A 121,896-nucleotide genomic window follows, 5' to 3' on the forward strand; every position below is an offset into this window, starting at 1 on the left:
TGGCAGATGTATAGTAGAGGACGTATAGTATTATACGCCTTTCTCTGAGACCAGGTTACTTGTTGCGTTGTGACAAATTGTCACGACTTCCGCCGAAGTTGGTGTCTCTCTTTTCTCTCCTTTTTCCATTTGTTATGTCTTGAGTGTACACACCTGGTTCCCATTAAATTATTATTATTTCCCTATTTAACCCTCTGGTTCCCATTATGTTTTGTGCGTGATTATTCCTGGTTTGTGTTAGTCGGTTTGTGTTAGGGTTTGTTATCCCTGCGTGGATTATTTTGGCAGATTTATTTTTCAGAATAAAGTATGTTATTTTACTCAGTTCAGCCACTGAGGCCCCTCATGATCAGTTTTTTTGGGGGGGGGCCCCACCCCCATCAAAGTTGCCCATCCATGGTCTAAAGTAACTAGACCATGAGTACATCATACATCTTCGAGGTGCATAAAAATAGGTATAGTATCAGCGCTCTGATTTACAGTCATATGCCATTTTCCTGGCCTACTCTTGTCTCATTATCTGAAACGGCCAAACTGCAGGATTTGTGCCCATATCTAGAAAGATCAGCATAAGATTGGATATGTGATGCTGCAGCTGCCCTCAGTAATGCGTTGGTCCATATTTTCAGCTTCTGTTTTTGCCGAGTAGACAGGTCATAGACTTGGGTTACCATAGGTCATGTGAAAGAGATATGTGCCTTTGGAGGTTTTTGTTGTTGTAACTTCCTTCCCAGTAGAAGCGAATGGGGCATCTGAGTCCAAAGCAGAGTTATTTCAGTCACTGAAACAGAGTTTTGCGATAGATTTGAGAGGGACTTGGTGCTCTTCAGAGGGATGACTAAATGCATCTTTAATTCCCATTTGAATCCCATGTTTAATGACACCCTTGCAGCAACTTTGCTTGAATCAGAGAGGGAAATACTCCAAAGGGGGAAAATGATTGTTTGGTGTGTGAGAACCTTTTGATGTTTGAAGCCCTCAAAGCCCTACGGATTCTATCTCAATACAAAGTGATGGGAGTGTTTGAGACATGCTTTCATTTCCCCGGGGAGGTAAAGTATAGTAAAGCAAGGGGTGTTCAATTGGCATTTATATCATAACTAGGTCAATGAGAGGAAATGGGTCACATTATTCTCTAGTACACACTACACACAACAGCACGCAGAGTAAAGGAGTGCCATGCTCAATTGAGTGATATCTTTATTGTGCCAATATGCAATTATGCATTCTCAAGAAATATGAAAAGCATTTTGAAGAAGTGGTTGCCGGTTGTTGTGTAAAGATCCTTGCGGCATGGGGGTGTGCATTATCATGCTGAAACATGAGGTGATGGCGGCGGATGAATGGCACGACAATGGGCCTCAGGATCTCGTATCTAATTGCCATCAACAAAATGCAATTGTGTTCGTTGTCTATAGCTTATGCCTGCCAATACCATAATCCCACCGCCACCATGGGGCACTCTGTTCACAACAATGACATCAGCAAACCGCTCTCCCACACGACGCCATACACGCTGTCTGCCATCTGCCCGTTACAATTGAAACCAGGATTCATCTGTGAAGAGCACACTTCTCAAGTGTGCCAGTGGCCATCAAGCATTTGCCCACTGAAGTAGGTTACGATGCCGAACTGCAGTCAGGTCAAGACCCTCGTTAGGACAACGAGCACGCAGATAAGCTTCCCTGAGACTGTTTCTGACAGACATTTCTGACAGAAATTCTTTGCTTGTGCAAACCCACAGTTCATTAGCTGTCTGGGTAGCTGGTCTCAGACGATCCCGCAGGTGAAGAAGCCGGTTGTGGAGGTCCTAGACTGGCGTCGTTATACGTGGTCTGTGGTTTTGAGGCCAGTTGGACATACTGCCAAATTCCCTAAATGACGTTGGAGGCGGCTTATGGTAGAGAAATGAACATTAAGTTCTCTGGCAACAGCTCTGGTGGACATTCCTGCAGTTAGCATACCAATTGCACGCTCCCTCAAAACTTACGACATTTGTGGCATTGTGTTGTGTGACAAAACTGCACATTTTAGAGTGGCCTTTTATTGTCCCCAGCACAAGGTGCACCTGTGTAATGATCATGCTGTTTAATAAGCTTCTTGGCAAATGAGAAATGCCCACTAACAGGGATGTAAACAAATTTGTGCACAAATTTGAGAGAAATAAGCTTTTTGTATTGAACATTTCTTGGATCTTTTATTTCCATGAATCATGGGACCAACACTTTACATGTTGCGTTTTATATTTTTTGTTCGGTGTATTTTGAGTCATACTTTAATAAAATATCAGGCTCACAGGGATGTCTTTTAAAGCCATGGATAAAAGCAAAATGTGCTGTCTCTTTACTCTGCTCTACCATGGTATGACAGTGGTGTGCTGAGACCTTTTTTCCTCAGCGGAAATGGCCTTTCAGATGCCAGACTGAGTGGTTGCATGAAATGGCTCTGAGGGGGAGGCAGTAGGATGTATTGCACACACACCTCTGTATTCTCCCAGAGAATGCTTGACAGGTTAAGCCTGTGATGACTCACCTTCAGATGAGCGGAAAGCAATTTTGAAAGGTACTGTATTCTTTGAAAAGCAACTTTCAGGTCTCTGCACACCTCCAATGTTGACTAAATGGTAATACGAACTAAGGCATGTTTTACTGGTACTTCCAAAGTAAGTGAGATGATATTTTTCAAATAGAGATGTATTATTAATTTGAATGTTTTCTTTTTTTTTCTCTCCACTCTCCTTTCCCTCTACTCCCACCAAGTGGATAGTCTTAGTAACTAGTTACATTCCGTTTTACTGGCTCATGCAAATCGTTATCAGCCGGGTACAAGACTGAGGATTTTGCTTATTTTCAGTATGGAACCCAGGCTAAATCAAATAAAGAACTAGGGCTATCTTCTGTATACCACCCTTATCTTGTCACAACACAACTGATTGGCTCAAAAGCATTAAGAAGGAAAGAAATTCCACAAATTAACATTATTGCCATATACGTATATATTCAACTGGTGAAAGTTAATTGTTATATGACTAAGGGGAAAAATACCCTATTAGGGTGTGGTGCCTCACCTTAAGTTCTCATTGTTACTTTACAACTGTATCAGTCTATGACCTTAGTTGCTCTGCCTCATGTTGAGTTAGACAGACAGATGGCCAGGACTAATTTGCACATGCCTAATTCACACCATGCCCTGGCTTGGCCCACCTGTCATGTTTATATTGACTCAGCTGAGGTGTGCGTTAAGAGGTGCACTAAGGGGCAGTAGTGAACCATGTCCATGCTGACAGCTACCATTGAAATGTTCTGTCTACCTGGTCTAGCTTAGGTTTGCGTCCTAAATAGCACCATATTCCCTACATAGTACCATGGGGTTCTGGTCAGAAGTAGTGCACTATTTACAGAATAGGGTGCCACTTGGGATACAGTGTCCTTCAGCAGTCTCATGCCTGCTTGCAGATATAAAGCCCAATATTTCTGCGTCTCAGAGAGGATGAGAGAGATTGTATGAGATACAGTGGGGCAAAAAAGTATTTAGTCAGCCACCAATTGTGCAAGTTCTCCCACTTAAAAAGATGAGAGAGGCCTGTACACTTCAACTATGACAGACAAAATGAGAAAAAAAAATCCAGAAAATCACATTGTGGGATTTTTTATGAATTTATTTGCAAATTATGGTGGAAAACTTGTGTTATTGACCAAATACTTATTTTCCACCATAATTTGCCAATAAATTCATAAAAAATCCTACAATGTGATTTTCTGGATTTTTTTTCTCATTTTGTCTGTCATAGTTGAAGTGTACCTATGATGAAAATTACGCCTCTCTCATCTTTTTAAGTGGGATAACTTGCACAATTGTTGGCTGACTAAATACTTTTTTGCCCCACTGTAGATAAGCCTTAGAGCGATATGCCTCATTTACACTTGCCCCATTGCTACATTCACTCACTGTGACATAGATGATTCTCTATATTCTCTGTCTCAACAGTTTGCGCCTTATTAACTTTTTGTAAGAAGTAATTACTTTGTCAGATTGTAGGGTATTTTATGTTGGATAGAATTGGAAATCTGATACAGTAAAATATCTTTATATGTCAGTGAAGTAATGGAGGGTCAAATGAATGTTTTATGGAACAGCGTTTAATTACAGACAAAATGTAAAAAATGCTGTGATAATTAGCGGTGTGGCTCTACTTTAGGAATTCTCCCCTCTGTTTTATAACTACTCTCTGTGTTAAGTGGTTTTTCATCTCCCAAATGACATTGCTTAAAAAAGTTTCCAGAGTATAAGTCCGAACCCTTCAACCTTCAGAAGCTCAATTACTGCTGTGGGCTGCACTAGTTCACCTTGATTGTCAGTCATTATCCTATTTTATAACAAACCCCAATAACCAAGGGCGCCTTCGATTCGAAAGGCAGGTGAAAAATACTAATTTTATGTTTGCCAGAGCAAAGAAACTTTGTGCCTTCTATTGTGTAGCAGCTATTGCATAATATATACAATATATAATGATGTCTAGTGTGCTTGTTAAAATTCTTATAAAGTATCCTAGTGAAAAACACATTTTCACCAAGATCTCTGTGATGGTGTAAAATATTTGTTCCGAAAAAATAATATTTATGCACTTTTTTTGTGTGTTACAGAGTGGCCTTTGACCCATAGTGTGGATCATCCTATCCTTGGGAGAGATTGTATCCAGAAGAAGGGGGAGATCTGGCCCTGTCCGGAGATGGAGATGGAAAGGTACCATGGGGACAGCTCCACAGGGCCCAACATCACCAACAGCACAGGAGCCCCAGCCAGCGCTCTCCCAGCGGTGCTAGTTACAGACAGGATGGTGGTGCTGGTAGTTCTACTGGGGCTCCTCACCCTCCTCACTGCGCTGGTCAACGGTGCCGTCATCACAGCCATCTGCACCACCAAGAAGCTCCACCTACCTGCCAACTACCTCATCTGCTCGCTGGCGTTCACGGACTTTCTGGTGTCTATCCTGGTGATGCCAGTCAGCATCCTCTACATCGCCACAGAGACCTGGTCGTTGGGCCAGGTGGTGTGTGAGGCCTGGCTGAGCGTGGACATGACTTGCTGCACCTGCTCCATCCTGCACCTGTGTGTCATAGCGCTGGACCGCTACTGGGCTATCACCAAGGCCATCGAGTACGCCCGCAAGAGGTCGGCCCGCCGGGCAGCTGTCATGGTGGGCATCATCTGGGTCATCTCAGTCTTCATATCTATACCGCCCCTCTTCTGGAGACACAGGCCCGGTAGCCATGGCCCAAAACAGTGCATCATACAGCACAACCATGTGGGCTACACCATTTACTCCACTTTTGGGGCATTTTACATCCCCATGACCCTTATTCTCATATTGTACTATAGGATTTACAATGCGGCAAAGACACTTTACCAGAAACGGGTCTCGTCGCGGCACCTGAGCAGCCAGAACTCTCTAAACCACTGCCGTGTGGCACACACCTTCTGCATATCGGACCTGTCCACCTCAGACCCCACTCTGGAGTTTGACAGGCTCAATGTCACCATCCGTATCCCCTCATTTGAGACAGAGATGGAGGCGGCAGATGAGAGGCACCAGATCTGTACCTCCCGGGAGAGGAAGGCAGCACGTATCCTGGGCCTCATCCTCGGGGCTTTTATCCTCTGCTGGATGCCTTTCTTTCTGAAGGAGCTTCTTGTAGGCTTACAGGTCATAACTGCCACCCCACATGTATCTGATCTCTTAACCTGGCTGGGCTACTTCAACTCACTCATTAACCCTCTCCTTTACACCAGCTTCAATGAGGATTTTAAGTTGGCCTTTAAGAAACTGCTCCGACGAAAGGAGCATGCATAGGTTTGCAGGCCCAGGTTAAACGTACAGTATTGTCCCATCAGAGAATGTATTAGGGAAAGTTACATGCAGTGTGTCCATTGGCCATATGACTTGTGTGATGTTGTGAGTTTCTAAATAAAAGTCTTAAATGATCTGCTTCTTATTCTTTGCTGAAACACAAACTTTGACCAAGAATAATCATGGCCCATAAATGCACATCCATACACAAAGACAAACAATCAGGTCCAAAATGATTTGCCCCCTTGATAAAGATGAGCACTAAATATATAATACCAATACTGAGCTTTTTGCTCCCCCAAAAAAAAAATGTATCTGTCACGTTCGTTGGAATGAATATCGGACCAAGGCGCAGCGGATGTTGAGTTCCACATAATTTTAATGATAAAGTGAAACTTAACAAAGACAAAAACAAATAAACAATAAACTAACAACGAACCGTGACTACAGAGATGCTACGTGCACTAACTTAAAACAATATCCCATAAACACAGGTGGGAAAAACAGCTACCCAATTAGAGACAATTGATTACCAGCTGCCTCTAATTGGGAATCATACACAATCACCAACATAGAAAAACAAACCTAGAACCCCACATAGAAATAATAAACTAGACTAACCCCCCAGTCACGCCCTGACCTACTCTACCATAGAAAATATGGACTCTCTATGGTCAGGATACAATTGCTCAGAAAAAAATGATTTTGTTTAACAGGTAATGAGCCTTTTTCTAAAATGTTATATGAGATTGGAGAACACTCTGGTAGGGATCTTAGACCATTCCTCCATACAGAATCTTTACAGATCCTTGAAATCCTTCATCTGCACTTATGGACTGCAATCTTCAATTAAAACCACAGGTGGGAGACAGTCTGGAGACATTGCAAAATGTAGATTTTTGTGGTCAATTAACAATTTCTTTGTGGATTTTGATGTGTGCTTAGGGTTATTGTCTTGCTGGAAGATCAACTTGCAGTCACGCTCTGACTTTTAATATCTCTGTTTTCTTTATATTTTGGTTAGGTCAGTGTGTGAAGAGGGTGGGTATGCTAGTTTTGTATTGTCTAGGGTTTTTGCATGTCTAGGGGTTTGGTAGGTCTAGGTAATATGTATGTCTATGGTGGCCTGATATGGTTCCCAATCAGAGGCAGCTGTTTATCGTTGTCTCTGATTGGGGATCATATTTAGGTTGCCATTTTCCCTTTTGTGTTTGTGGGTTCTTATTCTATGTTTAGTTGCCTGTCTGCACTATTCGTATTAGCTTCACGATTTGTTTTGGTATTTTGTTTGTTTGTTCAGTGTTCATTCATTAATAAAAGATGAATGTACGTATACCACGCTGCACCTTGGTCTCCTTCGTACGACGGCAGTAACAGAAGAACCCACCATAAAAGGACCAAGCAGCGTGGCCAGGAGGAATGGACATGGGAAGAGATTCTGGATGGAGCTGAACCCTGGACGCAGCTGGGGGAGTATCGCCTTCCGAGGGAAGAAATAGAGGCAGCGAAAGCAGAATGGCGATATTACGAGGAGAAACACAAATATGGCAAGCACGAGAGGCAGCCCCAAGAATGTTTTTTGGGGGGGCACACGAGGAGATTGGCTGAGTCAGGTTGGAGACCTAAGCCAACTCCTCGTGCTTACCGTGGAGAGTGTGTGACTGGTAAGGCACAGTGTTATGCAGAGATGCGCACGGTGTCTCCAGTTCGCATTCATAGCCCGGTGCGCTCTATTCCAGCTCCTCGCATTTGCCGGGCTAGAATGGGCATCCAGCCAGGATGCACTGGGCCAGCTCTACGTTCCAGATCTCCAGTGCGTCTCCACTGCCCAGTGTATCCTGTGCCTCCTCCCCGCACTCGCCCTGAGGTGCGTGTCCGCAGCCCGGTACCACCAGTGCCGGCACCACGCACCAGGTATCCAGTGCGCCTCTACAGTCCAGAGCTTCTGGCGATAGTACCCAGTCCAGAGCTTCCGGCGACAGCTCCCAGTCCGGAACCTCCAACGACGGGCCACAGTCCGGAACCTCCAACGACGGGCCACAGTCCGTAGCCTCCAGCGACGGGTCACAGTCCGTAGCCTCCAGCGACGGGCCACAGTCCGTAGCCTCCAGCGACGGGCCACAGTCCGTAGCCTCCAGCGACGGGCCACAGTCCGTAGCCTCCAGCGACGGGCCAGAGTCCGTAGCCTCCAGCGCCGGGCCACAGTCCGTAGCCTCCAGCGACGGGCCACAGTCCGTAGCCTCCAGCGACGGGCCACAGTCCGTAGCCTCCAGCGACGGGCCACAGTCCGTAGCCTCCAGCGACGGGCCACACGCCATAGGCTCCAGCGACGGGCCACACGCCGTAGGCTCCAGCGACGGGCCACACGCCGTAGCCTCCAGCGACGGGCCACACGCCGTAGCCTCCAGCGACGGGCCACACGCCGTAGCCTCCAGCGACGGGCCACAGTCCGTAGCCTCCAGCGACGGGCCACAGTCCGTAGCCTCCAGCGACGGGCCACAGTCCGTAGCCTCCAGCGACGGGCCACAGTCCGTAGCCTCCAGCGACGGCCCACAGTCCGTAGCATCCAGCGACGGGCCACAGTCCGGAGCCTCCAGCGACGGGCCACAGTCCGTAGCCTCCAGCGACGGGCCACACGCCATAGGCTCCAGCGACGGGCCACACGCCGTAGGCTCCAGCGACGGGCCACACGCCGTAGCCTCCAGCGACGGGCCACACGCCGTAGCCTCCAGCGACGGGCCACACGCCGTAGCCTCCAGCGACGGGCCACAGTCCGTAGCCTCCAGCGACGGGCCACAGTCCGTAGCCTCCAGCGACGGGCCACAGTCCGTAGCCTCCAGCGACGGGCCACAGTCCGTAGCCTCCAGCGACGGGCCACAGTCCGTAGCATCCAGCGACGGGCCACAGTCCGGAGCCTCCAGCGACGGGCCACAGTCCGGAGCCTCCAGCGACGGGCCACACGCCATAGGCTCCAGCGACGGGCCACACGCCGTAGGCTCCAGCGACGGGCCACACGCCGTAGGCTCCAGCGACGGGCCACACGCCGTAGCCTCCAGCGACGGGCCACACGCCGTAGCCTCCAGCGACGGGCCACACGCCGTAGCCTCCAGCGACGGGCCACAGTCCGTAGCCTCCAGCGACGGGCCACAGTCCGTAGCCTCCAGCGACGGGCCACAGTCCGTAGCCTCCAGCGACGGGCCACAGTCCGTAGCCTCCAGCGACGGGCCACAGTCCGTAGCCTCCAGCGACGGGCCACAGTCCGTAGCATCCAGCGACGGGCCACAGTCCGGAGCCTCCAGCGACGGGCCACAGTCCGGGGTCTCCGGCGATGATCCGCAGTTCAGAGCCTCCGGCGATGATCCACGGTCCGGTGTTGCAAAGGCGGAGGGGTCAGAGTAAGGAGGGGTGGCTGCATCCAGAACCGGAGCCGCCGCCGAGGGTAGATGCCCACCCCAGCCCTCCCCTATAGGTTTAGGTTTGCGGCCGGGATTCCGCACCTTTGGGGGGGGGGGGGGGGGGGGGGGGCTAGGTCAGGGTGTGACGAGGGTGGGTATGCTAGTTGTGTATTGTCTAGGGTTTTTGTGTCTAGGGGTTTGGTAGGTCTAGGTAATATGTATGTCTATGGTGGCCTGGTATGGTTCCCAATCAGAGGCAGCTGTTTATCGTTGTCTCTGATTGGGGATCATATTTAGGTTGCAATTTTTCCTTTTGTGTTTGTGGGTTCTTATTCTATGTTTAGTTGCCTGTCTGCACTATTCGTATTAGCTTCACTGTTCGTTTTGGTATTTTGTTCATTTGTTCAGTGTTCAATCATTAATAAAAGAAGAATGTACTCATACCACGCTGCACCTTGGTCTCCTTCGTACGACGGCCGTGACACTTGCTGCCAAGTTTCAGCCTCCTGGCAGAGGCAACCAGGATTTGGGCTAAAATGTCCTGGTAGTGGGTAAAGTTCACGATCCTGTTTACTTTAACATTAACCAATGGAAGCAAAATAGCCCCATAACATCAAAGATCCACCACTATATTTTACTGTAGGTATGAGATACTTTTCTGCCTATGCATCCTTATTTCAATGCCAAACGCACCACTGGTGTGTGTGACTAAAGAGCTATATTTTCATGTCATCTGACCATAGCACCGGTTCCAATCCAAGTGCCAATGCCGTTTAGTGACCTCCGGGTGTTTGCATTTGTTGGAGGACATGAAAATAGAGCTCTTTGGCCACACACACCAGTGGTGAGTTTCGTGTAGAAAGAAGACTGCGTAGGCAGAGGACCTCATCTCCAGGCCATCAGACTGTTAAACAATCATCACTAGCTGGCCTCCACCCAGTGCCCTGCCCTGAACATTAGAAACCACCCGGTACTCTACCCTGCACCTTAGAGACTGCTGTCCTATGTACATTGAGTCCTTGAACACTGGTCACTTTAATAATGTTAACATACTGTTTTACCCACGTTATATGTATATACTGTATTCTAGTCATGGCTCATCCTATATAACTACTGCAGTACACACCTTTTCTATTCACATACTGTCTATACACACTATTCACATACAGTGCCTTGCAAAAGTATTCAGACCCCTTGGATTTCTTCACATTTTATTGTGTTACAAAGTGGGATTAAAAGACTATTACACAAAATACTCTCATGACAAAGTAGAACATTTTGTATTTTTTGGGATTAACGGAATTTACATAACTAAAATATAGTCATTACATAAGAATTCCGTTACCTGAGTTAATACATGTTAGAAACACCTTTGACTTCGAATACAGCTGTGAGTCTTCTTGGGTAAATCTATAAGAGCTTTGCACACCTGGATTGTGCAATATTTGCCCATTATTCTTTTCTGCAGGCTTTGTCAAGATGTTAGGGATAATGGCTAGACAGAATTGTTCAAATCTTGCCATAGATTTTCAAGCAGATTTAAGTCAAATCTGTAACTTGCTAAGCAACTCAGTGTCTGGTGTAAAGCAGACTGAAAGGATTTTAGGATTTTGCCTGTGCTTAGCTCCATCCCATTTCTGAAAAACTCCACAGTATTTGCCGATGTCAAGCATGCCCATACCATGATGCAGCCACCACCATTCTTGAAAATAAGGAGGCAGTTACTCAATGATGTGTTGTGTTGGATTTGCCCCAAACATACAGGTTTGCATTTAGGCCAAAGAGTTTATTCCTTTGCTGTGTTTTGTTGTTGTTGCAGTATTACTTTAGTGCCTTGTTGCGTACAAGATGCAAGTGTTTTTATATTTTTATTCTGTATATTTGTATTCTTCCTTTTACTATGTAATTTAGGTCATTATTGTGGAGTCACTACAATGTTGTTCATCCATCCTCAGTTTTCTAGAATCACAGACATTTAACTCTGTAGCTGTTTTAAAATCACCAATGGCCTCATGGTAACATCTCTAAGCAGTTTAATTCCTGTCCTGCAGCTCAGTTTAGAAGGGCAACTGTATATTTGATGTGTTTAGGTGGTTTAATATATAATCCACAGCATAATTATTAACTTGATCATGCTTAAAGATATGTTCAATGTCTGATTTGTTATTGTTACCCATCTACCAATCACTGCCCTTCTTTCTGAAGCTTTTGAAAAGCCTTCTGGTCTTTGTAGTTGAATCTGTGCTTGAAATGCAATACTTGACTGAGAGACCTAACAGATGTTGTATGTATGGGGGACAGAGGAAGGTTTAGTCACTCAAAAATCATGTGATTTGTTAAGCTAAAATGTATTCCGGAACTAATTTAGACCTGCCTAAACAGAGGGGATGAAAACTTATGTAACAACTATATTTTAGTTATGAATGTTTTATTTATCAAAACAGTAATTTACCACTTTGACATGACAGAGTATTTTGTGTAGATTGTTGACGATAAAATTACAATTAAATCAATTTTAATCCCACTTTGTAACACAATCAAATTTGAAGAAATCCAAGGGGTCTGAATACTTTCGCAAGGCACTGTACATATCGGACTCTGTTCCAGAAACTAATTTTCTACCATATCAAATCAAACCAAATGTGATTTGTCACATGCTTCGTAAACAACAATTGTAGGCTAACAGTGAAATGCTTAATTATGGGTCATTTTTCAACAATGCAGAGTAAAGATTGTAGAATTCTCTGAATTCTCTGTCATCAGCAAACTTGATGATGGTGTTGGAGTTGTGTGTGGGCACACAGTTGTGGGTGAACAGGTAGTACCTACGGCTGGGGATGCCGGCCCAGACGGCATTCCCAGCCGCGTCCTCAGAGCATGCGCAGACCAGCTGGCTGGTGTGTTTACGGACATATTCAATCCTTATCCCAGTCTGCTGTTCCCACATGCTTCAAGAGGGCCACCATTGTTCCTGTTCCCAAGAAAGCGAAGGTAACTGAGCTAAATGACTATCGCCGTGTAGCACTCACTTCCGTCATCATGAAGTGCTTTGAGAGACTAGTCAAGGACCATATCACCTCCACCCTACCTGACACCCTAGACCAATTCCAATTTGCTTACCGCCCCAATAGGTCCACAGACGACGCAATCGCAATCACACTGCCCTAACCCATCTGGACAAGAGGAATACCTATGTAAGAATGCTGTTCACCGACTACAGCTCAGCATTTAATACCATAGTACCCTTTAAACTCGTCATTAAACTCGAGACCCTGGGTCTCAACCCCGCCCTGTGCAACTGGGTCCTAGACTTCCTGACGGGCCGACCCCAGGTGGTGATGGCAGGAAGCAACATCTCCACCCCGCTGATCCTCAACACTGGGGCCCCACAAGGCTGCATTCTCAGCCCTCTCCTGTACTCCCTGTTCACCCATGACTGCGTGACCATGCACGCCTCTAACTCAATCATCAAGTTTGCAGACAACACTACAGTGGTAGGCTTGATTACCAACAACGACGAGACGGCCTACAGGGAGGAGGTGAAACAGCAGAGGGAAACAGCAGAGGGAGCAGCCCCCTATCCACATCAACGGGACAGTAGTGGAGAAGGTGGAAAGTTTTAAGTTCCTCGGCGTACACATCACGGACAAACTGAAATGGTCCACCCACACAGACAGCGTGGTGAGGCTGAACCTCAGGAGGCTTAAGAAATTTGGCTTGTCACCAAAAACACTCACTAACTTTTACAGATTCACAGTCGAGAGCATCCTGTCCTGGTACGGCAACTGCTCCGCCCACAACTGTAAGGCTCTCCAGAGGGTAGTGAGGTCTTCACAATGCATCCTCGGGAGCAAACTACCTGCCCTCCAGGACACCTACACCACCCGATGTCACAGGAAGGCCAAAAAGATAATCAAGGACAAGAACCACCCGAGCCACTGCCTGTTCACCCCGCTATCATCCAGAAGGCGAGGTCAGTACAGGTGCATCAAAGAGGGGACCGAGAGACTGAAAAACAGCTTCTATCTCAAGGCCATCAGACTGTTAAACAGCCATCACTTACTTTGAGTGGCTGCTGCAAACATACTGACTCATCTCTAGCCACTTTAATGATGAAAAATGTATGTAATAAATGTATCACTAGCCACTTTAAACAATGCCACTTTATATAATGTTTACATACCCTACATTACTCATCTCATATGAACAGTGGGGAGAACAAGTATTTGATACACTGCCGATTTTGAAGGTTTTCCTACTTACAAAGCATGTAGAGGTCTGTCATTTTTATCATAGGTACACTTCAACTGTGAGAGACAGAATCTAAAACAAAAATGCAGAAAATCACATTGTATGATTTTTAAGTAATTAATTTGCTGGAGTTGCTTACCAAGATGACATTGAAAGTTCCTGAGTGGCCTAGTTACAGTTTTGACTTAAATCGTCTTGAAAATCTATGGCAAGACTTGAAAATGGCTAACTAGCGATGATCAACCACCAACTTGCCAGAGCTTGACAACTTTTTAAAAGAATAATGTGCAAATATTGTACAATCCAAGTGTGCAAAGCTCTTAGAGACTTACCCAGAAAGACTCACAGCTGTAATTGCTGCCGGAAGGTGATTCTAACATGTATTGACTCAATCAAGATCTTGACTTAATCAAGATATATTTGTGTTTTATTTTTCATATTTTGTTTTTTACAAATGTTAGAATTTTCCTTCCACTTTTGACATTATAATATTTTGTGTAGGTTGTTGACAAAAAAATGACAATTAAATACATTTTAATCCCACCTTGTAAAAAAACGAAATGTGGAAAAAGGGGTGTGAATATTTTACTACTGTAGATTGCATTTTAGTTATACTTGTTTATACACACTGCATATTTATTGAGATACTGTATTCTTGACATAGCACACTCTAACATACCTACAGTAAGTACTGTTGTACATATCATTCTTAGTATATCTTGAGTACATTTTTCGGGTATAAATACATATAGATTTTATTTGGATTACTGTTACAGTGCTACTTGGGTTGTTAATTGGATTCGTATTTTTTATTTTTATATTCATACAAAATTGCCAATAACGTTTTTTTTATACATTTTGTATCAATATGACGTTACGCAATTACATAACACTAATATCAACAAAAACATAAAATACAATTATTGTTTTATTATCTGTGTACTTGTTTGACATTTTATTGTGTTGTTAGGCGCTAGTAACATTAGAATTTCGCAGCGCCTACGCGACCAATAAACTTTGATTTGAACTACACGGAAAACACGTGGTTTAAATTGAAGAGGGCAGTCCATAAACGCAGACGCAGGATGTCAAGGATCTGGAAAGATTCTGTATGGCGGAACGGTCTTAGATTCCTCCCAATATTTTCTCCAATCTCATAAAGCATTCAAGAAAAAGACTCAGAAGTATTGAAGACATGGGTGCCAATTAGTTTGACCTCTATCTTTTTAAGAGAAAAATATATTACTTGTTAAACAAAATCTCTCTCTCTTTGTGTTAGGATAAAATAATATAATTTTCCAAATTTTTGGAGTATACAATATAGCTCAGGAGTATGTATTTTATACAGTCTATTTTGCTCATCTTTATCAATGGTGCCAATAATTTTGGACCTGACTGTACATTGACATCCATTTTAAAATAGCCATGTGGGTTAGTTTTGTTTTTGTCTCAATTAGTTTTACCCTACACCCTCAACATAAAATGTTTCTCCACTTAATTCACTGTAGGTATACCTCCATATTGGCTTCAATAGACGGTGTCTTGTTTTGCACACTTTGTACAAAATAATAAAATGCAGTACTACAGGATATTTCTTAACGTAGCTCTTTATTAGCTAGCTATAACTGGCATGTTCACGTATCGCCAACCAGGATCAATCGGACCATGACCTAACCATTTGGGTGGTCTTAACCAATCATAGCACAGTATGATATGGCTGTAAAATGCATCCAATTACAATTCAGTATGTTTACACATATGAATATTACAGACGGTAGGTAGCCTATGTGAGTGACCAAAGACCTGTACAGGAAACTGACATTTGCATCCATCGATTGTATTTTTTCCCCCTAAAGGGCCCGATAAGACTGATAGATGAGTCGCTTACCTGCAGGGTGGTATGCCAGCAGCATGCCACCCTGCATCCCACTGCTGGCTTGCTTCTGAAGCTAAGCAGTGTTGGTTCTGGTTGGTCCCTAGATGGGAGACCATAGTATTGGAGGGCCAGTAGGAGGCACTCTTTCCTCAGGTCTAAATTTTTTTTTAAATCACACTGCACTGTGTAGGGTGCCATCTTTTGGATGGGAAGTTAAACGGGTGTCCTGACTCGCTGTGGTTACTAAAGATCCCATGGCACTTATTGTAACAGTAAGGGTGTTAACCCTGGTGTCCTGGCTAAATTCCCAAACTGTCCCTCATATGGTCACCTAATCATCCCTCTCCCCTGTAACTATTCCCCAGGTCGTTGCTGTAAATGAGAATGTGTTTTCAGTCGATTTACCTGGTTAAATACAAATTGTGGGACCCGTGTGGAGCTTAGAAATCAAAGGGGTGATGAATACAATCACTAGTGATGTTTTGAACTGATAACCTAATCTACAAAACTTATGGTAAAGAAACAGTTCATCATTTTTTGGCCACTAGAAGAAGTTTTGTTGATTTATGATAGTTGAGGCACATACAAAAAACATAATGCATGTAGCCTGCTACTACCACTTCGTTTTCAACGTAGCAGTGGTAGGGTGCCCCGCCATGGACCACACTTGATTCTGCGTCAGTGCGTAAACGATTCTGGTCACATGTTGTTTGCGTACGCGGCAGTGGTACGCGACTGAGTTGGGTGTGAAGATGGCGGACGACGAGGCCGAACAAGGCAGCGCACATACACATAGCAGTGCAACGATTACGGCACTTCGAGAGAAATTACAAGAATTAGCAATCGCGCTGAAGAACAGTGCGGAATCTCCGACTCAGTCGTCTTCTCAGTATTGCCAAGACTTTTGCCAGGTTAGTTATTTATTTCGCTGTGCGTGCTGGTCATTCCAAAATAACCCCTCGAGCCTGTCAGACATTAGCATAGCTAACGATAGTTGCCAATAAGACTAACGTTAGCGAGTTGGTTTTCATATTTTGTGTCGACATAATTTCATTATCATATGCGCAATTAGGTGTATTATCCTTGCTTTGTCATGTCTAATTTACGCAGGGATTTATACAGCTGTTGGTAAAACAAAACTATAACAATGACTGTCCGTTTTTGTAGTTACCTAGCTAGCTAGTAATGTAACGTTAACTAGCTAGCGACATTAGCTAGCTTTTATTGTAATGGAATATGCCTTGCACACCGCAGTTTTTGTTGATATGTCTCAAATAAATGTGGCGACGGTGTCCCTGCATTGCCTCGGATTATCAAAAATGTAACTGTAGCTACCCAGCTTGGTAACGTTATAATTGTTCCTAAATGTGCGGTATGAAATCAATTTCTTCTTCGCGTTAGTTAGGCTATTCTGTTTCTCAAACTCCCCCAACCCCTCTCCTCATGACCAGTTTGCCTTACTGTGAGAATGTCAACATGTCAAAGGGATCCTTTCGATTTCGTGGAATACATTCTCACGTCAAGTCTGACGCTCTACTGAAGGTGCTTCAATGGTTTCCTGGCCCTTTCATGTAGTAATAATTTGGTGGGTGCTTAGATTTGTCATATTTCACAAATGTACAAGTGTGTATTTATACGCACTGCGTGAATTGGAACTGTGATTTGGGCATATCCCACTCTCCCTGAGACACACTAGGAGAGTGGGGTCACGGCCAGGGTTAGGCCAATATTGGACGAAAGGAAGCCTACTCCTTATTTCAAGGACCTTACATGTTCAGTTTAAAGGGCGAATTGGCTCTGGAAGCCAAAACAGCCAAATACCCCATCTAAACTTGAATATATTCTCCATTATGGTACGGTTCTATAAACATAAATCCCTCTACGTTCATATCGAATCAAAATAATTACTGGCCCAACGCTCTAACTGCTATGCTTACCTGCCGCCCTTTTTCTGTTGTGTAAGCATGAAGCTTGCTACGGTAATCATTTGCATAGTAACAGAAACCTGAACATAGGTCTTTACCACAGTATTTACAATGGTAAATCAGCTAAACCGTTGTTGAATCCGCTAAACCAATACTTACCTAAGATTTCTGTAATAGTATATCATTTGCTTAGTAACAGAAACATGAACAGTGGTCTATAAAGTATAAACTGTTTAATTTTGTAAAGAATATTGTTCAATCTAAAATAGCCTGGGTATTTATAAGACTGTAGGCTACATAAATTTCTTTCAAGTGCAGTGTGTTTGATAGGTAATCACTGGCAATATAATAATAATAATATGCCATTTAGTAGACACTTTCATCCGAAGCAACTTAGTCATAAGCGACCCCAGCGGGAGTCGAAACCACAACCCTTGGCATTGCAAGCGTTACCATTTTGGAATAAGATTAAAGGATAAAATGGAACCGATTTCAACCCAAGACCTTGGTCTTTCTAATAATGTTGAAAAGAGTCATAAGATGTGACACAGCTCCGGTCTCCCCAAATATGATGCTTTGCGCTCTAACTCACAACATTTTACGGAGAGGAGAAACCAAATTTAATTTAATTAAATAATTTAATTAACACTGCGTGAGCTTTCAGTCCACCTGGGTAGGCATCAAAAAGTATGCTTTTGGAATGTCCCGAATTCTGTGGTGATTGGCTCATGATTTGCTAGTGTCAAAGTCAAACCATTAGATTCTCCGGGAGAATTTCAACAAACGGCCTCCAACACACTCCCGACATGCTCCGAAGTTTCATTTACCTACGGTCGTGTCCAAAATTATTGGCACCCTTGATAAAGATCAGCGAAAAAGACTATAAAATAAATTGAAATTGTGAGCTATATTGTATTTCACATATATATATATATATATATATATATATATATATATATATATATATATATATATATATATATATATATATATATATATATACTGCTCAAAAAGATAAAGGGAACACTAAAATAACACAACGCCTGGGCATGCTCCTGATGAGGTGGCGGATGGTCTCCTGAGGGATCTCCTCCCAGACCTGGACTAAATCATCCGCCAAGGTTGCAAGTTCAAATCCCCGAGCTGACAAGGTACAAATCTGTCGTTTGTGGATGGAGCGAGACATGATGTCCCAGATGTGCTCAATGGGATTCAGGTCTGGGGAACGGGCGGGCCAGTCCATAGCATCCTCTTGCAGGAACTGCTGACACACTCCAGCCACATGAGGTCTAGCATTGTCTTGCATTAGGAGGAACCCAGTGCCAACCGCACCAGCATATGGTCTCACAAGGGGTCTGAGGATCTCATCTCGGTACCTAATGGCAGTCAGGCTACCTCTGGCCATGACTGACCCACCGCCAAACCGATCATGCTGGAGGATGTTGCAGGCATCAGAATGTTTTCCATGGCGTCTTCAGACTGTCACGTCTGTCACGTGCTCAGTGTGAACCTGCTTTCATCTGTGAAGAGCACAGGGCGCCAGTGGCGAATTTGCCAAACTTGGTGTTCTCTGGCAAATGCCAAACGTCCTGCACGGTGTTGGGCTGTAAGCACAACCCCCACCTGTGGACGTCGGGCCCTCACCCTCATGGAGTCTGTTTCTGACCGTTTGAGCAGACACATGCACATTTGTGGCCTGCTGGAGGTCATTTTGCAGGGCTCTGGAAGTGCTCCTCCTGCTCAATTTAATTTTAATTATTATTATTTTTTTTAATTTTACCTTTATTTTACTAGGCAAGTCAGTTAAGAACAAATTCTTATTTTCAATGTGGGTTAACTGCCTGTTCAGGGGCAGAACGACAGATTTGTACCTTGTCAGCTCGGGGATTTGAACTTGCAACCTTTCGGTTACTAGTCCAACGCTCTAACCACTAGGCTACCCTGCCGCCCCAAAGGTGGAGGTAGCGGTCCTACTGCTGGGTTGATGCCCTCCTACGGCCTCCTACACGTCTCCTGATGTACTGGCCTGTCTCCTGGTAGCGCCTCCATGCTCTGGACACTGCGCTGACAGACACAGCAAACCTTGCCACAGCTCGCATTGATGTTCCATCCTGGATGAGCTGCACTACCTGAGCCACTTGTGTGGGTTGTAGACTCCGTCTCATGCTACCACTAGAGTGAAAGCACCGCCAGCATTCAAAAGTGACCAAAACATCAGCCAGGAAGCATAGGAACTGAGAAGTGGTCTGTGGTCACCCCCTGCAGAACCACTCCTTTATTGGGGGTGTCTTGCTAATTGCCTATTTCCACCTGTTGTCTATTCCATTTGCACAACAGCATGTAAAATGTATTGTCAATCAGTGTTGCTTCCTAAGTGGACAGTTTGATTTCACAGAAGTGGGATTGACTTGGAGTTACATTGTGTTGTTTAAGTGTTCCCTTTATTTTTTTGAGCAGTGTATATTATTTTATACTAATACAATTGCGTAGAGAAAGATCTATTTATTTTTTCTTAAAGATGGGGGTCAAAATTATTGGCAGCCCTGTTTTCAATATCTCACCTTGTGAGGATAACGGCACTGAGCCTTTTTCTAAAAAAAATATATTAAATTGGAGAACACATTGGGATCTTAGACCATTCCTCCGTACATAGTTGGATCCTTGATATCCTTCGCCTGCGCTTATGGACTGCCCTCTTAAATTCAAACCATAGGTCCGGGGACTGAGATGGCAATTGCAAAATGTTAATTTTGTGGTTAATTAACCGTTTCTTTGTCGATTTTGATGTGTGCTTGGGAATATTGCCTTGCTGGAAGTTCCACTTGCGGCCTAGTTTCAGCCTCCTGGCAGAGGTAAATCAGTTTTTGGGGTAAAATATCCTGTTACCGGGTCAAGTTCATAATGCTGTTGACCTTAACAAGGACCCTAGGACCAGTGGGAGCAAAATAGCCCCATAACCTAAAAGATCCACCACCCTATTTTACAATAGATATGGGATTATTTTCTGCACAATACAATCCTTCTTTCGATGCATTGGCCCCAGGAAAAGTACCTATAACTTCCATCAGGGCCAACATCCCGAAGTATCCCTTTAACTCTTCTGCATTGGCTAATCTAAATTCACCTTAAAAGCACTGTAGCAGACCTTATTAGCATCCGGTTTCTTACTCTGTTGAAATGTGTTACTGAGTGTAGTTTTCTAGTCTTTGATGTTGCAGCCATTGTTGCAGTAGAATATCAAGCATGGATGATTATCTGTGGCTAGAGGCAATGACTGTCCTTGTGCTGTGTGGGAGGATGTAAGGACACAGAGAGAGAACAGATGAGCAACATGGTTCTTCAGCTCAACACTTAAATCATGTACATTTGAATTCAACGCCGTGTGTTTTACAAAATAACATCTCTTATTTTAAGTCTCTGTTGGAGATTCAAGATAATACAGCATTTTTCAAGCAGCCTACATTGTTTTTTGCATTTCCCTTTGCTGTCTGTGTTGGAGAAATGTTTGTTTTCCACCCTAGCACGCTCGGCTGCACTATGCACCACCACCTTGGTGAATGATCCTTGAAAGAGCATTCTCCCCAGGTGCCCAGCTGGGTTCTTAGATACAATGTGCCAGTGTTGTCTGGAGAGTGGAGACATTTGAGACGCGCCGCTGCCCCTGGTCTCAGCATGGAGAGTGATGAATATGGATGATCCCACTTTGCTGTTAAGGCGTCTGCGTGCTAGGTTCAGTTTACTCCTAGCAGAACTCGGCTAAGCCAAAGTGAATGTCTGTGCCTCGCATACTCCCTTAAAAGACCTTTGCTTGAAAAACAAGTCAAAGGCAGCAATAGTAACGTTTGTCCCTCTTGAGACACCATAGCCAGCATACACTTCCTCAAAATAGTCAGAATTAATCTAAAATTACTCAAGAAATCTGTAATTAATTTAGACGTTTTTGCAGAAGAGGTCTTAGTCATGCAATTTTTAAATCGAAATAAGATGGTTGTTGCAGTATTTCTCAAGTGAGAAAATGTGCATGAAAATGAGTAGTCTCTCGTTGAATTACAACAAACACTTAATTGAAGAATCCCTACTGATTCCCTATTACAGACGAAGGGGTGTAGACTTTGGCTACCGCACTTTGGCTCGCCCCAGGAAAAATTTGTGCACTAACAGCCAAAAAACTAAACCAACAGAAATGTCACAATGTCATAATATATGCACAAACTGTTTCGGATTTGAAGCATGCCTTTAAGCTGGCGGAACTGTCTGGCAGTGTGTGTGCTTTCTACCAGATGTCTGCTAGTGCCAGCCCAGGTCCCCCCCCTGCCTCTTTTCTCTAGGTCAAAATGGAGGGGTAAATAGGATTCTATCTATCTAGTTTACATTAGGCTTATTCCATCCATGAGCCTTTGCAACAAGGATGTAGGTCTATTACATTAAATAAAGATTATAGCCTAAGTAAGAACAATTGATCATTTGATTTATTTTCATTTGTTATTTTTCTTCAGAATTTGGTCTCACAGATGTGTGATGAGGCAAACAACCAGTTATAATGAATTTTGGCCAGTGCATTTGATTTTCTCTGTTTATAGGGACTGTGTATGGAGAGAGTTACACATTTTAATGTCACATGCACAACTATAGTGAAATGCCTTTCTTGATAGCTCAAAACCCAACAATGCAATAATCACAAAGGCAATGTAAAACTAGAAAGATAGAAACACGAGGAATAAGAAATATGAAATACACAATTTAAGTAAGCATACTATATACAGGAAATATTTAAAAAGTCAGTTCCAATACCTTATTTACATACTGGAGTGATGGAGGTAGAAGTGTATAGGTAGGTGTAAGGTGACTAGGCAACAGGATGTAAGATAAACAGAGTAGCAGCAGCTTTCATGTGAGTGGGTGTGCAGATGTGTAAAGTCATAAATGTATGTGCATATTTTGTACGTGTGTGTGTGTGTGTGTGAGAGAGTGTAGGGCCCTGTGATTGCACAGAGTGCAAATACTGACATAAAAGGTCAATAAAGATACAAGGTGAACTCAGTCCTTGTAGCTATTTTGTTAGCTACTTATCAGTTGTATTGCTTGGGGGTAGAAGCTGTCGAGCTGTCAAATAGTCTATGGATTGGGTGGTTGGGGTATTTGATGATTTTCCAGGCCTTCGTGTCACAACGCCTGATAGAGGTCTTGGGTGGCAGGGAGCTCGGCCTAAGTAATATACGGGGCTGTCCGCACAAACCTCTGTAGCGCCATGCGAACGAGGGCGGTGCTATTGCCATACCAAGCAGTGATGCAGCCAGTCAAAATGCTCTCAATGGTACAGCTGTAGCTTTTTCAACCTCCTGGGGGGGAAGAGGCACTGTCATGCCTTCATGACTGTGCGTGTGTGTTTGGACCATTTTAAGTCTTTAGTGATTTGGACACCGAGGAACTTGAATCTCGCTGTACCTGCTCCACTGCCGCACTGTCGGTGTGGATGGGGGCGTGCTCACCCCCCGTTTCCTGTAGTCCACAAATCGCTCCTTGGTCTTGCTGACATTGAGGGAGAGGTTGTTGTTCCGGCACCACACTGTAGGTCACTGATGACCTCCCTGTAGGCTGGCTGATCAGGAGAACAGCATGGTAAATCCTAGTCCAGTCACAGCTTAGTACACTGGGTAGCTCACAATTAAACTAAATACAGATGACCTCTGACCTCAGTTGTGTCTGGCAGCTGTGATACAGTTGAAGTCTGAAGTTTACATGCACCTTGGTCAAATACATTTAAACACAGTTTTTCACACATTTAATCCTAGTAAAAAATTCCCTGTCTTAGGTCAGTTAGGAACACCACTTTATTTTAAGATTGTGAAATGTCAGAATAATAGTAGAGGGAATTATTTATTTCAGCTTTAATTTCTCCCATCACATTCACAGTGAGTCAGAAGTTTACATACACTCAATTAGTATTTGGTAGCATTGCCTTTAAATTGTTTAACTTGGATCAAACCTTTCGGGTAGCCTTCCACAAGCTTCCCACAGTAAGTTGGGTGAATTTTGGCCCATTCTTCCTGACAGAGCTGGTGTAACCGAGTCAGGTTTGTAGACCTCCTTGCTCACACACACTTTGTTCTATAGGGTTGAGGTCAGGGCTTTGTGATGGCCACTCCAATACCTTGACTTTGTTGTCCTTAAAGCCATTTTGCCACAACTTTGGAAGTGTGCTTGGGGTCATTGTCCATTTGGAAGACCCATTTGCGACCAAGCTTTAACTTCCTGGCTGATGTCTTGAGATGTTCCTTCAATATATCCACATAATTTTACTCCCTCATGATGTCATCTATTTTGTGAAGTGCACCAGTCCCTCGTGCAGCAAAGCACACCCACAACATGATGCTGCCACCCCCGTACTTCACGGTTGGGATGGTGTTCTTTGGCTTGCAAGCCTCCCCCTTTTCCTCCAAACATAACAATGGTAATTATGGCCAAACAGTTCTATTTTTGTTTCACCAGACCAGAGGACATTTCTCTAAAATGTACGATCTTTGTCCCAATGTGCAGTTGCAAACCGTATCCTGGCTTTTTTTATGGCAGTTTTGGAGCAGTGGCTTCTTCCTTGCTGAGCGGCCTTTCAGGTTATGTCGATATAGGACTCGTTTTACTGTGGATATAGATACTTTTGTACCCGTTTCCTCCAGCATCTTCACAAGGTCCTTTGCTGCTGTTCTGGGATTGATTTGCACTTTTCGCACCAAATTACGTTCATCTCTAGGAGACAGAACGCGTCTCCTTTCTGAGCAGTATGATGGCTGTGTGGTCCCATGGTGTTTATACTTGCGTACTATTGTTTGTACAGATGAACGTGGTACCTTCGGGCATTTGGAAATTGCTCCCAAGGATGAACCAGGCGTGTGGAGGTCTACAAAAAAATGTCTGAGGTCTTGACTGATTTCTTTTGATTTTCCCATGATGTCAAGCAAAGAGGCACTGAGTTTGAAGGTAGGCCTTGAAATACATCCACAGGTACACCTTCAATTGACTCAAATGATGTCAACTAGCCTATCAGAAGCGTCTAAAGCCATGAGATCATTTTCTGGAATTTCCCAAGCTGTTTAAAGGCACAGTCAACTTAGTGTATGTAAACTTCTGACCCACTGGAATTGTGATACAGTGAATTATAAGTGAAATCTGTCTGTAAACAATGGTTGGAAAAATTACTTGTGTCATGCACAAAGTAGATGTCTTAACCGACTTGCCAAAACTATAGTTTGTTAACAAAAATGTGTGGAGTGGTTGAAAAACAAGTTTTAATAACCTAAGTGTATGTAAAGTTCTGACTTCAACTTTATGTCTCTCTCAGAACATTTGACGTTGATGGATTATATCCCTGTGCTGACACACTTCATATAGAACATTTTACCAGTGGTGGTGGGTTGATATGTGTATCAGTGACAGTCAGTGTGGTTTTTACAGATTATCTGTTCATGTGATGTGGAGCGTTGTTTTTATCAGCTAAATATTCTAGCAGTAAAGATTAGCACAGGCTGAAGGGTTGTTTTTGAAGGTCTTTTTATAGTTGTTTGTGATCCAGTAACTGCTGTGTTCCACTCGCGCCAACCAGAGCCCAGGTGAATTAAAAAGCAGCTGTCATTAACACCTGTGTAGAGAGAGCAGGAGACTGGATAGATTTTTAAGCAGCTACTGTGGGCTATAGTGTGTCTAAGTACACTGCATATTTGTAACCTTTTAGTTTTACAGGTGGCAGGATGTTGTTTTTTGAGTTGGAGGTCAGTTGAGTTGAGATCAGTCATTCTTCAGCAGTGGAGCCAACTTGCCATTGGGTGAGAACGTGTTAATGGAGCTGCTTGTGGCTCAGTTCACCTCCCTGGCTGCACTTCTCCTCTGCAGGTGACTGGCAGGCCTCAAATCATGTCTGCCTTGCACAAGCCTTCCTAATGAACCCCTCAATACCTTGATTGTATAACTAGTAAAGGTGCTTTTTGTAATTTGAGATATGAATCTCAATGCACATGGAGACTATACATTTTCTCCATGAAATTGTTGATCAGTACAGGCAGGAAGGGGTTCAATAAACTGTTTGTTGTGGTGGTAGAGTTACAGACCTGCTGATGTCTAGCAGCTATCCTCTCACCTTGTGTTACCTTTTACGTGTCATATAGGGGGGTCATGTTCTAGCATCTAGGTAGCCTTAGCTCTGGCCCTTTATTTCCTGAAAAACAAACGAGGGAGCTCTTACTGGAGTGAACTAGAGGTTGACCGATTAATCGGAATGGCCGATTAATTAGGGCCGATTTCAAGTTTTCATAACAATCGGAAATCGGTATTTTTGGACACCCAATTTGGCCGATTAAAAAAAAATATATTTGACACCTTTATTTAATCGTTATTTAACTAGGCAAGTCAGTTAAGAACACATTCTTATTATCAATGACAGCCTAGGACAGCCTAGGTGGGTTAACTGCCTTGTTCAGGGGCAGAATGACAGATTTTTACCTTGTCAGCTCGGGGATTCAATCTTGCAACCTTACAGTTAACTAGTCCAATGCTCTAACCACCTGCCTCATTGCACTCCACGAGGAGGCTGCCTGTTACGCGAATGCAGTAAGAAGCCAAGGTAAGTTGCTAGCTAGCATTAAACTTATCTTATACAAAACAATCAATCATAATCACTAGTTAACTACACATGGTTGATGATATTACTATCTAGCGTGTCCTGCGTTGCATTTAATCGATGCGGTGCGCATTCGCGAAAAGGGACTGTCGGTGCTCCAACTTGTACCTAAACATAAACATCAATGCCTTTCTTAAAATCAATACACAAGTATATATTTTTTAACCTGCATATTTAGTTAATATTGCCTGCTAACATGAATTTATTTTAACTAGGTAAATTGTGTTACTTCTCTTGCAACAGAGTCAGGGTATATGCAGCAGTTTGGGCCGCCTGGCTCGTTGCGAACTGTGTGAAGACTATTTCTTCCTAACAAAGACAGCCTACTTCGCCAAACGGGGGATGATTTAACAAAAGCGCATTTGCGAAAAAAGCACAATCGTTGCACAACTGTACCTAACCATAAACACCAATGCCTTTATTAAAATCAACACACAGAAGTATATATTTTTAAACATGCATATTTAGCTATTAGAAATCCAGGTTAGCGGGCAATATTAACCAGGTGAAATTGTGTCACTTCTCTTGCGTTCATTGCATGCAGAGTCAGGGTATATGCAACAGTTTGGGCTGCCTGGCTCATTGAGAACTAATTTGCCAGAATTTTACGTAATTATGACTTAACATTGAAGGTTGTACAATGTAACAGCAATATTTAGAATTGGGGATGCCACCCGTTAGATAAATGACCAAAGGCTCGTATTTCTGTGTGTTATTATGTTATAATTAAGTCTATGATTTGATATTTGATAGAGCAGTCTGACGGAGCGGTGGTTGGCAGCAGCAGGCTCGTAAGCATTCATTCAAACAGCACTTTCGTGTGTTTTGCCAGCAGCTCTTCGCTGTGCTTCAAGCGTTGAGCTGTTTATGACTTCAAGCCTATCAACTCCCGAGATAAGGCTGGTGTAACCGATGTGAAAGGGCTAGCTAGTTAGCGGGGTGCGCGCAAATAGCGTTTCAACCGCTCTGAGACTTGGAGTAGCTTTTGTGGAGCGATGGGTGAGAATGCTACGATGGTGGCTGTTGTCGATGTGTTCCTGGTTCGAGCCCAGGTAGGGGCGAGGAGAGGGACGGAAGCTATACTGTTACACTGGCAGTGCCTATAAGAACATCCAATAGTCAAAGGTTAAAGAAATACAAATGGTATAGAGAGAACTAGTCCTATAAATACTATATTAACTAAAACCTAAAACCTCTTACCTTGGAATATTGAAGTCTCATGTTAAAAGGAACCACCAGCTTTTATGTGTTCTGAGCAAGGAACCTATACGTTGGCTTTTTTACATGGCACATATTGCACTTTTACTTTCTTCTCCAACACTTTGTTTTTGCGTTATTTACACCAAATTGAACATGTTTCATTATTTACTTGAGGCTAAATGGATTTTTATTGATCTATTATATTAAGTTAAAATAAGTGTTCATTCAGTATAGTTGTAATTGTCATTATTACAAATACTTTTTTTTTTATATCGTCCGATTTAATCCGTATCAACTTTTTTTCACTTTTAGTACGAAACCATTCCGTATTTTGTCAAACGGGTGGGAACCCTAAGTCTAAATATGCCTGTGACATTGCACAACCTTCAATGTTATGTCATAATTACGTAAAATTCTGGCAAATTAATTACGGTCTTTGTTAGGAAGAAACACAGTTCGCAACGAGCCAGGTGGCCCAAACGGTTGCAAATAGCCTGACTCTGCTTGCACTGAACGCAAGAGAAGTGACACAATTTCCCTTGCCTGTTAAATGCATGTTTAACTAAATATACAGGTTTAAAAAATATATACTTGTGTATTGATTTTAAGAGAGGCATTGATGTTTACGGTTAGGTACATTTGTGCAACGAATGTGCTTTTTTCGCAAATGCGCTTTTGTTAAATCATCACACGTTTGGCAAAGTTGAAGTAGGCTGTGATTCGATGATAAATTAACAGGCACCGCATTGATTATATGCAGCGCAGGACAAGCTAGTTAACTACACATGGTTGATGATATTACTAGGTTAACTAGTGATTATGTGAAGATTTGATTGACTTTTATAAGATAAGTTTAATGCTAGCTTGCAACTTACCTTGGCTCATTTCAGCCACAAGGTCCTTTTGACGCTGCACTTGCGTAACAGGTGGTCAGCCTGCCACGCAGTTTCCTCGTGGATTGCAATGTAATCGGCCATAATCGGCATCCAAAAAGGCCGATTACCGAATCTTATGAACTTGAAATCGGCCCTAATTAATCGGCCATGACGATTAATCGGTCAACCTCTATTGTCAGTATGACCATCAGGTTCTTGATCACCTCCCTGACCAAGGCCCTTCTCCCGCGATTGCCCAGTTTGCCCGGGCGGCCAGCTCTAGGAAGAGTCTTGGTGGTTCCCAGCTTTCATTTAAAATTGAGGCCGCTGTGTCCTTAGGGACCTTCAATGCTGCAGAAATGTTTCCTGTCTCAGCTCTTCCTTCTTCCCAGCAATTCCTTCTACCTCATGTCTTGGTTTTTGCTTTGACATGCACTGTCAACTGGGACCTTATATAGACCAGTGCGTGCCTTTCCTAATCCTGTCCAATCAGTTGCATTCACCACAGGTGGACTCCAATCAATTGTAGAAACGACTCAAGGATGATCAATGGAAACAGCATGCACCCGAGCTCAATTTCGAGCCTCATAGCAAAGGGTCTAAATACTAATGTAAATAAGTTATTTCTGTTTTTTTATTTGTAATTTGCAATCATTTCTCAACCTGTTGTCACATGTCATTATAGGGTATTGTGTGTAGATTGAGGACCATTTTTTTTTTTTTTCATCCACTTTAGAATTAAGGTTGTAATGTAACAAAATGTGGAAAGATGGAATGTGTCTGATTACTTTCTGAATGCACTGTATATTACTACTTTCCATGATGTGGACAGTATGTGTTACTACATTACACAAACTGACGGTTTGACCACATCGAATTGGGGGGAATTTACCATCCTTTTTACCGCAGATTGGTAATTTTAGTATAAAAGTTTATAGTCAACACGATGACGCGATCAATTGCTTAAAACCAATCAATATCTTTGGTTTTGTACTGTTCCTTTCTCTTTCTGTTTTGAAAAACACTGTTATCAAAATACACCATTCCAAAATGTAGCTGACTGTTTTGCAGGTTGTCCTCTGACCAGTGATTTAAAAATATCTCCAGTTCACGTGGTGTTTTAGTTGTGGTAATTTCAATAGCACATATCTTCTGTGTGTGGTCAGTGTTACAGGCTGTCACTTCCATTCTATGCATTGGAAAGTGGCTAGACACCTTTTCTGTTCCATGGGCAAAACAGTGTTTCAAGTTGTGCTAGACCACATCCACCCCGCCATTATGTGCTTGGTAGCTTAGCGCCGTCTTTTATTTTCGTGGTACATTACAACTGCTTGTAATTTCACATAAGCTACAACAAACTTTTTTTATAGGTTAATCGTAGCAAATGGTCCCCGTCCTGTTGCAAATGGCTTTCGTCAGTAGAGTGGGATGCGCTATATTACATCTAATGATATCATTCAGGAAAACTGACTGTGTGGGTGTAACCTTTCCCCACCTCTCTCACTGTCTCTAGACTCTGGTGGAGTATGCTGGTCGATGGAGGATGGAGGAGGACCCACTGCCCTTGGTGGAGGTGTACACAGTGGCTCTGCTGAGCTATGCCCAGGCTTCCCCCTGCCTCTCCTCCCAATGTGAAAATGTTCCCCTCGTACTTGAAAGGCTCTCACTGTAAGTACACCCGTCTTATTGGAGGGGTTTAATGTGCTTGTTGTTCTCTGTGTGCTTGCGAGATTATTACCCGTGTCATTTGTTTAGACAAACCTCATTATACACCCTACATGTAGAATAAAAACATTGGTTAAAGTAGCTAATACCTCCTCCCAGTTGTTATTTTTATGTGCTTTTTTTTACCATTCTTGATTATTACAAGTCAGACCTGGCTTTATTCTTCAGATGATCATGTTTAAATCCCTGCTCAAGATTTCAAAGGGTTTAGTCATCATGAATTTAGCTGTTTGGGTTGCCTCATTTAGTTTCCTATTGATTGTACAGGAGCTGTGTGGAGCTGCTGCTCTCCCTGCCAGAACACTTCCCAGGTGCCTTGTGGGAAGAGTTCCAATCATCTGTTCAGGTAAAGTGCAAAATTGTCATACAGAGGGTAAAATGTTTCTCTTTTTATATTCAGTAAGATATCTTGTCAGCTACCCTTGTTTTACTGTAGAATTACTGTATTTCTGAATTAGTTACTTTATCTGTTCAGGACGTCATTATAATTTTGTCTAAGATATCTACTCCATAATATATTATGTGTGTTGCTTGGCTGCACCATTTTTAAATGCATAATTGCTTCTAAAAGAACTTACTGTGATGAGAAAAGTGTCAGAGTGAGTCCTGTGTTGCAGTCAGCCCAATCCCAGCTGCAGGAGAATGGCATCACACAGCTGTCCCTCCTGTCTACCGTGGCCCAGGAGACTGGTGTATGGACCAACGGCACCCTGCACAGTCTCCTCTCTAACGAGTCGCCACAAACAGAGAAAGGTGAGCGTTCTTTTAATATGCTGCATCTAAAATTGCACCCGTTTCCATATATACTTCTCGGAACCATGTAGAAAGTAGTATGCCGTTTGGGACGCCCCCTGCATTGTTATTCAAGTCTTGAACCAGTATTTTATACAACAATGATATTTGTGTTATTTTTTAACCTGAATATCCCCATCATTCCCTTTAGTTCATACGTTCCTTGAACTGGAGGGACCCATTCTGTTGGAGCTAAGAGTAAAGCACCTTATCAAGGAGAACTACATGGAGAGGGCTGTACTGCTGGCAAAGGCATGTGCAGAGTATCCTGAGTTTGAAGGAAAAGGGCACTTTAAGCAGATGTACCTTGTCTGCTTGTGTGCCGTCTCAGCACAGGAACCACTAATGGAGGAGGTAAGTTACTTGGGGCAGTCTGTAAAAAAAACAATGTTTTTCAGTGTTTAATTGTCAGGCCTGTGGTTTCATTGCATCATTCAGAATTGCTCGGTCTTCTCTATTGATTTAAATTGGACGAAATTGAGGATATCATCCACAAGAGGGCATGGAAATATTGAAATGTTCATGGCAGCTTAAAGCTGGAATCCGTAGCGGTGAAACTGCCACGTCTGTTTGCAAAATTACAAGAGCTAAGCCATTTTATTGTTCTCGGACTTCATTACACACACGATACAACTAGAGTATGTACTATTACACACACAATACAACTAGAGTATGTACTATTACACACACGATACAACTAGAGTATGTACTATGATTGTCTTTTTTAAAATTTTTTTTACCAGGATGCCCTGTTAAATGTTTTTTTAAATAATAATTACAAATGTGCCTGGGGCGACCAGTGGCGCTGTTTTACCTTATGCGGAGCTTAGCTTTAAGGAAGCTATTAAATACCACAGACATCTAGTGGACAGTGAAATATGTTTTGAATGCAATTACTCTTGCTTAAAATGTTTTTTTTTTTTTTTTTACACAGCTCTCCGACGTGGATTGCCGCGATGCACTAGAAATGATCTGTAACCTGGAGTCAGAAGGGGATGAGAGGGGAGCCTTCAGCCTATGCTCAGCCTTTCTGACACGACAGCTTCTCCAAGGAGACACTTACTGTGCCTGGTAACACTGCAACATTTCATACATCAAAGCCCGCCTTATTGAAGCCCTCCTATCTCTGTTTGACATATGCAATGTATGAATAGTGTTATTAATCCTTCCTTAACTTAAAATTGCTTTAAAAAAAAATATATGTTTAAAGCATTGTCTGTACTTTACTGTAATATAGTCTTTCTTCAGATAAATCGGGGATTATAGAATTATATCATGATTATTTATTTCCTCTCAAGGGAACTGACACTGTTTTGGAGCAAACTGCTGAAGCGGTTAGAGTCATCTGAAGAGACTTTCCTGGACAGATGTCGTCAGATGTCTTTGCTGTCCAAAACAGTCTTCCACATCCTCTTCCTCATCAAAGTCATTCAATCAGAAGTAAGCTTAATTCCAGATACATAAATGGTTTTGTTCAGTGTTGTGCATGCAGATACAAAAAAACATGAACATTGTATACTCAGCACCTTCTTGCTATGTACTCTTTTGTTGAATTCCTGTGCGACTCAAAGAATATCCCTTTTTGTTTATTTTACAGGTGGACAAGGTTGGACTGCCAGTGTGCGTTGACATGTGCATACGGGCTCTACAGTTGGAATCAAGTGACGTAAACACCAAGGCCACCATTTGCAAAACCATCTCCTGTTTGCTGCCCACTGATCTGGAGGTAAAGCGGGCCTGCCAGCTGACAGAGTTCCTCCTGGAACCCACAGTGGACTCCTACTACGCCGTGGAGACTCTCTACAACGAACCAGACCAGAAGCTGGAGGAAGAGAATCTTCCCGTGCCCAACTCGCTCCGCTGTGAGCTTCTGCTGGTGTTCAAGACCCAGTGGGCTTTTGACCCCGAGTTCTGGGACTGGAAGACACTGAAGCGTCACTGCCTGACCCTTATGGGCAAGGAGGCCTCCATTGTGTCCTCCATTGACCTGCTGAATGACAATGAGAGCCCAGAGGCCACCGAGGAGGAGGACACAGCTCAGGGTGAGGAAGGATTCAGAGACGTCACAGACTGCTTTATTGACACCACACATGAACTGAATGAAATAGCCGATAAAAGACAGAAAAACCGAGAGACAAAGAAACTGAGAGAGAAAGGGTTCATCTCGGCCAGGTTTAGAAACTGGCAGGCATATATGCAGTACTGTGTTCTGTGTGACAAGGAGTTTCTGGGTCACAGGATTGTACGTCATGCTCAGACTCACTACAAAAATGGACTTTATAGCTGCCCGATATGCGCTGAGACCTTCACCTCAAAAGACACATTGGAACCACACGTGGCATCACACGTAAAGCTATCATGCAAGGAAAGACTAGCTGCAATTAAAACAAATAAAAAATTAGCTAATCCCAAAACGGCTGCTCCTGTTATAGCGGCTCTGAAAGCTAAGACTGAAAATCAACTTTGGACAAAAGATGCAAATGGCGAATCTCAAGAACACAATGGGCAGTCGCTTCAGACAGAAATGGTTCAGACCAAAGTCTCTGGACTTAAGACCGAAAGCAGCACTGAGGAAAACACATGCCCTATTGCAAACTGCAAAAAGGGATTCAAGTATTTCCGAAATCTTCTTGTCCATGTGAAAGCACATGGAGAAAACGATGAAGCCAAGCGCTTCCTTGAAATGCAGAGCAAAAAGGTGATTTGTCAATATTGTCGTCGCCAGTTTGTTAATGTCACCCACCTTAACGATCATTTGCAAGTGCACTGTGGCGTCAGACCTTACATTTGCATACAGTTGAACTGCAAGGCCTGCTTCCTATCCAACACAGAGCTGCTTGTACACAGGGAAGAACATGTCGTATTTAAAGCCAGATGCATGTTTCCTAGATGTGGGAAGATTTTCAATGAAGCCTATAAGCTTTATGATCATGAGTCACAGCATTACAAAACGTTCACCTGCAAAGTCCCTAACTGTGGGAAAGTGTTCCATTCTCAGTCACAGTTGGATCTTCACCAGGAGGAACATGTCACAAAAGAGGAGGAGGACCCAGCTACAGACTCCGACCTTTCTCATTCTCTGGACCAGAGGATGCTTTCTGATCAGGCTTCCTTCTCAGAGGATGTTGATGAGGCTTCTCATCCACCAGCATCTGTCGCGGTGAAGCACTCTATCGACCACCTGCTGAACGCTTCTCAAGGTCCTGTTCAGAATGATCGACGATACGTGAACAACAGTGAGCCACAAGAAAAAGAACTTTACCCATGTTCAGAAAGCTCTGTGATTCGGTCGACCAGAAATGCACAAATGCACGACCCAAATCAACTGCAACGTAGACCCCAAGACCCCTCAGTGACTGCTGCATATGACTATATGAGACCCAAATCACAGCTACATAATCCATTAGCTTCATACCAAGATACTGGGGATTTGCACCATGCCTTACAGCCAAATGTGTTACAAGGTCAGGACCAGGGTTTGCTGAAAGGGGGATATGGATCCAGGAACTACAATTCGGACTACAGAGTACCAGTGCAAGTACAACAACAACAGCATCCACACATGTCTGTTACCATGTCAGCAGCAAGCCAGACCCCCAATTACCTGTCAACTCCAATGCCTCAAACTCTCCCATATGCATCTCATACACTTCTTCCACTAGTCACTCATTTGCCAGCCACTGGTTGCAGAACAGAGAATTCAATAACACAGTGCCCGTTACCAAGCGCTCCTGCCCCACAGCAGAGCCCATTACCAAGCACTCCCGCCCCACAGCAACACCCATTACCAACGGCTCTTGCCCCACCCCAAGGACAGAAAGAAAGACACCACTGTGCTTTGGATACATGCGATCGCAACTACAGCTCCTACAAAAGTGTTACCAAGCACATGAAAGCAGTTCACCCAGAGTTTTATACTGAATGGAAACTTGCTAAAAAGAAAATCAGGGAACAAGAAAAAGTTGAAAAGGCCAGGAAAGCTATCCCATCGAGTGTGCCTCTGATTGGGAGCCATAACTATGTTGCTCCACTACAACATCAACAGACTAATGTTGTCCCAGTTCATAGGCAGAATGTCATTCAGCCACCCCAGTACCCAAACTCACACCACTCCTATGCTTCCCATTCAGCTGCTGTCCAAAGCCAGGCTTTTCCCAATCAAATGGACAACATCTTAGATCCAATTGTACTCTCCCAGCTAGGAAACAACCCCAATCAATATGCACCACCTAGTATGCCATGGCTACAAACACCAGGAAACAACCAAATCCAGAATTGTTATGCCTCCCAAGTATACCCTTCAAACATTCAAGGGATGCCACAAATGGATGCTGTCGGTGGAGGAATGGATGTTTATGTTATTCCGTCCCGTCATATGATGGGATCTAATATGGAAAGACCAGCAGAGTCACTCCAACCATCACCTATGGATAATGGTCTCCAGCCTGTTTTCCCCTCTTACATGGACATTCTGAAAGACTCAAGTCTTTCAAATCAACTGGAAAATGCTGCACCTTCCTACAAACCACCCTCTCAAAATAATCCAGGTTCTAAAAGTAGAGGATTGCAGAAAACCAACATGGAATCCCACTTTGCCCCTGCAGGAAGCTTGCTAGCAAAAAGCAACAGTGAATCTCAAAATGGCACGATAAACTCTGGAGATGCAAAGAATCAGATGGGCAAAAAAGTCAAGCGTAACAAAAGAACAAAGTGGCCTGCCATTATTAAAGATGGAAAATTCATTTGCTCTAGGTGTGGTAGAGGATTTACAAATCCCAAATCACTTGGAGGCCATTTATCCAAGCGTGCACACTGCAAAGCTTTTGATGAGACTGAACTCCTGACAGCAGACTTGCCTTCATCATTTCTTGATCTTCTGAATTCAGAGCAACTTCTCAATACTCAGCCCCCGCCATCTTCACTGTATAACCCTACTGCACCATTTGCAAATGATGGCGAACAACCTGATGACATTCTTAAACAAATTATGGATACTACAAATATTTCCAATGTGTTTGAGCCCTTAGCAATTCCCCAGCCAACATTCCAAAATGCATGCGACCCCTACGGACCTGTCGGGCGCTTGCCAGAAAGTACAGTTATACAGCACACAGGAAATATCCAAGTGAAGAATGAAAATGAGTCTTATAGAGATGGTTATCTTCCACAGTCATGTGACCCTGGGTTTGGAAGCAGTGCATTCTCTGATCCACTTCTCTTTCAGATGCTTGCAGAAAACAACCCTACGGTTTCACTTCACAGACTTCCCACTGACCATATTGATCATTTACTCAGATCAGAAACACTAACAAAGATGAAAGAAGTAAAGGGAACTTCTGATTCTGTCTCCAGTTCAGGAGGGCTGTCTAATGATGGACTTCTGGCTGCAATGGCCAGTTTGGCACAAAATCTTATGACAAACCCTATGTTGCAGATCACTTCACCAGACCCTCCGCCTCAACAAAGTCCAGCAGCAACAAGTAGTGAACTGGCAGAGAGACAGAGGAAGAGTACAGAACAGAATGTCAAGAAAAGATTGCGTGAACAGATTTTAGCTGGAGACTTCCAAAGAAGAAGCAGTTTATCTCAGGCAAGCAGCACTGACACAAATGCCAGTTTGAGTCCGGTGTCATCCAATCCAGCAACCAATGTTGTACCACATTTTGGAGCTCATCAAAGTCCTCAGCCTTCCACGACGATTGATCACGGAATCCCCTCTGTGTCCTCTGACCAAATGAACGGAGCCGCATCCATGCAGAGTTTCACTAATTTCAGAGAGGCTTCCTCTCAACACCATGAGGCAACTGCACCTACCAGTATTGTTGCAAATGATGTTGATCTTGGTCCCAATCTAACACCTGTAAACCAACAGCACTGGATGGTGGACATTCAGACTGCATTAGAGAGGCTAGACTTAGACAAACAGGTCTGTGATATTGCTCCAACGTATTCCTCCATAAAAGCTAACGGCACTGATATTTGCAATGATACTGAGTCATTCAGGCCTAATGTCTTAATAGAGAAGGACACACAGATTCCTGACGGCAGTATGAAGCCGTTTGCCTGTGAGAGTGACAACTGCACTTACAGGACCATGACAAAATGTGCCATTTTAAAACACCTCACCAAGACTCATAATTACACCAATGAGATGATCAATTCGATTAAGAAAGACCATGGGAAATTTGCTCCATTCTCTTGTCAAATGTGTGATAAGACTTTTACCCGAAATTCAAACCTTAGGGCACACTGTCAGACAGCTCACAGATTAACACAGCAGGAGATTGCTCAACTAAAAATGAAGTGCCAGTCAAGCAACACGGTTGGATTTGTTAATAAAGAAGATAAACCAAGTGTGCATTCAGAGCCTCCTTTGTCTGGTCAGATGGTCACAGCTCCCCACTCAATAACAGAGAATATTACACGTCAATATTCACTCCCGGATGTTAACCAAAATCAAGATGTGACTGGAAACAACTTGTTCGCTTCAGGAGAAAGGACAAAGCAAGAATACCACTCACAGCCTTTAGAACAGCGGACTTCTCAAGGCATGGCTAACTCGAGATTTAATGATATCAGTCTCTCCATGGGAATGCAGCCAATGCAAAGGATACCCATGCATGATCAGACATTGACTCCATTGATGCCAACGTCTGAATATCAAATGAATGCACACTGCTCAACAATACCCCAAGTCCCCTTAATGACTGCTCCTGATACAGATCAATGGTCAAACGGACAAAACATACCAGTTCCTTCTATGCCTAGTCATTACAGTCAACAGTCTGGAGGCTATCTGACAGACAGAGCTGCTTCAATGACACCGGCTTCGTCAGATCCCCTTCAGGTTTGTGGTCCCTCGCTTGAAACGTCACCCAAAGTCAAGCAGCAGAGAGGACCAAAGCCTAAAGTTGAAATTCCCAAGAAGATGAAAGAGAAGAAGTCTGAGGCAAATAATGCTTTCAGTCCATACAGGCCATATCGCTGTGTTCATCAAGGATGTGCAGCGGCCTTCACCATTCAGCATAATTTAATCCTCCATTACAGGGCTGTCCATCAGTCTGCTCTGTCCACATGTGAAATGAAAAATGATCAAAATGATGAACCGGCTGAGAAAAAAGACATCAAGCAGGAGAGAGTTATGGATGAGGAACCAGAGGGGGAAGTCACCCAGGTAACGGAATTCCGATGTCAAGTGAGCGACTGCTCGAGAGTATTCCAAGATGTCCCCAACCTGTTACAGCATTACCTCCAGCTTCACAAGTTCAGCCTGGATAAAGCAGGATCTCTAATGTCCAACATCAACCTAGGCAGATTCAGTTGTGATCAGCAAGGGTGCACAACGTCCTTCACTGCTTTCTGGAAGTATATAGGACATATTGAAAAAGAACACGACAAGGCAAAACTATCCAAAATGGAATCTGTGGATGGGATGTTCCAGTGTGATGTTGATGGCTGTGCCCACGCTTATGCTACAAAGTCAAACCTGCTGAGGCACACCATGAAAAAGCACCATGACCTTTACAAACTCCAACTGATGAACCAACGGAAAAGTGAAGATCTTGGGAAACCCAGCTCCAAGAATTCCCATTACCAACTGACTAAATCAAGTGATGGGAAAGAAAACATAGAGAGCAACAAAAAGATTACAGAGAAGGGAGGTGACAAAAAGAAAACTGACAAGACGGAAAAAAATCATTGGACTAAATATGGAAAACCTTCCTTGAAAACTAAGGATGAAGCATCTGCGATGTGCATAAAGAAGTCCACCTTGCAATACCCTTGCATGATAAAGGGCTGTGATTCAGTGATGAAGTCTGAACGGAGCATCATGAAGCACTACATGGGGCACGGACTGTCCGAGCGATACTTAGAAGAGCAGAGAAGCCACTTCATATTCTGCAAGAAATACCCCCGACGTAGGAACCCTCGGTCTGGCAGGAGCGATGACTCCAAGTCTGAGACGACATCCGAGATATCCGACAGTGAGGACACAGCAGACACGGGCCAAGAAGGAAGTGAGTATGATGAGTATTCAAAACCCGCCTTACGGAGAAGGGGGCAGGGCGGACTGTCTGACACCAAACCCTCATATGATGAAACTTCAGAAACCGTATCTGATAGCTCTGTGGTGGTGAAACGCAAGAGAGGGCGACCACGGAAAATTAATTTAGAAAAAATTGTCAAACGCAAGAGAGTGTCCAGACTGACTAGGAGTAATGCAGTTTGCTGTGGAGAAAATGGATCTGACTACGACTCCTCTAGCACTGTCCTTACCCAGGATGAAATGAACGATCAAAGTGAAACATTGACCTCCTTTAAGCCCATGGGGTTCGAGATGTCTTTCTTAAAGTTCTTAGAGCAGTCAAACCCACCTAACAATTCTGTAAAGAAGAGGATTCAACTAGGAAACGCTACAGTGTTGTGCAAAAGGTCAGATGCATATTTGCATTACCCAAAAGGCTTTGATACCCTTGAGTTCAGGAACCCTCAGAAGCTGACATCTCTTAACAATGTGAAAATTGTAGTAGACAAAGCCTTTTCAGACGTTGCTGATAATCTGCTAAAGCAGCTCCAGGAAATGCGACCCACAGTGATATTAGAAAAATAGATTTTGCTTGTCGAAACACGGTAACTCAGGATTAGAACGGTTTTCAACCTGCAGCTGAATGGTGCCCAAAAACAATAATACTTTGAATTTTCATTTTTCACTGCAAAATATAAATCCATTTTTTTTAGTGGACTATGTGAAAGTTGTTTTAAAAATATACAATAATACAAGTTATTTACTGTAACCTTGAGTCTGTAAAAATCCTTCTCTTATACAGTGTATATTGAGCTCATTTTATATGATGTTATGGGTAGGATAAATTAAGCATGCTTGTATTTATGAAGCTTCCCAGCACATTATATGGCCTTTGCAAACAACATGTTAAATGGAAGGGGAAAAACATAAAGGATGTTAAGTATCCCCATGGGACATTTAATGAAATGGTCTTTCAAAAAAAATGGAATGTGATTTTGTGTATAGTTTGTGAATGTTGTTTCAACATGCCTTGTATATTTTAATTTGTATGTAGACTATGTTTTGTGTACATATTGTTTTTTTTTTAATCAATTACTGCCACCAGCAGTCTTAACTTAATTGAGATAAACGTTTTATTATAGCTTGGATTTCTCACTGGTGTTTATTTTTATCAAGTGGTCATATGTCATTTTGTTTTAATTATAGGGGATTAGAAAACATATTCCCCCACAGGAAAAATAGTTTTCAGGGAAATTGGTAGAATGATCTATTAAAAAATAACTTTATACTATATTATGGCCCAGACACACGTAAAACCACACAAGTACAAGAGATGCATTGCACAAGGAAGAATGCTGGAGCTCCTATAATCAGCAAAGAGTCAGTAAAAAGTGCTTGGTGTAAAAGAGGAATGTAATTTAACAATAGACTTGTGATATCACACACTAAAACAGCATACCATTGTTTATGGAAGTTTTATGGGGGTCTATTCATCATGAAAGATCAGAGTACTGCATTACCTACAATTCAATAATATTGATATTTCTACCAATCAAAGTTGTTTATCATAAAAGCTAGCACATGCACTATATCCCATGAAAGATGAAAGCAATGGATGGAATCTACCAATTTATGGATTAGAATTACACTGACAGTCATATTTATGTAAATGGCCTCTACTGGAGACATGACATGAACACAAAATGAATGCCGGAATGTCAGTAAGGAAAAAGGCATGGTCTATGTATGAATGGAGTCCATCAGCACTGAAAGTGGAAGCATAAAAGTTGAATTTTAGATTTCAGCATAAACATAATACCGAAGGTGATTAGCAAATAAATTATACTAGTTACATGTATCACACAAAGTTGAGACATGAATGCCTTCAATACAACCCTAATACTATAAGTAACCTTAATATGTTAAAGGTGAATAACTTCAGTTTCTGAAATCATTTAAGTTCAATGAATTCACACTTAATAAATTAGAATGTAATTTAAAAAGCTGCCGTATGTAACTTTTAAATGTCTAACAAGTGCTATTTCTATGATATTTTACTTTTGGTTTTGTGCACCAGCTTCAAACAGCTGAAAATACATTATCTTTGGTTATGTAAAATATAGTGGTTTAGATGGTACAGTAATTCTCTACACTATACTCGCTTGTTTTGTCACAAACTGAAATTAGGCAAACTATTAGAGTTTTAGCAACCAGGAAATGGAGTTGCAATTTCTGCTTAGTGGGTCTTTCAAGAGGGGATGGGTTTGGTTGTCCTTTGTTGCTGGATCTTGTGAGCCCAGTGTGGGCTGAGGTACTGTTGCTGATGGTGACAATGCCGACTAACCCTCTCTTCAATAGGGATGTAGTGCTTGCTGAAACACTTCCAGCACTGTTTTGATGGAATGTACACATCTGAGACATTCAGCATAATGCACAATATGGATGTACAGTTCATGATGTAAAGAAAGACCTCAGTGGCTTTGGCGGTGTAGCAGTCGACGGTGTTTGGGCAAGAGTCCAGGCTGCAGCGAAGCAGTCAAAGCCACTGTAGAGGAAGTAGAAGGCCAGGAAGGGAGCCCACCTCGAAGGTAGTCTTGAAGACGAGGCTGATGATATAGGTTAAGAGCAGGCCTCGGTCAGTCCTGCCTTTGTCCTCATAGAGCTTCTTCCCATGCCTCCTCCCTCTCCCTGTTCTCGCGGTAGGCCACGTGTAGAGCCACCAACAGGGAGCGATTGGGCACCATGATGAGCTGGAGGGCCCACATGCTGAGATGGGGAAGAAATGGTCGAAGCACATGTTCTCACAGCCAGGGTGCTGGATGTTGCGGACAAAGTCCTTGTTCTCGTCCTTCCAGACGTGCTCAGCAGCCGCCACGTACACAAGGATGCGGAAGATGAAGACGATGTAGAGCCAGATGCACCCGATGACTGTGGAGTATTTGTTCACCCCACTCAGGATGTTTTCCAGAAATCCCCAGTTTGACATTCTCTAATTGCATGAGCCTGTGGAGGATGCGAAACTGTAGAAAGCAGCATACGTCCCAAATGGAACCACATTCTCTACATAGTGCACTACTTTTGACCAGGCTGTTCAAAGGTAGTGCACTATGTACTCGGGAATAAGCTGCCATTTGGGACAAAGCCCTGTAGATACAAGGCCAATACTAAATTCTGCCTGTTATGAAGTCATCATCTAACAAAAGAAATCGATTACAATCATACATAGGACATAGAGTTCTACTGTGGTTTTTTTGTTGCTCCGTGGCTACATTTCTAAGTTCACCATTATTCTCTCCACTGTAAATAGAAAAAAGTATTATATATACTTGTTAACACTGTAGGCTACTTACACATTACAGTGTAATAATGACAATGTTATGTAAAGTGTAACCAAAAAAAAATAAAATGGAAAGGGCAAATATCAAGTTGATAATATCTGTGTAGGAAGGAATATGTTCCTCTTTAATAAGCGTGTTGCACTTTTTTACGATGAGAACTTCTACTGGCTCTGTATTTCCTGGGTAGCCGTACAGTAGCATCATGTATAAATGAGTTACCCTTTTACAAAAACCGAAAGCTTATATATTTTCTATTACTCTCCAGTGAAAAAATTGCCATTGATTTATTTCAAGCACTCAAATTGATCTGTGATAGTGTGCATTTTAGGATTTTTTAGGATCACTATTATGTTCAGACAAATACAATATTGAAAGAAAATAAAACAATTAACTCACAGATTAGAAACCGGCTATTGCAGTTTTTTTCTGTTTCTTTCAGGCGCCAATTTTCTGATGCTTGCTACCGCAGTCGATTTCCACGTTAAACACACCTGTCAAAGAGGCCACACCTATTTGGTACGCAGAGGGCTTATTATTTGGATATTCTATTGCGGACGAGCGTCACTATAAAAATCCTTAGCGTAGTTAATTAAATGTACCCTGTATGTGTATTTTTCTATTAGCGTATATGGCCTATCATTATCTTTATTAGATTGTAGGTTTAACATTAAAAAGACTGTTTCTGAAGGATGTTGAGCAATGTGACAAAGGTAAACAAAAAATAATCCTAAATTGAACACTGCCTATTTTCAATATGCCGTTAGATTTAAAGCCTGTGGCTACCATTCATGAGTCAACCCATTCATCTGCATTCATCTGTCGTCAACCCAACAGTTTATTTTGCGACATAGTATAACCATGGTCACATTAAACACACATGGACTGAACATCAGTGGTAGGAAATATCAGTCATCAGTCAATGAGTTCAAATTGTGTTGCTGAAAGAATAAAAAAGTCCTACAGAATTGTATCCAAGTTAAATTGTTATTTGAATGTCCCTTTCAAGTGCTGACTTCAGTGTGGCCACTGGTCATTATTTTTTTTATTGTCATTCCAGGTGTCCTATGACTTGACTGTTAATAATGGGTATTCACTTTTCTCCCTGTGTAAGGCTAAATAGCTATTACACTTTTTTCTGAATACAGGGAGAAAGTACAATTGTTTATGCTGAGTCTTTGGTTTAACGCTAAATGCCGAACCAAAGGCTGTTCCACATACTGTCGAAACCAGCCTGTGCCGTAGCCGTGTACTCCATCCACGCGGTGGCGCTGTATAATTAATTGTATCATACAGACATTTCTTGTTGCATTCGTTGACTGTTATGACTTTCAAAACAAATGGACGTTTGGTGCATGCGCTTTTGATTGCTCGGGAATGTTTTCCATCATCAATAACGTTTCCTCAAACGCTTTGCACTCTTTCATACAATAGGGTTGCATAAGTAAAGACTCAACATACTTTTGCAATGGCATCTGGAAGCGATAAGGATGCCCCGAAAGAAGGGAATTTCAGGATTCCTGGCCTGAGGGGAGCGAAGACCACCACACTTTTCCGAGCTGTTAACCCCGAGCTCTTCATTAGACCAGTAAGGCCTACTGACGAACTCCTTGGCTACAATTGTATTAGGCACATAGGAGTTTGTTATCAGTGTCGTCTGTTGTTCACATGTCATTACATTTGTGGTTTATTTATTTTACAGAACAAGCCTGTGATGGCCTTTGGACTTGTAACTATCACCTTGTGTGTGGGCTACCTGGGCTACCTTCACGCCACCAAAGATAACGACCAGCAGCTGTATGAAGCTATTGACAGTGAAGGGGAGAAGAACATGAGGAGGAAAACCTCGAAATGGGACTGATCCCATCAGATATGCAATATATCCTGAACATTATTGTGGGGAAATGGCATGGGCGGAAAGCACTGGATCTGTGTATAAAATTATTATGGTTATTAAATATTGTTAAAATGAGGCAATAGCTGTTGGATTCAGTTATTCAACTATTGAAACAACAATTTACTTTAGAGAAAAAATACAATAAGGTAAGCCCATAAAAAGCCTATAGATGATTCCACGTCAAGAAAGAGGACACAATAGGATGCATCACAATGAGTTTTTCCTTTTTCAGATACATGCATTTGAAGTCACACGTTCTTATACTAGTTTTTTTTCTTCTTCTACAAAGCAGCATTTTAAGTACTTTAAACAGTAGCTAGTTTTAAATAGAGCAAGATACCCACCCTATGGTTTGGGAGATAATACTTCAATAATTATGTACTTTTGTGAGGTGAGGTCCAGTGTACAAGCTACAATGGACAGAGTCAAAGAGCAAGGGAAATTCCCAACGTGGGAAAAGAAGCTTCACAGAATCCTTCCTGTGTCTAGAGGTGAAAGACGAACTGCGAGAGCCCACAAGCCGTACTCAGAGCTTTGTATGGCAACACTGATAAAGCTGAAGCAGTTGAGTACTCAAACCTCATTGGTATGTCCAAACCTCCTATATTAGATTCACTCCAATGATACTACTTATCAATGATAGCAGTCTGTAACAGATGTTTAAGCGACTATCACATTGAATTGTATATAAAAGAGAAAACATACACCAGTATTACATGACAGAGTTTCAAAATGAGAAGGAGAAGTGTATTAAAACTGCTACCGAAGAGACGTGGTGTAAGGTAAAAACTACGGTTTGCAACTGCACATGGGGACAAAGATTGTACTTTTTGGAGAAATGTCCTCTGATCTGATGAAACACAAAATAGAACTGTTTGGCCATAATGACCATTGTTATGTTTGGAGGAAAAAGGGGGAGGCTTGCAAGCCAAAGAACACCATCCCAACCGTGAAGCACGGGGGTGGCAGCATCATGTTGTGGGGGTGCTTTGCTGCAGGAGGAACTGGTGCACTTCACAAAATAGATGGCATCATGAGGGAGTAAAATTATGTGGATATATTGAAGCAACATCTCAAGACATCAGTCAGGAAGTTAAAGCTTGGTTGCAAATGGGTCTTCCAAATGGACAATGACCCCAAGCATGCTTCCAAAGTTGTGGCAAAATGACTTAAAAACAACAAAGTCAAGGTATTGGAGTGGCCATCACAAAGCTCTGACCTCAATCCCATAGAACATTTGTGGGCAGAACTGAAAAAGCATGTGTGAGCAAGGAGGCCTACAAACCTGACTCAGTTACACCAGCTCTATTAGGAGGAATGGGCCAAAATTCACCCAATTTATTGTGTAAGGCTACCCAAAACGTTTGACCCAAATTAAATAGTTTAAAGGCAATGCTACCAAATACTAATTGAGTGTATGTAAACTTCTGACCCACAGGGAATGTGATGAAAGAAATCAAATCTGAAATAAATAATTCTCTACTATTATTCTGACGTTTCACATTCTTAAAATAAAGTGGGAATCCTAACTGACTTAAAACAGGGACTTTTACTTGGATTAAATGTCAGGAATTGTGAAAAACTAAGTTTAAATGTATTTGGATAAGGTGTATGTAAACTATATATACTGTATTTTATACCATCTATTGCACCTTGCCTATGCCGCTCGGGCCATCGCTCATCCATATATTTTTATGTACATATTCTCATTCACCCTTTTTAGATTTGTGTGTATTAGGTAGTAGTTGGGGAACTGTTAGATTACTTGTTAGATATTACTGCACTGTCAGAACCATAAGCACAAGCATTTTGCTACACTCACATTAACATCTGCTAACCATGTATATGTGACAAACAAAATTTGATTTGACCATAATTATTCCAAATAATGAGTAAGACATGAGGAATCTAATAAAATGACCAAAAGCCACCCATGGACTCCCCCAACAACCGTACAGTATCAGTTCTCTGTCCGACAAGTAGTATGGAGCTGCGGCTTGGAGTAGTGCTTCTTCATCCATTGTAATGTATTCCCTGTGAATCTGGTGATGTTTTTCCACCCCAAGATCAGAGAAATTTGCCATTTTGAAGTTACTTGCATTACTTGAAAATAAAGGAGAGCCGCACACTCTAGGAGCTCAGATGCAAAAATGTAATACCAACGTTTCGACAGCCAAGCTGTCTTCATCAGGGTATAATCACAAACACTGCGGGATGACTCGTTTATATAGTGTCAAAAGACACAGGTGTCTGTAATCATGGCCAAGAGTGGCCTAATACCATTGGTTAATAATCAAATATTACAATGTCATACAAAGAACAGCATACAAACAAATGGATAGCATACGATCATAGATTAATTTAACTACACAAGTTTACAAACAATTACAATGGCAAAGTCACAATAATCACAAGAATGGCTTCAGATCAAAGTCTACGTTGAGACCGAAGGGCGCAAGGGTCTTTAAATTAAAGATCCAGGCAGCCTCTCGTTTTAACAATAAATTATCAAGGTCACCCACTCTCCTAGGGAGGGTGACATGTTCGATGACGATATAACGCAGAAACGAAATCGAGTGGCCTGCCTCCAAGAAGTGGGCTGCAACTGGATAAGTACATTTTTTACACCTAATGGTGCTACGATTCTCTTAGATACGTACTTTTAATTCGCGTTTTGTATAAGATAAATAACTGCCTTAGTGGAGCACGTAATAACACCTTTTATTGGGATCGATTTCTCTGTTTGAGGGGTGTTTGAAGGATCTACATTTATAAGTGCCATTACATTGAGCACAGCCATTACATTTGTAATTTCCATCCAGTAGGGGCGCAAATAGACGTTGTTCAGGAATATCTTGGGGTGGTAAATCAGAGTTTACCAATTGGTCTCTGAGATTTCTGCCCCGCGAGAATACGACCAAGGGAAGGTCCGAAAACACATTACCGAGACTATCATCGGATTTTAGGATGTGCCAATGTTTGTGAACAATTCCCTTAATTTGTTCAGAGCACTTTGAATAGCGGGTAGTTAGAACGCAAGAATGCGTCTTTTTGCGAGACTGACCTTGAAAAAGGTCATGTCTCGTTTTGTTTTGAATTTTCTCAATGGCAATATTAATCTGATCATTCTTGTAACCCCTCTCCTTGAACTTTCTTTGCGTCTCAGCCATATTTCTGTCGAAATCGGATTGTTTTTTGCAAATTCTTTTGATTCGACAGAATTGGCTGTAGTGCAAACTATTTTTCAAGGAAAGTGGGTGACAACTATCAGCCCTCAACAAACTGTTACGATCAGTAGGCTTCCTGTAAAGATCAGTGTATAGAACATTATCTTCACACAAGATCAGAAGATCAAGAAAACTAATTTGACATGTATAATAAATAATACATCTCAGATGCTCAGAACAGGAGTTAAGAAAATCATGGAACGCCTGGAGCTGTTTTGCATCACCCCTCCACAGAACAATAATATCATCAATATACCGTTTCCAAATAATGATGTGAGACAAGAAAACATTTTTGAGATGATAAAAAATAGACTGTTTCTCCATGTAACCCACATACAAATTAGCATAGTTAGGAGCCATGGGGGATCCCATAGCAGTAACTTTCGTCTGAATAAAGAAATCATTTAGAAACATGAAATAGTTATGCGTAAGTACTATTTCAGCCAATGTTACAATGCTTGCACTGGAAGGTAGTTCATTAGGGTCACGTTGCAGAAGAAAATGTTCCATAGCTTCAATACCGCCCTCGTGTGGAATATTAGTGTATAATGACTCAACGTCAAAAATAACTAACAATGTATTCTCAGGGAGAGGATCAAGATACCATAAATTAGTGTGAAAGTCACAGGTTTTGCCCAGTATATGCCACTGCTCCTCCTACTGCCACACCCTTTAATCACATTTGATGGTTGCTTGTACTTTATTAAATGGATCACGTTTTCTTTGCAACTTTGGGTAGAAAACCCACTAGCTTTTGCTTTTGATAAAATAGTCTGGTCATCCTCACAATTGAATTCCTCCATGAAAGCATAAACAGCAATGTAAAGCGTTAACATTGACAGACATAATATTTATTGAATACACCATATATACAAAAGTATGTGGACACCCCTTCAAATTAGGGGATTTGGCTATATCAGCCACACCTGTTGCTGACAGGTGAATAAAATCGAGCACACAGCAATGCAATCTCCATAGACAAACATTGGCTGTAGAATGGCCTTACTGAAGAGCTCAGTGACTGTCATCGTGGCACTGTCATAGGATGCTACCTTTCCAAGTCAGTTCGTAAAATTTCTACCCTGCTTAGAGCTTCCCCGATCAAATGTAAGTGCTGTCATTGTGAAGTGGAAACATCTTGGAGCAATAACTGCTCAGCCGGGAAGTGGTTTGGCCACACGCTCTCAGAACGGGACCGCCGAATGCTGAAGCGCGTAAAAATCATCTGTCCTCTGTTGCAACACTCACTACCGCATTCCAAACTGCCTCTGCAAGCAACGTCGGCACAAGAACTGTTTGTCTTGAGCTTCATGAAAAGGGTTTCCATTGGCAAGCGTCTGCTGGAGTGGAGTAAAGCTCGCCGTCACTGAACTCGGAAGCAGTGGAAACACATTCTCTGGAGTGATGACTCACGCTTCACCATCTGCCAGTCTGACAGACTAATCTGGTTGTGGCAGATGCCAGTAAAACGCTACCTGCCCCAGGTAGTGCCAATTGTTTGGTAGAGGAGGAATAATGGTCTAGTGCTGTTTTTCATGGTTTGAGCTAGGCACCTTAGTTCCAGAAGGGAAATCTTAACGCTACTGCATACAAGTCATTCTAGACGATTCTGTGCTTCCAACTTCGTGGCAACAGTTTAGGGAAGGCCCTTTCATTTTACAGCATGACAATGCCCCTGTGCGGAAAGGCAAGGTCCATACAGAAATGGTTTGTCGAGATCGGTGTGGAAGAACTTGACTGGCCCGCACAGAGCCCTGACCTCAATCCAATCATAACACCTTTGGGATGAATTGGAACGCCAACTGCGAGCCAGGCCTAATCGCCCAACAGCTGTGCCTGATCTCACTAATACTCTTGTGGCTGAATGGAAGCAAGTCCCCGCAGCAATGTTCCAACATCTAGTGGAAAGCCTTCCCAGAAGCGTGGAGGCTGTTATAGCAGCAAAGGGAGGACCAATTCCATATTAATGCCCATGATTTTAGAATGATCTTTTCGAGCAGGTGTCCACATACACTACATGACCATGACTATGTGAACCCTATACATTAACATGTCCAATATGGGCACAATCAAGTAGCTTCATTTCTGAGATTAAATTAACAAAGTAATGTTGCATGAATGCTAATGTTCTGTTTCTAACTATAGAAACTATTTCAGAACAATCTGTTATGGTAGGTGTTCCACGGTAGATTCAGTTAATCTATCTGGAGAGAGGAGTATGTAGTCAGTGGCCTTTTCTCATTTGGGGAAAAAGTCTGCCCTCCACCCTCTCTCTGTGAGTCGGAAACCGAGTGGTCGAAGAGATGCCAATTCGTTAGTAGGTGAACGGACGAGTCCTCCCCTCTAGCCACAATCTGTATATTTTATATTATATTTATATTTTTAGCAGGTTATGGCTGTATATTTGGGTTGTATTTCACATAATTGGTTTGTGGTTGTACAACTTAGACAAGTATATGAATAATGCTTTTCTGATGCGACAGGACTGACACATTTTTTTTTTTTTAACCTACTTTATAATCCACCTCTGATTTTTCCCTCTCACGTCTCTTCTTGGACTGTTGCTTATGCAGGAGATTGATGCCTTTGTCCAAGAGTTTCTCTCAGTGGTCCAGAGGCTCTTGTCGTGTATTTCCACCCTGCAGATACTCTCCAGACAGCCTGTGCCCTCTGCCTTCACCGAACTGAGTGACTTCTGTTACAGCAGCGAAGCCAAGTTCCAACTGCTGCCGAGGTGAGGGTCTCCATTTTCATCACTGCTCTCTTTTTCAGTTGGACATGACAAGGGCCTACTTTGGGTAGTACAGGTGTAAGCTGAGTTGATCTGCACCTATAGCGCTGCTCACTTCTGTCAGGGTTGCGTCAATTCGAATCTGGTATCAGGATAAATATGACAATGAGTCACCGATTGTATGCTATGTATTTTTTATTAGCTAAGCAATAAGTGGTAAATGCAATTTTCGTATATACGGGTTCTCTGTCCCACCTCGCAGGGCAAAACAGAGAACTGACTTGTTCTTGACAAAGATATTATAAATATACTCTGACAGAAATAGTTCCTGCTTCCGAGCCGGCCTGTCAGAGTAGAGACTGGGCGTGGTTTAGACTCACCCAGCCTATCGTTGATTGTTGGCGCCTAGCTGGTCCCGGCCCCCGGGCGCTCCAGTTGAGAGATGTAACTGTTGCTGTGTAGAGTATCTATGCGCTCATGCTCGATACCGTTATCTCGCACCTGGCTCCTGTTATCTGTTCTCGCAACACTACGTTCTGAATGTGCCCCCCCAACTCATTGCACAGTTTCTGTCTTCATGTTATTCTGTATTTTTCCATCATGAGAAAGGCCCAGGGCCTGAAACTGTTAACAATGTTTCAAGTCAGCTGTGTTGCATAACACATACATACATCCACACAAGCCAACAGCAGATAATATTCAATCACATATATGGTAATGGGCTATAGTGCATAACACAGAATCCTCATACTTCCTACTGTAACGGCGCTTTTTAAGGGCTTAAGTTACCTGCCTCTCAAGTTGCAACGCCTGGTGAATGATCTACCTGTGTAGTTCCACGAATCTAAGTCCTCTGCCCCAGTATTGACCGAGTGCCTGTGTGTTTTATAAAGTTGTTGGAATGGCTGTTTTTGTGGTGTAGGGAGCTGGGCTTGGATGAGCTGCTAAGGCACTGTGAGCGTGTGGTGGAGAAGCTGCGCTACCCTGAGAATGACTCGTGTTATCAGACAATGGCCGGGACGGCCCTCTTCACCCACACAGCTTTCAATATGCTACAGAACTACAGCAGGTACTGTACTGTATAGCAGGGCCCGGTTTCCCGATAGCGATGGAACTTAGGCTTACGAGTGTTTTTTTTTTTAACGATGCAGCTTTCCAACAAAACATGTTGGAATAATAATCAGTACTTTGTTGAAGCAGCTTTGGCAGCAATTACAGCCTCAAGTCTTCTTGGGTATGACACTACAAGCTTGGCACGCCTGTATTTGTGTAGTTTCTCCCACGCTTCTCTGCAGATCCTCAAGCGCAGTCAGGTTGGGTGGGGAGCGTTGCAGCAAAGCTATTTTCAGGTCTCTTCAGAAATGTTGGGTTCAAGTCCGGGCTCTGGCTGGGCCACCCAAGGACATTCAGAGACTTGTCCTAAAGCCACTCCTGCGTTGTCTTGGCTGGGTGCTTAGTGTTGTTGTCCTGTTGGCAGGTGAACCTTCACCCCAGTCTGAGGTCCTGACCGCTCTAGCATGTTTTCATCAAGGTTCTCTTTGTACTTTGCTCTGTTTATCTTTCCCTCGATCCTGACTAGTCTCCGTGCTGCTGAATAACATACCCGCAGCATGATGCTGCCACCACCATGCTTCACCGTAGGGATGGTGTCAGGTTTCCTCCAGACGTGACTCTTGGCATTCAGACTAAAGAGTTGGTTGGTTTCATTAGACCAGATAATCTTGTTTCTCATGGTTTTTAGGTGCCTTTTGGCAAACTCCAGCGGGCTGTCATGTGCCTTTTACTGAGGAGTGGCTTCTGTCTGGCCACTCTACCATATAGGCCTGATTGGTGGAGTGCTGCAGAGATGGTTACCCTTCTGGAAGGTTCTCCCATCTCCACAGAGGAACTCTAGAGCTCTGTCAGAGTGACTATCGGGTTCTTTGGTTCATTCACCTCCACTTGCAGATAACTGAACAGATTAAAAGCTATCAAAAAGAGAAGCTCCAGCCGTACAGAATAGAGATCACTAAAGATGCGAGGAAGGCTGAGACGTTAACATCTGAATTTGAGGCATCCATCTATACACCTGCCATGGTAAATATAGGCTACTCTGATATTTTCCTCCTAAGATGGGTGCATTGAAGTATTAAAGTTGCTGTATGGATCCTGAACAACAGCGCTGTTGTGTTTACATGTCTTCTGTCGTGGAAATTTCCTCTATTTACCAAATCATGAGCGCAAACCACACACAAGTCAGAGTTAGTTATCAAAGTCCATCTTTAATTATATAAGCTCTATCACAACCCTGTGACTCTCAGATCAATTCAGTGTCTATCAATGAATTCTCTGAGAGCCCCCTCTACATTGCAACTGAGATCCTTTAATAGCAAAGATCCACCCCCCCTAGACGACATGACAAACCACAGGTCTTAGGAACTTACACAAAGAAAATACTTTAGTTCAGAGAGGAGTATCCCCTAGCCAGACAGAGTTGGCTATAAATTATCGTTCAGTTTGGTCTCCTAAACAAAGCTCTTATTTCGTCCTTGGTACAAAATGGTACCAAGACATTACCCCCAACCTATGATATATATCAAATTGTCATTTAGATACAACCAATTCTAAATACAACCAATCCTCCATATCAACAGGCATATATCAAATCCATCCTATCTTGACAAGATCACAGAGACACACTGACTGGCACACAGACATTGTGGAGCCAAGAGATACACGCTTGACCTCTCCCCTCTCTCCGGCCCAAACAACTTAGTCTTGACATAGAACAGATACTGCAACCCTGCCACAGTATTATACAAAAATAACATTCTGATGAGAAGTAACTTACAAACATATGATGAATATAAAACATCTTACCTATGTTACCACCTAATTCTGATTATTCCCCAACACTTCTCTCCCTGCTGCCCGGTTCTAGTCCGCTGGGCTGAGGATTTGATCCACACGTTAGCTGACACTCTGCTTCCTGGTGTTGCCCAGACCAAGGAAGAGTGGGTGCAGGATCCAGACAGACTGAAGGAGAACATCCACTCTGCTGTAGAGCTCCCTCACCAGACCCTCGGAGCAGTCGCCGACTTCGACCACTACTACAACAAAGTAGGTATTCTGTTGGACTGACCTTTTTACGATTTCTGAGTGTATATGCTAACTTAGAAGTGTTTATATAATACTGAAGTGGTAATTGAAATTGACAACAATTATTGAAGATTATTAGGAAGATTATTGAAATTACATTTACGTTTTATATTTATCTCCTCGTGACATGCATGTGGCTTGTAATGTGGTCTATTTAATCTAATGTCATGTACTCAATTTCTTTCATCTCAACAGGCCAATAGCTGGTACAGCATCGTCCTGTGTGAGAACTTTCTCAAGACCTTCTGTGGGGTGTGAACTGTGACAGCCTCCCCAAATGGTACCACCCGCTGGAGATGCATGGCCCTGACCCTGTGTGGAGGCAGGCGGTCTGTGACTTCCTGAGAAGGAACCCCTCCCCAGACATGGAGGAGCTGGTCCAGCTGGCTCACCTGGCCAATGTCATCCCTGACGCCCAGCTCTAGCAGAAGGGCAAACAGCTGTCACAAAGGTGAGAAACTCCATTTTGTGTCGGAAAACTTCTGTTGCATAATCATGTTTAAATGCTTTAGGAGGGTATTAACTAGTTAAAACTTCTATTTGCTATTTGATTTGGCAACTTGTATGGCAGTATTTATATTGAATACTTGTTCACAGACAAGTTGGCCCTGCCACCTTCTCTCCAGGTGCATAACCCTGCGAAAACTCCTGACTTCTCCAGGGGAAGTACCTATCAACAACTTCCAGTTGGCACTGCAGTGGCAGTATGAGTTTCTGAGAGCCCGCCACAGGAAAGGGCCTGGGCCACACACTAACCTGGGTGTGGGCGGAGGCCCCGAGGCCTTTAACAGTCCAGACGGGGCATTATGTAGTCTCCAAAAAACCTCTGGTTCCAGATCAGACTGATAACCTGCACAGCCGTGGCTCCCTCTCTAACCTCAAACACCAAGTCCTTCTAGGTACGTCCCCCTCCAGTGCTATCTCTGGGGCTGTGTCTGCTGTGGGGAATACTCCCTCTCTCAGCTCCTCTGACTCTGGCTTTGATGGAGCAGGAAGCAGCCATGTGGAGACTGGGGCAAGGAGGGAGGGATGGGAAGGGCTGTCCACGGTACCAGCCACCAGGCAGCCCCAGATCCACGAGGAGAACATCTCCAGCGTGTCTGACTCGGGAGGACTGTAGGGAGGAGTTTGACTTTGTTTCTGTGGGCAACACCTCCAGGGCCAGCATTCAGATTATCCCTAAAATAACAGTGGACTCGCTAGATTTTGAGATCAAACTGAAGCAGTCGGCTACCCTGCCCCAGAACCCCTGGCTCAGTCTACCTGTGGATGACCTGGAGAACTCTTACACGGTCACCATCACCCAGAACCCTTCACCACATCAACGGGACATCATGAGCCCAAACCCCTCAGAGTGCTCCCACCACACCGACCAATTATCCAATCGGTCTCGAGACCAGCCCACACAGACGGAGGTACACACCAGTCCTCAGAGCAGAGGGGCACAGCCCAGTGACTGTATCCTACAGGCACAGGACAGCTTTGAGGAGTCAGAACTGAGCCCCGTTTGTAATTCCCTCTCCAGCACCATCACAGATGCAGGAGACGTGCCCAACTACACTGCAGAGAGAATTCCCACTCTTCCCTGGGATACGTATGACTTCCATAACCCCAAACGGGACACCTGTGAAAGGTAATGACACATTTATGCTCTTGTCTCCTGACATGGTCCACATAGCCGCTAATTGTGCCTAGCACTTATGTTGTTTGTGTTTTCAGGATTACAAGCTCCATGACTGAAGTCTCGTTAAATGTCTGGGACCTAAAGGAACAGGAGGGTCTCAGGGGGGTGGCGGAGATCCTGGACCGGGCAGCTGAAATACTGGAGGCAGGTTGACTCAAATGTTCAATGGATTGTTTTCATGCCAAAGCAGTAAATAGTTCGGAGCATTTGATTTGCACATTACCAAGATTGGTAATAGTGACCTAAATCACATTGGCTTAGGCCAATACCTTGCATTTGTAAACACTTTTTGTACAGGTGGAAGAGAATGTGATGGCACAGGAGCAGATGTGGAATGTTCTTCTGAATACTGGGAGCTCAAGCAAAGTGTGGGCGTCATGGGGCAGTGAGGAGCAGACAAGTTTGGTAGGTCGTGATGATATACAGTCATGTATATCATCGCGTATATGTATACAGAAAGTATTCACACCCCTTGACTTTTTCCCCCAGAAATTGTGTTACGGCCTGAATTTAAAATGGATTACATGTTTGTCATTGGCCTACACACAATACCCCACAATACCCCTGCCAAAATGGAATTATGTTTTTTGAAATGTTTAGAAATAGTTAAAAATGAAATGCTGAAATGCCATGAGTTAAGTATTCAACCCCTTTGTAATGGCAAGCCTGAATAAGTTCAAGAAAAAACATTTGCTTAACAAGTCACGGTAGTAAGTTGCATGGACTCACTCTGTGAAATAATAATGTTTAACATGATTTCTGAATGACCACCTCATCTCTGTACCCCACACATACAATTACATGTAAGGTCCCTCAGTCAAGCCGTGCATTTAAACCACAAAGACCTCGCAAACAAGGGCACCTATTGGTAAATGGGTGTATAATTTTTTAAAATAATAAAAAAGCAAGCAGACATTGAATATCCCTTTGAGCATGGAGAAGTTATTAATTACACTTTGGATGGTGTAGTCACTACAAAGGTACAGGCGTCCGTCCTAACGCAGTTGCTGGTGAGGAAGGAAACCGCTCAGGGATTTCCCAATGAAGTCAATGGTGACTTTAAAATGGTTACTTTAATGGCTGTGATAGGAGAACTGAGGATGAATCAACAACATTCTAGTTACTCCACAATACTAACCTAATTGACAGTGCAAAAAGGAAGCATGTACAGAATAAAAAATATTCCAAAACATGCATCCTGTTTGTAACACGTCACTAAAGTGAAACTGCAGAAAGGAAATTACCATTTTTGTCCTGAATACAACGTGTTATGTTTGTGGCAAAGCCAAAACAAGGCATTACGAAGTACCACTCATTTTTTTCAAGCATAGTGGTGGCTGCATCAGGCTATTGGTATGTTTGTAGTCGTTAAGGACTGTTAAGGAGTTTTTCGGGATAAAAATGAACAATGGCTCTAAGCACAGGCGAAATTCTAGAGGAAAACCTGGTTGTCTGCTTTCAAACAGATACTGGGAGATGAATTCACCCCTCAGCAGGACAATAACTTAAAACAAAACACAAATGTACACTGGAGTCACAAGTCAGTTTGTCAAATTTCTGCCCTGCAAAGCTGCCCCGGTCAAATGTAAGTGCTGTTATTGTGAAGAGGAAACGTTTAGGAGCAACAATTTCGGAATGAGATGTTCGACGAGGAGGTGTCCACATACTTTTTTGTCATATAATATGTATTAGTGTTTCATTGTTAAATTCTAACATTTGTAAAAAAAAATATATATATATATATATATTTTTTTTTTTTTTACCTTAGAGCATTTTGTGTAGATAATTGACAAATTACAATTAAATCCATTTTAATCCCACAATAAAATATGTGGAAAATGTCAAGGGGTGTGACTACTTACTGAAGGCACTGTAAATGTGTTCCTGTATGTCAGACTTGGATCATGGGACCACTTAAGCTGGTGAACTACAAAGTAGACCACTGCCCATATATTACAAATTAGATTCCATCAATTAGATTGTGGCTTTTTCCTCCAATTACAAAATGCACTGGTCAACAAACAACCATTTGTACTATTTTCATAGACTCCCTGCACATTGGTAAGAAAGTATTGTTTTTACAAGATTGAACAGGGATTTAACTTAATGCAAGACAATTGTTTATCTTGTTTAGTGGCCTTTAACCAGCTGATGGGGTATTTATTACGATTTATCTCCACTGTTATTGTTAAATCAATAACAATGTTATTGTTCTGGTTTCCAGATGTCCTCCAGTGATTTAAAAGCGGCGGGTGTCCTGGCTCTTAATGACAGTCTTGACTCTGCCGACACTGACAACCATTGTGAATGCAGGTCATCAGAGGCAGCCAGTGAAACTGAGGCATCAGAATGCAGCATGAGCCACAATGGAAGGCCAATGGAGAACGGGCCGACGGGGTTGAGGCCCCCTCAAACCAACAGTTGACAGTTCCTGAAGGAGCTTTAAGGACTGCACGTTCTCGATGAGCTCATCATGGAGGAGAACCTCAAGATCCACAAGCTCAGACAAGCTGAGAACGAGAGCCTTGTTGAAAAGTAGTACGTGCAAGGAGAGGCAGGCGTTTCTATTCGAACTAGAAAGAGAGAAAAGGGAAGTGGAGAGGATGGAAAAGAACCTAGCTAAAGAGATGACTAAAAGATGTCAACTCACAAAGAGGATAAGCAGAACCAAGAAAGTAGTGAAATGCTCTATAATGGACAGGACTCAACATCTCAGTGGAAACCATGTGTTTAACCCTCTGCCCTGATAGTGATTCAGACCCTGACCCTAGACTCGCACCAGAAGTCATGCCAGAGTTCAGCACTCTTCCGAAGCCTAAAGGGCGAAGCCTCAAACCTGTGAAGGACCACAGCAATATCCACAACAACAAACCCCTCACAGCTCAACAGGCATCATTATGCAATAACCCTTTGGAGTCCCGTGAGCAGTCCTCTCTAGACAATTCCTCTGTTGAATCAACATTAACACCTGTTGACTCTGCCGGTGTTCAGATAGAAATCCACCTCTCCCAGAAATCTGAGGATATTTCAATGGCACATTCTGGGTTTAATTCTGAAGAGCTACCTCGTATGTTTGCTGAAGTGATATCTGGATCATGTGAACCAAGCGGAGCTGATGAGTGGAGAGAAGTAGAGCCCTGATGGGTTTCAGAGGTGTAGGACTGCAAGGAGGGCCATCTCTAGGTCACCTGTCAATCAACCCAATGTCCAAATAACCACCAGAGACGTAAGGATTAGTAGTTGTTTGGAAAGACATTCACCTTTTGAATATTATACATTCTTTCGGTTAAATGGGAATGATTATATCTCTCTGAACTTGTATTTACAGATGACCAATTTCAATACTCCAACAGTGCTGGACACAGATCTGATTTGACGAAAGCAGGGTTTGCTGATCAGGACCTCCCAAATATTATATTTTCAAATGTCATTGGGCTGTCTAAATATGAGGTAATTGTATGAGCAAATTATTTGGTGTTTATCCTTGGTCATGTGGCTATTCATCTGCTAGGCCGCCACCATACGTTTCCCAACATGGAGACTGGCTTTCTGATTTGCCTATTGTTTTGTCAACAGGAAATAATGAATGGCAACTTTGAACGGGAGACTTTCATTGGACATCATTCATTGGCTCAACACATGAGAGGAGTCCTGGTACTGAAGTATCCCATGAAAAAACGGAATTATAAGCAACTGGGAGGAAATGGAGAAGGGTTGTCTACTGTTGACATAATTCTATCCCATTGATGTTCTGATGAAGCTGTAGTACCTGGCGGTTATAGGATTTAAACCTCACTGGTATCGCTTCAGATTTGGTACCACACGTTCCAGCAAACTGCAGGTCGATCCAGACGACCACCCTGTCCTATTGACCGAGGCAGCCATGAACCTGCTGGAGAACCGCCAGCGCATGATGGAACTTATGTTTGACTGCTTTAACGTTCCCCTCGCCTATGTGGCCATGCAGGCAGTGCTGGCGCTCTACGCAGCAGGGAGGTCCACAGGTAAACTAACTTTTATCTACTCTGTGGATGTAAGTAAATATACAGTAGATTCAGTTAATATATGAATCCATCTAATCCAGTGATTATATTCCTGAGTAAAGGATTGCATGCTTTCGCTCTTGTTCAAAGTAAAGATTCAAATCTAGGTGAGAAATGATGTATTTTTAGCTTTAATAATGGATAAGATTGCTAATCATTGTAGCCTTTGTCTTCTAATAGGTGTAGTGTTTGACTCTGGGGATGGAGTGAGTCATAGGGTGCCAGTGTTTGAGGGATACTGTCTACCTCACGCAGTGCTTCACCCTGGCTGGCCGTGATGCTACAATGCACCTTAAAATGGTATTTGATGTTAACAGTTTATGTATTTTTTTTACAGGGACTCTGTTAAATATGCTAATTTTATCAATAAAACAATTAGTTATTTTCACCTTTGCTTTCTGCTATCCTGTGTCCCAGCTTCTGCAGGAGCAGGGAGTGTGCATGCACACTTTTACCGAGATGGAGATTGTGAGAGAGATAAAGGAGAAATGCTGCCAGGTGGCCCGGGACTATGAATCGGAGTTAACCTGTGGGCTGTCGGCTAGCAGTGATCTATTACATCATGCCTGATGGACAGGTCGTCCACCTCAGCACAGAGCGGTTCAGGTAAGCCTCTAACCGACCCCCTGTATCCCCACTTTAAAGAACACTCACCCTTATGAGTGGTGATGGTTAAGTGATCTGCTGCTATGTATTGAGGAAATTGAGACTAAGAACTGCAAGTGTTTTAACTCCGCCAACAGCTTTTGATTATGGTACTACCAAGTAAGCCATTGGATGGCCACCAGGGGTCAGCTTTGATCTGTTAATCAGTGATGTATTCCATCCACAGTGCTCCTGAGATGCTGTTTAAGCCAGATCTGATTGGACGAGACCATTACGGGATGCATGAGAGTATTTTCAAGTCAATCCTCCTTTCAGACATTGACCTCCGGCGGAGCTTTTTGGGGAACATTGTCTTATCAGGTACATAGTTTTGCTTTATCAGTTGCTGAATACTTGTCCACTCATCCACCCATGTCTACTACTGTGTCCCAAATGTCACCCTATTCCTATGTAGTGGTCAAAAGAAGCCTGGTCAAAAGTAGCCATTTGACACAGCCTAAAAGTCTAATTTCCTCTGTGAAGGTGGAAATACCCTGCTGGCTGGACTGCCTGAGCGGCTTCAGAGTGAAATTAGAACCATGGTGCCTACAGACTTGAGGGAGTGTGTGTGTGTGTGTGCGTGTGACCAGCCCTAAGGACAGAGATGTATCTGTTTGGAGTGGAGGTGCAGTGCTAGCTAACTTGTCATCCTTTGACTTCACCTGGATCAGCCAAGAGGAATATGAGGAACATGGCCCACAGTCTTCAGGAAGTGCTTCTGAGCTGGACTCATCATCTGGACTGGATGGTCCAGATGGATGGTGCAATATAGCTCTACTGCATAATGCCAGTGGACATTTCAGCTTGAAGCTTCCAACGCTCTATTACTTTGAGTGTGATATAAAATTGTTCTACTGTTGTCAGACAGATCAGACAATAGTTGGGAATGTTCTGATTTATGCTTAGTGACATAAATCCTGATTCAAGACGGTTGCATTCCTTAAATTGATGCCTTTGTCAAAGATGTCCTGAGGATGTCCAAAGATTTACTTAGAATCTTCTTATCAGGGTCTGGCAATATGTAAAGAAAGATTACAGATTTGTACGCGCTTCAGAACAGGTTTGAACATATTTCTCTGTGTGCCTCTTGAAATATTAGGTTGTTTTCCCACCCTTTTCTCCTCTTTTCAAATTGTTTTTTTTGGGGGGGGTGACCCAGGTATTTTGGTGATGGTAGGAAAACCGATCTACTTTATTTAAAGGCCCATTTGATCAGTCTTCTCCGTTTCTGAGAAACTACTACATATGCCATGGTTTTGGCAAGGTCCATGACATGATGGTCAAATTGTAATAGTTTTCTGTGCATTTTATTAGCTTTCTTTATTTTCTTGAAATAACTTCAACCTAAAATGAGCATGTTCATCTTTTCAGTGTTAACTTGGCGAAAGGTAAGTTACTGTAGTTTCCCCTCCAAGACCTGTAGCTAAATCAATGCAGGTGAAGTGTTGAGTATGTGCAGTTTGTTGATACTGCCACCACACCTAAATGGTAGACTGACTGTTTTCATTTTACTTCTCCATTGTGAGTTTTCCCTCTTGACTCTCCACTTAACCGCATTCAATGTTGCATGTCCCAAAATGAAGGCCTATAACGCAAGTCCTGTAGCCTAGTGGTTAGAGCGTTGGACTAGTAACCCGAAAGGTTGCAAGATCGAATCCCTGAGCTGACAAGGTGAAAATCTGTCATTCTGCCCCTAAACAAGGCGGTTAACCCACTGTTCCTAGGCCGTCACTGAAAATAGGAATTTGATCTTAACTGACTTGCCTAGTTAAATAAAAATAATGTGTATTGATCTTTTAAACCTACATTTGTTTGCGTGAAGGGTCCCTTTGGTTCAATTCACAACGTCACCTATTCTTGACTCGGGTACACGTTTGTTCACAATATAGACTTTTCTGACTTACGAGTATTGATAAATCGTTCTACGTTTTGTAATGAATGGGACACATCTGTTAAGTGCATGTTTTTCTACTATAAAAGTGTTTTGACAGCAAATACCTAAACTTGATGAGAACGTTGTATGTTGATTCATTGCGGCTATGACTTTCCCATTTGACGGTTACCTTGTACCCTTCCAAAAAATGGCCTGTTCATATGGACACACAATTGGCCTTATTAGTTTGGACCTTGCAGCATTTTGATTAACCTGACCTGAGTATCAACCCCATTTTATTGACAGTAGACCTACTACCTAGTGTATGATTCACGTGTTACTTAACCCAGTCTTTGACGCACCATTTTTACATGTACTCTTCTGTGTTTTTTAAGAACTGCCATGTGTTTTTCTACTCTAAAGAAGTGGGGTTGCCATGTGATCTTAATCTCAGGTCTTAAGTGAAAGTCCGTAATCAACCCCTGTGAAATGGAAAGGCTGTTTGAATGTTAAATGACGAGACAGAGGCATTGATGCGAGTAACCAGTCTTGTTCAGTACATGACAACACATCCGGGTATCTCAAGCACCCCGGTAAAACACAAGAGTTGCAGTAATGAACATTTACCAACAGATGGCATCACTGTGCCATCTTACACCCATAACATCTTCCATTTAATAAAATAGGACAGGAGGTGTCAATTCACTAACAAAACAAACCTAGTAACAATTTCCAACATGAACAGTTTAGTAATTATTTTTATTTTTTTTCCAGGTAACAACAACACATTTTGATATTCTCTTCACTTTTATCTCTGTCAACAATCCCTGATGGGAAACCTACAGATTAAGTCTTTTTGGTGGCTGGGACAGATGCCCGCAGCGTGAAAAGACAGGGGGCTTGTCTGCGAGGACTGCGGGTTCCCGCACAGGCGTGTCACCTGAATGTCTAAGGGGAGAATTGATGGGCGAGGGAGCGGCCGACCTGTGATCCCCTGGCTCTTCGCCCAGTGCCTCAGGCCCCATGTGACTTGCTGGGGTTCTGTCTTTTGTCATGCGACCCCTTTGACCATCAGGGTTCTGAGTAGGTGCTGGCTCAGCAATCCGAAGGTCAACCCTGTTACGACGGTACAGTGATCCATTCACTTCGACCAAGTAGGAGCGTGGTGCCACTTTCTGTACACAGGATCCGAGTCTCCAGAGGCCTGTCCGGCTTCATTCGCACCGTTTCACCCACCCTGAGCTCAGGTAAGTCTTTTGCCGATTTGTCGTAGATGAACTTGGAGACCTGTCTTCTGTGACGTAGCTTCACCAGCACGTCTGTCACCACACATGGCTCCAGGAGAGTGCTGGCTACTGGCAGAGCTGCTTTTAAGCGCCGTGCCATGAGGCGCTGTGCCGGGCTGCTGTCCATGCCTTCTGTCGGGGTATTGCGCCACTGCAAGATTGCTTTCCAGGCATCTTTGCCCTCTCGCAGAGCCTTTTTGCAAAGGTTCTTTGCGATTTTTACTGCGGACTCTGCCTTCCCATTAGCTTTTGGGTGTCATGGTGATGAAGTGACATGCTCGAATTCCCATCCTGCAGCAAATTTTCGGAACTCAACTCCGGAGAATTGGGGTCCATTGTCTGAAATTACCCTATCTGGCTGGCCATAGCGGGCAAACTGAGCCTTGCAGCGTTTGATCGTTGTCTCTGCTGAGAGGTCGGGGAGGAGGTCGATCTCCCAAAAGTCTGAGTAATGATCGACTACCAGCAGAAAGTCTTTGCCACTGTGCTGGAAGAGATCTAGACTTACTATCTGCCAGGGGCGCATCGGTAGCTCGTGGGACATCATCGTCTCTCTCTGTTGCTCAATGGCATATTAATTGCAGATTGTGCATTTACTGACAGTCTTTGATTTCACTCTGCATTCCTGGCCAATACAGTGTGTCACGTGCTTGTCTGTAACAGGCCTCACCTCCTATGTGACTTGAGTGCACACAAGCCAACATCTCAGGGCGCAGAGACCGGGGAATAAAGACTCTCTGACTCTTGAATATTACTCCGTTTTGAACACTGATCTCCTCTTTGACTGGCCAATATTCTCTGACGGCTAAAGCAGTTTCTTCCCTGCAGTCGGGCCAGCCCATCAGAATCACAGACCTCAATGCCTGGAGTTGCCCGTCCCTGTCTGTGTGCTGTCTGATTTGTATAAGGCGCTGGTCCGTAACATTAAGGTAGTCAGCCTGGTTGATGTGTTCAACATCCACTTGCTCTGTTTGTAAGCTGCACACTGCATGTTGTTCATGCATGGAGCGTGTGTGAGTGCCTGATGCAGTAGCCCTGCTGAGCGTGTCACTCACATACATCTCTGGCCCTGGCTTATACACCACCTTGAGGTTGTAGTTTTGTAGGGCCAGTAGCATGCTCTGCAGTCGTTTTGGGGCATTCAGAAGAGGCTTGCTGAATATAGCAATAAGGGGCTTGTGATCTGTCTCTGCGGTAATATTGTTGCGCCCGTACAGGTAGTGGTGGAAGCGTTGGCGTGGAAGCGTTGGCATGCAAACACAATGCTGAGGCACTCCTTCTCTATCTGGGCATAGTTCTGCTCTGTTGGGGTGAGTGCCCTAGAGGCGAATGCCACAGGCTGGCCCTCCTGCATGAGGCAACAGCCAAGTCCATACTGGCTTGAGTCACTCTGAATCGTGACAGGTTTTGACACATTGTAGTATCGCAGTACAGGTGTCTGGGTGACCAGTTTTTATTTCCCTCACCGCTGCGTCATGTTTTGGGAGCCAATGCCAGATGGTGTCCTTGTCCATGAGTCTCCTCAATGGCTCACACACTTCAGAGAGCCGCGGTAGGAATTTGGCCAGATAGGTGACGAATCCGACGAAGCGCTGCACTCCCTTCACGTCATATGGGTGGGGCATTTCCAAGACAGCCTTCACTTTTTCAGGATCCGCCTTCAATCCGGTGGAGGACAAGATGTGCCCATGAAAGCGGACCTCTGGCACTTTAAACTGAAGCTTTTTTATGCTTAGCCTTAGCTTGACCTGTCTGCATCTGACCATCAGGGCCAGCAGCTTGGCGTCATGGTCACATTCTGCCTCCTCATCACTGTCCCCACAGCCCACTACAAGGATGTCATCTGCTATGGGTTCCACGCCACTGAGTCCCATCAACAGCTCATGCTGTTTCCGCTGATACACCTCTGGAGCCACGGAGACACCAAACGGAAGCTTCAACCACCTCTTCCTGCCCCAGGGTGTCCAAAAGGTGGTCATGTAGCTGCTGGGCTCGTCGAGCTTGCACTGCAGGAAGGCATCTCTGGCATCCACGAGCGTGAAGACTCTGGCCTTTGGGAGCTTGTAAAGAACATCCTCCAACGTGGGCATAATGTAATGTGAACGTCGCAGAGCCCGGTTGAGGTGTTTAGGACGATAACCATATTACTTATCCAGTCCGTAGGCTCGGTGACGGATATGATGTGGCCATCTGCTTCGTATTTGTCAAGCTGAGCCTTCGAGATGGCCGCCTCGCTTCGCGTTCCTAGGAAACTATGCAGTGTTTTGGTTTTTTACGTGTTATTTCTTACATTAGTACCCCAGGTCATCTTAGGTTTCATTACATACAGTCGAGAAGAACTACTGAATATAAGATCAGCGTCAACTCACCATCAGTACGACCAAGAATATGTTTTTCGCGACGCGGATCCTGTGTTCTGCCTTTCACCCAGGACAACGGAGTGGATCCCATGCAGCGACCCAAAAAAACGACTCCGAAAAAGAGGGAAACGAGGCGGTCTTCTGGTCAGACTCCGGAGACGGGCACATCGTGCACCACTCCCTAGCATCCTTCTCGCCAATGTCCAGTCTCTTGACAACAAGGTTGATGAAATCCAAGCAAGGGTAGCATTCCAGAGGGACATCAGAGACTGTAACGTTCTTTGCTTCACGGAAACATGGGTCACTGGAGAGACGCTATCGGGGGCGGTGCAGCCAGTGGGTTTCTCCAAGCATCGCGCCGACAGAAACAAACATCTTTCTGGTAAGAAGAGGGGCGGGGGCGTATGCCTTATGACTAACGAGACATGGTGTGATGAAAGAAACATACAGGAACTCAAATCCTTCTGTTCACCTGATTTTAGAATTCCTCACAATCAAATGTAGACCGCATTATCTACCAAGAGAATTCTCTTCGATTATAATCACAGCCGTATATATCCCTCCCTCTTTGCAAACTGGAATCCATTTATCCGGAGGCTGCATTCATTGTTGCTGGGGATTTTAACAAGGCTAATCTGAAAACAAGACTCCCAAAATTTTATCAGCATATCGATTGCGCAACCAGGGGTGGAAAAACCTTGGATCATTGTTACTCTAACTTCCGCGACGCATATAAGGCCCTGCCCCGCCCTCCTTTCGGAAAAGCTGACCACGACTCCATTTTGTTGATCCCTGCTTACAGACAGAAACTAAAACAAGAGGCTCCGACGCTGAGGTCTGTCCAACGCTGGTCCGACCAAGCTGACTCCACACTCCAAGACTGCTTCCATCACGTGGACTGGGACATGTTTCGTATTGCGTCAGATAACAATATTGACGAATACGCTGATTCGGTGTGCGAGTTCATTAGAACATGCGTTGAAGATGTCGTTCCCATAGCAACGATTAAAACATTCCCTAACCAGAAACCGTGGATTGATGGCAGCATTCGCGTGAAACTGAAAGCGCGAACCACTGCTTTTAATCAGGGCAAGGTGACTGGTAACATGACCGAATACAAACAGTGCAGCTATTCCCTCCGCAAGGCTATCAAACAAGCTAAGCGTCAGTACAGAGACAAAGTAGAATCTCAATTCAACGGCTCAGACACGAGGCATTTGGCAGGGTCTACAGTCAATCACGGACTACAAGAAGAAATCCAGCCCAGTCACGGACCAGGATGTCCTGCTCCCAGGCACACTAAATAACTTTTTTGCCCGCTTTGAGGACAATACAGTGCCACTGACACGGCCTGCAACGAAAACATGCGGACTCTCCTTCACTGCAGCAGAGGTGAGTAAGACATTTAAACGTGTTAACCCTCGCAAGGCTGCAGGCCCAGACGGCATCCCCAGCCGCGCCCTCAGAGCATGCGCAGACCAGCTGGCCGGTGTGTTTACGGACATATTCAATCAATCCCTATACCAGTCTGCTGTTCCCACATGCTTCAAGAGGGCCACCATTGTTCCTGTTCCCAAGAAAGCTAAGGTAACTGAGCTAAACGACTACCGCCCCGTAGCACTCACTTCCGTCATCATGAAGTGCTTTGAGAGACTAGTCAAGGACTATATCACCTCCACCCTACCCGACACCCTAACCCACTCCAATTTGCATACCGCCCAAATAGGTCCACAGACGATGCAATCTCAACCACACTGCACACTGCCCTAACCCATCTGGACAAGAGGAATACCTATGTGAGAATGCTGTTCATCGACTACAGCTCGGCATTCAACACCATAGTACCCTCCAAGCTCGTCATCAAGCTCGAGACCCTGGGTCTCGACCCCGCCCTGTGCAACTGGGTACTGGACTTCCTGACGGGCCGCCCCCAGGTGGTGAGGGTAGGCAACAACATCTCCACCCCGCTGATCCTCAACACTGGGGCCCCACAAGGGTGCGTTCTGAGCCCTCTCCTGTACTCCCTGTTCACCCACGACTGCGTGGCCACGCACGCCTCCAACTCAATCATCAAGTTTGCGGACGACACAACAGTGGTAGGCTTGATTACCAACAACGACGAGACGGCCTACAGGGAGGAGGTGAGGGCCCTCGGAGTGTGGTGTCAGGAAAATAACCTCACACTCAACGTCAACAAAACTAAGGAGATGATTGTGGACTTCAGGAAACAGCAGAGGGAACACCCCCCTATCCACATCGATGGAACAGTAGTGGAGAGGGTAGCAAGTTTTAAGTTCCTCGGCATACACATCACAGACAAACTGAATTGGTCCACTCACACAGACAGCATCGTGAAGAAGGCACAGCAGCGCCTCTTCAACCTCAGGAGGCTGAAGAAATTCGGTTTGTCACCAAAAGCACTCACAAACTTCTACAGATGCACAATCGAGAGCATCCTGGCGGGCTGTATCACCGCCTGGTACGGCAACTGCTCCGCCCACAACCGTAAGGCTCTCCAGAGGGTAGTGAGGTCTGCACAACGCATCACTGGGGGCAAACTACCTGCCCTCCAGGACACCTACACCACCCGATGTTACAGGAAGGCCATAAAGATCATCAAGGACATCAACCACCCGAGCCACTGCCTGTTCAACCTGCTATCATCCAGAAGGCGAGGTCAGTACAGGTGCATCAAAGCTGGGACCGAGAGACTGAAAAACAGCTTCTATCTCAAGACCATCAGACTGTTAAACAGCCACCACTAACATTGAGTGGCTGCTGCCAACACACTGACACTGACACTGACTCAACTCCAGCCACTTTAATAATGGGAATTGATGGGAAATGATGTAAATATATCACTAGCCACTTTAAACAATGCTACCTTATATAATGTTACTTACCCTACATTATTCATCTCATATGCATACGTATATACTGTACTCTATATCATCGACTGCATCCTTATGTAATACATGTATCACTAGCCACTTTAACTATGCCACTTTGTTTACATACTCACCTCATGTATATACTGTACTCGATACCATCTACTGTATCCTGCCTATGCTGCTCTGTACCATCACTCATTCATATATCCTTATGTACATATTCTTTATCCCCTTACACTGTGTATAAGACAGTAGTTTTGGAATTGTTAGTTAGATTACTTGTTGGTTATTACTGCATTGTCGGAACTAGAAGCACAAGCATTTCGCTACACTCGCATTAACATCTGCTAACCATGTGTGACAAATAAAAAATTTGATTTGATTTGAATTGATAGCTGCTTTCATGGCCACTTACACCCATAACAAAGGCCTTATCCAAGGGCTAAAATATGGAGACTCAGCTCATCGACGTTAGTTCTTGGTCAGAGGTTGAGTTGAAGTTCCAGCCTCTCCTGTTTGAACTGTCCGTTCCATGCTTGAGTTTTGCTACCTTCATCTAGACCAAGTTGTGTATGTAATGTCTGTTTTTATAATAAATATTTTTATCAAAATGTATCCGTTTCCATTATGTCCATGTCAGGATATGCGTGAAGGGCTGTAGGAAGTCAGGCGCAGGAGAGCAGCTAGTTGGTAGCAAAACGGAGCCTTTTATTTGGCGACCCAAAAGCACACGGCACAAACTAACACGAAATACAAATAAGGGTTTAACATAACCCAGCTTAACCAGCCTAATGTGTGCATACATGAACAGATAAACAATACCACACAAAGACATGGGAAAACAGAGGGTTAAATACACAACACATAATGAGGGAAATGAGAACTAGGTGTGTGGAAAAACGAGACAAAACAAATGGAAAATGGATCGGCGATGGCAGGAAGACCGGCAACTTCGACCGCCGAACACCGCCCGAACAAGGAGAGGCATCGACTTCGGCAGAAGTCGTGACAGTCCTGCATGACAATGTTATGCAATGTTTTAAAAAATTAAATGAGCATTTAATGACATGAAATGAAAGAGAAGGCCAGTAAAATGTGTGCATCAATGCATTATGCTAGCTACTACAGTTACAACATTGCAACTTTTACATCCTGTGGCTCATGCAGTGTTACATTGATTACCATGGCAACCATGAAGATGTGCAGAAGTGGGGAATTTGCGTGATCTCTAGTGTAGCTTGCAGGCTAAAAACATGTCTCGTACTCAACCAGAAAGTATAATTAAAAAACATAATTAGAGAAATTGCTCAAGAATGTGCAGGAAAAGGGACATGGTGTCGGCAACGTTAGTGGCTTTCCTGACGGGTCCCTGGCTTACAATACTGTACAAAAATATAAACATATCAAATCAAAGTTTGTCATGTGTGCCGAATACAACCTTCCAGTGAATTGCTTACTTACAAGCCCTAACCAGCAGTGCAATTATTAAGTAAAAATAGGTATCAGGTAAACAATAGATGAGTAAAGAAATTTAAAAAACTAATAAACAGGTAGTACTGGTACAGAGTCAATGTGCGGGGGCACCGGTTAGTCGGGTTAATTGAGGTAATATGTACATGAATGTAAAGTGTTGGTCCCATGTTTCATGTGTTAAATAAAAGATCCCAGAAATTTTAAATTTGTACAAAAAGCTTATTTCTCTCATTTTATGCACACATTTGTGTTAATGAGGAGTTCTTCTTTGCCATGATAATTAATCCACCTGACAGGTTTGGCATATCAAGAAGTTGATTAAACAGCAAGATTATTACACAGGTGCACTTTGTGCTGGGGACAATAAAAGGCTACTCTAAAATGTGCAGTTTTGTCACACAACTCAATGCCACAGATGTCTCAAGTTTTGAGGGAGCGTGCAATTGGCATGCTGACTGCAGGACTGTCCACCAGAGCTGTTAATCTGCCTCCAATGTCATTTTTGAGAATTTGGCAGTACATTCAACCAGCATCACAACTGCAGAACACGTGTAACTACACCAGCCCAGGACATCCACATCTGGATTCTTCACCTGCAGGATTGTCTGAGACCAGCCACCCGGACAGCTGATGAAACTGAGGAGTACTTATGTCTGTAGTAAAGCCCTTTTGTGGGGAAAAACTAATTCTGATTGGCTGGGCCTGGCTCCCAAGTGGGTGGGCCTATGCCCATCCATGGCTGTGCCCTTGCCCTGTCGTGAAATACATAGATTAGGGCATCATTTATTTATTTCAATTGATTGATTTCCTTATATGAACTGTTATTCAGTAAAATCGTTTAAAATGTTGCATTTATATATATATTTTTCAGTATAATTAATAACGTGGCTAGCTAGTTAGCTTTGTGTGATAAAGGCAAGCAGTGTCAGTGACAGTGTTTAGCTACTTTGTTAAATCAATGTTTTTCCTTTTCGGTAAAAATGTTGTGTTGGACCCACAAGTTCTATTCAAAGTTGATCAGACTCTTACCCAGCAAGATGTTAGAACTTCTGGAAGTGTGTAGAATCACTCCATTTCATTATAACAACCAGGTTTGGTTGGTATCATGCCTGAGATCTTCGAGCAATGGGCTCATCGTCATCAGTGTTGTTTTTCCTTTGCAGTTGTGTGTGGACAAGCTCATGGACCAGGGGAGCCCTGCCCTTGAGATGATCAAGAAGCAAGCCTACTTTGACATGAATTACAAGTCTCAACGTAATTGGGGGCTTTAAAATGCTCAAAGGATGTATGAACCAACCTTTGATTCATATGGCCTATTAACTAAACCCTATCTATGTTGAGACATGAGGCCATTGTCAAGTACCTTCTAAAGACATGGCATACTGGTCTTGTACCTATTCATCAGTTTAGCCTCAAAGGTCGTGTTTTGTGTCCCAGGTGAGTTCCTTGAGGATCACCAGCAGGTACTTCAGTCGAAGCTAGGCCCAGTTAGTCGAGAAATCCCTGACTGAGTGAAAACACGTGAGGATCTGGAGGGCCTTTACCATAAATAACATTGTCAGTAATGTTCTGCTGAGCTCAGGTCTGGTTTCCCGCACAGAGATCACAACAGTGCGAGAGGCTACACGTACTCAGAAGGACTCTTTTATTCTCATTTTGTACAACAAGTTAAAATGGCCATCCTTAGTTACTACATCAATTTTTTGGACTAATAAATTAATTATATTTACCCATTGATTTTTGAATAAAAATAAATGCCTTATGAGCACAGTTCAACTTGTCATACCCCATCAGAAACCAAAATACAAGCTTGTTTTTCTTCAGTGTTTGTAATAAAAGTACATTTAAACAAACACTGCAAAGCCTAAAAACATTATTAAAACTATAATGTTGATGTCACGGATGGTCAATCCTTAAACCCATAGCGCTGTCTATGAATTTGAGTGGTTACATTTCTCCAGTCCCATCCCTCAGCTTTTTACCGGAACAGAGGTGGGGAGTATGCTTTGTTATTGTGTCAATTAAGGTATCCCTATTCACAAAGAAGGGAAAGTGCAAAATTGTAAGTTGTAATTACACTGGCCATGGAAGTGATAGTATTTACAATTTGGGAATCATCCCATTTTCCACCATTGATCAGTTTGTTCCTGTTTTGCTCACGTGTGTGTGTGTGTGTGTGTGTGTGTGTGTGTGTGTGTGTGTGTGTGTGTGTGTGTGTGTGTGTGTGTGTGTGTGTGTGTGTGTGTGTGTGTGTGTGTGTGTGTGTGTGTGCGAGTGTTTTTAGCAGCTGCCTTACAAATCATCTTTTCCCAGTTGGAGCTGGGGACCTTCTTGTCCCTCATAAACAAGGTCAAGGAGCAACAGCTCAACTGAGAACAAATGACAACAATCTATAACATTCATCATAATGTCTAGTAACCATCAACCCGCAACTAAAATGTCGCAAACAGAACAATGGAAAGCATGTGTATTACAGAAATATACATTTGATCACTCTTAGTCATCTTAAATATTCCCATTACAGGGCAGTTTCCCGGACACTGATTAAATACACTAAAAAGCAAGGGAATCTCCATTGAAAGTGCTCTTTAGTCCAGGGTTATGCTTAACCTACAGTATGTCTGGGAAACCGGCCCTTAATCTCTAGACCTCAACTCTCATACTCTATGTCCTCTTCCAGACCCATTTCACAGCTCCAGCAAAGTATTGATCAGGTTTTCAGGATGAGATGGTGCTGTTGAGCAGCCTCAGTAACATGATGGTGAACCTGCAGCCCTTCGTGGTTGCTTAGTCCCAGCTCTTCCCTGATGTTCAGTTGGAGGACATACTGGTGTCGGAGATCAAGAACGACGAGAAGAAAATGAAGGAGTCTTCAGGTAAGTACTGTGTTAACACCCTCACATTCACCAGCACTATAGCTCTGCGTTTCTTACATCTCTATCATTAGCTCAAAACCATATTGACCCCCTTTGAGATCAAAACACAAGAGTAGCTCTTGCCTGAGATAACAGCTGAATTTGACAAATTACCACTGCAATACAAGGGAATTTGTGGTTATACACCAGTGGAGGCTGCTGAGGTGAGGAGGGCTCATAGTAATGTCTGGAATGGAGTCAATGGAATGGTATCAACCACATTTCATGTGATTGCCCATGTGGTTGATACCATTCCATGGACTCCATTCCAGCCTTTATTGTGAGCCCTCCTCCCCTCAGCAGTCTCAGTACACTCGTGAAGGATGGGCCAGGTGTGTAGATTTTTGAGGTGGCAATTGTATATATTGCTACATTGTTGTACAAATAATACATTTCCCCCCTTTTATTATTAAAAATATTCAAAAGAAGTGACTATGTTTTTTCATGCAACCCAAGCATAGGAGTCTTGAAACATAGGGAGAAATACTATGTTTTCAGCTCCAAGGAGGCATGTTTAAGATTTGGATCCAAACCAGATGAGTACATAGCCAGTGTGGCAGAGAAAGCAAAGTGGTCCCCTGAGCTTATCCAGCTCCTCCAACTGCCTGCGTCACTCCACATTCTGAGGTATGTTCACTTACAATATCATAATTCTTAAATTCCATCTTCAGAACTTGGCAGTGATATTTTTTTTTTACCAACGGTGAACTGAAATTCTGTCTCTGCAGATCCAGTCAGGGGAGAGACTGTTGGTAACACCAGCACTCAGGTGGACACTTATTTGTTGGAAACCAACATTGTGAACTCGTACGAGTGGAATGAGTGGGAGCTGAGGAGAAAAGCAAATCAAATTGGTCAGTGATTTAATTGGCTCATTATTGAGTGTACTGTTACCTTGGTCTTCTTGCTTGAATCTTTTTTTTATTCAAGAAGGTAAACCTTTTAACAGTCTTATGTCCTGACGTTTTTTTTCAAGACAATCTTCATAGTAAAGTGGCCCACTCAATGCAGGCTAATCTAATTCACACGAGGAGGGATAATGTCACCCAAACCTACCTCCCCGAAGATGGTGAGTGCCAGTGCAAGAGCAACGTCCCCAAACCTAATTTTCCACCGCTGAATAGTGGTATATAGGTGTAGTGGTGCAATTTATTTCCTTTTTATTTTTGTATCACAAAATGTAACGTGAGCGGCCACCACACTCCCGCACTCTAGATGGCGGCATGCACAAACAAATGTGCGAACGCCATGATACCAAAGAAGAAGAAGAGGACCTTATTCAGGATTTCATATCTGATAATCATACTTGTGATGTTCAGTTAGACGTGTCGTCAGACAGACACATCGGTAGGTGATCACGTTAAGTACCCAAGCATTCGTCTAACAACGGATCACAACAATCAAGTTAACCATGGCTAACGGTAAGTGAAATCTGCTAGCTATGCTTAACGTTATTTACTAGTTCCTGTTTCGGGAACTATTTAACGCAACAAGTTAGCCTAATGCACTGAACTAAACAAATTGTATTTGGTATTTTGCTATCCAGCTAAAAAAAAGACAGCTTCTCTGAACGGAAGGGCAATGCGAAGTAGCTAGTTAGCCACCTGCTGAGTCCAGATACAACTAGCTAGGTGACTGTCTAAACTTATCCCCCGGCTATATAGATTGTTCTTGTAACGAATGCGAATCTCGTCAGTAAGTGGCCGTCCACACTGATTTTCGGTTCCTTGCCTCATTGTCTTTCTGTGAACTTCACACTTCATGCTGTCAAGAATCATTGTCCTCTCTCTACAGAGCCAGTGAGTGTGATGTTCAAGGTCTACTGTCTGTCAGTGATGACACTGGTGGCAGCAACTTACACCGTGGTATTACGATACACAAGGACAGTATCATCAACAGCTATGTACTTCTCTACAACAGCAGTATGCATCACGGAAGTTATTAAATTGTTCTTGAGCCTTGGGATGTTGACCAAGTAAGTATATCCGATGTACTATCGTTTTCATGACCGTACATGTTCCAAATGCACTTGGATAGCCTTTTTCCATTGGTCTCTGCCTTGAAGAAATACTGTAGAACACCCCTGTGTTGAGTATTTTGTTGAATGAATATAAATGTCCCAGTAGCTAAGCTTTTATACATGTTTGTCTTCATTTTCACCTTGCAGAGAAACTGGCAGCTTTGGCAGGTTAAAAGCGTCCATAGTTGAACATGTATTTTGGAGTCCAAAAGAGTTGCTGAAACTGAGTGTTCCCTCTGTGGTCTATGCAGTTCAGAATAACATGGCCTTTATTGCCTTGAGCAATCTTGATGCAGCTGTGTATCAGGTATAAACTACACATTTCTTGATTTCTGCAGAACATGTCACATTAAGGCTGGACGTACAGTACCAGTCAAAAGTTTGGACACTTACTCATTCAAGGGTTTTAAAAAAATATATATTTTCTACATTGTAGAATTTATAGTGGAGACATCAAAACTATGAAATAACACACATGGAATCACGTAGTAACCAAAAAAGTGTTAACCAAATCAAAATATATTTTAGATTTTTCAAAGTAGCCACTCTTTGCCTTGATGACAGCTTTGCACACTCTTGGCATTCTCACAACCAGCTTCATCTGGAATGCTTTTCCAGCAGTCTTGAAGGAGTTCCCACATGCTGAGCACTTGTTGGCTGTTTTTCTTTGACCATGTGGTCAAAATTATCCCAAACCATCTCAATTGGGTTGAGGTCGGGTGATTGTGGAGGCCAGATCATCTGATGCAGCACTCCATCACCCTCCTTCTTGGTCAAATAGCCCTTACACAGCCTGGAGGTGAGTTGGGTCATTGTCCTGTTGAAAAATAAATGATAGTCCCACTAAGCGCAATCCAAATGGGATGGCGTATTGCTGCAGAATGCTGTGGTAGCCATGCTGGTTAAGTGTGCCTTGAATTCTAAATAAATCACTGACAGTGTCACCAGCAAAGCACCATCACACCACCACCTCCATGCTTCACGGTGGGAACGACATATGCAGAGATCATCCGTTCACCTACTCATTGTCTCACTAAGACATGGTGGTTGGAACCAAAGATCTCAAATTTGGACTCATCAGACCAAAGGACAGATTTCCACCGGTCTAATGACCATTGCTCGTGTTTCTTGGCCCAAGCAAGTCTCTTCTTATTATTGGTGTCCTTTAGTAGTGGTTTATTTGACCATGAAGGCCCTGATTCACACAGTCTCCTCTGAACAGTTGATGTCTGTTACTTGAATTCTGAAGCATTTATTTGGGCTGCAATTTCTGAGGCTGGTAACTCTAATGAACTTATCCTCTGCCGCAGAGGTAACTATGGGTCTTTCTTTCCTATGGCGGGTCCTCATGAGAGCCAATTTCATCGTAGCGCCTGGTTTTTGAGACTGCACTTGAAGAAACTTTCTAAGTTCTTGAAATGTTGCGTATTGACTGACTCATGTCTTAAAGTAATATTTTCTTTGCTTATTTGAGCTGTTCTTGCCATTAATATGGACTTGGTCTTTTACCAAATAGGGCTATCTTCTGTATACCACCCCTACCTGGTCACAACACAACTGATAGTTTTGATGTCTTCACTATTATTCTAAAATGTAGAAAATATTAAAAATAAAGAAAAACCTTTGAATGAGTAGGTGTATCCAACCTTTTGACTGGTACTGTATCTATACTTCCCCTCTGGCTCATATTCTCACTGTATCTTCCTTACCTAGGTGACCTATCAATTGAAGATCCCGTGCACAGCCTTGTGCATGGTCCTCATGCTGAACCGCTCTCTCAGCAGGCTGCAGTGGTTCTCAGTCTTTATGCTGTGTTTAGGCGTCACACTGGTCCAGTGGAAACCGGCAGAGGCCACTAAAGTCCAGGTACCCTTGGTGTTTCTGTTTTGGCTTTTTATTTAACATTTATTTATCCAGGAAGTCCCATTTGAGGTCAGAATCCCTATTTTACAAGGGAGACCTGGCCAATGGGCCTGTAAAGTGTATACTGGTTCGTTGCTGATGTTCTAATGGCTTGTTTACAACCCAAGTCTGAGGTTTGGAATTCTCTGCCTTGTCTATTTATTAAGAATCTTATACACGGCCTCCCGGGTGGCGCAGTGGTTAAGGGCGCTGTACTGCAGCGCCAGCTGTGCCATCAGAGTCCCTGGGTTCGCGCCCAGGCTCTGTCGTAACCGGCCGCGACCGGGAGGTCCGTGGGGCGACGCACAATTGGCCTAGCGTCGTCCGGGTTAGGGAGGGATTGGTCGGTAGGGATTTCCTTGTCTCATCGCACACCAGCGTCTCCTGTGGCGGGCCGGGCGCAGTGCGCGCTAGCCAAGGTTGCCAGGTGCCTCCGACACATTGGTGCGGCTGGCTTCCGGGTTGGATGCGCGCTGTGGTAAGAAGCAGTACGGTCAGTCTTCGTCTCTCCCGAGCCCGTACGGGTGTTGTAGCAATGAGACAAGATAGTAGCTACTACAACAATTGGATACCATGAAATTGGGGAGAAAAAGGGGTAAAATTAAAAATAAAAAAGAATTTAAAAAAATACAAATAATAATCATAATCAATAATAATAATACACTTTTCACATAGGATTTATGGAATGTTGCCTGTAAAAAAAATATTTTTTTAAATTGGGGGCAGTGCAAGGTTTATATTATTTATTTATATTTCAAAACAGGCCCATTTTTACCACATTATTGCCAGCATAAACCTGTAATAGCTGGAAACGGCAGATAAAAAAAAATGGACAGAGGCCCATTATCAGCAACCATCACAATGGCACTTTGTGTGTAAGATAATCCAAATGTATCATTTTAATAGGCTAATTGATCATTAGAAAACCCTTTTGCAATTATGTTAGCACAGCTGAAAACTGTTGTTCTGGTTAAAGAAGCAATAAAACTGGCCTTCTAAGCAGAGTTCCTGTAGATATTCCATAACAAATCTGCCGTTTCCAGCTACAATAGTCATTTACAACATTAACAATGTCTACACTGTATTTCTGATCAATGTAATGCTAATTTAATGCACAAAATGTGCTTTTCTTTCAAAAACAAGGACATTACTAAGTGACCCCAACCTTTGTGTGTGTGTACAAAGAAATGTCAATTGAAAAAAGGTCAAACGAAACGAAGTGCAGCTACTTTCCAGTCTTTCCAGTTTCAATTTGCAAAGGTTATTAGATGTGTTGTTGGCCAGCTCCTCTGAACAACAGTGTCCTGAGGAGAGAGCACATTTTCTATGCCAGGAGAAATCACGCCTCATAAGCTCATTGTTATAGATGTCTAAATAAATGTCACTAGAAAACAGCTTAAACAACAAATGCAAATGCCATCACACTGTTATTCTGAATGCATTGTTTGACGCGACTGTACATTAGCAGTAGTTGGCTAGCTAGCTAGCAAGCAAGGGATAAGAACATTGCCAGACAGTAATGGAACATTTAGAACGAACGACTGGGTTGTGTCCAAAGATATAGAACAAAAAAGACTGAACGACTGGGTCGTGTCTCTGGCAAACGGACCGATAGAACGAACAACCAGCCAGCTTGGGTAGCAACCCTAGTTTTGTGTCAGGACTATTTCTTGTGTAAGGATGAAATAGTATGAACAAATTTATCAAAATATATTTTTTAATTAAACTATCAATCATTTTTTCAATATGTTGGAAAACCCGGTTTGCCAGCCATCGACTTTGTCTCGGGACTAACAACACCCGTGCCAATATATTCTCCAAACATCGGCTTCTCGGACATTATCACTTAATTTTACCATGGCATTGTTGAATACTTGTTTCTGATTGGCTTGAAGGACATTCTAGTGCATTTACTATTTCCCTATAATGCACAGTATAATTCAGTGGCTATAGTTCATTTTTACATGTTTGAGTTGCTTTTGAAAGCAAAAGTAGAATTGAAAACATTATTGGCATTGTTGAATTTGATTTTCATAATAGCAAGCTAGGATGATGGTTTTGTTAGCTGAACTAGCAAGTCTGTTTGTTTGGCTACCAAGGCAACTACTGTCGCTATCTAGTGAACTTGCTAGCTACTTCAGTGGATGTTGAACACATTTCTAGCGGCAAATGTGTTACATCATAGCCATAGTATAAAAGGGATAATCAACTCGTGGCTCTATGCATTGTCTGGAAAACAATGCAACTCCTTGGAAGGTGAGTTCCACTCCTCTAGACGTCATGGAACACACCTTCCATGAACACACCTTCAACTTGTTGTTGATTATCCCTTACGCAATGCTGATTAATGTAAAGCTGGGGAAGTTGATGCATTATCCCATAATGTTTTCAATATTTCTGACCAATTTAAGATCAGTCTGATGTAAATATATTATAACGATTGGATGACGGGGAGTTTCAGTAAGCAGCCATTTGATACATGACTTTTTGCATTCGCCTACTTTATTCCAATATTTTCGTCATTCAGTGGTTTTCAACCCCACAGTAATTCTTAATGGATTCATCCAGGTGTGGTTCAGAGAACAGCCCACCACTAAGCATGCACTATGTGAAGTGATGGGATGGTTACAGCCTAGTAATGGGTGCTGCCTAGCAAATAAATGTCTCTATTTGTGAGTGCTATTATATGATGCAATATCAGTACTAGTTGCATTTACAAGTTGTCTAAGTCCTATCATCAACTGATTTCAGCCTGTAGAATGACTGTTGTTTGAATGGAATATTGGCAGTTCATTTGCCAGTTCCTCTAAAACTGTCTGGCTAGTGCAGAAATTCATTATTTTATACTTGTCACAGCACTGGCAAGCTTTGGTTGACCATTATGGCTGACCTTTATCATCTCATCATAAGAAGGTTCATGTCCATTCTAGTATTCTTAATTCTATGGTAGTTTGTGCCAATGCCGCTTTGGCATTACGGCTACGTTTCATACTAAGCCGTAGACAACTTTACCGCAATCATGAATTGGTCGGTTGGCGGAATTAAAAGTACAGGCTTTCCTTTGTTTACTGGCAATACCTTTTCAGATCTAAAGAAAAGCGTCAAATTTGGGGGCTAAATGTCTTGGTATGTAAGGTGTATTTGATATGTTCTCATCTTTTTTAGGTGGAGCAGAACCCATTTTTGGGGTTTATGGCCATTGCTGTGGCTGTGTTGTGCTCAGGGTTTGCAGGTAATCTTGCTTTATCTTAATACCTTTTTTAATATTCTATGACGATAATGGCAGGTAATCTAATGGTGTCCCTTTTTTGTGTTTGAGCAGGTGTGTACTTTGAGAAGGTCCTAAAGAGCTCAGACACATCCCTATGGGTGAGGAACATCCAGATGTACCTGTCTGGCATTGTGGTCACCCTCGCTGGAGTTTACATGACTGAGGGCGCTCAGGTCATAGAGAAAGGCTTCTTCTACAGTTACACGCCTTGGGTGTGCTTTGTAGTCTGTGAGTCAAAATTCAATATTGACACATGAACATATTCCAGATTTTCTACAATGCAAAAAATACATATTTTTTTTACATAAAAAAATGTCCTAACCTAAATTTGTGCGGTACATCGCATTTACATTTGGTATTTTCTTCTTCCAGTTTTGGCCAGTGTGGGTGGTTTGTACACATCAGTGGTGGTGAAGTACACAGACAATATCATGAAAGGCTTCTCTGCTGCAGCCGCCATCGTTCTCTCTACTGTGGCATCCGTCACTCTGTTTGGGCTACAGATAAGTGAGTCAAATCATTCACATCTTTGTGGGCATGGACTACCATAAGTTACTGTTCAGCCACTAGGCTTTTGTGTGGTCTCTGACACTCGAGTACTAATATAGTATTATTTTTTTTCAGCCTTTGTGGCAAAGGTCGTGGGGGGGTACATTGCTACTAGCGCAATGATATGCTACCTGTTCCCATAAACTTCCAGTCATTAAGTCAACTACTATTCATTTGTGTGTCGTGGCAGAAATGTATCTTTATTTCTAAATTAATGAATATAGGGGAAACACTGATTAGAAGTGAAAAAAATCAGAAAATATTTTTGAGTGAATTCATCAATAGTCCTGGCAGATTTTCAGTAACCATTTTCCCTTTTCATGCAGCTGCTACCTTTGCTTGTGGAGCAATGCTGGTGTGTGTCTCCATATACCTTTATGGACTTCCGAAACAAGACACCACCAAGCTTCCAAGAGCAGACACAGACAAGGAGGCCAGGCAGAAACTGATCACTGTTTGAAGCCTGGGTCTGGAATAGCAAAGGTTTATGGTCTTTCCTGACCTCTGTGTTGGAGCTGCCCATGAGGCCCTCTTTCACACTGCGGTCTACTGTTGTCCCATAAGAGCGTCGGCAAGGAACTTCAATAATCTAGATGAATCATTATATCAGTAATGATGGAGCATAAAGTAAGGGAAGTGTGGCGCTGAGGCAGAATGTATACATAGAAAATAAATACCATTTGGGTTTTTATTCCTTATTTTTTGTTTACTGTGGGACTGCTGTTAGTAATGGCCAACAATATTTTTCATGAACCACTGTCAATGTCAACTACTCCACTATTTACAAAGTACCGAATGTATATACACAGCTGACAGAATCTCACCTGGGAGAGAGCTTGAGCATTTGCGGTGCATTCGGAAAGTATTCAAACCGCTTCCATTTTCCCACATTTTGTTACGTTACAGCCTTATTGTAAAATTGATTCAATAAATTATTTTCCTCAATTTATACACAATACCCCATAATGACAAAGCGAAAACAGGTTTTTAGAAATGTTTGCAAATGTATTGAAAATAAAAAAATCATACCTTATTTACATAAGTATTCAGACCCTTTGCTCAGGTGCATCCTGTTTCCATTGATCGTCCTTGATTTGGAGTCCACCTGTGGTCAATTCAATTGATTGTACATGATTTGGAAAGGCACACACCCACACACAGTTGACCGTGCATGTCAGAGCAAAAACCAAGCCATGAGGTTGAAGGAATTGTCCGTAGAACTCAGAGACAGGATTGTATCGAGGAAACAGATCTGGGGAAGGGTAGCCCCAAAAAAATCTGCCTCATTGAAAGTACAAGAACACAGTGGCCTCCATTCTTAAATGGAAGAAGTTTGGAACCACCAACACTTCCTAGAGCTGGCTGCCTGGCCAAACAGCAATCGGGGGAGAAGGGCCCTAGTCAGCGAGGTGACCAAGAACCTGATGGTGAACCTTCCAGAGTTCACCCAGGAGGACAACCATCTTTGCAGCACTCCACCAATCACGCCTTCATGGTAGAGACGGAAGCCACTCCTCAGTAAAAGGCACCTGACAGCCCGCTTGGAGTTTTCCAAAGGGCACCGACGATGAGAAACAAGATTCTCTGGTCTGATGAGACCAAGATTGAACTCTTTGGCTTGAATGCCAAGCGCCACGTCTGGAGGAAACCTGGCACCATCCCTACGGTGAAGAATAGTGGTGGCAGCAACATGCCGTGAGGATGTTTTCAGAGGCAGGGACTGGGAGACTAGTCAGGATTGAGGGAGTAAAATACAGAGAGATCATTGATGAAAACCTGCTCCAGAACACTCAGGATGTCAGACTGGGGCGAAGGTTCACCTTCCAACAGGACAATGACCCTATGCACACAGCCAAGACAGGAATGGCTTCGGAACAAGTCTGAATGTCCGAGTGGCTTTCTTTCTTTATAAATTTGCCAAAAATTCAGAAAAATTGTTTTTGCTTTGTCATTATGGGATACTGTGTGTAGATAGAATTTGTTTTACATTTTAGAATAAGGCTGTAACAATGTGGAAAAAGTCAAGGGGTCTGAATACTTCCAGAATGCACTAAGTGCCTGTACAGTTACATGTTAAAGTCATGTTATTGGTGTGTCTGTCTTTGTCCATGTATATACTGAATACAAAAATATAAACGGAACATAGTGTTGGTCCCATTTTTCATGAGCTGAAATAAGAGCACACATTTTCCATATACACAAAGCTTTTCTCTCATTTTGTGCACAAATTTGTTTACATCCCTATAGTGTTCATTTCTCCTTTGCCAAGATAATCCATCCACTTGCTAGGTGTAGCATATCAAGATGATTAAACAGCACGCCCATTACACAGGTGCACCTTGTGCTGGGGACAAAAGGCCCCTCTAAAATGTGCTGTTTCACCACAGATGTCTCAAGTTGAGGGAACATTTATATGGCATGCTGACTGCAGGAATGTCCACCAGAGCTGTTGGCAGATAATGTTCATTTCTCCAAAGTTTTAGAGAATTTGGCAGTACATCCAACTGGCCTCAACCGTAGACCACGCCAGCCCAGGACCTTCACATCCGGCTTCTTCGCAAGCTAGGTTGCATCCCTGAAAACCGGATGCATCCGCTTGTTGGCATCTCCGCTACGGGTGCATAAAAATTAAAGATCACTTGTAATTCTGATTAGTAAGCAACTGAGTTACTGCACACATTAAGGCAGCATTTCCTAAACTCGGCCCTCGGGACCCCAAAGGGTGCACGTTTTGTTTTTTTGTCCTAACACTACACAGCTGATTCAAATGATCAAAGCTTGATTAGTTGGTTATTTAGAAACCCCTTGGGGTCCCGAGGACAGAGTTTGGGAAACGCCGCCTTAATGTGTGCAGTAACTCAGCTGCTTACGATAAGAATCTGTCGTTACTGATGTGAAGGCGTTGATAGTTAGTGTTGAGTAGATGCAAATAATTAGGAAACCCTGCTTTAAGTGGTTGGGCAACAAGGAATACAGGTAGGACAGGCTGTCAAACAACTTTGCATATTGAGGATTACAGTAAATTTGGTACAGAGAAATGCTCGGAGGGATCGTCTGTTGTAGGCCTTGCTGTAACAACAGTGTGGAATGCACAGTGTGGTTGGATTGACAGCAGCATGGTTGCAAAACGAGATCTGTCAGGAATATATCATCAGATATTTGGCCAGTTCCCTAACCTGTCAAAGCAAATAAAATTGGATTTGATGCAACCAGAAACCAGTCATTTCTCATGTGGAAGTGTTAAATCAAGACGACATTTATTTACATTAATTCAATAACAGTAGTTACATACACAGGAACATTGATCAAGCAGGCGTTGATTGGTCACATTTTCTCGACTGGTGTGATGCCTAATATTTTCATCCCGTTGGCCAACACCGTGCAGACACCACTGAAGAGCCGCAGCCTAGCCTATCGACGAGGATGAACAAATGATCTGAATCATCATCTCAACGGTTTACATCATGAACATGTTCCTTATCAAAGGACAGTAATAAAACCTGTTAGGAAATGGTCAAAAGTAGATTTGTAATCTATATGGCTATGCCTGTATAAAATACATTTTCCAAGGTAAGGCCATTCACAATTAATGGATAGCATTGAATCTGAATACACCAGGCCCTAAATGCATCCATTGACTGAAATGACACATGCACATTGTGGAATTTCCTACCTTGGGTCTCAGGCTATTTGTATTGAATAAGATATATGAGCAAATGATCCGTGTTTATCTACCTGTGCAACAGCTTGAGGGCTTCCCTTCACTGGCAGCTCCCTGTGTGCTGACGCAGCCAGGTGACTAGCCAGGCAGGAGAACAAAGACATTTTATGATTAGGTAATATAATAATATAATCATGTCCACACTGCCTGGACGTCAGACATTAAACACCATGCTCCTTACCTCAGTGTCATAAGGAAGTTGACTAGATGTTTTGGCTGCAGATCCTGTACAGACTGGTATAGAACTTCGTCATAGCTGAAAGTAGATAGTGAATGATGTAGGATAAATATTTTGATCACAATGGAAAACAGCATGGTCGGGTGTGACTGCATTTATTTAGCGACACTGACCGTTTCATCTGTGAGTACCCCACCCACACATGCTTACATTCCTCTATGATGTAATCAAATGCAACAGGAATGAGAGCAGGTTATTTAATTGGCTTCCAGTACACAGTAATTAGGGCTCAGAATAGTTCCTGGTTAGGGAACCATCCCAGCCCAACACGTAATCAGTGAAGAATAAGCCTGACCATTCTCCTATGTGTGGGGTTAGAGGGCATTCGCTTACCGAAGGAGGTGCTGGAGTATCAAAATACTCCTCTGATCTAGAAGAAGTGACGGGTCAAAGGCACCTTCCTCTCCGTCGCCATAGCGATGTATTAAACTGAAATGACGACAGTTGGTGAGAAGTCAGACAATGAGTTGCTTAATCAAGCGTCAGTTCATGTATTGTACTAACGTTCTATATTATTGAAAGTCCTGCAGTTTGTGAAATGATGAATGCTTCCTCATCACTCACCTACAGAGTCTGGCATGTGTGTACTGTAGAAACACCCCTGTATCACCTTGGGCCTGGAGGATCCTGTCCCAGTCAAACTTGTAGTCTGATCCTAGAGGCCCTTTAAAGTCCTGAGACGAGAAAGACAGAAAACAGGGTCATGCCTGAGCATAACCTGGAGCAATCTTCCATTGTTTTCATGCTTCAATTACCTATTTCCAAAGACACAGCTGTCGCTACACCTACAGACCCACAGTGTTCTTACCCTTTGTTTGCCCTTCGTTTCATATAGCAGGTAGGTAAGTTTGAAGAATAGGATGTTTGGCTGGTATGTCATATTCTTTAAGGTTGGGTCAAATTTGTTCACCTGAACTATGAGTGCGCTGATCCCCACTTTCTCAGCTGTGTCTTCTGGATACACCATTTCCTTGGTGGCTGAGGAGATAAAGAATGTTAACTGACAGATTATTAATGACTAATAACTATACACCTAGGCTGAATCCCAAATGGCAACCTATTCCCCGCATAGGGCACTATTTTTGACCAGAGCCCTATGTCACCTGGCAAAAGTAGTGCACTATATAGGAAATAGGGTGTAATGGGAATATTTAAGATGAATAAAGTTCGTATTCAGTTTAGAGTGGTACATAGTTTTGCGTATTCATATATTTTTCCTTTCTGTAATACACATGACTTACAGTGTTCTGCTTGTGACACTCGGGTTGATGGTCACTAGACTCAATGCAGTGTGTTATGGATTCAACTCATATCTGTTGATAGTGATTGAGGTACAAGGACTCACTGAATATTTTGGTATTCTGTGAAACGTTGTGCGATTCTTTAGCAGCTGAGGAAGTCACTGCCTTTTGTTTTGACTTCCTACAAGCCTATTGGGCTAGTGTTTACAGAACAGTTGATTATGGTACTGTATAATGAAGGCCAAATAGACATTTTCTCTGCCTCTGTGCTGGGTGGCATCTCCCTGTTGCAACTTGTAATACATTTTTGATTGACTTTTATCTGGGGCTGCCCTTCTCTTTTGTTCACCTGGAAATTCCTATTACTTAGGGTTTCATTTGGGACGCTGCCAAAAATCTCTATAATGAATCCCATGTCATGTCCTTACTCTTGGACTGGCTCATGTTCCTGAGCATCCTAGCCCGGGCTTCATCCAGGACGTCTTCCAGGAAAACCACCTCTCCTAGCCTCGTCTTCATACCCTGCACCAGGCCAAACGGCACATGCTGGCACCTGCAGCCAAACAGATAAAACAATACCTACATATAAACTCAGCAACAAAAAAAAGAAACATCCTCTCACTGTCAACTGTGTTTATTTTCAGAAAACTTAACATGTGTAAATATTTATGTGAACATAACAAGATTCAACAACTGAGACAAACTGAACAAGTTCCACAGGCATGTGACTAACAGAAATTGAATAATGTGTCCCTGAACAAAAGGATGGGTCAAAATCAAAAGTAACATTCAGTATCTGGTGTGGCCACCAGCTGCATTAAGTACTGCAGTGCATCTCCTCCTCATGGACTGCACCAGATTTGCCAGTTCTTGCTGTGAGATGTTACCCCACTCTTCCACCAAGACACGTGCAAGTTCCCAGACATTTCTGGGGGAATGGCCCTAGCCCTCACCCTCTGATCCAACAGGTCCAGACGTGCTCAATGTGATTGAGATCTGGGCTCTTTGCTGGCCACTGACATTCCTGTCTTGCAGGAAATCATGCACATAACAAGCAGTATGACTGGTGGCATGCTGGAGGGTCACGCTCAGTCCGATAATGCTGTGACACACCGTCCCAGACCATGACGGACCCTCCACCTCCAAATCGATCCCTCTCCAGAGTACAGGCCTCGGTGTAACGCTCAGTCTGAGCACTGATGGAGGGATTGTGCGTTCCTGGTGTAACTCAGGCAGTTGTTGCCATCCTGTACCTGTCCTGCAGGTGTGATGTTCGAATGTACCGATGCTGTGCAGGTGTTGTTTCACGTGGTCTGCCACTGCGATGACGATCAGCTGTCAGTCCTGTCTTCCTGTAGCGCTGTCTTAGGCATCTCACAGTACGGACCTTGCAATTTATTGCCCTGGCCACATCTGCAGTTCTCATGCCTCCTTGCAGCCTGCCTAAGGCACGTTCACTTAGATGAGCAGGGACCCCGAGAATCTTTATTTTGGTGTTTTTCAGAGTAAGTAGAAAGGCCTCTTTAGTGTCCTAAGTTTTCATAACTGTGACCTTAATTGCCTACCGTCTGAAAGCTGTTAGTGTCTTAAAAACCGTTCCACAGGTGCATGTTCATTAATTGTTTATGGTTCATTGAACAAGCATGGGAAGCAGTGTTTAAACCGTTTACAATGAAGATCTGTGAAGTTATTTGGATTTTTACGAATTATCTTTGAAAGACAGGGTCATGAAAAAGGGACGTTTCTTTTTTTGCTGAGTTTACATAAATATAACATTGGATAAAACAACTGCATAACAGTGCGGGGGGGACACCAAACCATGAAACCAAATAGATTTAGTATGGGACTGTGTGTAGAAACAATTGATTGTTTGTATTGTGACAGCTGTGTACACAGTGTTACCTCTCAGCCCACGAGTGTCCCATAGCCAAGAGGATCTGGAACAGCTGCTGGAAATGAATCCCTTGACTTTTGTCTGTCTTCACAAAGAAACAAATGATAATACGTTTAGATAAAAGTTCATATAACACTGCTTTTTGTAGCCATTTCTGAGTGTTAGAGCAGTTTGGCCGAATGCTTACCACATAGATCATCTCATCGAAATTGTACCTTTCCTTTCGATCTATGGCTGCAGCAAGATCTCTGGAAAGACACAACATGACAAAAATGATAATCAAGACTCACGTGTCATTTGATAATTACTAAAGTATTGCACACCAGTCATAACAACACTGTCAACCTTCTAAAGCAGCACAGACCTGGTGATATAGAGAGATGTCCCATCACTGCGTAGTACTGTGGAGTAGCTGGACATGTCTCCAGCTGAAGAGAGATCCACCACGCCTGTCCCCTTCCTGTTAACAGAGATAGATAGATAGGTAGATATATATATATATATATATACACACACAGTACCTTGCGAAAGTATTCGGCCCCCTTGAACTTTGCGACCTTTTGCCACATTTCAGGCTTCAAACATAAAGATATAAAACTATTTTTTTGTGAAGAATAAACAACAAGTGGGACACAATCATGAAGTGGAACGACATTTATTGGATATTTCAAACTTTTTTAACAAATCAAAAACTGAAAAATTGGGCGTGCAAAATTATTCAGCCCCCTTAAGTTAATACTTTTTAGTGCCACCTTTTGCACTAATGTCTCTATCAGTTTTGCACATCGAGAGATTAACATTTTTTCCCATTCCTCCTTGCAAAACAGCTCGAGCTCAGTGAGGTTGGATGGAGAGCATTTGTGAACAGCAGTTTTCAGTTCTTTCCACAGATTCTCGATTGGATTCAGGTCTGGACTTTGACTTGGCCATTCTAACACCTGTATATGTTTATTTTTGAACCATTCCATTGTAGATTTTGCTTTATGTTTTGGATCATTGTCTTGTTGGAAGACAAATCTCCGTCCCAGTCTCAGGTCTTTTGCAGACTCCATCAGGTTTTCTTCCAGAATGGTCCTGCATTTGGCTCCATCCATCTTCCCATCAATTTTAACCATCTTCCCTGTCCCTGCTGAAGAAAAGCAGGCCCAAACCATGATGCTGCCACCACCATGTTTGACAGTGGGGATGGTGTGTTCAGCTGTGTTGCTTTTACGCCAAACATAACGTTTTGCATTGTTGCCAAAAAGTTCAATTTTGGTTTCATCTGACCAGAGCACCTTCTTCCACATGTTTGGTGTGTCTCCCAGGTGGCTTGTGGCAAACTTTAAACGACACTTTTTATGGATATCTTTAAGAAATGGCTTTCTTCTTGCCACTCTTCCATAAATGCCAGATTTGTGCAATATACGACTGATTGTTGTCCTATGGACAGAGTCTCCCACCTCAGCTGTAGATCTCTGCAGTTCATCCAGAGTGATCATGGGCCTCTTGGCTGCATCTCTGATCAGTCTTCTCCTTGTATGAGCTGAAAGTTTAGAGGGACGGCCAGGTCTTGGTAGATTTGCAGTGGTCTGATACTCCTTCCATTTCAATATTATCGCTTGCACAGTGCTCCTTGGGATGTTTAAAGCTTGGGAAATCTTTTTGTATCCAAATCCGGCTTTAAACTTCTTCACAACAGTATCTCGAACCTGCCTGGTGTGTTCCTTGTTCTTCATGATGCTCTCTGCGCTTTTAACGGACCTCTGAGACTATCACAGTGCAGGTGCATTTATACGGAGACTTGATTACACACAGGTGGATTGTATTTATCATCATTAGTCATTTAGGTCAACATTGGATCATTCAGAGATCCTCACTGAACTTCTGGAGAGAGTTTGCTGCACTGAAAGTAAAGGGGCTGAATAATTTTGCACGCCCAATTTTTCAGTTTTTGATTTGTTAAAAAAGTTTGAAATATCCAATAAATGTCGTTCCACTTCATGATTGTGTCCCACTTGTTGTTGATTCTTCACAAAAAAATACAGTTTTATATCTTTATGTTTGAAGCCTGAAATGTGGCAAAAGGTAGCAAAGTTCAAGGGGGCCGAATACTTTCGCAAGGCACTGTACATACACACATATATACACTGCTCAAAAAAATAAAGGGAACACTTAAACAACACAATGTAACTTAAAGTCAATCACACTTCTGTGAAATCAAACTGTCCACTTAGGAAGCAGCACTGATTGACACTACATTTCACATGCTGTTGTGCAAATGGAATAGACAACAGGTTGAAATTATAGGCAATTAGCAAGACACCCCCAATAAATGAGTGGTTTTGCAGGTGGTGACCACAGACCACTTCTCAGTTCCTATGCTTCCTGGCTGATGTTTTGGTCACTTTTGAATGCTGGCGGTGCTTTCACTCTAGTGGTAGCATGAGACGGAGTCTACAACCCACACAAGTGGCTCAGGTAGTGCAGCTCATCCAGGATGGCACATCAATGCGAGCTGTGGCAAGAAGGTTTGCCGTGTCTGTCAGCGTAGTGTCCAGAGCATGGAGGCGCTACCAGGAGACAGGCCAGTACATAAGGAGACGTGGAGGAGGCCGTAGGAAGGCACCAACCCAGCAGCAGGACCGCTACCTCCGCCTTTGTGCAAGGAGGAGCAGGAGAAGCACTGCCAGAGCCCTGCAAAATGACCTCCAGCAGGCCACAAATGTGCATGTGTCTGCTCAAACGGTCAGAAACAAATTCACCACTGGCGCCCTGTGCTCTTCACAGATGAAAGCAGGTTCACACTGAGCATGTGACAGATGTGACAGAGTCTGGAGACGCCGTGGAGAACGTTCTGCTGCCTGCAACATCCTCCAGCATGACCGCTTTGGCAGTGGGTCAGTCATGGTGTGGGGTGGCATTTCTTTGGGGGGCCGCACAGCCATCCATGTGCTCGCCAGAGGTAGCCTGACTGCCATTAGGTACCGAGATGAGATCCTCAGACCCCTTGTGAGACCATATGCTGGTGCGGTTGGCCCTGGGTTCCTCCTAATGCAAGACAATGCTAGACCTCATGTGGCTGGAGTGTGTCAGCAGTTCCTGCAAGAGGAAGGCATTGATGCTATGGACTGGCCCGCCCGTTCCCCAGACCTGAATCCAATTGAGCACATCTGGGACATCATGTCTCGCTCCATCCACCAACGCCATGTTGCACCACAGACTGTCCAGGAGTTGTCGGATGCTTTAGTCCAGGTCTGGGAGGAGATCCCTCAGGAGACCATCCACCACCTCATCAGGAGCATGCCCAGGCGTTGTAGGGAGGTCATACAGGCACGTGGAGGCCACACACACTGAGCCTCATTTTGACTTGTTTTAAGGACATTACATCAAAGTTGGATCAGCCTGTAGTGTGGTTTTCCACTTTAATTTTGAGTGTGACTCCAAATCCAGACCTCCATGGGTTGATAAATTTGATTTCCATCATTTGTTGTCAGCACATTCAACTATGTAAAGAAAAAAGTATTTAATACAAATATTTCATTCATTCAGATCTAGGATGTGTTATTTTAGTGTTCCCTTTATTTTTTGAGCAGTGTATATACACACACACATCACTTTTGTTTGTTAATTGGACACTTATTCTACATATACTATCACTGTTACCTGTGATCAATGCACACTTTTGTTTTATTTCTTATTCATTTCTACATACTTACCTATAAATAATCCATAGATTATTTCTCTGCTTAATTTAACACGTAGTAGTACTAGATGTTGGGTGGGAATGTTTACTTAAAGGTATGTGGTGACAGTTTGCTTAGTGTATGACATTTACCCAGACTTTTTACACAATGCTCTTTCATAACTCATAAGGATGTTTGCTTCCGTGACATACTCTGTGGTTTTCAGCAGGCCTCGTCTCTGTAGCTGCTGCACCACCTCCTGGGCTTGTTGTTGGTGAAAAGACTCTCCAGAGTAGATGTCAAAGTGAACCCCTAAGCGCTGAGAAACAGAAACACATTGCATCAATATTGACATCTGATAACAAAACGGTGTGTTACAAAGGCGCTGACGTCTTGTGCACTTCCCTGGAATGACAACCCTGTCTGAGTTCATGTTAGGCAGTGCATGGGCATCAATACAAACAGTGTTTGCTTGAGTAGTGTACATTACTGTTTTAATTTAATAAAACAGTTTAGGCAAAAGTTTAGTCCTACAAACGCCTTTTGGCTAGTTGGTCAGAGGTGTGCCGGCCGGGTCAATACCTTATAGACTTGTTGGTACTCCTCCACTGTGATCTCTCTAAACTGTTTCCATAGTAACAAGGCCTGGTGTTCCTGCTGTTCCAGCCGTCTAAAGAACTCTCTGGCCGCCTGTCCTATGACCTCATTGTTCTCCGCCTCCTTGTTCACCTGAACGTAAACCTACAGGACATGTATACACACACAAACAAACTTGTAAGGGAAGGCCGCCAAAGACGTGTTCACACCTGCTGACATGACCGCATAAAATAACACAACACGAGAGGGCAGTGGTTCAAGTTCTCTCTCAGAACTACAGTGCCTTGCGAAAGTATTCGGCCCCCTTGAACTTTGCGACCTTTTGCCACATTTCAGGCTTCAAACATAAAGATATAAAACTGTATTTTTTTGTGAAGAATCAACAGCAAGTGGGACACAATCATGAAGTGGAATGACATTTATTGGATATTTCAAACTTTTTAACAAATCAAAAACTGAAAAATTGGGCGTGCAAAATTATTCAGCCCCTTTACTTTCAGTGCAGCAAACTCTCTCCAGAAGTTCAGTGAGGATCTCTGAATGATCCAATGTTGACCTAAATGACTAATGATGATAAATACAATCCACCTGTGTGTAATCAAGTCTCCGTATAAATGCACCTGCACTGTGATAGTCTCAGAGGTCCGTTAAAAGCGCAGAGAGCATCATGAAGAACAAGGAACACACCAGGCAGGTCCGAGATACTGTTGTGAAGAAGTTTAAAGCCGGATTTGGATACAAAAAGATTTCCCAAGCTTTAAACATCCCAAGGAGCACTGTGCAAGCGATAATATTGAAATGGAAGGAGTATCAGACCACTGCAAATCTACCAAGACCTGGCCGTCCCTCTAAACTTTCAGCTCATACAAGGAGAAGACTGATCAGAGATGCAGCCAAGAGGCCCATGATCACTCTGGATGAACTGCAGAGATCTACAGCTGAGGTGGGAGACTCTGTCCATAGGACAACAATCAGTCGTATATTGCACAAATCTGGCCTTTATGGAAGAGTGGCAAGAAGAAAGCCATTTCTTAAAGATATCCATAAAAAGTGTCGTTTAAAGTTTGCCACAAGCCACCTGGGAGACACACCAAACATGTGGAAGAAGGTGCTCTGGTCAGATGAAACCAAAATTGAACTTTTTGGCAACAATGCAAAACGTTATGTTTGGCGTAAAAGCAACACAGCTGAACACACCATCCCCACTGTCAAACATGGTGGTGGCAGCATCATGGTTTGGGCCTGCTTTTCTTCAGCAGGGACAGGGAAGATGGTTAAAATTGATGGGAAGATGGATGGAGCCAAATACAGGACCATTCTGGAAGAAAACCTGATGGAGTCTGCAAAAGACCTGAGACTGGGACGGAGATTTGTCTTCCAACAAGACAATGATCCAAAACATAAAGCAAAATCTACAATGGAATGGTTCAAAAATAAACATATCCAGGTGTTAGAATGGCCAAGTCAAAGTCCAGACCTGAATCCAATCGAGAATCTGTGGAAAGAACTGAAAACTGCTGTTCACAAATGCTCTCCATCCAACCTCACTGAGCTCGAGCTGTTTTGCAAGGAGGAATGGGAAAAAATGTTAATCTCTCGATGTGCAAAACTGATAGAGACATACCCCAAGCGACTTACAGCTGTAATCGCAGCAAAAGGTGGCACTAAAAAGTATTAACTTAAGGGGGCTGAATAATTTTGCACGCCCAATTTTTCAGTTATTGATTTGTTAAAAAAGTTTGAAATATCCAATAAATGTCGTTCCACTTCATGATTGTGTCCCACTTGTTGTTGATTCTTCACAAAAAAATACAGTTTTATATCTTTATGTTTGAAGCCTGAAATGTGGCAAAAGGTCGCAAAGTTCAAGGGGGCCGAATACTTTCGCAAGGCACTGTACTATGATTCTCACAACTTACATCAAATAGGTGTTGTAAGGGATTATTTTTCAATTTCTCCTGACACCCAAAGAGCTGAAAGCCAGCTCCCAGCAAACCTAAAATCCACAGGCAAAGAAGAGGTTATGGAAACCTGGTCCCATTTCCCAAGGCAATGGTTTACTATACCTTTCAGCAAAAACGATCATTCTTATTTTCAAAAAGTAATCAAATCACATATAGATTTATATTGCTTAAAGATAGTGATATGACGTAGGTGCCCAAAGTAAAATCCCCCAAGGAAGTTGAAGCTCGTTTACTGCATTTCTACACAATTTAAACTCTAAAATGATATTTTGGAGAAAAATAAATAAAAAACCCAGCCATTAATTATCACCACAATATTAGGTTTAAAGGTCTGTGGAACGGCATATACAATGTCAACCACTACTCAACCTCCTCATAATTGACTCAACTGAGGAAAGGCGCATATATTCCAATGTAAAATAGATGCGTAATACACGCTATCAAGTCACATCAAGGCCAATTTTTTTTCTTTTTCACTAAAGGATTGCATGCATCCATCATTCCATTTGCAAAATAATGCAAGATAGGTTACTACTCCTAATGTGATTGCATAGTCATAATTTAGGCTAATAATATACCTCAGTTCAGAACAACGCATGCCTGAGCACACAGTGAGTAGGCCTAATCAGAGATGTTTCTTCTCCTTTCTTTGCATGGGAAGAATTTGGCATTTTAGAAACACATTTCATGCAATTTTACTACACTTTATATGACTGGAGACAAGCAACATGTTTTTAATACGACACAAATTAGTAGCTCACTCTGCTGATACTGACAAGCAGATCAGTAAATACGACCTTGTCTTGAATGCAACCATCTAACATAGATCAACGAAAACAAAAGACACAAATTGTACAATATGACGTCCATCTAGTGTGGAGGAAATTATTGTCCCCAGGTGTACTGATCCAATAATAAAAGACAGATGTGTGTGCACTCACTGTGTGTGACGTTGTGGGAGCGAAGTCTTGCATCTCACGCGTCGCAATATCTGCTTTGATGCTCGCGGCAACGTAATTTCACTGAGTCTACCTTTAAAGCTTCTCAGTGTAATTCTTTATGCTCTTCTTCTCTGCTTTACTCACCAAACTGCATGCCCCAATCTCCTAGGTAATTCACTCTAATGACATTATTTCCCAAGGATTCTTTCAGGTTGGCGATGAAGTTACCTAAAAAATAACATTGTGCATTTTTCAGTCACAATAGATACAATATTTCAAACACATCCTGAATTTAGCCTGAGGTCAGGAACAATATCAAAAATAAACTCTGCCCTCTCCTGGTACGTTAAAGAACTTCAACCGAGTCTCACCAATAATGGTGGAACGCAGATGTCCAGCGTGAAACTTCTTGGCAATATTTGGAGAACTGTAAGAAAAACAAAAGGGAAATGTTGTCAATAAATTCATAAAAAGAAGGTAGCTATTTCTTTAGTGCTTGCCTCTTAACACTTTGCCTCAACATCCTAGACTCTGAAACAATACAAACGAATGGAAGTTTGAGGAGAACATATTTCAATACCTAAACTCCACCACAGTTGTTCCTTTTTTGAGGCCATCGAAAAGTTCACTTTTCACACCAAATTTGTGACGTTCTTGGCACAACTGCTCTAAAACTTTCTGAAACAAAACAAAAACAAATGTGTAGACTTTCTAGATGGTTGTCTTGTTCATTTATATACATTCTATTCCTACACGCTGGTTGATAAAAATATTTCAAACAGAGTCTGCAGTTTTCCGACTGACATGATCAAAATGAAAAGAGTAGGGAAAAAGGCATATTCACCTGTACTAACAGATTCCGACTAACTCTAAAGTGTATCACTCCCCGTCCAGCAAATATTTCTTCCACCACACTGTCTTGCTTCAACTGAAAGGAAATAGCATGCACTGTAATTCTGACAGGAGGGTGAAATCTAAATATCAGCAAAGTGTGAGTATGTGACTGACTACTAAACGTTTCAGGGTGAAGTTTCCCCTAGGTAACGATCTAGGATCAGTTTCTCCTCCCCCAATCAAAACCTTACCAATTAGTGTGGAAAATGTTAACCTGACCCAAGATCTGCATCTAGACTACAACGCTATTGGTCCCACCTGACTGGCCAGAGCCTCTGTCTGTGCCTGGAGGTCTCCATTAGTTGGCAGAATCCCATTCCTCAACAGAGTGTTGACTGACAGCCGGAAATCTGGGGATTGCCTGAGATGAACAATATCAGAAGATCCATTGAGAAACATGGTGACTGTGTAGTGATAATCATGTTTGATTGAGGGATCTGTAAGGACCAGACTAGGACTGAGACTTCATTCAGTACATCTCGCTCCCTCTCTCACACACACTGGTGTAAAGTACTTATGTAAAAATACCCCCCAAAAATACTTAAGTAGTATTTTAAAGTATCTGTACTTTACTATTTATATTTTTGACAACTTTTACTCTACTACATTCCTTAAGAAAATAATGTACTTTTTACTCCATACATTTTTCCTGACACCCAAAAGTACTAGTTACATCTTGCATGCTAAGCAGGACAGAACATTTAGGTGCCTCGTTTGTAAATTATGTCTGAGTGTTGGAGTGTGCCACTGGCCATCTGTAAAATAATAAAACAAGAACATGTTACTGTCTGGTTTGCTTAAAACAAGGAATGTGAAATGATTCATCCTTGTATTTTTTAATACTTAAGAATATTTTAGCAATTACATTTACTTTTTAATACTTAAGTATGTGACTTCCATTTTTACTTGAGGCATTTTCTATTAAGGCATCCTTACTTTTACTCAAGTATGACAATTGGGTATTTTTCCACCACTGCACACTCACACTTAACTGTTTTTTGGAGACTGGGATAGCACAGAGAGCTGAAATGAAGGCATCTTCAGACCGTCCCAAAGCCCTAGAGAGCTAAACCAAGAGAGGTCAAATATGAAAACTGCAATACACATTGTTGTTGTGTCAATTGAACCCCAGAGCATATATTATTGGTATGTTTTGAAGTCATGATTACCTACATTGACCAGCTTGAAATATTCAGAATACTCCGCTATCAATGTTAATTGGCCGATAGAAATTCTAATTATAAATTTAAACAAACCGAGGGCATCTTGGTTCTTAAGAATAATGACAGGCACAAACATGCGGATACTATTTGCTAACATTATGCACGAAATGAAACCCCACATAGCTAACGTTAGATAACTACACAAATTACACAGAACACATGCACTACCTTCGATGCAATACTTCTTCTGAAATAACAAGCCATGTGCATACGTCGACATCAATGCCGTGTTTTCATAAATTACATTCAATGGTCATAAAATAGATTATTCCATATCACATTCATGCGTGCTTTTGCAGCTGATGACATTCAAAAACTCATTTCCTGCTTAAGTGATCTTTGAACTCAACCTCACACGTTTCATCCAATCGAAGTGGTGTATTTGCCGACTACGTCATAGAAGAGTGGGCACGTTAGATTTCCACTTCGGCGCTCTCTGGCGTCGTCTGTCGTCATACAGACTGTGATACCAAAATGAAATATGCTCTTGCAAATAATGATATATTTATGCAGTACTAACTTTTTCATTTATTTTGTATTCATAGTGATACATTTTCTTAAATGAATTGGCTCAAATAGGTCAGATATATGTTCCAATACCATAGAATAAGAATTAAGAACATGTGTATTTCTAAAGTCAATAATACACCTGATAATGTAACCACACAATTGCTGAGAGCAGTGATTATTTGACCAGTAAGTAATAACTCAGATAGGCTACCTTGAAAGGTCTGTTTTATCAGTGTTTTATGTTTGAGAACATGAAGTCATAGGCTTCATGTTCCTTCCGCTAACTAGGTTTCCATCCAACCTTTTTATACGAGTAAAGTACATGTTGGATAACAAAATGTCATGACAGGCCTGATAGAAACAGAAAATGTGTCTTTAAAATTTCCAAATGTCAAAAAAATCTAAATATGCTGGACAAGGTGGGATATTTTTGTGTTGGTAAAATGTATGTGAGAAATTTTGATGGAGCGCTTTTATTGATATAATAAATCATATCAAAGTAAACACAATGACGTGGTCCGGGCGCCGAAGACGTGGATGTCGATTAAGGCAGCCCACCGCACCTCTCCGATTCAGAGGGGTTGGGTCAAATGCAGAAGACACATTTCAGTGGAATGCATTCAGTTGTAAACTGACTAGGTATCTCCCTTTCCCATCCCACTTTGACTGGTTGGGAAAACCTGCAGTTTATTAAGCTACAGATTAAAGTAATTATGAACTTCACAGGGTGGTGAAAATGCAAGGTGATGAGCTTGATGCTCCATTTCAATAAATATCGAGGGTCTTATTCTGGTGACACAAGACGCGTGGCTTCCGTTTGAAAATGTAAAAATTAATCTCATTCATTTGTCCATAATAATCTCATGTAACCACACTGGATCTGCGAGCTGTTGCCTAGAACGCACATGCCAATATCAATGAGCACCACGACATACATTTCTTATTTTTTTGGAAAACCATCAGTAGAGCTGAAAATGTGACAGAAACCCATTTAACTTTAACATTTTTTATTCGACGGAATTTAACCACAATATGCATTTGTATGTCCACTACGTCATCACGCACAGCCTTTTATCCATAACAAGTCAATTCAATGAAAACACATCTGGTGGGAAAAATGTACATTGTTTTTATGCAGATTATACAATATTCACCTGAAAATCTATCACCAATTGGATGGAAACCTAGCTACTATGAACATTTGTGTTTGGACAAGATAAAATACCTTCAAAGTACTCCTTCTCAAATGGTGGAGGAGATGGATTATACACAGTCCAAAATCAACACCATCAAAAGCAATCACTGAAGTGGAACCTTCTCCAGCACACTTGGAAGAGATAAATTGAACAAAGATGTCAACTATTCTAGCATTTTTTACTATGAAAAAGACAATGTGAAACCGGAACATCCTTTAATGTAAACCTATTATTCATTAGCTTTACCCAACCCAAGTCCATTAAGCTACATAGCCAATAAAATAAACAGGGAAAAAAATAGCACTTTTTTTGTAGATTTTTTTTTTTTTTTTTTTAAAGGATAACTGTAACAAAGGTCAGGCAAAATGACAATTTACACAGGCCATTTACCATTACAACGTAACCATAGCTGATAGATCATAGGATGTCCTCTCCTGGAGTCCAGTCCAGAAGCTTCCTTGGATTATCTGCTCTTTTGTAGTGGACCACCCCTCCCAACTGTATAGGTTGATTTGATTAAAAAATAAAATAGTTGTGTCTCATCATTTTTGAAACAAAGAAACATGTTTATGGAACAAAATAAATCTAAATGTGTGGTGGCAGAGTCATAGCCTGAGTGCCAGTCTGTTTGGGCTATAATGCCAACTCCTTGTCACTCATTGTCTTAGCTTGACAAGGACAGCAATGTAGTTGGAAAGAGCACAAACAGATCTAAGACGAGGTTAGCAGAGTTGGGAATGGCAGGTCACTTTATAAAAAGGCCTAAGAAAAAAGTCTAATAAATATCAATACAGCAATTAAAACAACGGAGGCCACTGGTAGAGTAATAGGTAGCAGAGGTCCATATATGTGTTGACAGCAGGAAGCACTCCAAGGTTTCATCCAAAATGGCACCCTATTTTATATATAGTGCACTAATTTTGACCGTAGCTCTATGAGCGCTGGCCAAAAGTAGTAAATTGGGTGCCATTTAAGCCGCAGCACAAATACCAGTTGCTGAAGAGAACGTAGTTGCCACTGACAGAAGCTTGAGGCATCCTAAGCCCACAGGGGAGATATGGCACTACTACAAGTCCAAATAGAGCCTGTGAGTCTCTGGAGAATACAGTTGGCAGAGAATCAAATGGGAGGCTTTGAGCAATAATAAAATGGGAAATTGGTATTCCATCAAATATGAGGTTTCACTCAGGAAACATCTGGGGAGGAAGAGAGAGCAGCTATGAATACAGATTCATGGAACAAAGTTCACAATACATTAAGCATGATACAGAAGTGACAGGGGTCTTTATAAAGAAGGGAGGAAGCATGTCAGTGTTTCCCATAGGTGTTTTTTTTTCTTTCCACAGTGGCAAGAGTCACAAAGGGGGGGGTGTTCAGGTTCACTCTCCAATCACAATTTTTTACATAGAAAAGCAACACAATTGGATGTTCTAAGTACACAGAAATCCTAAAACCACACCAGGAGACGACCTTCGAGGTCTGGAAAACATTAAGATATTTAGATTTAATGTTACCCTTTTATTCAAGTCCTCACGCACCTAGGACTGTTTGGTTAGCAATGCTTCTGTAGCACATGTGATGGCATTTGAAAAACAATTGCCCATTGGATTGATGGAAATAATCATGATATAATTTTACCAGGTAGGCATAGGCTACTTTATAGCAAGTTAACATTTAATTGAGAAGGTTTTTGGGAAAGCCTTTCCATCCACCAAGACATTAGAGTCGCTATATTTCCCCCAGTCAAATTGTAGGGGTGTGGTGGCAACAATTTAGCAGCGGCGGTGCGATGCTGCTAAAATAATATGGGAAACACTGCACTGACAGAGGGAAGTTTATTACTCACAGCTAGCAGGTTGCTCTCCAAATCGCCGCATTAGCTGATCGTGAGTGAACTTAACGAAAGCATCATATTGCTCTGCAAAAAGAGAGAAAAAGGTCTGACAATAAATAGAGTGCTATATATTCTGCAGAGGTCACAGAAACAGTTTCTCCAACATACCTGCTAGTTTTGTTGTCAATATTTCGTCATATTCTTCCCTTATCTTCTCCTCTCGTTCTTTAAGTAGTCGTTCACAGATCATCCCAACCTGTCTCAAGGTAAATAGAGGTTGCTCTTTTCTAGATGGGGAGACGGCACCAGAAGATGTTCCTATATAGAGAATAAGTATCCATTATCAAAGAGAACATTCTCAAAACCACATGTGAAACTTGACCAAAAAAATGATGACATTAAATGAAGCAAGCTAACAAAAGGGATAACAATTGTTGTGAGGTAACCAATGGTTTCCATTTGATGAACCCCCTCAGATGTGTCTATTCCTCCTGATGTCCTTCCTGAGTAAAAGCAGACTGGACATACCTGGCAGACTGGATCCATTAAGGATGGAGCTATGGGGTTGTGACTCCAGGGGACAACAGCCCTCGGTCTGCTGAAAGCTGTTCTCCAGGTGCCTTCGCTTCTGCATCCGCTTGTACTCTTGCTTGATATCGTGCAGGATTTGCTCTGGAATGGAAAACAAGGGCAAGATGTGGTTAGGGCAAGCTAATCAATCATTCCAAATAAGAAATTGCACAACATACTCAAACAATATACCTTGTGAGTCATCTTGATACTTCACTAAGTAACTAACAACAATATGACCTTAATTCAAGGACAAAGGCTACAAAACACGAGCTATCCAATTCCGTAGCAAATGAGAACCCCATCCCAACCCCTGCAGGAAGCAATTCCACTGCACAGACTAGGCCATGTTCGACCAGTTGTGGAAAAAGTATCCAACTGTCATACTTGAGTAAAAGATAACTTAATGGAAAATGACTCAAGTAAAAGTCCCCCAGTAAAATACAACTTGAGTAAGCCTAAAAGTATTTGGTTTTAAATATACTTAAGTACCAAAAATACATTTAATGGCTAAAATATGCCTAAGTATCAAAAGTATAAATAATTTCTCATTCATTATATTAAGTAAATTTACAGACAGCCAGGGGCACACTCCAACATAATTTACAAACTATGCATGTCCACCAGATCAAAGGCAGTAGGGATAACCTCTTGATAAGTGTGTGAATTGCACAATGTTCCTGTCCTTTAAAGCGTTCAAACTATAACAAGTGTCAGGGAAAATGTAAGGAGTAAAAAGCACATTATTTTCTTTAGGAATGTTGTGAAGTAAAAGTAAACAAAAATATAAAATAGTAAAGATACCCATAAAAAAAGGTAAAGTAGTTTTACTAAACCTAAAGTACTTTACACCAGTATTTGACTAATATATTGCCCATATGGCTACATGCCATCATCCTGTTGCTGTTAAAGAAGTATTTATCAGATACATGTCTGGCTAAATGTAAAATGCTCATTTATAAGACCTATGCTAGCTAGCTTAGCTTGAAGGTTTAGCACCGGCCTACTAGCTGCCGTTAGTTAGCAAGCTAGTTGAACAAACAGTTGTGTCTAAGTCACAGGTTTCAACAACAAATGCAAGAAGTGTTTACAAGTTTATCGGTAACTTACTGTAGCTACTAGTCAGGTATTTGATATTGCTTAGCCAACTAGTTAGTAGTTAGCTACGCTAACATAGCTAATCTCACCAAGGTGCCCTAACAACACCTTTCATTCATAGATTCCCACTCATGCCTTAAAATCTAGTAGCTATTAACTGTTGCTAACCCGTTGTGAGTCTGGACGACACTTCTCCAAATGGTGAGGGCTCCATACGCAGATATTTCTGGGGTGATGAAGTCGAGGCGGCTTGAGACATTGGGGTGCACCTCCTCCTTTTGGGGGACGCCTGGTTCATCAATGGATCGAAATCCATAGTCCTTTTCAAAGTAGCCCCACAAGCCATTCCGTTGGGAATATTATGGATCTATAAAAACGAGATAAAGCTGTGGTTTTCGCTATCAGAGGGCACACCAGAGCTCCTGTGACTGGGTCCCTCCGCTGGCTTTCTTCGACTACCCTCAAGGGAAAATTCAAGTTATGCACAAATGGCTTCGTTTTTCACCTCTCGAGTCTTAATACCATCCAAAACGCAGACCCTGTAATGGCCTAGTGTTAGTAGAAATTCATCCAATCAATTATTGTATGTGAATGATCATATAAAACCAGATGACAGTAGATTTCAGACAAATATTTCCTTCTCCCAGCGCCGTCGTCAAATTCTCTCCTCGATGACAACCAACATGGCGTCAAAACAACGTTCATTTTACATTCTGAGCTAATGGGCATGCGCACTTAACGAATCTCGTGTTAGTTAATGTAGTTTATTTTTGTATACAGTATACTTGTTCATATGCAATACTTGGCGCCTTTGCACTACATTCCCCACATAAACCGTGAATGCCAAAAGCACTCGCCAATTTGAAATGGGTGTGTGCAATCTGGTATCCTTGGAACGTTCATTGAAATTGAAATGTAAAATGTTTAAGGTAAGGGTTAAGGTTTAGATAAGGGTTAGAGTTAGGTAAGGGTTAGACTAAGGGTAGGGGTTAAAGTTAGGGTAAGGATTTCGTGTAGGGACGTCCCAAGGATTCCACATAGCACTGACCAATTTAAATGCCACAGTACTTTCAAATTATTTACAGAATTGGAATAAAGCTGTTAGTTAATTCCTAACGAAGAACAGAACGTTTGAAAACGTGTCCTCCAGTCATTGTCTCATTTCTGAATGTGCATATTTGATTCAACTTATTTTATTGTTCTTGTAAATAACAGTACTTTGCTAGATCTATTCTCTATTGTTCTGTGCTGCAATGTGACTTATTTACCAGCAGGAAGAAAGAACAATGAGCTGCGTTTAGACAGGCGACCAAATCCTGATTATTTTTTTTACTCAGCTCTGATTTGGTTGGTCAAAAGACCAATTAGTAGAGAAAAAAGATCTGCCTGTTTAAACGCAGCCCGTGAAGTTTGCAGGAAATATATTATTACAGCTAATCCCACAGACTTTTCAAAAGATTGGACAAAGTAAAATATTCCTTAAACGTTTCTCGCTCATATGGGACATCCCCATGTCAGTAGGCTACATACTTTCAGTTTAGGACTGGCCCAATTGTGTTTGAGGTGCACTTCCTTATTTAGATGTTGTTTATGTCCAGTTTCAGATATACCTGAACTAATGTCGGTTAAACCAGAACTAAAGTCTAACGTAATACGTCAGCTGCTCGATTAAATTCCTGGTTCATATGTGTTAAAATAAGAGATGAGGAGGAGCAGAAAAGCTCTCTCTTTGCAAATTACAGGCCGAATGTTCTCTCTTTTGAAATTCGAAAGATGCTAACACCAGCAACACCATGAGTTGTCGAAACCACACTATAATCAAATTGTAGTTGTCACATGCTTTGTAAACAACAGGTGTAGTGTTTACTTACGTGATCTTCCCAACCATGTAGAGAAAAAAAATATGAGTAAAGATAAATTGGCTATATAGGCAGCGGTGACCCCTCATTCAGGGCAGAATAAAATCTTTTTTTGGGGGGGGGGGGGGGGGGGGGTTGCATGTTATTTTAGCATTATTACGTGTCACATATCAGTTTGCAAACAATGTAAAAATAATAATAATTCATTGTAAAGCCACTTACAAACATTGTCTCTTTTTTGTTCCCTTGCGTAAGGCAGCTCCAAAATGCAGGTGTTTCAGCCAAGCTTAGTGCTTTCTGTGGTGGTGGGGCAGCAAACGGAAAATACTGAGAGTAGGGGTTGGTAATGTTCTCTAGTTGTGACGTGATTGGCTCAGTGTTCAGTCACTCATGGGGACTCTATGTCACCACCAAATCTAAGGGTAGAGCTTGAAAATTCAAGCCCCTTGGGTGCTGCCATAGAGTTACATTAGAAGTGCCCATCCAAGAAGTCTCAAGGTAATTGGCCACAGATAAAAGGATGCCAAATCACGTTAGCTTTGATACTTTCAAAATCTTAGCTAGCAGTCATCATCATGAATCAAGTCTACAATCTACTGGCAAATCCTTTTTAATCCTTGCCATATCAAGAGAAATGACAAAGAGAAATCATAGATAAAACGTATCGGGGCTCATCTGCTATTGGACATAAACAAGTTGGAAATCGCAAATTCAACAATTTAGTGGTTTGGAAGGAATCAGTAGCTAACTGCAAGCATTGCGAAGAAATCACTAGCCTGCTATTCAGTGGAGTGGCTGTGTGGTCCCAAGTCTGGGATTAAGGGTCTCTTTTCCAAGCTTAAAATTATAAACATTCACCATTGGCCATGCTGTCAATCCAGCATGATTTCTGCCCCGCTGAAAACAACTGTTAACTCGGAACTGGGAAATCTGACTTCAGTGAGTTCAAGACAACTGGGAACTCGGGGGAAAAACGAGCTCCGACTTAGAAAATACGTTTTGAACGGTCATCCAACTCGGAATTGTAAGTCAAGAACCCGGGCTTCTTTCTAGAGCTACGACTTGAAGATCACTGACGTCATCATGATTCAACCTTGTTTTTGTTTTGAGTTCCCAGTTGTCTTGAAAGCACCATAAATCCAGAGAATGCCGGACATTGAGTCCAAACATGTAATGTATGCTGCTGCATAAATGATGTAATATGCCAGGGAGATATGTATACGGTAGTTAAGAAAGTAATACTAATTACTGTGTTGTGTAGTAAGCTGTTTGTAGCCCATGTGCCTCACCCTAATAATTTGATCTATTTTCCCTTCTTCATTTCGCCTACTGTTCTTAGTACACATGTAGCCTATAACCTGTTTTAGAGAAATGTAATCATTGAATATTGTAAGAACTTTCATTGACGGCTTATATGCCCCCTTTATTTATCCTACGGTTCTGACTTGGTGTACAGGGAGAACACTGTAAGAATGGCCGATGTTCTGAATTCTGTCGCTGTACATTTCAAAAGTGCTGAACAAATAGTTATATTGACTACGTCCGTCCTAGCTCGCTCAATAATGTCTTAATCGAAATTATGGATTGCCTCTTATCCGCTTGTTGTCCCCTTATGCCATAGTTTGTCAAATAAAATAAAATTGTATTTGTCACATACACATGGTTAGCAGATGTTAATGCAAGTGTAGCGAAATGCTTGTGCTTATATTTCCGACAATCAGTAATATCTAACAAGTAATCTAACCTAACAATTCCACAACAACTACCTTATACACACAAGTGTAAAGGGATAAAGAATATGTACATAAAGATATATGAATGAGTGATGGTACAGAACAGCATGTACATCTCAATTGTCAGTAGAAATCACATTTGTTGAAGCAAGGCAGCCATATCAGCTATGTTTTTTAAAAGGCAGTAAATGAGGCTGAATGAACTGTTTCACTGCCAGACATGGCTCCACTGATAGCCAGGTGTAGCAGTGATAAGCTGTTGGGACTACTGACACGACACTGCTGTTGGGACAGCTGTATGCAAGCCCTAGCAGTTTGCGGGCACCGTTTGTCACCGTTATAGTGCAATTAATGATTATTTAGTGTTGTGTTGTGTAGTGGCTTTGCTGGCATGCAAAATCTGTCCACAAAAGATTATACCTGAACTGACATACTTTGAAATCATGTTCATAGCATTGCCTCTTTCATGTGTCTCTGTTCAGCTGTAAATCTGAACTGTTCAAAAAAAGTATTGTCTGTTTATAATATGCATAGCACTGCTATAAGCACTGTCAAAGTCCCACGTAGGGGGCCCTATGTATCAAGCGTCTTAGAGTATACACATACATAATTAGCACTCATTAAGGATACGTTTTGCCATCTTTAGATCACAATGGATGAGATTACATGGAGAGTGGGAACTGATTGGAGATCAATGCTCAATCGGAGGTGCTTTATACATACAACCCTAAAGCCCTCAGTTTATAACAATTGTATTGTATTATATTGTATTATATTATAACAACTGTATTATAATTATTCATCCTGCAGGATTGTAATCCCAGCAGGCCTGTTCTGATGAACTATCTTCCAAAAAGGCCTATAAAGTGGACAATGGAGAGTTGCTGGGAAATTCCCATCCTGTGGATGTGAGACAGTGAGGGCAGTGTTGTATATCGTCCACAAGAGGGCGGAAAAGCGTCAGGAGTCCATGCTTCCCTTTAAAGCCAACTTATACTTGATCCAAAAATGTGGTCATAAGCTTTGTATGGGGGTGTGATGCGATTCCAAAGCCTCTAGAGGGGTGCAGAGGCCAAATCAAGCTCCATACCGCATCACCATGCCCTCTCAAATTTTGTAACAATGCGGAAGGCTCTGTATAGCTCCACATTGACATAATTGGTTGATGGTAGGTGGGTGCGGAAGGTCCTGTATAAACACAAATGCACTTCCTTGAAAACTTCCTTCACAACAGCTCTGCTCCACGAAGCCAAAAGGTGTATTTTCTCTGACTTCTGCAGGCTGCATCATAGCGTTCTATTCTTGTGAAAAAATAGATTTCTGTTCAGTGTCCTTCCTTTATTGCCTTCTTGAGTGGAGTAATAACATACCGTACCTGACATGGTTGGTGTAGGTGTATAAGCTATGGGTGTATGGTTGTATAAGTTATATGAGTGGATCTCTGCTTACACCTATTTGTGACAGATCTAACGCCTTGTTATCAGAGATTACTTCAAAGAAAAGAGGAAGGAAGGGTGCTATTCGAACAAGACCTTGGGGTCACTTATTACAGTTTATCAAATTTGTTCTATTGCGATTTTCTTCTCTTTTGTAGGCTGAACACACTATACCTACTAGCCTACAGCTTTTCATCAAATAATCATGAACTTGGGCAGAAGACATGATAACCAGCTGTGACTTTATTCAAAAGCTTGGAAACATTACATTGCAATATGAAAAAAAACTGTTGAATACCGCAGATTTTTTTCCCCCCCAAAGACTTCTCAGATGCCACCACAGTACAGAAGCCACTTAACAGTTTGACATTTGATTTCCAACACTCAACATTACAAGAGGCAGCAAAGCATACTGGTAAACAGCTGTCGGTAGTAGTTTAACACCAAGATAAATGTCTAAAGAACAATGTTAACTGAGTGATAGTTCTATATTAAAAGTCCTATATAATATAATTGAAAATGACCATTTTCATCAACACTGGTAAGAGACTCATTCTAATGTTTTGGCTGCTAACGAATGAAAGGCTTGCCTTTGATAAGAATGAACTGCAGTCAACCTAAAAACTGACAGACAGGCTATCTTCTTGTTTTGTTTATCTTAAAGCTGTGCTGTATGTCTACTCTAGGGTAGCTATTGTGATCTCCTCAAATATCAAAATAATCCTAATCAAGTTAAGTTATGTTTACGGTAACACTGACACAATTTGATGAGGTGTCGAACAGAAGGTAGATTTTTTTTTATTTTTATCAAGTTGTAAAGTTATTCACAAATGTACTGAATTCAATTAAATCCACTTACAAGTCATCTGAATTCAATCCAATGCATGTAGTTCTATGATTATTATGGTAGTGTGGCCAGCACACTGCAACCAGATTTCAATTTTCATGACCTGTGCTCAAGCTTTAGCCATACAATACATTGTTGCGTTGACAAACTGTTTTAAAGACAGACTCACAATGAAATCACTTTTTGGAACTGGATTGTATGTAACACTGTAAAATTGTTTGGTATACATTCACTTTTTATTGAAAACATACCACTATACCCAAGAGTAGAGACAAAGATATGAAAGGCACAATACCTTATAATGACATTGTAGATTTTTGACTTCGTGAACACATCTCATAAGTATTTAAAGCAGATTTAGCTTACTGTGGCCTCAAATGGCACATTTATTTTGTTAAATTGAAGACTGTGGTTTTCAGATTCATCCAGCTTCTATATGAAAGATGACTCAAACAGTCAATGGAGCTGTCTACACAAAGTCAGGTCAGATTTGATTTCCTGTTGGTTATTTCTGTATAAAAAAATTAACTCAGACCGGTCGGTATAAAAAGAAAATACAAAGGCAACGGTTCCTCTGTCGCTTTATGGATCATACATGTCTTAAGTAAATTAAAATTAAAGTTAGACCCTTATGTAAATAAAATGGAACTCTTCACACAACACTGTATATTTGTACATAACGCCTGGACAAAGCCAATGCCTGTTCTGGCTTCTCAAAGCCTAAATGATTTATCTTCTTTATGGAACACATATTGACATCTTGATAACATACTTCTAATCTCAAAAACCTAATTAGCCCCTTATCCCATGAATGAATATATCATTGGTTCAGAACCTGAATTCACAGTACAAAAAAATATGCTATGCCTTCTACAGTTTGATCATCATGAAGTCTATGGCCAACAGTCCCCATCCCGCTGTCTTCATCACCATATATTTGGCACTTAGGCACTGGAACACTATACTGGCACACCTCGTAAACATAAAACAATTAAGTAATGAACCGCTGAAGCATTTAGCTATATGTGTAATTCATTACATCCTGTGGAAGGTCCATCCCCATCTCGTGACGCAATATCGCTGTGACATGATGATGACCAGCTAGACAGCTTCTGCAGATGTCTCAGTGGAGACAGACATGGTCACTTTGGCTATTTTCACAGTGGTCTTCACACAGCTCTCTGCAGCCCTGTTGGCAGCAATGTGCCTGTTCTGGCAGTCAGACTCCAGGCTATTGTCCAGCTGCTGGGCACTGCCCCGGCACGCCTGGCATGAGTTTAGGAAGGCGTGTCGCATGTCCTTGCTCCTCAGGGCGTAAATGATTGGATTGACGGTTGAGTTGAGCAGACAGAGCATGCTGGCAAAAGCAAACACTGTCTTAATATCGTCATCCATCTTCCAAAACAGGTCGTAGACCATGATGGCCAGCACAGGGCCCCAGCAGATGACCAGCACCACCAGGATGAGGACCAGTGTCTTGGCCAGGCGGATGTCCATGCGCGTCTGCTCAGGGCGCATGGTCTGCGACTTAGTCCCATCCGCCGAGTACACCACCAGGCTCTTCTGGGAGGTGCGGCTCAGCATGCGCACGGCGTGGTGATGGGCCTTCCACAGGATGTACATGTAGGCGTAGATGATGAAGAAGACGAGCACACTAGTCACCCCGATCCAGAACATCAGGTACTTCTCGTCGATAAGCGGAAAGATGTCTGAGCAGACCGAGTTGAGCTGCTTGCAGTTCCAGCCCAGCAGAGGGAGCACTGCGAAGACAATGGAGATAGTCCACATCACGCAGAAGGCGATGACAGCCTTGGTCCGCGTGACGATGCGCCTGTAGGCCAGGGGCCTGTGGATGGAAATGTAGCGGTCTATAGCAGTGAGAAACAAGCTTCCCACAGAGGCTGTGAACGAGGCGGTGACTCCGCCCAGCTTGAAGAGGAACACATTGGGGCTGTCTTTTCTGTGGAACACATGGAAGTCCAGAAAGCTGTAGACGAAGATGACGCTGCCTAGCAGGTCGGCTACAGCCAGGCTGCCTATGAAGTGGTAGGAGGGGCGGCAGCGCAGGGTGCGGGATTGGAGTATCACACACAGCACGATAAGGTTCTCCAACACCGTGAAGGTGCCCAGGGTGAGTGACATCACCGCCACAGCCAGCTGCTGGCTAGGGGTAAGGATCATGAAGCATTCCATATCCATGAAGTTCTCCCCACACTGGATTCCGGTTCCCTCATCTCCAAAGCCACTCCGGTTGCCAAACAGGTCTGTGGCATTGGTAGGGAAGAATGGGATGCCTTTGAGGATGAGTTCCTCATCTCCAGGCACTTTGTCTGGGAAAGAGTTACTGAGGAAAGCAGAGAGAGGCTTCTGAACGGACAATCCACCCTTAGTGAAGTCAGCGTTGATGGTGGTGTCATCATAGATGGCATCGTTGGAGCCCAGGTACTGCAGTCCAGAGGTTATAGTCCGGAAGGTGGTGTCAGCCACACCATCTAGCACAGACTTCATGACTGGGCCTGAGAGGTGAACACTGCGGTTTAAGATGATTCCTGGTTAACCTATGAAATGATGAGAGAAATATTTGTGGACAGACATAATTATGTTTTTCTTTTTGTTCTTTGGATCCCCACTAGCTTTCGCAGAGACAGCAGATATTCTTGCTGGGGTCCACAAAAAACACAGAACATGACAAGTAACAAAACACTGGTGCACTAATAGACAAGGACAGTCACACAAATAAAAAATACCATGATATACACACACAATAAATAAAACAATAACAAATAAAATAATAATACAAACAATACAACACCAACCAATGATGTGTGTGTTAGAGTGTCTGTGTGTGTCCCCTGACAGTCCCCGCCGTTCCATGAGATGTTGTTTAAGGTAGTTTTGCTTATTGCTTGAGTAATTGGAGATGGAAGGGAGTTCCATGCGATCAAGGCTCTGAATAATACTGTGCGTTGCCGTGAATTCTTTTTGGACTTGGGGACTGTGAAGAGACCCCTGGTGGCATGTCTTGTGGGGTATGTATGGGTGTCTGAGGTGAATGTTATTTGATACTCTTTTATGATACTCTTAACTGGCATTGAATGGCACTGAATCACATATTCCGTGGCCAAAATGAAACCATGTCTTAGATTGAGTTTTTCTCACATTGCTTGAATGAGCAAAATCGTCAAGGTGTTTGAACTCCAACCTGCTATATCTCATTCTATAAATTATATTACTTTATAATTATCTAATGATAATCATTAGCCTGAGGGGCAGCCTTCTTTAAAAAAAATGTTGATAGAGTATGCTAACCATTAGGGAAGGGCAAAGGATGGGCAAAGGATAAGCTATGCATGTAACACAGAGAGAAAATTCCACTCCTGTCAGATAACTCATGTGCAACAGGAGACAGTCGATTTTGTCGATCACTAAACACGGCTCCTGTTATACATTCCCTTTACTGTTCTTTTGTGCTATCGTTCTCATGCTTAGCAGTCGCCATAGGATGGTGCACACAGGTGCAGTCATACCGAAGCTGATGGGGTGTACTGTTATCTAAAAGTGAATGAAGCCTTTATAACGTTGGTTTATATTTTACTAAATGTATTTCAAGAGTCCTAAATTCATTATCTTAACTTTTAACTGCATTTACAATTTCACAATATTAGACTAATAGGCTAAATGCCCTACTTTGTAAACGTTAGTTTCACTTTCACCACTATAGGCTTCCCTTAAATTGGTTATTATTCTTTCAATGGGTTTCACCTTTTATTTTTCAAATTAATTATAGATCTACTATTCAATGCCATTGTATAGGCTTCGTTAACGTTTAGGTTAATGTGTTGATGTCAATACAAATGTAGGCTATAATAGCGTTTTTGTACTGTGAAATGAATGAGAGTCCTGAATTAGGACACATCGGCCTAAATAATTTATTTTAGCCTAATAAATCGCAATACATTTAATTATACATGACGCTGTAATTTGGGTGGAAATTATTCCCTATTAAATTAAAACAGTAAATGAAATACAACAAAAACATGTATTTACCTTCACATCGCTCGCTCAGGTGTTGACTTCCCTCCACCCAAACTGTCTCCAATCATTAATCCAACCTTGACGCGCTGTATCTGACTAAATAAATATACGTTTAATCATCGAAACAAGGAAAGGTAAAAACATTTAACATCATATAGAAAATATATTTATATAAGTATCTAAGTGGTAATGTATTGGTTTATAAGGTTTCTTGATGGGCGCTCATTTCCTTTGGCATCCGCGCTCTCATGTGCGCCCTTCGCACTGGTCTAAAGTTCTGGTTGCTGCGATGTCGGAGTTTTTTTTTTATGTGCGTATTTATGAAGCATTGCTTTAGAAAGCCACATCACGTGCTATGAAACGCGCTATGCATAGATTTCTATAACCAAGTGCAGGGATTTTGGTGCCGTCAAGTGCAAGAACAAGGGAGCATACAGACACAATAAAAACACGGATTTTAGTCCCCAAAGCCCATGCCATTGGACAAAAGGACAGCTGCACATAGCCTACTGTTACAGGTTCAGTGCATTATGGCTCAAATAGGTTCATTTACAGATAGGCTTTGTATAAGACAATCAGTCATTTTCACATAATTTCCCTGTCATTGATTTGTCATAATGAAAAACGACATTTACAATATTCTTGAAATTAAACTTGGTTGATCTGGTAAACCATTGTTCATTACTATCTTTATCGAATGAAAATCTTGGATTAAACAAGCTATCTGTTGGGTGTTTTAAAGACAGTGGAACACACTGCAAATAAATTACCATGCATTGTAACCTAGTCAGTGTGTGTTCATGAACTGGGCCATAGGAGCACTGTTAATGACCTCCTCAGTAGCACAGCATGTCAAACTATCATTAGGCTATTTGCATCATTAGGCCATGTTTTGCCATTCTTCAGGTGCATTATCTGTTTCTTCTCAGACAGTCATGTTAATGATTAAGGACATTGCTGGTGGGATAGCACATTTTCAGTCTGTCTTTAAGATCAATTTCTGTAGATATTGACCTCAAAGGGCAGACATCTAAAATGGGTCTGAGCACAGGGAAGAATACTGTAACAGAGTCTCAGAAGGATTGAAATTCCTTCAGGAAATACTGCGATTTCAACAGCCTGCCCAATTAGAAATCTAAAAAATGTTTAACTGCAATGAATTATAAGGCTGGCTCTCTTTATGACTTTAAACATGATTATAAGCACAGACAATGAATGGATTCATTTCCATTTCATTGTCCATTGTCATCATTGAGTGGACCAACCTCTTATGCGTGGAATTTTATATTTTATTCTGCATCCTAAGCCAGCCGGAAGAATGAATTGAATGGTCGGTTGGAGACATGAAAAACAGAACAAAAACAGAATTGGACATCGAATCCATAGGCAGCCTCGCCAGAGCGTGACAACCTTGTCTGCCACTTCAGCAATGAGAGAGAGGGAGATAGAGAGAGAGGCTCTCTCAGTATTGTGACAGCAGGGTTGCTGGGCCAGGAGACTGTAGTGAGTCTCCACAATGTTCTCTACAGTCAACACAGCTCTAAATTATGTTTTAATAGGCTGTGGGCGGCAGGTGACAGCTAGGTTAGCCGTGACAGGCTGAAATAAAAAATGAGCTCTTGGTTTATAATTGTTCATTTTACCCATTTACTAGTGTTCCTTTTTTCATTATACACACAGATATAATGAGAAGTACCTGATGTTCTGGATTGGGGTGACCAGTGTGCTCGTCAAACTTTTATGAGACGGAATTCAAAACTTTATTGAACTAAACATAAAGTAAGTACTAAGCATTTCATTAACACTTTCGTGACATTGTGGTAGAGCCTTAGTGGAGTATGGAGGCTCCTAAGAGGAGGAAGGGGAGGACCATCCTCCTCAGTGAATTTCCTAAAGATCGTGAAACATTTAAAAAGTTATTATTTTGAGAAAACTATACAAAATATTTTCACCAAATAATTGATTAAAACACATTATTTTTGCAACGAAGGTACTTAGAAGCCTCAACAGCAGTTAGGGTAGCACCATGATGCAGCCGGAGGACAGCTATGCTACGTCCTCCTATGGGTACATTGACTTCAATACAAAACCTAGGAGGCTCATGGTTCTCATCCCCTTCCATGGACGTACACAGTAATTATGACAACTTCCGGAAGACCTCCTTTAACCTCTCAGAGCTCTTGCAGCATGAACTGACATGTTGTCCACCCAATCAAAGGATCAGAGAAGGAATCTAGTACTAAAAGCATAAGCTACAGCTAGCTAGCACTGCAGTGCATAAAATGTGGTGAGAGCTGACTCAAAGAGAGAGAGAGAGACAATCGTTGAACAGTTTTGAACAGATTCATTTCTTCAAAAATGACGGAGGAGCAAGAGCGAGAGAGCGCTAGCTATAATTTGTACAAAAAAAACTTTTACTTACTTAGCTATCAAATGCAACTAACTAGTTTAGCCTACTCAAACACTCGGCTCAAATAGATGGATGCTATGTTAGCTAGCAGGCTATGACTATCCAACACCGGAACTCTTGCCAGGCAAGATAAGCTTTTTGGTTTGACAAATTATTGCCACCGGGGCCCGCCGGTGTAACTGTTAAACTGCTTACTGGCTGTACACGGTGCTGCATGATTGTAGCGGGTTTACTAACACGTTAGTTCTGTTAGCTATGTGATTATGATGTTACTTTAGCTAATATTGTGACAACGATATAGGCTGTGTGTAGCGTTTATGATATTGTCACGCCTTGACCTTAGAGATCCTTATTATTCTCTATGTTTGGTTAGGTCAGGGTGTGACTCGGGTGGGAAAGTCTATGTTTTCTATTTCTTTGTTTTTGGCCGAGTGTGGTTCCCAATCAGAGGCAGCTGTCTATTGTTGTCTCTGATTGGGGATCATATATAAGTTGTCATTTTTCCTTTTGGGTTTTGTGGGATCTTGTTTTCTGTTTAGTTTCTCAGCCTTACAGAACTGTGCACTTTTGTTTTTTTTTGTCTTTGTTGTTTTGGTGTCATCAATAAAAATACTATGTATGCCTGCCACGCTGCACCTTGGTCTCCTTCTACCAACGAGAGCTGTTACAGAAGATCCCACCAAAAACTGACCAAGCAGCGTGGCCAGGAGGACTGGACATGGGAGGACATCTTAGACAGTAAAGGATCCTGGACGTGGGAGGAGATCAAGGCCGGAATGGATCGTCTTCCATGGGAGCAGACGGACGCAGCGAGGGAGGAACAAGGTCGACACTGGGGTTTGCGACCTCGAAGCAAGCACGAGAGGCAGGAACACAGGGAGATTGGCGGAGTCAGAGTTTAGACCTGAGCCAACTCCCTGTGCTTACCGTGGGGAGCGTGTGACCGGTCAGGCACCGTGTTATGCGGTGATGCGCACTGTGTCTCCAGTGCGCATTCACAGCCTGGTGCGCTCTGTGCCAGCTCCACGCAGTTGCCGTGCTAGAGTGGGCATTCAGCCAGGATTGTGCCGGCTCAGCACTCCTGGTCTCCGGTGAGTGTCTTCGGTCCAGGTTATCCTGCGCCAGCTCTACGCTTGGTGTCCCCAGTTCGCCAGCACAACCCAGTGCGGCCTGTGCCAGCTCCCCACACTTGCCGTGCTACAGGGGGTATTCAGCCAGGACGCGTTGTGCCAGCTCTACGCTCCAGACCTCCAGTGCGCCTCCACGGCCCAGTATATCCTGCGCCGGCTCTACCCACTGTGTCTCCAGTGTGCCTTCATAACCCAGTGCGTCCTGTGCCAGCTCTCCACACTCACAAAGCTAAAGTGGGTATCCAGCCAGGACGTGTTGTGTCAGCTCCACGCACCAGGCTTCCAGTACGTCTCCTCACTCTGGTGAGACCTGTTCCGGCTCCACGTACGAAGCCTCCAGTGATGATCCATGGCCCAAAGCCTCCAGTGATGATCCATGGCCCGGAGCCTGCAGTGATGATCCAGGGAAAGGAGCCTCCAGCGACATTTCCCAGTCAAGAGCCTGCAGCGACGATCTACGGTTCAGAGGGCCCACCGAGAGTAGATGCCCACCCGGACCCTCCCCTATAGTTTCAGGTTTGCGGCCAGAGTCTGCACCTTTGGGGGGGGAAGGGGGGGGGGGGGGGGTACTGTCATGCCCTGACCTTAGAGATCCTTATTATTCTCTATGTTTGGTTAGGTCAGGGTGTGACTCAGGTGGGAAAGTCTATGTTTTCTATTTCTTTGTTTTTGGCCGAGTGTGGTTCCCAATCAGAGGCAGCTGTCTATCGTTGTCTCTGATTGGGGATCATATATAAGTTGTCATTTTTCCTTTGGGGTTTTGTGGGATCTTGTTTTCTGTTTAGTTTCTTAGCCTTACAGAACTGTGCGTTTGTGTGCACCTACGTTCTAAATGTTAATTCACAGGCTAGGTTGTGGCAAACTCATGATGGGTATAGGGAAAATTTGCAGCAGCCAGAACCTATCAATGTCATTTTGAACTAGGTGAATGGAATATGAATGACAGTCCTCCAATATGCTGTAATAGAAATAAGGCCATGCTCATTAAAAAAAACTATTGTCCTCCCTCATCTTAAACGGCACCAACCGCCACTGTGGTGGACCTACAAAAAAGCTACTCTCATATGTGGTTTTTCATAGATGTGAGCGGACCAAGTACATTGAGGTTGCTCTAAAACGGAAAGGTGGACTAAACGAGTCAGGAGCAGGTATTCTTAATTGACCAAAGTACTCTTGAGGTTTTTTCCCCCTCTCAAACACTCCAACACTATCAAGGATGATCTCCCAAGGAAAACACAAATCTCCTTCTTTACAAGGGCAAGGAACAGAAAGGAGAGTATCTTTAAACTATAACATAAATCACGGGTGTGTTACCGCCTTAACGATCCATCCATGGAGAGCTCCCGATGGGTGGTCATCCGGATCCGTGGTGGCCATTCCCAAGAGGTGGTGTGTCCCCATCTGGCTATTCTGTTGTTATTGTTTCTCTTACCGGCCATCCACGTGAGGGGAGCATGGTCAGTAACGAGGGCAAACCTACGCCCGAGTAGGTAGTACCGGAAATAATCAAGAGGTAACTTAATAGCTAGGGCCTCTTTCTCTAAGGTAGCATATCTCTGTTCCCGATCACTGAGCTTCCTACTTATAAAGATAATAGGCCTCTCTGCTTTGTCTTCACCCTGAGCTAGGATGGCTCCAAGCCCCGTACCAGAGATGTCTACCTGCACAATGAACTCTTGGGAGAAGTCAGGAGCCTGCAGGATGGGATCAGAGCACAGGCTATCTTTTAGCAACTGGAAGTCTCATCCTTCCACACTACACAGTTTGGCAGGTTTTTCTTGATGAGGTTTGTGAGGCAGCATTTTTTGGGATTGGCTGTCAGCCCTGTAGCCTCCAGGCTCACAAGCACCGCCTGTGTTAGCAGGAGGTGGCTATCCCAGTCCTCGCTGTGGATGACCACATTGTCTATGTATGTCGAACGTAGAGATGGCGTTTACACCCCCAATGTTGTTGCAGAGCCGCATACTATCGTCGGGTTTGGGGACCAGGACTATGGGACTGGACCACTCACTCGTAGATGGCTCGATCACCCTCATCCTCAACATCTCCCTTACCTCGTTCTTTGCGATGACTCGGCGGGCCTCAAGAATCCTGTAAGGCCGGATATGCACCTTCTTGCCGGGCTGATGAAACAGGACATCTGTTTGTCCTGGGAAGGGCGAGAATACCTTGCCGAATTGTGCAATCAGCTTGTCTCGCCGTCTCAACTGCTCCGGCAGGAGAGTTCGGCCATGGCATTCATCCTCCACGGTCATCAAAGCCACACTCTCCTCTCTCCCATGGTACTTATTCAGCAGGTTGATATGATAGAGTTGGACCTTTTTCCTCCTGTCCGATTGCTTGATGAGGTAATTGACCGGTGAGACCCTTTCCGTTACCTCGCAGGGCCCCCTCCACTGCACCAGGAAGCGGAGTTTGGGCGTGGGCATGAGTACCATCACTTTCTCTCCAACGGTGAACTCCCTGGTTCCCTGGTTGGTTAGAATCGTCTTGGGAAGGCCCACTCGGAAGAACAGCATAAACAATTCCTTGGCGATTCCCTTTGACAACATGTTGCGAAGGGGTATGGCCTCTGGGAACTTGGTCGCGTAATCTACGACAACCAGGATGTACTCATGTCCTCTGGCGGATTTCTGGAAGTGTCCCACGAGGTCCATAGCTATGCGTTCGAAGGGGGTCTCTATAATGGGGAGAAGAATCAAACGATTACGCAGGTGTGGCCGTACACTGACATTGAGCACAAGCACACGTCCTACAATACCTGGGCACATCTCGGGTGACACGAGGCCAATAGAACCTCTGCATGATTCTGTTGATTATTTTGTCCCGTGCCAGGTGTCCTCCTAGGATGTGGGAATGAGCTAGCTGTAGGACAGTATCCCTGTATGGTCTAGGCACCATTAGTAATTCCTGTTTTTTACCCTTCGTTGCACGACCCAATACAAGAGACCCCACCTGATTGCATAGTAGGGAAGAGAGGGCTCATCTTCCCATCAACATTTCTCCCATTGATCACCTTCACCTTCCTCATGGCATCCCATAGGTCTGGGTCTCTATGCTGAGAGGTGCCAAACTGTCTCTTTAATTCTTGTGGCAGATCGACCTCGGTAGAGGGGTGGGGAGGTTGTTCCCCATCCCCGTCGGGGGTGCCCGAGGAGAATCCCTTCCATGTTCCCTCCTCTGATGGGGCTTCAAATATAGCCCTTAGCCTCTGGTTGCTCCTTCCTTCCTCCGTCGTGTATAACCCTTCGCAGGTGTCTTCATCGGAGGTTTCCTGGAACAGCTGTTGGAGGCGTTGGGTCTGTATTTCTTCCTCTGCGCCAGAGGATGAGGCCGAGGCTACGTTTTATTGTAGGGCTACTACTTCGGGCTTGGACTTGGGTTTTTTCTTTCTCTGCTTTCCTGCCCCCCTGCGGTGGCCCGGCACTTGGCGTATGATAGAGAGACCTGATCCCCTTTGTCCGGTGCATAACATCATCTGCCGAAGCTCCATATATAGGGAACAGTCTCTCCCGACCAATAATGGCACCTTCAGCTGGGGTAAATTCCCCACCCTGACTGTACACCTTCCTTTCAGGGTGAGAAAGGACAGACTCGCGGTGGGGTAATAATAATCAACAGAGATGATCCTGCCCTCTCGGCCCGGGATGCGTGGGGACGGGTAGCAATGACTCGGTGGCCATGGACTCGTCCTTTCTGGGACATTGTGGGGCATAATGGTCCGGGGACTGGCATTTATTGCACCGACCCTGTTGTATGGATGATGACTTCTACCATGTCAGGAGTGGGTTTCGGTGACGATCGTGCCGGGGTTAGTCGGGGAACGGGCTTGGCAGAGTCCTTCCGGTCCTCCTTTTAACAACTCCCATGTAGATCCGTATGTTTCCAGAGCCTGGGCTATGTCGTTTGCTTGCCTCATGACTATTTTTAAGTCCCTGGGTAATTCCCTCAAAATCTTGTCCACTACGAGCGTCTCTACGGCATGTCCTACTCCCTTTCCGGGCTCCAGCCACTGTTTCGTTAGTCTTATGAGTGCGAAGATCTGGGCACGGACGGGTTGGTCGACCATATAGGTCCATTGATGGAACTTTACAGCTCTATCTCGGGCGGTCAGCTGGTACCGGGATAGAATCTCGGTTTTTAATCGCCCATAGTCAGCAACTTCGTGGGGGTCCAGGTCATTAGTAGGCTTCCTGGGCAATCCCAGTCAAAAGAGGAGCTAACTAAGGTGGCCGTCCTTTTGAACGTCATGATGAAAGCCTCAATATCATCCTCCCTTGAGAGGTGAGGTAAGATGGCGTGAGCAACCGCTCTCGGCTTCACCCTCGGTTCTTCTCGTCGGCTCAGCTGTTGTTGCATGAGTTCTATGGTTGTCTGCTGTGCCGTGATCAACTGTTGTAGTAGAATGTTCGCCATCCTTCTTGAATGGTTCCTGTGACTACAGGTAGATTTTTCGTTTTCCTCACTTATCCTTGTGTCACTCGTCCACCTAATGCCCGCATTCTCCATTCTCTGCCAATGTGAACTAAGTACTTTGAGGTTGCTCTAAAGCGGAAAGGTGGAATAAACGAGTCAGGAGCAGGTTTTCTTAATTCACCAAAGTTCTCTATTGAGGTATTTCTTTCTTCTCAAACACTCCAACACAATCAAGGATGATCTCCCAAGGAAAACACACATCTCCTTCTTTACAAGAGCAAGGAACATAAGGAGAGTATCTTTAAACTAAAACATAAATCACGGGAGTGTCACTGCCTCAACGATCCGTCGGTGGAGAGCTCCCATCGGGTGGTCGTCCGGATCCGTGGTGGCCATTCCCAAGAGGTGGTGTGTCCCCTTCTTCTCCCTTCCGACAGGCACGTCCTCTCCTTTGTAGAAGCAAACACTATTTTCTTTCTCCTCTCTCTGCCTGTTCCCTCCTCTCTTGTAGGGGAAAGAGAATAGCTCATTAGTACCGTCAGCTGTGCTTAATTGCCTCTGATCACCTTGACTCACATGCTGGGCTGGGCTACTGTCCGTGTGAGCAGCCTGCCCTCTGGTGGTCCTTCCACATGGACTACTGAAGAGAGTCTCTGCCACTATTTTTGCACAAAAGCATCTATGGACGCTAAGGTTTTTAAGCCCTCTCTACGCACAACTACGGTACCTACATGATCTACAATGTTAATATTGTTCATCCCTTATCCAACTCACAAAGGCTTTTGTGATATTTAAAAAGCTGCTAAACCTTCATATGAACGACATAATTTCTTAGGAATGAGTAAACACTATAGTATATAGTGTGATCATTTTGGTCAATACAGTTTGCAATTCAGATGACACAAGCGAAACACATTGCCGTCTGAGTCTCACATCATGTCATACATTTCGTTCCTGTCAGGGCTCAGATGAGCATACAGCACGACATAGAACTTGGAATGAGATATTCAAGGCCCTATCACCAGGGAATGAACTTTTCCTTATATCATTTTCAGTAGAGTGCACTTCATGAACTGCTCTCATGAACTGGAAACGTCCTGTTGCGATCACAGTCGTTAGGGTGACATGCAGGATAAGAATCAATCATGTTGATTTGAGTGAATGAAATGTATTTCCCCATTGCCATCTGTAGCCAGTGGTTATTTTTTTGTGTCCCAAATGACACCCTTTTCCCTACAAAGTATACTAGTTTTCTGGTCATAACTTACACTGGACAAAAATAGAACCACAACATGCAACAATTTCAAAGATGTGAATAAGTTACAGTTTATACAAGTAAATCAACTGTCCGGGTGGCTCGTCTCAGACCATCCCGCATGTGAAGAAGCTGGATGTGGAGGTCCTGGGCTGGCGTGGTTACACGTGGTCTGCGGTTGTGAGGCCGGTTGGACGTACTGCCAAATTCTCTAAAATGACGTTTGAGGCCGCTTATGGTAAATAAATTAACATGACATTTTCTGGCAACAGATCTGGTGGAAATTTGCGGCATTGTGTTGTGTGACAAAACTGCACATTTAAGAGCGGCCTTTTATTGTCCCCGGCACAAGGTGCACCTGTGTAATGATCATGCTGTTAAATCAGTGTCTTGATATGCCACATCTGTCAGGTGCATGGATTATCTTGGCAAATGAGAAATGCTCACTAAAAAGGATGTAAACAAACTTGTGCACAAAGTTTGATAGAAATAAGGTTTTTGTGCATATGGAACATTTCTGGGATATTTCATTTCAGCTCATGAACACGGGACCAGCACTTTACATGTTGCATTTATATTTTTATTCAGTATACATGGGGAATAGGGTTCCATTTAGGACACACCCTCTGAGTGCTATGCAGTCTCCAGTCTGATCAGTCAGCCTCTCTGTGTGGGAGGAGCTGAGGCCTACACTGGCAGGCACAGTTTTATTTATTCCACTGTGCCAGCCTCCTAATGCATCAGTAAGCATCTCATCATTCTCCCAGCCTAACTGAGCCTTTGACATACAGGATCTGTCCGGGCAGCTTGCATAATCAGCCCCAACCTGATTTCCCTCTAATGGGGAGAATTATATTAGCCCTCCATCCCAGCCTGGGCCATGTGTCGAAAATGGCATAGTATTCCCTATATAGTGCATTACTTTTGACAAGGACCCCATAGGGCTCCGGTCAAAAGTAATGCACTATATAGGGAACAGGGTGCCATTTGGGACGTAGCCATGGAAACCTGCCACACTCCTCTTCCAAGTGAAACAGCACATTTGCTGGAACAGAACACACCATAATGACAGTTAATTAAATGCAGTGATTGTGGCAATCATCGTGGAGCATAATAAACGTTATGCTAATAAAGGGTTTGTTAACAAGTCAAATGTGATTAAAAAAAAAGCTTCCTCATTTGTTTGTTAAGTTGGTAACAAATGGATGCATTGCTGTGTTGTTTTGCCAGTAAGCAGTAAAGGTGAACATGACCATTTTTTCTCCTCACATTTAATCATGTGTTTTACGCATAAATTATGAGAACTAAGGAACAAATTGCTGATATGTGGTGCGTCCATAAATAGTCACTTCAGCTATGGTATATTTA

General features: G+C 42.8%; 8 protein-coding genes and 4 pseudogenes across 8 annotated transcripts; 8 read left to right on the top strand and 4 right to left on the bottom strand.

Moving 5' to 3' along the window:
• Positions 1-4,729: 4,729 nt before the first annotated feature.
• LOC139407754 (5-hydroxytryptamine receptor 1E) lies at positions 4,730-5,851 on the top strand. Its single transcript, XM_071151613.1, has one exon. It carries the CDS (start codon positions 4,730-4,732, stop codon positions 5,849-5,851), a length of 1,122 nt encoding a protein of 373 aa, XP_071007714.1.
• Positions 5,852-16,077: 10,226 nt separating this feature from the next.
• LOC139407025 (zinc finger protein 292b) lies at positions 16,078-39,722 on the top strand. The gene is made up of 8 exons (XM_071150316.1): positions 16,078-16,281; positions 29,552-29,706; positions 30,031-30,109; positions 30,381-30,516; positions 30,707-30,909; positions 31,490-31,626; positions 31,854-31,995; positions 32,153-39,722. The coding sequence occupies exons 1-8, from the start codon at positions 16,123-16,125 to the stop codon at positions 39,164-39,166; spliced, it is 8,025 nt and encodes a 2,674-aa protein (XP_071006417.1). The 5' UTR covers positions 16,078-16,122; the 3' UTR covers positions 39,167-39,722.
• Positions 39,723-40,829: 1,107 nt separating this feature from the next.
• Positions 40,830-41,567, bottom strand: LOC139408018 (gap junction beta-7 protein-like; annotated as a pseudogene).
• Positions 41,568-43,247: 1,680 nt separating this feature from the next.
• LOC139407756 (small integral membrane protein 8) lies at positions 43,248-43,888 on the top strand. Its single transcript, XM_071151614.1, has 2 exons — positions 43,248-43,504; positions 43,619-43,888. The coding sequence occupies exons 1-2, from the start codon at positions 43,385-43,387 to the stop codon at positions 43,775-43,777; spliced, it is 279 nt and encodes a 92-aa protein (XP_071007715.1). The 5' UTR covers positions 43,248-43,384; the 3' UTR covers positions 43,778-43,888.
• A 6,829-nt stretch (positions 43,889-50,717) lies between these two features.
• LOC139407757 (uncharacterized) lies at positions 50,718-57,187 on the top strand. The gene is made up of 7 exons (XM_071151615.1): positions 50,718-51,847; positions 52,692-52,870; positions 53,105-53,360; positions 53,536-54,542; positions 54,629-54,737; positions 54,891-54,998; positions 56,818-57,187. The coding sequence occupies exons 4-7, from the start codon at positions 53,893-53,895 to the stop codon at positions 57,016-57,018; spliced, it is 1,068 nt and encodes a 355-aa protein (XP_071007716.1). The 5' UTR covers positions 50,718-51,847; positions 52,692-52,870; positions 53,105-53,360; positions 53,536-53,892; the 3' UTR covers positions 57,019-57,187.
• A 734-nt stretch (positions 57,188-57,921) lies between these two features.
• Positions 57,922-60,003, top strand: LOC139407758 (uncharacterized; annotated as a pseudogene).
• An 8,941-nt stretch (positions 60,004-68,944) lies between these two features.
• LOC139408019 (cilia- and flagella-associated protein 206-like) lies at positions 68,945-71,537 on the top strand (annotated as a pseudogene).
• A 64-nt stretch (positions 71,538-71,601) lies between these two features.
• LOC139408020 (cilia- and flagella-associated protein 206-like) lies at positions 71,602-73,213 on the top strand (annotated as a pseudogene).
• A 93-nt stretch (positions 73,214-73,306) lies between these two features.
• On the top strand, positions 73,307-81,962 carry LOC139407026 (solute carrier family 35 member A1). Its single transcript, XM_071150317.1, has 8 exons — positions 73,307-73,500; positions 73,874-74,054; positions 74,247-74,406; positions 75,813-75,965; positions 79,167-79,233; positions 79,324-79,500; positions 79,645-79,779; positions 80,148-81,962. The coding sequence occupies exons 1-8, from the start codon at positions 73,491-73,493 to the stop codon at positions 80,279-80,281; spliced, it is 1,017 nt and encodes a 338-aa protein (XP_071006418.1). The 5' UTR covers positions 73,307-73,490; the 3' UTR covers positions 80,282-81,962.
• Positions 81,963-83,044: 1,082 nt separating this feature from the next.
• LOC139407027 (arginyl-tRNA synthetase 2, mitochondrial) lies at positions 83,045-96,533 on the bottom strand. The gene is made up of 20 exons (XM_071150318.1): positions 96,368-96,533; positions 95,969-96,042; positions 95,235-95,337; positions 94,927-95,010; positions 94,663-94,760; positions 94,454-94,509; positions 94,227-94,310; positions 93,097-93,173; positions 91,163-91,321; positions 90,793-90,899; positions 87,280-87,375; positions 87,103-87,163; positions 86,924-87,000; positions 85,450-85,574; positions 84,691-84,758; positions 84,345-84,454; positions 84,114-84,209; positions 83,724-83,798; positions 83,557-83,620; positions 83,045-83,232 (listed from the first exon to the last, which is right to left on the bottom strand). The coding sequence occupies exons 1-20, from the start codon at positions 96,407-96,409 to the stop codon at positions 83,146-83,148; spliced, it is 1,743 nt and encodes a 580-aa protein (XP_071006419.1). The 5' UTR covers positions 96,410-96,533; the 3' UTR covers positions 83,045-83,145.
• Positions 96,534-97,699: 1,166 nt separating this feature from the next.
• On the bottom strand, positions 97,700-102,130 carry LOC139407028 (akirin 2). The gene is made up of 5 exons (XM_071150319.1): positions 101,576-102,130; positions 100,268-100,411; positions 99,908-100,057; positions 99,752-99,823; positions 97,700-99,101 (listed from the first exon to the last, which is right to left on the bottom strand). Exons 1-5 carry the CDS (start codon positions 101,751-101,753, stop codon positions 99,091-99,093), a joined length of 555 nt encoding a protein of 184 aa, XP_071006420.1. The 5' UTR covers positions 101,754-102,130; the 3' UTR covers positions 97,700-99,090.
• Positions 102,131-107,226: 5,096 nt separating this feature from the next.
• Positions 107,227-111,428, bottom strand: LOC139407759 (cannabinoid receptor type 1A). The gene is made up of 2 exons (XM_071151617.1): positions 111,330-111,428; positions 107,227-109,840 (listed from the first exon to the last, which is right to left on the bottom strand). Exon 2 carries the CDS (start codon positions 109,788-109,790, stop codon positions 108,384-108,386), a length of 1,407 nt encoding a protein of 468 aa, XP_071007718.1. The 5' UTR covers positions 109,791-109,840; positions 111,330-111,428; the 3' UTR covers positions 107,227-108,383.
• Positions 111,429-121,896: the final 10,468 nt, after the last annotated feature.

The sequence above is a fragment of the Oncorhynchus clarkii genome, chromosome 4, assembly GCF_045791955.1.
Source record: "Oncorhynchus clarkii lewisi isolate Uvic-CL-2024 chromosome 4, UVic_Ocla_1.0, whole genome shotgun sequence".
Classification (NCBI taxonomy): domain Eukaryota; kingdom Metazoa; phylum Chordata; class Actinopteri; order Salmoniformes; family Salmonidae; genus Oncorhynchus; species Oncorhynchus clarkii.

Bases quoted from the DNA above. Each gene is read 5' to 3' on its own strand.
- LOC139407754 (XM_071151613.1), top strand. From the start codon at position 4,730: ATGGAGATGGAAAGGTACCATGGGGACAGCTCCACAGGGCCCAACATC.
- LOC139407025 (XM_071150316.1), top strand. From the start codon at position 16,123: ATGGCGGACGACGAGGCCGAACAAGGCAGCGCACATACACATAGCAGT. The intron at 16,282-29,551 runs GTTAGTTATTTA...CACTGTCTCTAG, and splicing joins ATTGCCAAGACTTTTGCCAG to ACTCTGGTGGAGTATGCTGG. The intron at 29,707-30,030 runs GTAAGTACACCC...TTGATTGTACAG, and splicing joins GTACTTGAAAGGCTCTCACT to GAGCTGTGTGGAGCTGCTGC.
- LOC139407756 (XM_071151614.1), top strand. From the start codon at position 43,385: ATGGCATCTGGAAGCGATAAGGATGCCCCGAAAGAAGGGAATTTCAGG. The intron at 43,505-43,618 runs GTAAGGCCTACT...TTTATTTTACAG, and splicing joins CCGAGCTCTTCATTAGACCA to AACAAGCCTGTGATGGCCTT.
- LOC139407757 (XM_071151615.1), top strand. From the start codon at position 53,893: ATGGAGCAGGAAGCAGCCATGTGGAGACTGGGGCAAGGAGGGAGGGAT. The intron at 54,543-54,628 runs GTAATGACACAT...TTGTGTTTTCAG, and splicing joins AAACGGGACACCTGTGAAAG to GATTACAAGCTCCATGACTG. The intron at 54,999-56,817 runs GTAGGTCGTGAT...TCTGGTTTCCAG, and splicing joins GTGAGGAGCAGACAAGTTTG to ATGTCCTCCAGTGATTTAAA.
- LOC139407026 (XM_071150317.1), top strand. The intron at 74,055-74,246 runs GTAAGTATATCC...TTCACCTTGCAG, and splicing joins AGCCTTGGGATGTTGACCAA to AGAAACTGGCAGCTTTGGCA. The intron at 79,234-79,323 runs GTAATCTTGCTT...GTGTTTGAGCAG, and splicing joins GTTGTGCTCAGGGTTTGCAG to GTGTGTACTTTGAGAAGGTC.
- LOC139407027 (XM_071150318.1), bottom strand. From the start codon at position 96,409: ATGCACATGGCTTGTTATTTCAGAAGAAGTATTGCATCGAAG. The intron at 96,043-96,367 runs GTAGTGCATGTG...CTCTTGGTTTAG, and splicing joins GAAGAAGTATTGCATCGAAG to CTCTCTAGGGCTTTGGGACG. The intron at 85,575-86,923 runs GTAACACTGTGT...GTTTGGCTGCAG, and splicing joins GGACACTCGTGGGCTGAGAG to GTGCCAGCATGTGCCGTTTG.
- LOC139407028 (XM_071150319.1), bottom strand. From the start codon at position 101,753: ATGGCTTGTGGGGCTACTTTGAAAAGGACTATGGATTTCGATCCATTG. The intron at 100,412-101,575 runs GTTAGCAACAGT...TTTCCATTCCAG, and splicing joins GTCGTCCAGACTCACAACGG to AGCAAATCCTGCACGATATC. The intron at 99,824-99,907 runs GTATGTTGGAGA...CTCTTTTTGCAG, and splicing joins ATTGACAACAAAACTAGCAG to AGCAATATGATGCTTTCGTT.
- LOC139407759 (XM_071151617.1), bottom strand. From the start codon at position 109,790: ATGAAGTCTGTGCTAGATGGTGTGGCTGACACCACCTTCCGGACTATA.